This window comes from Balaenoptera acutorostrata, chromosome 18 (assembly GCF_949987535.1).
Source record: "Balaenoptera acutorostrata chromosome 18, mBalAcu1.1, whole genome shotgun sequence".
In the NCBI taxonomy this organism is placed as follows: domain Eukaryota; kingdom Metazoa; phylum Chordata; class Mammalia; order Artiodactyla; family Balaenopteridae; genus Balaenoptera; species Balaenoptera acutorostrata.
In genome coordinates, this window is record NC_080081.1 from 73977443 (window position 1) to 74121621 (window position 144179).

Sequence of the window (144179 nt, forward strand, 5' to 3'; positions counted from 1 at the left end):
TTGATTTACAGTGTTATGTTAGTTTCAGGTAAAGTGTGCAGTAAACTGATTCAGTTATACATATATATATATATATATATATATATATATATATATATATATACACATATACATACATTCTCTCTTGTTAAGATTGGATAATTTCTATTGCTCAGTCTTCAAGTAGATCAGCTTTTCCCTCTGTTATCTCCATTCTGTTTTTTAACCCATTCAGTGAATTTTACATTTTTGTTAATGTATTTTCAGTTCTAAAATATCTATTTGGTTCATCTCCTATTTTTTTTTGCTGAGGCTTTCTAGAGTATTTGTTTTTACTTCTTGGAGCATTTTTATAATTGTTGCTTTAAAGTCTTTATCAGATAACTTTCGCATCTGTATCATCTTGGCACTGATATCCATTGGTTGCATTTTCCCATGTGAGTTGAGATTTTCCTGGTTCATATGCCAAATATTTTTGGATCATATCACAGACATTTTGAGTATTATGAGATACTGGGTCTTGTTTAAATCGGGTAGAGAATGTTGTTGGTTTTTTTTTAAGCAGACGATTGACACAGTTGGGCTCAGTCTGCAAGTTCTGACCATATTTCTGTGGGTTGTGGTTCTAATGTCAGTTCCACTTTCAAAGTCTTTGCAGCGCTATTCACATTTCTCCTGAATGCCCACCATCTCATGGTCAGGCTGGGACCTAGATGGTGACGTATCTGTTAGTTTAGTTCTGAGTCTTTGTTATGCTGTTTGTGATCAAATCCAAGCACACATGGCGTGGCAGTGAGCCCAGGATTTAGCAGATAACGTCACGGTTTGTTTTCCCAAACTCCTTTCTCTCTATAATCTCCCTGGTATTTTCCAGTATCCTGGGGTTTCCCTTTTTGGTTGTCCATCCAGAAAGCTGGGCTTTTATTTTCCCTGCTCTTCTGTGCAATTCCTGTGACTCTGCCCATGTCCAGGGCCAAATGGTGGGGGCACTGAGAGAGGGAAACCCATACTCTTGGGACCACCCCTCCTTTAATTGGAGAGGAAGTGTCCCCTTCCCCAGCACTCTCCATGCTGCATGCCTTCCGTGCTTGTTAGAGGAGGTGATGGAGAGGATGTGACCTCCAGTTGACCCACGAGCTGGACCGGGGCAGGCAGAGGCTCCTCACCCCCTCCCCTCCCCTGAGTGTACATTCTGCCCACCATTCCCACAGCGGGAGCTGTTCCAAGGACACAGCCTTGGGAGTCAGGTGTTGCTGAGACCCTCTGGACGGTATACGTGACTGGACCCAGGTAAGGCTTCTTATAACCTTCTAAGATTCTGGCGGGCAGGTGCAGTGATCTGTTTGTCCTGCGGCCGCTCAAGATGAGCATCTTACGTAAGTCCCCTTGCTTATTAAGCCTGCCACCGACCCATCTGGAGGAGGCTGCTTCTTTCCTCTGTCTCTCCCTGCCCTCCCTGTACAGGGGCCGGCTTCAGATTTCACGCAGGAGGCTCCCGAGGCTGTGAACTTACACTGCTGTCTACACGGCCAGGAGACTCCTTTCTCACACCTGGAGGCTGAACTAGAAGATTTCCGCTGGAGTGTTCTCGGTCCACGCTGATGCCCGCTTCTGGGCTTCAGGCTGCCTTGCGTCCCTTCCAGGGAATTCCAGGGGGAAAATGGTGGATCCGCAGCCAGCTGATGGTACTGTGAATTCATGTTTTCTCTCCATCAGCCTGCTTGGTCCTCAGAGAGCTGCCCCCTGCATTCTGTCCCGGAATTCAGTGGGTGAGCCAGGGTGGAGAGAGGGAGCTTACTCCATCTTACCCAGATCTAGAAGCTGTTCATTGACTTTTGCTGAGCCATTTCTCCAGATCTCCTTGGTCCGAGAACTGGGGACTCTTTCCAAAGGGAGAATGGACATGTCATCATAGGAGTGTATGAGGGCAGTTGTCAGTCAGATACGTGAGTTTGTGCTACTGAAGTGCTGAGAAAAGACATGGCAGCCTCTCGTGGGCAACATGGACCCTCTAGAGAGCGGCCCAATCCTTGTCCCAGGCTGGAGGAGCAACCACTCTCCTCTTATGCCCACACACAGCTGGCGGGCGCAGAGCCTGCCCTGCCTGCTTAGCGTGACGGTACCGCAGGCAGCTCTCTTCCTAATGGCCCATGGGGTGCATATCGTATTCCAGATGCACAGCCGTCAGCCCTGCATCTCTTCCCAGGTCCCTTATGAAACTTTCTTTTCTTCTCTTCGCTTTTTTCCATTTCTTCTGCCAGCCCCTTTTATGGAATAATGTGACTGTAGGAAGGAATGAGTAGATCCAACCAACACAAGGGGACGAGTGGAGCGTTTACGCGGAGAAATGAGGTTCTTAGGTGTAGTAAACATTGTGATCTCGGCTGGGGCAGTCTTTTGTGGGGAAGGAAGCTGCAGTGCAGAAAACTCTTGATTGATAAAGATATAGTTGTTCTTGCCAATGTCACCCAAGGGATAAACAGTTTGCCCGCCATAAAATCTCATTAGTCCTGCCAGGCGAATGAAGAAATGTAAAGATTTGTGGCCCCAGTCTAACTAAAGCCATTATCTCAAGAATGGCTCAGCGATGCGTTATGGGTCTATTTGAAGATTGCAATTTACCTGTAGTAGGGTTTGCTTTCTTTTCTTCTACTGGAGGGAAACATTCAGCCTGTTTTATTGTTTTGGATTCATTTTTCAGAGAACTGAAACTATCATAGCCCTCCCTCCAAAAAAAGTTAAAAGCACCAACCACTTGCCTGTTGCCCCCCAGCAGACGCAATCATAGAGGAGATTTCTGTTTGTGCAGTGACAGGTGGGGTGTGTTTGGTGGGTGCACAAGTTGGAGAATATGATTGATGCAGTCGTGAATCCATTTGTGCTTGAAAAACAGGCTGAGAATCTAAGAAAAACTCAGAGTCTCCCTGAAAAAGAGACATCATGAGCATTGCACTATTTTCCTTTTATATATATAAAAGGAAAATAGTGAGTATAGGAAACGTTAATTCTCTCAATGAATGTTTAGTAAGTGTCTCTGTATGAGGTTGTGTGTTAAGAGCTGCGGGAGATGCAAAGAATACGCTAAGATCCTTGTTCTCCTCGTGAAGACGAGACGCACTCGTAGGTGGTGGGGGCCGAGCATGGGATCCTCCCGGACCAGGGCTCGAACCCATGTTCCCTGCATTGGCAGGCGGATTCTTAACCACTGCGCCACCAGGGAAGCCCCTTATCAACTTTATTGAGGAATAATTTAGGTACAATAAACTACATCCATTTAAAGTACATACTCTTCTAACCTTTTAAACCACTAACTTACTAATGACTTGTTAATTAAAAATTATTCACCAATACAAATAAAAAATAATTTTAAAACCCTACACAATTGGGAAATACTATCTGACCTTCAGAGGGAGCAAGACGAATATGAGTTTATCTTACTGTCTGGAATCATGTGACACACACGTACGACAGAAGGGCAAGAGGGAGCAGATGAGAATCAGGACGAGAGGGTCCACCAGGGCGTTGGACTTGTTTCCTGGGGGCGCCTGGTGTGCTCAGGTAACACAGTCTAGGGAACACTTTGGCTGCGAGAATGAAGTGAGGGGGACAGTCATGCCTTTCATGACTGTCCCTTTCTGTTCCCAAGGTCCCCACCTTGGTCCAGGACCTCATCACCTCATGTTTAAATTATTATTAAAAGCCTTCAAATGTTTCTCCTTGTTTCTGGTCTCTCCCCACATTAACCTGTCTTGCATGTAACTGTGTTTATGCCACTTCCCAACGAACGCAATTTCAGGAACTCTTGGGGCGAAATCAAATGCTTCAGTCTGGCATTTGACGCCCTCAACCGTGCAGCCTGTACCTGGAGTGGCTCTGTCAACCCATCTCACCTAATTCTAAGCACAGGCCATCAGTTTCAGGCGGGCGTTTCCATTCACTTGCCCTCATCTTCATGGCGTCCCTCCTGTTGGAACATCCCTTCATCTTCCTTTCCTGTGTTTCGTGCTCCACATGCTATTCTCTGTCAACTTTATGTACACAGTGAAGACTTTGTACCCTCCGAATTCTTTCTCTTCCATATTTTTGTAGCTGTTATGGTCTGAACTACTCACTTTATACACAATCACGAGCTGCTTTTGATTTTTTTTTTTTTTAAGCCAGGCTTTGGTTTAGGTTTTTAATTTATTTATTTATTTTTTGGCTCTGTTGGGTCTTCGTTTCTGTGCGAGGGCTTTCTCTAGTTGCGGCAAGCCGGGAGCCACTCTTCATCGCGGTGCGCGGACCTTTCACTGTTGCGGCCTCTCTTGTTGCGGAGCACAGGCTCCAGACGCGCAGGCTCAGTAGTTGTGGCTCACGGGCCCAGTTGCTCTGCGGCATGTGGGATCCTCCCAGACCAGGGCTCGAACCCGTGTCCCCTGCGTTGGCAGGCAGACTCTCAACCACTGAGCCACCAGGGAAGCCCTGCTTTTGATTTTTAATGAGCGTTTCATGAGCCTATATTCTCTTTCTTAAATAACCAGTATAAACAGGTTGAGATCAGGGACCACATTATAGAATACTTCCTGGGCTTTAGGATTATATGTAAAAAAAAAAAAAAATCCTCTAAATGTGTAATTCAGTGGTGTGTTGAGACTTTCAATGCAAGCAAATCCAAGAATCTGAAAACAATCCTTTGTTAGACCATGCATCTTTTTTTTTTTTTAATTTTATTTATTTATTTATTTATTTATTTATTTTTGGCTGTCTTGGGTCTTCATTTCTGTGCGAGGGCTTTCTCTAGTTGCAGCGAGCGGGGGCCACTCTTCATCGCGGTGCGCGGGCCTCTCACTATCGCAGCCTCTCTTGTTGCGGAGCACAGGCTCCAGATGCGCAGGCTCAGTAGTTGTGGCTCACGGGCCTAGTTGCTCCGCGGCATGTGGGATCTTCCCAGACCAGGTCTCAAACCCGTGTCCCCTGCATTAGCAGGCAGATTCTCAACCACTGCGCCACCAGGGAAGCCCAGACCATGCATCTTTTAAAATATATATGTATATATCTTAAATATTTTTTGTAAGCACTAAGGAAATGCAAAGTGTGGTGATAACAATAGTAAATATTTATTGAGTTCTGACTGTGTGTCGGACACTTTCCCAAGTGTTTTTCCATGGCATAACTGCTTTAATTCTCCTGACAACCCACTGAGGCTGTTATTCCCATTTTACAGCCAAGGAAAAAGTGGGGAAGTCATTGCCAAGGTCAGAGAGTTTGGACCAAGCAGCTGGGCCCGGTGCCCAAGAGTTTAACCACAGCACACAATGCATCTCATTCATATGAGGAGCATATGAAATGTAGACAATGTTGAGGAATAAGAAGCAGAATTGTAATTAGAGGCCAGAGGAAAAGATCTTGACCATGTCAAGATTTATGCCTGAGAGATGGTGAGATGGAACCTACCGCCTGTATGAAAAAGGTGTTGGATTCTAACAAACTCTGGAGAAAGAACAGCTCGTTATCTGTAGAGTCTATTTTTAGATCGTTTTCCTTAGGTTATTGTAGAGAAAATATAAAGTCTCTGATTACTCTGTATATGATAGGTATGATCTTAATTATTATTATTATTTTTAAAGATGTCATAAAAGTCTGCACTTTGCTGAGTTTTTCATTAAAAATCTCCTTTTCGGACTTAGCAAATGCTAATCTTTTCTACTTCAATAGTTGGAAATTCTCCCAGGGGCGTCCTAGCTCTTTAAATATTTTTAGGTTGCCTGATTTCTTCTGTTGCCTCTCCAGGAAGCCAGTTTCATTCCTAAACCCCAGAGAGTAGCCCTGCTCCATCTTTTGCACCCTCACTGCATCAGGATAAAGTGCTGCCTAATTACTGCTTTTGTGGGGTCACAGAGGCCAGAGTATTTGTCTCCAGGCCATTGATCTGGACCATAAACTCTTCTCAGATGAGAGATAAATCTCTTCATTATTTAAATCTCCAGGTTTTGTAAGAGGATTTTACTCCAACCAAATTGTTTCAAGTCTCCTAAGAGAAGTGATCAAATGAGACAATGTAACTCAGCCTGAGATAGTTTCTAATGGGACCAGTTTAAGGGGAGGGATGTCCCCCCGACCATTAAAAGTATAAAAATCTGGTGCCCACATCTAAAGGGGGATCCTGAAATATCAAATCATTTTATTTACTTTGTTTCTCCATTTCTGGTATGAGAAGGGAATTCAGAAGTGAATAGTTGAGGAAGTGTTACTTTGTCTCCTATGAAGACACAAAGGTAAAGTTATAATTATAGTAATACCCTGGCTTTTTGCTGGATATTTTCTTCCAATAATGGAAATTTCTTTAAGAAATTTGAACCAAACAGCTAAACCTGTATTTTTACTAGAAACTAAATACTTTTAATAGATATGAAATATATGACACTTGTAATTTTATGCTTATTTGGTTAACTCTAAAATGAAACATACAGAACATTGTTAATTTGCAAGTGCATTGGAATTAAGTGGAAGAAGTTAACATTAAATAACACATGATTATTTCCTTATTATCGGTGGGAAAAATTATAGGATTGGCCACTTGTAGAATATTTGCTTATTTTCTGAGATTTCTTTTTTAAAATAAATGTATTCACTTTTCCAGTCCTTATGATGTAGGGAAGTTACTGTGGAAGCAGTAAGTTACTGAGAAGCAGACCTTAATAGAGGAACAGTGATGAGGAAGGGTACTCTGCATTGTTCAGGCTTCTCCCGTGTGTTTAGCATCTTTCCCACCACACACATTGCCCATGCTTTCCTCCAAAGGTACCAGTCCAGAAAGGATGTCTGCTGCATATGTGATGGTGGGACTTAAGGATCTCTGAGGTCCGAGGTCCAACTTCTGGATCGCTGTCCCAAGTGACCTCAGACATCCTCAGGTTATGTGCTTCCATCTCTGGAACACGTAGACAGACTTGTAGTCTCTACAGCAGTGGGTCCCAAGCTCAGCAGCAAATTAGAATCTCTTGGGGAACTCTATTTATTTATTTATTTATTTTAACTTTTTATTTTATATTGGAGTATAGTTGATTAACAATATTGTGATAGTTTCAGGTGTACAGCAAAGTGATTCAGTTATACGTATACTGGTATCTATTCTTTTTTCAATTCTTTTCCCATTTAGGTTGTTGCATAATATTGAGCAGAACTCCCTGTGCTATACAGTAGGTCCTTGTTGGTTATCCATTTTAAATATAGCGGTGTGCACATGTCAGTCCTCTTGAGGAACTTTAAAAACTCCTGATGCCCAGTTCCTGCCCACCCCCAGATTAAAAGTTAATTGGCCGCAGTGTGAGGCCTAGACGCCTGTATATTTAAATTTCTCCAGGTGACACTGATCACTGCTCTAAATTCATTCTAGAAGAAAGAAGCTTCCTCCTCCCTCGTTGGCCAGTTGCTGGCATACCTGTAGAGATGGTAGCAACAGGGGTGTTGTATTGGTAATAATATGCCGCAAAATTATCAAAAGGCTGCAATGAAAGGCCCTGTCAAAGTAAAGAGATGATGACAACGATTACTCTCCTTATTTTGTTAGAAAAGATTGCTGAGCCCCGACATCTGTGGAACACCCTCCCAGTTATAAAGCACGTTCACCATACCGCCAGCTTTGTCCTCATAAGGACCCTGTGAGGCAGCCGAGGAAGGTATTGTTATGTACATTTTTTACAGGTGAGGAAATTAAGTTCAGAAAGGCCGAATGACGTGTCCAGGACCACACAGCTAAGTAGCTAGCAGCGCTGGGGTTAGAATCCAGGTTTCTGATTGCTATTCCCTTGTAACAAGTGGTCGTATTATAACTTAGAATCCCATATAGTTCTAGTTATTCACTCACTGTGTGACTGTGCGTGGTTGTGTGACCTCTCTTTTTATTCTTCTATAAAATGGGGTTACTACGTGGACCTACCTCACGGGGCCGCTCTGGGATTGAACGGGATAAAGCTTCTCATAGACTATAAAAGTCAGTACAAATGTAAACTGCTGCTGTTATTATTACCTACAGGGAAAAAGCAGTGGTTTGAGAGAGGTCAGGTTATTTATAATGCTGTTTTCCTGCACTTGGGACTTAAAATTAACTAGCAAATTATAAGTTGTTACCTGACAATACTTCATTCTTTCCAATATAGTCTGCATATGTTTTTGGTCTGCTTTGTTCACTGATTTACCAGCCGGGATTGCAGAATTGATCAGAGCAGACATGGCTTCCCAGGGTCAAAGGAACATCTGAGTGAGACACTGAATCCACATTGCAGTCACACTTCCCTTCCTGCTGCGTTTCTGAATTTTCTGGTTCATGATGGCATCTGAAGCAGCTGCTGTATGTGTCCTTAACCAAGTTAAGATCTGTAACATGTCACATTACTTCACTGGGGCTCCCTGGGCCTGTTTTGTGTTGTTTTTTAGATTCCGCACATGAGTGCAATCACATGGTAGTTGAATTTCTCTGTCTGACCTATCTCACTTGGCACAATATCCTTGAGGTTCATCCATGCTGTCATGTGAATGGCAAGATCTCATTCCTATTTATGGCTGAGTAACATTCAATCATATACATATATTCCATCATATGTGTGTACATATATATCACATCTCCTTTATCCGTTCATCCATTGATGGACACTTAGGTTGTTTCCGTATCTTGGCTATTGTGAATAATGCTGCAATGAACATGGGGGTGCATATATCTCATCTAATCAGTGTTTTCATATTCTTTGGATAAATACCCAGAAGTGGAAGAGCTGGATCATATGATGGTTCCGTTCTGAGTTTTTTGAGGAGCGTCCATACTGTTCTCCATGGTGGCTTTACCAGTTTACATCCCCACCAGCAGCGCACGAGGGCTCCCTTTTCTCAGCGTCCTCGCCAACACGTTTTGATAACAGCCATTCTGACAGGCGTGAGGTGATATCTCACTGTGGTCCCTGGGCCTATATGGAGGGCCCTGAATTAGTCATGTGGGTACTTGATCAGCATCACTTGAACAGCTCTGTTCTTGGCTCAACACTGGGCTTTGCTGTTGGAGAGTAGACCTGGGTTAGGAGAGCGATATCTGAGGAACGTCTGAGGTTTCTCTCACAAGAGATAAAAATAGGGAATCAGTTAGGAGAAGGGATAAAAAAAATGCGTTCCTTCAATCCCACTTTCATCATTCAATGCGCTGTCAGTGAGAAATCTGATGGCACTTTGTTGTATATAAAGACACTTCTTATTTATAAATACAGGTCGTTTAATACCTATTTTTAAAAATTTATCACTGTCAACTCCCACTATTTTTTTCCATAATTCTCTCCAGCACAATACTCTACATTCAATAGATTTTCAAAAAATGTTGGCAGGAACTTTTTTCTCTGTGACATTCATTCATTTATTTATTCATGTAAGAAACATTTATTAAGTTTTGACTTGATGTCAGGCACTATACAGGAGCTGGGGGTAAACAGCCATAAAGACACGGTTCCCATTTTTAAGGAACTGATTGTTTGGTGGGGAAGCAGAGCGTGAACAGATGACTAGAATCAGCATAAGTGTGTGATGGTGGGAGGCACACGGAAGGGGACTGGGGGCCAGGAAATGGGTTCCAGAGGGAATGCCTAAGCCGGTTCTGGAAGAGCAAGAGGGGCTGGGAGGTGAGATGGACAGTGGGGAGGAGAGGTGATTATAGGCACCTGTAGAGGAGTTATATAGGCACAGAAGTCAGGGGAGCCGGAGGAGGCTGGAGTGCAGAGAGCAAGCAAAAGCAAGCGCAACCGGGTCACCGTATACCCTGGATATCCTGTAGGCCACTGTTTCCCCACATTCCTTAGTAGTTTATGAACTAAATATAAATGAAATAGAACAGGGACCATCAGAGACTATGATATGTAGCAAGGGTGAGTTTTGTTGCATGAAACTTATGTTTCAGTTATAGGTGTGTGTGTATGTGTACATAAAAATGTATGCCTGTACTGGGTACAGGTAAAAAATGTTTGAGATGCTCTGTTGTAGGCTGGAAGTGCCACTGAAAGGTTTTTACCCAGAGGAGCAACATGATTAGGTTTGCATCTTAGCACAACTGTGCTACAGTTATTCTGGCTACAGTATGTAGAATGGATTTGAGTGGTTGGAATGCAGCACAATGGCAAGTGCTGGAGCAGCTATCTTGTATAATGAGGTAGGAGCCACCTGTTCTGAATGGCAGATCAATGAGACAGAAGGAGCATGGTTCCCTGATGATTATGGAGCTGCCATACCAGCCCTATACTGCCTATCCAGACTTCTAAATTAGAGAGAAATAAAGCTCTAGTCTTGTTTAGCTCACTGTTGTTTGGGTCTGTAATGGTAGGCTAACCAATATCCTTAACCATTATACCTGCCTGTGGCAGATGGAGCCTAAGATGACCTGTAATGATCCCCACCTCTTGGTATCACATTTCTGGGTAATCCCCTCCCCTACAGTATGGGTGGGATCTGTGATTTGCCTCTAACCAATAGAATATGCCAAGAATGATATTTCCACGAATAGATCACTTAAGATACTGACTTCAATTTTGTTAGCAAGTCTTACTTTTGCTGGCTTTGATGAAGCAAGTTGGCATGTTATGAGTTGCCCTATGAAGAGGCTAGAGGGCAGAGAACTGAAGGCAGCTTCTGGCCAAGAGCCAGCAAGTAACTAAAGCCCCCAGTCCAACTGCCTGCAAAGAGCTGAATCCTACCAACAACCAGGTGAGCTTGGAACTGGGTCCTTCCCCAGTTAAGCTTTCAGATGAGACCTGAGCTCTGGCCAACACCTCGATTATAGTCTTGGGAAACACCCTGAAGCTGAGAACCCAGCTAAATTGTCCCTGGACTTCTGACCACAGAAACTGTGATAATAAATGTGTGCTATCCTGAGCCCATAAGAATGTGGTAATTCATTATGCAGCAATAGATAATACACTGTCTAATTTATGTTTGACTTCCTCTGCTTCCTTGGTTTCAGCCTCATATTCCTGACCAGCAACACTTATACAGAGACACCCATTTCAAACCCAAATACACCTTCATACTTCCATGCTCATTAGACCAGCAAAATAAAAATGCTGGATAATTCCAAGATATGGTGAAGCAGGAATGCTTTTGCACTTGTGACTGTAAATGGAATAACTACTTTAGGAAATAATGGGTAAAATCTCAGAAAATTGAAGATGAACATGCTTTACCATCCATTATTCTACTTCTTGACATAAACCCTAAAAAACTTTTATACATAATGCACAAGGTAAGATCCAAGAATATTCATTGTACAATCTTTAGTATCAGTGAAGTCCCAGGAGTGGGGTGCTGCAGTAATAAACACTCAAAAATGTGGAAGTGGCTTTGGAACTGGGTGATGGGTAGAGGCTTGAAGAGTTTTGAGATGCCTGCTAGAAAAAGTTTTGAGATGCCTGCTAGAATGGCCATGAACAGACCATTAGGGGTGATTCTGATGAGAGCCATGGAGAAAGCCTCAATCCTCTTAAGTAATCCTGAACAGAATGTTGTAGAAATAGAGATGGAAAAAGCCATTCTGATGAAGTCTTAGCTGGAAATGAGGAACATTTTATTGCACAATAGAGGAAAGGCTGTACTTTTTATAAAGTGGCAAAGAACTGAATTGTGTTCATGTTCTAATGTTTTGTGGAAGTTAGAACTTGCAAGCAATGAAGTTGGATATTTAGCTGAAGCAGTTTCTAAGCAAAGAGTTGCAGAAGTAGCCTGATTCTTCCTGACTATTTAGGGTAAAATGTGAAAAGAGAGAAATGACTTAAAGACAAAATTGTTGCTAAAAAAAGGAAACAGAACTTAAAGATTTGTAAAATTCTCAGAGTGTCCATATTGAAAAGAATGAGAAGGGCTCTTTGGGAGAGGACACTAAGGATGCGGCCTAGCGAGCATTCGAGAAGGAGCGGGGTATGGATCCGCCACCTCCATAGAAGCCAGGAGGTCTTCTCCATGACAACGGAAGAATAACCCTCCTTTTCCCCCCGCAAGGTGATTCAGAGATTGTCGGGGCTGCCACTTCCATCACAGGCCTGTGTTCAGGGCCGGCGAGAGCAGGAGGGGCCGCTGGCGCTCTCAGGAGCTCAGGGGTAGCCGTCAGCACTGCTTTACATCACATGTCTGCAACCTGCGCTCGGGCAGGATGGTCCTCGGCTGCCGCAGGTGCGGCTCGGGCAGCAAACTTGGGCAGCATCCATACTGCCCCCAGAGTGTAGGAGCCCTGGGGGCACGGCTGCCTCCAGCTAGGTCTCAAAGGATGGGACCAACAAGCCATGGAGCAACAGGGGTGGGATCTGTCTCTGCTTTCTTCTTTCCCATTTCTCCTCTTTGGACTGGGAATATCTGTCCTGTGCCCATCCTACCACTTTGTATTTTGGAAGCACAAGGCACGTTTGCTTTCACAGGCTCACAGCTGGGGAATTTGCCTCAGGATAAATCTTACCTTGAGTCTCACCCATATCCGATTTAGATGGTATTTGGAGGAGATTTTGGACTTCACACTTTTGAGTTGACATGTGAGTACAACATAAATTTTGGAGGGCCAAGGGTGGACTGCTATAGACTGAATATTTCTGTCCCACCTCCCCAGTTCATATGTTGAAGTCCTAACCCCCAATGCAATGGTATGTATTTAGAGGTGGGGCGTTTGGGAGGTGATTAGGTCATGAGGATGGAGCCCTCGTGAATGGGATTATTGCCCTTTTAAAAGAGACTCCAGAGAGCTCCCTCTCCCCTTCTGCCATGTGAGGACACAGCAAGAAGACAGCTGTCCATGACTAGAAATCTCACACTGAATCTGCTGGTTCCTAGCTTCCAGAACTGTGAAAAATAAATTTCTGTTGTTTATATGCCGTCCAGTCTACAGTTTTTTGTTATAGCAGCCTGAATGCCTGAAGACATCAAGGTTGAAAACGACCTAAATACCCATCAATAGAAAATGGACGAACTGTATTATATTGTTACAGCAATTAAAATGAATGAACTGGGCTTCCCTGGTGGCGCAGTGGTTAAGAATCCGCCTGCCAGTGCAGGGGACATGGGTTCGAGCCCTGGTCCGGGAAGATCCCACATGCCACGGAGCAGCTAAGCCCGTGCGCCACAACTACTGAGCCTGCGCTCTAGAGCCCGCAAGCCACAACTACTGAAGCCTGTGTACCTAGAGCCCATGCTCCGCAACGAGAAGCCACTGCAATGAGACACCCGTGCACCGCAATGAAGAGTAGCCCCCGCTCGCCGCAACTAGAGAAAACCCACATGCAGCAACAAAGACCCAATGCAGCCAAAAATAACACACAAATAAAATAAATAAAATGAATGAACTAACTTTACGTTTATAAACATGGATCAACCTCAGAAACACAACTTTGAACAGAAAAAGGCAATCTCAAGAAAGCAGAGTATAACATTTATATAAAGCTTGAAAACACATAAAATAATATTATAGAATGCTTACAACACAGAGATAGAGTAATAGTAAAAAACATGCATCTGAAAAATAATCAAAATCCAAATCAGGATGTGGTGGGTACCAGGTGTTGTTGTTACGCAACTCTATACTTTTCATGTATGTTTTACATGTTAAACAAAACAAAACAAAACTGAAATACTTATTGGCCATGAGGCTGTAAATCCTGGCACAGATCAAGAAGACACTTTACAAAACTTGCGTAATTGCTGTCCTACTTCATGTCATTGTAACTTCACTTTCAGAGAGCAAGAACAGGTAACCCGTGAGTTGGGGGGAAAAGGGGCAGAGATGAGGTTGAGTAAGGGCTGTTAGAATTCTTTATCACAGCTCTTAGGGTTTTCTGGAAACATGAAATTTGAGGTGAGATTTGAGAAAGGAAGGCGGCAGCCTGGTGAATACAAGCAGAGAATACCAAGGAGAGATGGGATGATGAATGGTTTGCTTGAGTAGTTAACCATTTAGGAATGATTCATGCAGCCAATATTTATGATGTCGTAGCATTTATGCACATAAATCACAAAGAAGACCTAAAATGTAGCAGAAAAACAAGAGCCAGAAAAGGAAATGGAATTTGTGCCTCCCAACCCCATCATTCTCCATTCTACAGTCACAGTAGAACAGGACACAGGAAACCAGAGGGGAAAAAGAGGTATTCCAGGAATGGGAGGGTCCCTCTAGAGTGGCTTGTATTTTCTTGCAATGGGAAGGAGGAAGGGGATCCCAGCTGAACTGTTCCGTTTTTCATTCAGACCTGCAATGTTTCATGGCTGGGGTTGCTTGCCACAAGACTGCCTTCTAAGAATAGAAAACCTGATCACAAGCTGCTTTTCCTCTGTGACACGCCACCTACATCGTAACATGCTTCAGTGGCTGAATCAGAAGGTGACGTGCTTTTCAATTCGCTAGAAGATATTCTGCTTGTCACAAACGAAGTAACTCTTGCCAACATTTTCGAGTAATGCATATTTGGTTATGTATCCTTCTACTAAATATAAGGTCCTACAATAGTTAGGGGAAAGAAGCATTGCGAATATATTAGCACCTTGCAGAGTATTCACGATGACTTACTGCGGTGCTCAAAGAAATACCATGACTCCAGCTGTCACAGGGGACTATGGGTTCATTCATTGAGTTATGTACCCACAACACTCCAGAGTGCTACAAATCCACTTGACAACCTTGAATCCTGAGTTTTCTGTTCATATTTCTAAATTAGCATAAAGAAATACAGAATCACAAGCAAGGAGAATCCCCATAGGCTACTGCCAAGAGGTTTTGTGTTTATTTTGGCGCACATAGGAAATATTCTGAAGCCCTAAAATGGGGAGCAGTTCTTTTCATTAGGAATATGTGATTAAGTGAGGCTGGTCTAAAATAGTTCTGGTCTTTAAAGAAAGTCTTACTTCTAATGGGAGCACTGAAGCAGAAGTGCAGTTCGTGAATAAAACAGAGCAAAGCCTCATTTTGGCTGGATGAGACAGAAACACAGGTACAAGTTTCTTCATTTCCTTCTCTTATTATCTCCTCCATTACCTTTAAGAAAAGACAGCATCAGAGAGACAAAATTGCTGCCCTGAAAATCTTTTTTCATCCTTCCCTTCCATTCACCAAATTCCAGTTCACTTTATGAGGCCTCTGGTACCACTTCCTGGCTTTTTGCATCATTAGCTATTTGCTTCCTCCCACTTGCCAATGAGGAATACAAGGGAAGCAAGTGAAAAAGCTGAGTTTCCACATTCTGAGAGAGGTCAGATTCCAGACGAAGCTTGGGGTTCAGGCCAAGCTCTGGGAGAACACTGCAGGCTCATTGGCAGTGAGGCTCAGGGGCCAGAATAGGCCTGGGGTCCAACAGAGACAGCTGCTGTGGAGGAGCTGGGTCTTTGCTCTTCGCAGACCTGAAATGCAGAGCACCTCCACCTGTCAGGACTGGTCCCTCGACATGCAGGACGTCTGCTTGTTTATTTAAGAACCCCGACTCCTCTAAGGTAGTGTTCTTGGCTCTTTTCCACCGACATTCACAGTAGGAAATATAATTTACTTCCTGATCCATATTGGTCAGGGTCCACCAGTCAGGAAAAAAGAAACCAGAGTGTGTTTCAACAGAGAGAATTTAACGTAGGGAGTTGGTTAAACAGATGTTGGAGGACTGAACAAATTAGCTGCAAGCAGCAGCTACTGCCTTGGGAGCTGGAGATCAGAGCAGAGAGGAGGCTGTGGATATCAGAACCCAGCAGCTTTTTTTTTTTTTTGGCCGTGCTGCGCAGCTCGTGGAATTTTAGTTCCCTGACCAGGGACTGAACCCAGGCCCTTGGCAGTGAGAGCTCGGAGTCCTAACCACTGGGCCACCAGGGACCGCTGGACCACCACCCAGAACCCAGCAGCTTCGAGGAGAGGCCCCATGGAGCTGGGGCCCCGACTTCTGAAGGGGGCGCTGCCTGGCTGATGGGGGTAAGTTGGGGGTAGAGGGAGAAGAGGGGGGGTAAGGCTGGTTCTGGAAGAGCAGTAAGAAGCTGGAGACAGGAAACACCGCTACCAGGCTAGAGGGCCGTCGGGGGGGGGGGGTTGATGCTGGCACGGAGCAAGTCCCTTCCCTTTCCTCCAGCACATGCTCTGCCTCCAGGGCCCCCGGTAGCCAGATGGCAAAGGAGAAGTGTGGTTTGTGCAGTTCCAGCACCAGCAACTCAAAGCAGTAGAGGGTAGGTTTGAAGCTGAAAGACTGTAGCTCAGTAACTGCCTCACAACGCTTTGCTGGAATATGAGATACAGTCTGCATTTAATTTTCAATCACTTTCTATTCTATTTCGTCTTACCCGACTCTACCTTAGCCTAGCACATTTTACATATTAAAAAGCTGATGGGACCTGCTCAATTCTGCTCTAGGACACCTTCAAGGGTAATGGTGACTGCACATTGGACTCAGTGCCACTTATCTCCTGAACTCCTTCCATACCAAAAGTCTTAAGGGAACTGTCTCCCAAGGTACCTCTCCCCTGAATCCATATGGGTGGCCCCACCTTTCCACAGGATTCAGGCTGTATTAAGAGGCTGCAAGTGTTCTGTATAGTACCAGAAGGGGGAGGACCGCCAGAGAGAGGTTGCACTAAGGAGAAAAGCTAAGGAACCACCAATCAAAAATATTTATTGTGTCCTTTTTCCAGAAAAGGTATTATAAAGATGCTTTGGGGAATACCCGGAAATGCACATCAGAGGACCTTGAAGTCTAGTGAGGAGAAAAGACAAAAGCCGATGAGAAATCAATACATGATCTGTCACGAGGCAGTATGGTTAGTTGTCAGGTGGGTGATATAGGTGGGAAATATTGTGAGTACAGGGCAGGAGAGTAGGATTGTGAGCAGGAATGATCTGGAAAGGTTTCATGTAAAGGCCTGAGTTAGTTTTGATGGAATAGGTAGAATTTAGTGGAGGGGGGAGCATGCCAGGTGAAGAGAACATTAGGAGCAATAGAACAAGCCCCTGCGTGCTTGGCGTGGCGCTGGAACCTGGGGGCCAGAACCAGTGAGGGAGATCTGAGCATCGCCCGGGGCTGAGATGAAGCCTTGCACGTGGACAGGGTCTGTGGACTGAACGCTGGGAACCATTCCCACGTTTAAGGAGCAGGTAGGAGAGCTGGTGAGGAATGCAGTGACGATGCTTTGAAGAGAACCAAGGTCACGGAGCACAAAGGAGGGGGGTCGGTAAAGTCAAAGGCTACCAAGGCCAGGGGACTGAGAACTGAGGGAAAACTTCTGGCTTTGAACCAGAAGCGCCAAGTCTCTTTTTTTTTTGGCTGTCTTGTGGCTTGTGGGATCTTAGTTCCCTGACCAGGGATAGAACCCCGGGCCACAGCAGTGAAAGCGATGAGTCCTCCCCACTGGACCGCCAGGGAATTCCCACAGAGTCTCTTTAATGAGGGCGGGGGCTCTTGACCATATTGTCTATCTCGGGAGATTAATCTGTTATTACTTTCAGCCCCATCTTTTGAATTTGCACAGTGTGTTTAACTATCACTTGAACTGGTAGAAAGTATCCAGTGGAAACACCCAACTAAAGTTCACGGGCAGTTCCCGTAGTTTCCCAGCCGTCCAGAGCCACGCCAGGTTTTTTAAGGCTGTGCTTCAGTGGCTCGTGGTCTTCCTGTGCGTGACTGCCCTCCTTCAGCTTCCTGCAAAGCAGCTGTTTCCTTTCTCTGCTGTCATCCGCTCTCCTCAAGGGGCTTGTCCCGCTGCATGGAGGCTCTGGGATCCCAATTTCAGAAAACAAGGAGGGTTATGCGTTGGGACCTTGCGTTTGGAGACCTCTTCATGGTTGTAGGCTGCACTGCGACCCCGGCCAGCTGCTTTGCAAATGCAAGTGACTGTGAACACAGGACACCAGGTGAAGGATCAATGGATCAGGTGAACCTGTCACCCTGACTAAACATGTGTTCAGCTGGGAGCTGATCAGTATCATCTTCCCCAGGGGTAAAGGAGAGTCTATTTATAGCCTTAAAATATATGCACAGTTGTGACCAAATTGCTAGAGGTGACAGGTCCGGGTGTTGCTTCTGTGATTGCTTCATACTCAGGTTTTGTTCTGGATTTTGTTTGAATGCTGTCTTTTCTTCTGCACAATATAGCTGTGATCACGAAGACTTTTGGTTTCTTTTCTTTCTCTTGGACATCAGATTCTAGCTACTATCAACTGCTTCCTCACTTATACTAAATAGTTTTCATAATTGAATCCACTCTGTAGGTAGCCTAAACACGTCATGTGCAAAAGCTGCTTACTTATTGAGTAACTATACTGTGGGCTGAATCAAATAGAATATGCAGAAATATTCTGGGGTGAAGACAATTATTTTAATAGCTGGCATTACAGTTTCTCTTGGCAAGGCACTTTTTTGTGTGTAGGAAAATACTTTGATAAACAATTTAGGAATGGAAGGTGACCCTAAGTATAGATTCGGAGACAGAGATAAGTAAAAGTGCTATATAAGGAGAGAAAAGAGGAGGGGAGGGATGGGACCACAGAGATGATGGAGAGTGGGAAGCTGCGGTTCATACTTAAAGAGGATGGGGGTCGGTGGATACCAAGGCCGCTGGGATACTGAAGGACTTTTAAGAGCAGGGAATTATAATTTTAGGTTATTTGCATCTTTCATTCAGAACCCTTTGGTTGCTCCAAACCTTCAGAAAAGTCTGCTATATGAACAACCAAAGAGTCTGCTTTCCACATTGTGTCAGCAGGAGAAAAAAGCGTTGCAGGAGGTGAGATGTGAGTCAGTCTAACTGTTTAGAGAAAACAAGAGCTCAGAGCCAGAAGTGACCCTGAAATTGTAAGCCCCCAAGGAATATGCAGTCTTGGAGAGAACACTGGCCTTCCACAAAATCTCTATGGACAAGGTGACCCCGACTGAAAACTGATGACACACAGCAGCTTGCTATTTTCAATCATAAATTCTCGAGAGGCTTTTATTACTAGAAAATGACAGGGTCAGTAATGCCTCCTTTCTCCTCCATTTACTTAAATCTGTAGGCCTCATTTTCCTCACCTGCATATTCTGGAAATTGGACCTAGAATATGTCTGTGGTCTCAATTAGAGTCTACAGCTCTAATAATAATAGCTGCTATTTTTTTTTTTTTTTTTTTTTTTTTTTTTTTTTTTTTAAATTTGCCATTCTCATTTCTTATGTAATTTGTAAACACTGTTTCATGTTTTTTTTTTTTTTTTTTTTTTTTTTTTTTAAAGGATTTTCTTATTTATTTATTTATTTATTTATTTATTTTTGGCTGTGTTGGGTCTTCGGTTCGTGCGAGGGCTTTCTCCAGTTGCGGCAAGCGGGGGCCACTCTTCATCGCGGTGCGGGGACCGCTCTTCATCGCGGTGCGCGGGCCTTTCTCTATCGCGGCCCCTCCCGTCGCGGGGCACAGGCTCCAGACGCGCAGGCTCAGCAATTGTGGCTCACGGGCCCAGCCGCTCCGCGGCATGTGGGATCCTCCCAGACCAGGGCTCGAACCCGTGTCCCCTGCACTAGCAGGCAGACCCTCAACCACTGCGCCACCAGGGAAGCCCAATAATAGCTGCTATTTTAATATTCTTTTTTTGAGGTAAATTTACCTACAGTGAAATGTACAAATCTCAAGTGTAGCATTTCATGAGTTTTGACAAACGCATATATCCTTGGAACCCAAATCTAAGCAAGATATAGATCTTTTCTATCACTACAGAAAAATTCCCTCTTCAGTCAAACCACACCCTCACCTCCAGGAGCCTACCCTTCTGGCTCTTATCACGATGGATCAAAGGACTAATATTTTAAAGTTACTGTTGAATGCCACGCTTTGTTTTAGAATGCTTCATCAGCATCAGTGCTGTGAAATGGCTCTTATCTCCATTTTGCAGATTAAAACGTTGAGCATCAGACCAATTAAGTTGCCCCTGGTTATCAGCCAGCCACCCAGTGTAGCGGCAGGACGTGAGCGAAGAAGTGGGTTATAGACTCACAGCATCTCTGAGACGGGTCATGGCCAGCCCACATACGATTATTTAAGAAATACTATAGATCAATGTTCAAGTGAAATCAATGCCATTTACAAATTCTCAAGCCTCCCGAATAATCCTAAAGGCCGCATGCATTACACTTTACTAGATGATGCGTTTCTATCCTACACAGAAAACGGCAGAAAGGAGGTGTGAGAGGTTGCAAATTCGGTTTTACTGGTGAAAAAACCCAAAAGAGGTGGCTTAGTTTCCAAACATGCCTCGAGGCAGGCCCCGCGGGGATGCCGGGATAGGCGGAGAGGGAAGGGCTGGACCAGCGACCTTTAAGGAGCCTGGCGCCGCTCCTTCCTCTGACGCCACAGGCATCCTCTCAGAATAGAGCAGGCTCGCCGCGCTCGCCGAGAGAACGGACACGCGTCCTGCCACGGGGATTGGACGCTGCCGCGCAGGGCTCATCGGCATCACTGGAGTTCAATTCGTCACCCGTCACCCTCAATGCCACCGTCTCCCTCCGCTCCTAGGCGCACCCTAGTGCCTCCCTGCCCCGGCATCTGGGTGGGTTCCCAGGCTCCTCCCCAGAGCTGACTTCGAGCTCCACGCCCTACAGGCCCACGGCTGCCATGGCAACCGTACGCCGCCGCCGCCGCCGCCTCTACACGCACGTCGTGAACTAACGGACTCCGCGGCGGCGGCGGCCTATGCCCCACCCCAACCCCACCTGGACCGCAGCAAAACGGTCGGTCGACCTGCGGCACCTAGGTAATGAATCCGAAGGAGACGGGCGCCAGCTACAGAGCCGGTGGTAGTGTATCCGGCTTGACAGCCCCACCCCTACTCCCGCCGCGGGGGAGGCAGTGCGTGCCGTGCGGGACGGTAGAGCCGCGGGCGCGCATGGCATGATGGGGATTGTAGTTCAGCGGCTCCTTGGGCTCGCGGCCTTGGCGGGGCGGCCTGGACGGGAGAACTACAAAGCCCGGCGTCCCCGACAGCTGGGAAAGACCGATAAACTGAGCCGAGCGGGGAGAGACAATCTTTCTCTTTGTGTTGAGGGGGGCTCTGGGGTGGTCGCGGAATTGGGTTCTGAGCGCTGGGAAGGGGAAGTGGAGGTGAGACTTGGGCTTTCCGCCCCGCCATTTGGCCCGCCCCGGTTGCAGCACTGGCCCCACCCCGGCCCGGCCACCGCCCCGCGTAGTCTCTGGGAGGAGCGGCCGCCCAGGCTGCAGGGCCTCGGGCCTTCGGCGCCTCTCCCCCCCAGGTTGCTGCCTCTCGGTGCAGAACCGTATGTATCGCACACGTTTGATGGGAGACCCGAAAAACTATATTTTAACAGGCGTTTCTCCTTTTCCCTGATTCCTTCCTTTATTTCTAGGTATTTGATCAGATTTGTTCTGAAGTAGTTAGGAGGTGTTTGCATTAATTAAACCCATTGATTAATAATTACTCAAAGGGCATTAATGTTTAAAGGTTAAGTGTAGAAGTTGAGAAAAGATACCATGCTGTTATATGGTAGTATCTGATATTTTTACCGTTTTGCATTTTGTATTTTATTTATTGAGGGTCAAGATCCACCCCCGCCTACTAGCCTGAACACTGCCGACACACATTTTGATTCTATTTGAAAGCTTAGTTCAACTTTAAATCACTAATGTTTTTGAAATACAGACTTGTCTTTTTATTTCATTTTTTTTAGCAGTGGGTAGTAATAATTATTTTCTTTCTTATAACATTTTTCAGAATTTTTCAGGACCATTTTTCAGAATGAAAAGCGCCATGTTCTTTCTTTCTTTCTTTTTTTTAATGCTCTGGAATACATCTTAGCACCTGAAGTTTGCTCAGGCCCTGGCGGTAAGGAAGCTGACACAGATTTAGAAAACCTGCCTTGTCTACCCTTTAACATTTTTCGACAGGTAGAATACCATCTTAGAAATTTGGCATTTTACAGTGGTATGTTGGAAAATTATTGATGTATCGTGGACTTATTTTGTGTGTGTATGTTTTAAAACAAGAAAACAACATAAGGCCACTATAAAATTCCTTTTATTGCCATTAAATGAAGTTGGGCTCTGTAAACTATACTTAAAGTAGCAGTTTCATAGGAGGAGATAAAAAGTAGGTTTAGTAAGACCGCTAGAAAAAAATCAAGACCTTATGGTATACAGTATAAGGATTTGAAATATCTTATTTATTCATTCAAGATTTGTTTATTCATTCATTCAAGATTTGTTAACGACCTGTTATGTGCCAGGCAATATATGCCAGGTGGTGGGAATTAAGAGATGATAGAATATAGTCTGTGTCCTGCGTGGGCACACATCCGTGTCATCACTGTAGTGTGGGAGAGAGGTGCAAGTTGCTGTGAGCCTCGAGTGGGAATACGTGGTAATATCACAGTGACATGTATTGAATACTTACTCTGTGGGAGGTACTCTTTGGCGTATTTTGCATGCAGCCCCTTATTTAATCCTCACAGCAATCCTGTGAAGTCGCTGCTGTTATCTAGAGATGAGGAAGCAGCCTTAGAGACCTTGCCCAAAGTCATAGATGATAAGGTGTGAACCTGGGATTTCATCCCAAGTGGGTCTAACTCATCTCAGTCAGGATCTCAGCCACTGATGCCGTTTTCCACACCCTTTGGAAGAAAGAGCCTGACTCTGTCTAGGGAGATTAGGAGAAGCCTCCAGAATGATGTGACATTTGACTTGTGTTAGGAAAGTTGCTTAAGCTTTTACTGGAGAGAGGCTGAGGAAAGTCCTTCTAGGCAAATGGCATAACAAAAGCAAAGGAAAAATTGGAGTGCTTTGTGTTTGCGGAACCCTAGGTCATTCTGATGACTAAATCCCAGAATACTTGCAATGTAGTGGGAGAGACCAGATCTCGAAGTACTTGGTACCATGACAAAGCGTTTAGAATTTTTCCTCAACATGGGGTGACTGTTGAAGAATTTCTGATGGAGTAGTGCCATTTTATTGGGTTTGTATTTTAGAAAGACCTCCGGCTCCAGTGTGGAGAATGGATCCAGGAGAGTGGTGATAGGAAAACCAGTTTTAGGGGGGAAAAAAAAAAAATGTCCAGTAAGGAAATGAAAAGAGCCTAAAGTAAGCAGTCGGAGTTATGGAAAGAGATGGATTGCAGGAGTATTTAAGAGGTAAAATTGATATGACTTAATAAGAGTTTGGATGTTGGGGGCTAGAAAGATTTGGAATCCTAAGACAAATGATTCTTAGTTTTCTGGCTAGGGTGACTGATGGGATAGTGAAACCACTGATTGAGATGAGGAGGAACAGGTTTTTATCGGGGCAAAAGATAAAGATAAATCAGTTTACTTTTGCGTATTTGTTCCAGGTTCCTGTAGGATATTCAGGTAAGGAGGCATTTGTATCCGGAGTTCAGGACAGAGCTCAGAGGTAGAGGTTTACGTGTAGTTAAGTAGTTATAGGAGAGAATGGACCAGCTCACATAGGAGGAATGTGTAGCTATGAAAAAAGAAGAGGTTTGGCTATGGAACTCTTGGGAAACAGCAGCATTTACAGGGGGGTTGAGTTTCTGGGGAGAGGGGGGTGTATTTGAAAGGAAGCGGGAGCCCACAGTTGAGGCTGAGAGGTCAGGAGGCAGAGAGCAAGGAGAAGAACCACAGAGAGCTTCACAACAAATGACGAAGGAGAGGAAAGTAGGAAGCAGGGAGGGAGTGGTCCAGGTGCCTCGGAGAGGGCGAGTAAGGCAAAGATTGAAATGTGTCCGGTGGATTTAGTGACTGCATATCATTTCCAAACTTTGCAAAAATGAAGAAGAGGAATCTGGGCATAGGCTACTTGAAAAAAGTTTCCGTATTAATACATATACAAAAGAAAACAGAATAATGAGCCCCATGTAGCCATCACCTAGCTTGGAGAATGAACACATGACCAATTTTGTTTCATCTATAATCTCTGCCCGCAGTTGGATTATTTTATTTATTTCTCTTTTAATTAATTAATTTTTATTTTTGACTGCGTTGGGTGTTCGTTGCTGCGTGTGGGCTTTCTCTAGTTGCGGCGAGCGGGGGCTACTCTTCGTTGTGGTGCGCGGGCTTCTCATTGTGGTGGCTTCTCTTGTTGCGGAGCACGGTCTCTAGGCGCGCGGGCTTCAGTAGTTGTGGCTCGCGGGCTCTAGAGCGCAGGCTCAGTAGTTGTGGCGCACGGGCTTAGTTGCTCCGCGGCATGTGGGATCTTCCCGGACCAGGGATGGAAGGGTGTCCCCTGCATTGGTAGGCAGATTCTTAACCACTGTACCACCAGGGAAGTCCCATGTATTATTTTTAAGCTAGACTCAGATATCGTATCTTTTTATCTGTAATTATTTCAATATGTATCTTTGAAAGTTAAGGATTCTTTAAAAAAAAAATAGAACTGTAATATTACCTACTTAAAAAATTCAACAGTACTTCCTTAACATAAAATTTCCAGTCACACTTCTTTTTAAAGAAGCTTGACTGTGAAGAAAAAGAGTTGAGGCAAACTAAAAGAGGTTTGTAGGTTGTTTTTTTTTAAAAAAGATTGATGACAAGCTATTAAGGAAAGAGCCAATAAAGAGGAAATGTGTGACGATGTAGGCGACGAGGAGCGAGGAGAGAGCTGATCGAGGTCCCTGAGAAAGTAGGGAAGGATGGGGCGAACAGGGTGGAAGAATTAGGCTAGAATGAATTTGGTACGTTTCCTAAGCAGCAGCTAAGTGCTAGCTGTGTTACTAGGCAGCATGCTAGCGTTGATAGGAGGGGAGACGCTCTGAAAAAGGAAGAGATGCGAATAGATACAGGTATTTATAGGTTGGGTGGTAAAAGGTGAGAGTTCAAAGCTTATGGCCCCTAAGAGGTGGATAGAAGTAAAGGTCAATTGATGAGAGATGAGATTGGGGTTAGGAAAGGAGAATAGTGGAGATTTGAAATAGCCACTATGGAAGGGGACCTGAGCTAGGACAAGTAAGAATTGTTTCATTGATTAGATGACAGCAAAACAGCAGGCGGTGTAATTTTTTTTTTCCTTAAAATTCGTTTGGTTTACTAAGGGAAAGCTTAAAATATTGAGGAAACCAATATGCTAATGTGTTCCTGAAGAGAAGAGAATTCAGGCCAAGAACTTACGATTGGACCATTCCTCAGTAACTTTAGATTTATTCATTTAAACTGATAATTGCTGTCTATTTGTATAAATATCACACTAAAACTAGAAAGGCCCTGACAGAGCTTTTGGATCAATACTTTATTTTCTCAACATGTACAGTGATATTCTTTTACAGAGAACATTTCTCCAAGGATCATTTCCTGAGTGTGGTGCAGTGGGAGGGGTCAGATAGATCTGTTGTCCACTTCTGGAACTACAGCTTATTTTCCATGTGATCGTGCGCATGTTTCCCAACCTGCGCCCCACTCAAAAAAGATGTTAATACTAGCTATAAGATTTTTGGGAAAATCAGACAGTTTAACGGAGGTGAACCTGAAGTGCTCCATAACCGAAGGCCTTTCTCTTCCCCTTCTCCCCCTTCCTTACCAACAACATGGCAAGATCGTCAGTTCTCTTTGACAAAAGGCCGTGTTCTGTGACTTTACTTGACCATATTAAGCAGGTAGATCAAGTAGTAGTTACATTACAAAATGATAATTTGATCTATATAAAAAGATTCATCAATTATTCTTTTAAATGAAGCTTCCTTAAGTGCTATAAAATGTTATTTTATATAGACTGTTAATAGTAACAATGTCTTTGCCTTAGTTTCGTCTTCAAAGAAACAGGGGGTTCCAGTACAAGTTTTGAGATCCCAACAGCTCCAAAATTCTTTGATTCTCTGACTCATCTCGTTTTTGGACTGATCCATATTATGATTTCAATAATATTTGAGCATCTATTTGTAAATGAAAATATGTATCTATTTTAATGTACTCAGCATTATTTTAAACATTTTCTCTCCTCGATAATCGTAATACAAATGGTAGACCTAGTGAAACTATGCCTTAGAATACCTAGTAAAAATCTGGCATATACAGGCATTTGCTAGATAAATTTAAGGTGTAGATTGAGAATAGTTAAAAAAAAAATGCAGTAATTTTCCAAGGTGCATTGTTTAATCTCCAGTAGATGTCTAGAAAGCCATTTTTATCACACTGCTTGATGTGGAGTAAGCATTCAGTAAATGTTCTTACTATTATTTTCATGCTTAAAGGGTATTTATGCACTTAAGATAAAATTTATAATTTAAGCTGCCATTTTGAGACAGTGGCGGATGATAAACATTTTCTATCTTTTTTAATGTTTTTTTTTTTTTTCTTTTTTAATGTTTTAACAATGCCAGTGGAATTTAGTACATGGGCAGAAATTATTGTAATGGTTACTTCTGAGAAACATTTAAGCTGTTCGAATTCTCTATCTAGATTCTCTCGTGTTGCACAGACAGTTATTTTCTGTTTCTCAAGTATTTGTGAAGTGAGCTCAGGTGAGGAAACAAATGAAAAAGCTTCATTGCTACAGATATTTTCGTCTTATCTCTGGGTATATGATTAAGTCATATGCTCCATTATTCATGGCAAGCTACAGTCCTTGAGAATATAACCCCACATAAAGAGATGGGAGGTATCATGACTTTCAAAGTTAACTATTTTGGTGACTAGTATTCACATAGTAGGTTAATTTATTGCTATTAAAACACACTTCAAGAGGCAGTAATTTGAGAAGTTGTGGTTATATGTTTGTTTGATTGCTTGTATTTATAGCAGTCATTGCATGAAATAGACTGGAATTTGGTGATTTGGATAAACATTAAAAAAATACGTGGAGCCTGGACATTGGTTGAATTCAGTGTGGTACAAAATGCTGAAAATTAAACTCAATTTGTTGTTTTGCTACCACTATTCTAACTAGTGTTATTTTGTTCACATTGCTATAGTTGAGGCTGCTTCAGTGTTTCTAGAATAAATATCTACTTTCAGGAATTTACAGCTTGTGGTAGGAAAAGGAGCAATGTGAGAGAAATACAGAAGTGTAAGAATAAAAATAGTTTAACGCAGACTTTTTTCTTAAGCCTCACATGTATTATAACTGAATTGGATAGATATCACTCACATTAAAAATTAGTTTGAAAACAATGTTTTCTTTCCTGTTTAAAAACCATTACTGTGGAGACAAAAGAATTATAAATATCATGTTTTAATTTAAAAAGGAATTATTAGTGACATCCTAAGCAATTTTGGGTTTTGAAAATAAACTAGTTATTAGTTTTCCCAAATGTATGTCTTAGTCTTGGTATAAGATAAAAATCCAGGTATGTTGGGGGAGAAAGCTGTGTGTGTGCGTGTGTGCGTGCGCGTGTGTGTGTGTGTTTTGTGCAGGATGGTGGGGGGAAGGGTGTGGTTGGAGGTGCAGCTGGAGGGAGAGCTTGGAACCAGGGGTTTATTTGTTATGTTTAGATCTGAGTCATGAAGGAGACAAGTCATAATTATCTAGAACCAAGTGAAGCAATGTTTTTTTCTTCTTGGTCTGAGCATGAACTTGAACTGAGCTCTTCTTTTCATTCTGAGAATAGAACTCTCCTTGAAGATATACTTGGATCGTTCTGTGTAGGGCAGCATGACTGGATCAGTTCAGTAGTAAATGTTGCAAGAAGATGCTGATTCATTTTTGAATACATGATAAAATTATACCTCAGTAAGAGAAGTATTGTCAAGTGTGCGACATTGCCAAAATATTTCATGCCTCCTTTACATGTAACCTGACCATTTAAAAGTCCTAGAAACTCTTCTAATTTAAACTAAAGGAGATTTTAAAAAACCCTCTTATACTTCAAGATTATGGTTAAAAGTAATTAAAGTTGTGGTATAGCTTCTAGGAATTTATAATGAAAACTGGATCTGTTGATTTACTGTTATTTTTGGGGAAAAATTAGCTGCTCCAAACCTCTGTTTTAATGTTGAGTGTGGAGTAAAATAGTTTACGTTGATTCAGTGTCATCATACGCTAGGAATGATGCTAATGTATTATCACACTGAATTTTTACAATAACCTTATGGTGAGAAATATTATTCTCCCTCTTTTATAGATGTAGAAGTGAGAAATTACATGATTTGCCTGAGGTCACAACAGAAAATTTGTGGTGCCTGGATCCCTACCCAGGTTTTTCTGTCTGAAATTTTTCTATTGCCTTCACGCTTGAAGAGTTTAGCTTGGTATGCGATTCTAGGTTGGCAGCTCCCACCCCCAGCACATGCAAGGTACTGTTCTGCTGCCTCCAGGCTTCCAGCGTTCTTTTTGAAAAGTTAGCTGTCAATATATTATTTTTCCTTTGTTGATAATATATCATTTCTCTCTATTGCTTTTAGTTTCTTCAGTTTTACTACACTGTCTCTAGATGTGGATTTATTTTTATTTATTTTGAAACAGAGAGTTACTGTCTTCTATAGATTTTGGAAATTTTTTAGCCATTATATATTGGATATTGCTCTCTCCTTTTTTCCTTCTAAAATTCATAATAGACATATGATGGATCGTGTCTTTCTGCTCTCTGCATTTCCTATCTTTGCTTACTTATTCTATCTCTATATGCTGCATTCTGGGCAGTTTCTATAGCTCTGTGTTCTGGTTTCTTGATTCCCCTTTCATCTGTGCCTAATCTGCTATTTTCTCAGTCCATTGAGTTTTTCATTTCAGTGACTATATTTTTTAATGCTAGAAGTTCTTTTTGATTCTTTTTCACATGTGCCTATTCATTTTTAAATGACCCTATGTTTTTAGATGTACTTATTTTATAGTAACTATTAGATTATCAAGTGCTTTTGATAGTAGCACGGATTCAGCTATATGTTGTAGCCTTTGACTCACCCTCATGATGGATTGTATTTCTTGTACCTTGAAATTTTGGATGTAACCTCAGTGGGAATACTGTGAAGCCTTGGTCAAGGATGTGTCCTGTACTTTCGTGTTTATTTCTGTGAAGTGCCGTATGGAGAACTGGTGAATGAATAAACAGATTCGATACATCCATATAATGAGATACTGCTCAGCAATAAAAGCGTTAAGTTACTGATACATGAACAGCGTGGTTGAATCCCAAAAGTATTATTCTAAATGAAAGAAGTCAGACACCAGAATATATACTGTATCATTCTATTTATGTCGCATTCCAGAAAAGACAAATCTTTAGTGATTAGTGAACAGAAGAATGTATGCAGTTGTATACATTTTTCAAAAGAAATCAGATTGTACTCTTAAAATTAGTGAATTTCATTGCATAAAAATTATACCTCTATAAAGCTTATTTTTAAAAAAACAGGCACAACTCAATGGTAACAGAAGTCAGAATAGTAATTGCCCTAGAGGAGAAGTACTAACTGTGAGGAGACCTGGATCCTATGGGGTATGGAAATGTTCCGTATCTTGATGTGGGTGTTACCTGGGTGTAACCAATGTTAAAATTCACTGCAGACTTGTGGACCTCTATGTTATATACTTCAATAATAAAATGCAAAAGGAGGAAAATACTCTAGAGAGGGGTTAGAATATAAAGTTGAGAAAATCTCGAAAAAGTAGAGCAAAAGGACAAAGAGATGGAAAATAGGAGAGAAAAGATAAAATTAGAATATTAGAGGACCAACCTAGAAAGTCTAATAGCTAAATAAATGGTGTTTTAGAAAGAGATAAAAAATGGAAAGAAATCATCAATGAACTAATTCAGCAATTTTCCTAAAATTGAAGGATATTAATTTCTAGATTGAAAGAATCCCAGATAGACCCATATCAAAGTATATCATCAACAGTTTTAGAAAACTTTGTCCAAAAAAATCCTACAAATTTTCAGAAGGGGGAAAAGACAGATGATATATAAGGAATCAGGAATTTGAATGACTTCCGTTTCCTCAACTTAATCGTGAAACTTAGAAGGTAATAGAGCAATGCTCTATTTTTGAAGGAAAATTATTTGCAAGTGAGGATTCAATAGCCAGCCAAACTATTACTGAAGTATGAGGGTAGAATAAAGGAGTTTTCAGACATGCACGATCTCAGAAACTTTACCCCCCATCTATGGAAAATGTGTTCCGTAAAGGTAAGGGAGTAAAACCAGAAAGAAAGGCACGTGATAGACAAAAAAATGATTCAAAATAGAAGAGACAAAGGGACTCCCCAAGATGAATTGAGATACCAAGTTGAACAGCCTTGGAGGGTAGATGGAGTGTCTTCCTCCTGAGCAAAGTTTAGGCTTCCTTACAGCCTTGAAAGAAAGATATTATCTTCATTTGGAACAAGGGGTAGGCATGCATGGTGTTCAATGTAATAGATTTGGGTTCCCTAAACTTAGGATTCTTCTCCTGTAATGCAGTCTCCTGCATATGCTGATATCACTTGGCCCATTATGTGCTGCCCTGTGGGAACTGGGGTTTGGGGGACCAGTGCTAAAAACCTCAACAATCTTAGGTTGTTGGGTTGTCTTCTGGAAGTTTTGTAGTTTTAACTCTTACGTTTAGGTCAGTCATTCATTTTGAGTTCATTTTTATGATGTGAGATAAGAGTTGAGATTCAGTTTTTTCCCCCCCATATGGATATCTAGTTGTTTCAGCACCCTTTTTTGGAAAAAACTTTTTTTTCATTGACTTGCCTTGTCAACTTTGTCAAAAATTAATTTGCCATATATGTATGGATCTTTCTGGACTCTGTAATTTGTTCCATTGGTCTGTGTGTCTATCTTTATGCCAGTCCCACAGTCTTGATTCCTGTAATTTTATAATAAATCTTGGAATCAATATAAGTTGTCCTGCTTTACTATTTTTTGAAATTGTTTTGACTATTTTATGTCCTTTGTATTTCCATCTAAGTTTTAGAATCAGCTTGTAGATTTTTACAAGAAAGGCTGCTGGGATTTTGATTGGGATTTCATTGAGTCTGTGGCTCACTTTCCACGGAATGGACATCTTACCATTATTGAGAGTTTCAATTCATAAATGCATGTGCACATACACACACGTATGTATTTCCATTAACTTAGGTCATCTTTACTTTCTCAGTGTCCAGATCTTGCATATGTGTTGTTAAATTTATCCCTTACATATTTAATATTTTTGAATGATTTCATTGTTTTGATTTTAGTTTTCAATTGTTTATTGTTAATATGTAGAAATACAATTGATTTTTGAATATTGACCTTGTATCCTGAAGCTTTACAAAACTAACTTAGTAGTTCTAGTAGTTATTATAGATTCCCTAGGATTTTCTCCATTAACAATTATGCTGTATGTGAATAAAAGCAGTTTTACTTCTTCTTTTCTAATCTTTATCCCTTTTATTTTTTTCTTGGCTAGTTGCACTGGTTAGAACCTCTAGTTCTAACATTGAATAGAAGGGGTGAGAGGAAATACACTGGCCTTGTTCTTTCTTGATCTTGGGAGAGAGCATTCAGTTTTTTCACAGTAAATGTGACGTTAGCTGCAGGTATTTCATAGATCCTCTTTACTAGGTTGAGGAAATTCTATTGTCAGTTTGCTGAGAGCTCTTACCATTAATGGTGTTGAATTTTGTCCAGTACTTTTTCTGCATCTACTCAGATGATCATATGTTTCATTTCTAGTCTCTTAAAATTATATTGATTGGTTTTTTAATAGAAACCACCTTGAATTTTTGGTATAAACCCCACTTGGTCATAATGTGTTATCCTTTTTATATACTGAATTTGATTAGCTAAAATTTAAATATTTTTGTATCCGTGTTCCTGAGGGATACTGGTAGGTAAATTTCTTTTCTTATAATGTCTGGTTTTGGTATCAGGGTAAAGCTGGCCTTAAAATATGAGTTGGAGGTTTTTCCACCTCTTCCTTTTTCTGAGAGAGTTTGTTTGGAATTGGTCTATTTTTTCCCTGAGTACTTGAGAGAATTCACTTGTGAAACGTTTTGGATTTGGAGTGTTTTGGGTTTTTTTTTGTTTGTTTTGTTTTTTGGTGGAAAGATTTTAAATTACAAATTGAATTTCATTGATTGACAGAGGACTATTCAGATTAATTACTCTGTTTCTTCTTGAGAAATAGCTTTGGTATGTTGTGACTTTCATAGAATTTGTCCATTTCATTAAGCCCTCTTTTGCCTTTTAATAGCTCTAAAGTTTGTAGTGATAACCTCTTCATCATTTCTGATTTTGGTAATTTGTGTTTTCTCTGTCCCTTTCTTGGTCAGTAATACTAGAGGTTTAATCATTTTTAATGATCTTTCCAAAGAACCAGCTTTTGGCTACATAGAAATTTCTTTTTTTTTTTTTTCTGTTCTATTTTATTGATTTTTGCTCTTAACCTTATTATGTTCTTCCTTATACTTCTTTTGGGTTAGTATGTGTTTATTTTCCTAGATTCTTAAGACAAGCTGAAAGCAGGAGTTGGCAAACTATAGTCTGGGGGCCAAATTCAGTCTGCTCCTTATTTTTGTATGGCCCATGAACTAAGAATGTTATTTTCATTTTTTTTTAATGGTTAAAGAAGTCAAAAGAAGAATAGTGTTCTGTGACGTGAAAATAAATGAAATTCAGATACCAGTGTCTGTAAATAAAGTTTTATTGGAACACAACCACACTCATTTGTTTACATATTGTTTATGGCTACTTTTGTGCAGAGTTCAGTAGTTGGAGTAGAGACTTTGTGATGTTCTCATTGCTTTGCATTGCTGCTTGGTGTGCACTATAATCACAGTGTTTCATGTGCCCTGCATATCACTGTACTGTGACATTTTACTTCATTTATTGTCAGCAGATTCCCATCATGTCAAAACAAGAAAAGATGAGAAAAATGGACTTGACATATTTATGCTTTTAAAGCACAGTGGAGTGTAGAATATTGAACTAAATGACAAAGCATTGTGATTATTATGCAATGACACTATAGCTGTGCTACAGACATACAATTTACACTGACATTACCAGACTAATCACTCGTCATGGTATTCCCAATTCATAGGAAAGCAGTGGTTAGAAAACTTAGAGAACTTAAAAAGGAATATCTTTTTAAGCAGAATTTCTTCACAAAATTAAAAAACGAAAATCAGGCTGCACCCAGAGTAAGTTTCTGAGTGTCTCATTTGTTGGCCAAACAAGGAAGTCATTTACCGATGGTAATTTAAGTAAATCTTGTTTGATTGTAGCAGCCAAAGAAATGTGTCTGGAGAAAATAAACTTGCTTGTGACTATTAGCCTTCTGGTGAGAACAGTTGCTAGAAGAGTTGAGGACATCAATAATCAATTAAAAAAAAAAAGGCAAATGATTCTGAGTGGTTTTCCTTGGCTCTTGATGAATTGACAGATGTTACCAAAACAGCTTAAGTGTTTGTTTGAGAAGTCAATGCTGAGTTTGAAGTTACTGAAAAATTACATTTAATGAATAGTGTTTGTGGAATAGCTACAGACAGGAATACTTAAAAGAAGTTGAGAAAACACGAATTCTGTACAACCTGAAGTAGAATCTGTTAAGATGTGTTGAAACTCGGGGTGGCCGAAAATATGTGTAGAACAGAAAAAGGCTTAGGTGAACAAATTTACAAAGCTGTGAAAATGTAGCATGGTTAAAGTTGTTGGCTCTTCACTGTTTTTTAAAAATTTATTTATTTTTTATTTTATTTATTTTTGGCTGTGTTGGGTCTTCGTTGCTGCGCACGGGCTTTCTCTAGTTGCGGCGAGCAGGGGCTACTCTTCGTTGCGGCGCACGGGCTTCTCATTGTGGTGGCTTCTCTTGTTGCGGAGCACGGGCTGTAGGTGCAAGGGCTTCAGTAGTTGCCGCACGCTGGCTCAGTAGTTGTGGCTCGCGGGCTCTAGAGCGCAGGCTCAGTAGTTGTGGCGCACAGGCTTAGTTGGTCTGTGCCATGTGGGATCTTCCCGGACCAGGGCTCGAACCCGTGTCCCCTGCATTGGCAGGTGGATTCTTAACCACTGTGCCACCAGGGAAGCCCTTCACTGTTTTTTTTTTATCAGCAGGTGTTTTGCAGAGAATATTTGAATCTCTCATGTAGTAAGGAACCATTAGTGTCTTAAGACTCGAGTGTTGCTCTTGAGGACTTAGCCATTGTCAGTTCCATGAATTTTTGTCAGAAATAGACTTGCCCCTACCACACAGCAGTTTGGTGGCTTGTAGTGGTAAAGTTCTATTGTAATCGTTTGAGCTAAGGGCTGATTTGAAATTTTTCTGAATGAGAGGAACTGCTCTCACCCACTATTACTGAACACTGAATGGCTTTGGAAATCAGTTTGGCTGCAGACTTGATAATGTTTCTTTATGAATCAACTGAAAATAACAGGACCAAACAGTGCTTATATGCAAAACTAAAAGTTATTTCAATGCCAACTAATGTTTGAATCACAAGTAATACCAAGCTATTTTATATAGCTTTCCTTGCTGTCAAAAGTTAAAGCAAAGAAGTGAGATCTCCATTCCCACCCAGATTTTCAGTATATTTTTTTGAGCTCAAACTACTTTGATGCAAGTGCAAAGGAAATTTCCATATTATGAAATCCATTTAACTGTGTAATTGAGATACTTCCACTTACCCTTCAATTGGAAGTGATTAACATGCAATGTCATGACATGCTAAAAGACATATCAAGAGAAGAATAAAATCTTTAAATGCTTTCCAAACAGTGACTATGCTGGATGAAATCATATGCTTGTGATTTGATATCATTATGTGACAGTACCTATCTGGGTAAAAAGATACTTTTAAACATGAAATGCATAAGTCTTATTAAAGAGCAGCATTAACATATGAACATTTGCAATTGATTTTGATGATAGGGAACAGTAACTTTGAATCCGAACTACAGGAAATATCCCCCTACAGAAGAGTTCCATTCTTATTAGTAGACCTGTTTTGCAAAAAGTTGTACTCAACTATTACTACTATAATATTTTGAATTTTGTCAATAAAAATTGTGGACATTTTTGTCTCATTATATAAGTACTTACATAATATCCTCGATTTTGCCCATTGCCCCTCAAAGCTAAAAATACTTACTCTCTGGCCCTTTCCAGAAAAAGTTTGCTGACCCCTGCTTTACATCGAGATATTTTCAGTCTGCATATTTGTGTGCCTGTACATATTAGCAGAATTAATGCTTTTGTCTCACAATGACTAATTTGAAGAATTGTTCTAATTTGAAGAGGAGGCTTTCCGTGGTTGTCCTATTTTCTGTGGGTAGATCTACTGAATGTTGAAATTTCTTAGTGTGTAAAAGTAGTGTACTATTTGCTGCAGTGTGATTCTCAAGTAACATAGATGCTGCCTTCAAGGAACCTATGCCTGGAGAAGGGGCAAATAATATGCCAAAATACATAAAGGAAACAGTTTTATTCTCAAAAAGGTACTGGAGTCAGCTGAAATGACTAGAACTAGAGGCGGTTAATTTTGAGGAAGAGTTTTTGAGCCCCTTAAGAATAGATAAGAAGTAGAGAGGAAGAGCCAAGCTACCCACGTCAAAATTTAATTCCCTCAGGAAGGCATGGAGAAATATTTTGATTTTTCTCTACCAAGTGTATTCATTGGTTTACTGTTCCAGGAAATAAGAGTAGGTCAATTTGGACTCTTTCCCAAGATGTCATTCTCCTGTATCTCTGGACTTCCTAATCTTTGTAGTTTTCGGTGGAAAGCAACTTTGCTTAGAAGCCTTGGATGATCTTGGGAGACTTTAGAGAAGCCTGGAAGAAAAGCCAGAATTACTGGGCTGGAGGGCTTTGGTGGAAACCAGAGGTTCAGATGATATTTTTTCCTAGCATCTTATAGAAGGGGAAAGATTAACGATAGTTATTTGCACAGACAAAAAGCTACAAATGACAAGGTCATAGAAGATTACAAGATGAGGAGCAAAACGAGCTCAGGTAGTTTAATTCACAGGTTTTTGCTTAGATTTAAATTGTATGGAACAATTAAATGTATATAAATGATGCATGGACAACTATAGGCTGTTCTTTTAAAATGTGTTCCTTAAGTCAAAAAGTTCCTTAACTTTTTGTTCTTGGGGCCAAATAGTTTTAGTGAGAAATAGTTTCTGCAGTTTTAATTGATGTCATTGGAAAATGTGAGATATTCATATATTTATTTTTACATTGTCAAGAATAAGTTGACTAAAATAAAGCAAGTTCATCTTTACTATTATTGCAGCTTATAGTAATTATAAATGAGCAAGGAGAGCTAGTGTCTAATTTATGTACCTGTAACATAAATCGATAGTTCAGAGCTGTGTAATTTGTCTCCTTATTATCTTTTTGTGTGTTCTTTTGTGATCTCCTTTGTATTTCCAAAATTGGGAATTTTGTTCAGTATTATAAGATGCATTCAGATAACCTCAAAGAATGAGAGAACCAAAAAAAAAAAAAAAAAAATGAGAGAACTATTTTGACTTTCAAAGTAGTTTTAAGCAGATCTTTTAAATCATAATAAGAAATGCTTTAAAGTCAGTACTGAAAACTTAATAAAAAGTCATATTTTATGTTTAGGTCTCCGAAAGATGAATTTGGCTGAGATTTGTGACAATGCAAAGAAAGGAAGAGAATATGCACTTCTTGGAAATTATGACTCATCAATGGTATATTACCAGGGGGTGATACAGCAGATTCAGAGACATTGCCAGTCAATCAGAGACCCAGCTGTCAAAGGCAAATGGCAGCAGGTAAGATCATGTTCAAGTATTCAGTGAATGAGGGCAGTGGTCTGTTATACTTGAAAGATAAGAGTTAGAAAATTAGTTTGAGATTTTGTAAATAGCTCTTATTTGTCTGAATACTGAAATATATTTAAAATGTACTCTGAATAATTTTCTGTCTTTCCCAGTTATTATTTTATATACTTTCGATAGTATATTTTATGAGACATAGTTTGAAGATATTTAATTCAAATTGAATCTACTTTTAATTCTTTTTCCTGATCAGTTGACTAATTTTGTGTGATTACAAATTCTTGAAATAAGGTATTTCTACTTGCCTTTTCCCCTTTCATTTTACATGTAATTTTGACGCATTTCATAAAACTTTTCCTTTAAGAAGATTTCCTCTTCTTATGAAAGACTCCTTACAAATACAAAGGAGTCAGTAATCTAATAAAAAACACTAATATATTTGCTGTGCCTCTTGACTATACAACTTGGTTATATAATACTACAGTTAATAAAAACTTGAATTAGAATTTCCCCACTTACTCTTAAAATTTAAAATCCTTTTAAAATTAAAAGTACAATGTCAGGCATTTCTTTGAAGTTTCATTTATGTGCTAATGCCTTTCAAGTGTTTCTTTTAAGTTTTCCACTGGTCAGAAATTGATGTTTTACTAAGTTTTCAGGGTAAATTTGGCTTATTTTCCAACTTAAGTGTTAACCAAATTATGTTGAGTGAGAACAATACACTCGCTTTAACTCAAGTTGAAATTTTTAGTTGTGTTCTATCCTGCATCCTAACCCCAGGCAAGAGTTGTTTATTAATCTAGCATGGAAATATTTTTGACCTGTTCTTAATTGTGTTAAATAGTGACCATTTCTGTTCTGGTGCTTCTACTATGTTTCTTTCCATTAGGTTCTGAAATTTCATTTCTCTAAGTGTAGCATATAATTGCATATATTAGTTGAATTTAGATTTTTCTTTGGTTCTGTGCCTCCTTTATATGTTCCTTTCTATATATTATTTGAGATAAAGTTTAAGGGAAAGTTTCTTATGCTCTGCTTTATAGTAAAGTGTGCTTTCTGGTTAAGAAAATTAAAATTGTTAAAATTAATTTATAAATGTAATTTTCAATCTATTATCTGCTTGCCTTTGAAAATTAGTTTGGGCTCAAAGTTTGAAAACATGAGAATTTCCACATAGTTGGTGCTCAGTGAAGTTTTTTAAATATGGGAAAAATCTTGCCTTTGAGCTCAAAATAAACTTTAGCCACGACTTGAAAGATTTTAAACAAGGCGAAAAGAATTCAGACTTTGGTGAGGCAGAATTTAAATTGGAAATGGGTAAGTCTTAGTATCAATATTACACCACTTCAGGCTTTCAGATGCTCACGACAGGCATTTCGTATTTTGTGATATTGGGGATAGGAGATGCTGATTTCCTATCAGCATTTTGGCTGACAATTTTTGAGGAAGCTATTTACAAATATATTAAAAGTATTTAGCATAACATTATAGATTTCTGGGAATGGTTAACTTCTTATTAACTTAGTTGCTTGTTTTAAATTGTCTTAATGGTCATCACATTCTTTGGTAGAAAGAATTTCTTCATGAAAGATATATAACGACTTGCACTAAGAAAAGATATATATTACACGTATGTCTTCAAACCAATTCCTGGCCTCCTATGTAACTTTAAATAGTTGTTTTTATTAACTATGTTTTAATTACTCATTTTGCGTACTTTGAAAGACATTAAGAAAACTAGCATTCTATAGCAATTTGTTATTTGCAATTTATATAAATATTTTGTAGCATAAAGGCTATTTTTTTAAGGTTCGGCAGGAATTATTGGAAGAATATGAACAAGTTAAAAGTATTGTCAGCACTTTGGAAAGTTTTAAAATCGACAAGCCCCCAGATTTCCCTGTGTCCTGTCAAGATGAACCATTTAGAGATCCTGCTGTTTGGCCGCCCCCTGTACCTGCAGAACACAGGTAAATGGGACTTTATATTCTCTTTAGGTACTTCTATAGTTAATTGATATTCAGAGTGAAGAGAGTAAAGCTTAATTTGAACAAAGTATGAAAAACTGTTTTGGGGGGCATGTAAATTGAATACCTATTTATAATTTTCACACATGGGTGTTTACAGGGTTTGTATTTGATAAAGAACAGAAGTATATCATTTGTCATATATCTTGCTTTTGGAATATTTTACTACTGTAATCAAAACAATAGAAATCTACTGCTAGTCCTAAATTTTTAGTTTAACTGATAAATTTATCAGTTAAGCGAGTTCTTTTAGATTTCATAATGTCAGCATCAGAGCTTTTTTGCTTTAAAAGACTAACAACTTTAGATGAAATGGTGGACAAATTGGATTCATCTGGTTGGGCATACAGCCAGTTTCCTGAATCTTAGTGTTGAAGGAACCTAACCTTTCCTTAAAGGTGGAAGGGCAAATTCCCTAGTGTGGCAATAAGGCTTGAAGTTTATCTCCTTGATGCTCTGTCTGTGCATCATCTGCATTAAACCTCTCTCTTCTTCTTCTTTGCTGTCTTCCTGTCTTTGCATAGTCTGTTCTTCCTCGAGGAATAACCATAGTCCCCATCTAAGCAACTCATGTTCATTCTTCGAGTCTCAGCTGAACTGTTTGTCTTCTCTGCAGCCTTTTCTGGTTTGCCCCCGCATAACAGTGTTCATCCTAGTTATGTTGTGTTTCTTTGTCTCTTGACAAGATTAGGAGTTTTGCAAGGGCAAGGACCATGTTTTTATTTACTCAAAACAAATAACAAATAGCAAACTTCCACTGCTCACACAGTGTTTGCCACCTCGTAGGCATTCAGCCAGCATTGAATGAGGAACTTCATTAATCCCACAAGAAACTGAGGTCTGGGAGACCTTGACCTGTAAGTTAGGCTAGACCAGGAGCTGAGCTTAGGTCTTTCTGGCTTTCAGTCCCCTTTTTTGTGAGGTTGTATATTGTGGCCAGAGTGTTGCATCATAGAAAATAAATATATCCCTTTGGTTAGTAGCTGTGATCATGTATTTAGCTTGTTGATCTCTTAAAATTTCCTCAAAGCATTTAAAGAACTGTGAGAAGTAGTTAATTTATTCCTTCAGGATTTTTTCCACTGAGTTAGAGATAATTTTATGATTCCCATTATAAAAACCCTAGATGATGATTCTTTTCTAAGGTCGACAGCAATACAGTGCTTTCCTCAGATATAGCCACCCTCAGGTGTTTTGGATTAAGGTGACTGTTACCCCTCAGAAAGCACTGTTTCGAGAGTCATAGGAAGTTCCAAAGTAAATATAATGGCATTTTGATGGATCAGACTTGAAAATATTATGTATGTGTAGTAAATACCTTGTTTTTTCCTGAAAGTCATTAATTTAGAAATACATTTCTAGTTTAAAGCTAAAAGCTGACACTATTTTTATTTAGATATAATTGACATAGCATTGTGTAAGTTTAAGGTGTACACTCTGTTGATTTGATATATTTATATATTGTGATAGGATTGTCACAGTAGCCTTAGCTAACACTTCTATCACGTCACATAGTTATCATTTCTTTTTCTGGTGGGAATTAAGATACAGTGTCTTAGCAACTCTGAAGTATGTGATGCAGTATTGTAGTGTTTAATCGCTGTGCTGTGCATTACATTTCTAGGACTTATTTAACTACTGGTTGCAAGTTTGTACCGTTAAACACCGTCTTCCCAACTCCCTGCCCCCACCCCCATCTCCCAGCCCCTGGTAACTACCCTTCAACTCGCTGTTTTTACAAGTTTGACTTTTTCAGATTTCACATATAAGTAACATGCATTAGTCCTTCTTTGTCTGACTTAACTCACTTAGCATAATGCCTTCAAGGTGTATCCATGTTGTTGCAAATGGCAGGATTTCCTTCTTTGTCACGGCTGAATAATATTCCATTGTAGTATATGTGTACCACATCATCTTTATCCATTCATCTGCTAGTGGTCACTTACATTGTTTTCATATCTTGGTTATTGTAAATAAAGCTGCAGTGAATGTGGGAATGCATTTATCTCTTCAGTATCCTGTTTTTATTTCTTTCCGTTATATACCCGGGAGTGGAATTGCTGGATGGTCTGGTAGTTCTATTTTTAATTTTTTGAGGAACCTTAATACTGTTTTCCATAGTGGCTGAACCAATTTTCATTCCCACCAACAGTGCACAAGGATTCCCTTCTTTCCACATCCTTGCCAACCCTTATCCCTTGTCTTCTTGATAATAGTCATTCCAGCAGATGCGAGGTAATATCTCATTGTGGTTTTGATTTGCATTTCCCTGATGATTAGTAATGTTTAGCATCGTTTCATGTACATGTTGGTCATTTGGATGTCTTCTTTGGAAAACTGTCTGTTTAGTTCCTCTCCCCATTTTCTAATTGGGTTGTTGTTGTTGTCATTGAATTGTATGAGTTCTTTATATATATTTACTTAACATTTTGGATATTAACCCCCTATCTGACTTATGGTTTGCAAATATTTTCTCACATTTGGTAGGTTGCCTTTTTATTTATTTATTTTTAGTGCTTCTTTTGCTATGCAGGAGCTTTTTAGTTTGATGTCGTCCCACTTGTTGATTTTTGCTTTTGTTGCTTGTGCTTTTGGTGTCATCTAAAAAGATCATTGCCAAGACCAATATCAAGGAGCTTCCTTCCTGTGTTTTCTTCTAGGGTTTTGCAGTATCGGGCCTTATGTTTAAGCCTTTTAAATCCATTTTGAGTTCATTTTTGTGAGTGGTGTAAGATAAGGGTTCAATTTCATTTTTTCACTGTGGTTATCCAGTTTTCTCAACAGGATTTGTTGAAGAGATTATCCTCTCCCCCACTGAGTATTCTTGGCTCCCTTGTCACATAATAGTTGACTGTAAATGCAGGGGTTTATTTCTGAGCTCTCTATTCTGTTCCACTGGTCTATGTGTCTGTTTTTATACTGTTTTAATTACTATAGTTTTGTATCAATAGTATAGTTTGAAATCAGGAAGTGTGACGCCTCTGGCTTTGTTCTTCTTTCTCATGATTGCTTTGGCTATTTTTGGTCTTTTGTGTTTCCATACAAATTTTAGGATTCTTCATTCTAGTTCTGTGAAAAACGCCATTGGAATTTTGACATGGATTGTGTTGAATCTGTAGATGGCTTTGGGTAGTATGGATATTTTAACAGTATTAATCTTCTGATCCATAAATGTAGGATATCTTTCCATTTGTTTGCATTTTCTTCAATTTCTTTCATTAAAGTCTGGTAGTTTTCATTGTACAGATCTTTCACTTGGTTAAATTTATTCCTAAGTACTTTATTGTTTTTGATGCCAATGTGAATGGGATAATTTTGTTTCTTTTTCAGATGTTTTGTTGTTAATGTATAGAGACACAACTGATTTTTGTATGTTGATCTTATATCCTGCAACTTTAGTGAATTCATTGATTAGTTTCCAATAGTTTTTTGGTTGAGTCTTTAGGGTTTTCTATATTTAAGATCATACCATTTGCGAATAAAGACAATTTTACGTATTCCTTTCCAATTTGGATGCCTTTTATTTCTTTGTTTTGCCTAATTACTCTAGCTAGGACTTCCAGTATTATGCTGAATAAGGGTGATGAGAGTGTGGGCATTCTTGTCTTGTTGCTGTTCAAGAAGAGAAGCTTTCAATTTTTCAGTGTTGAGTATAATGTTAGCTGTTGTTGTATATGGCCTTTATCATGCCGAGGTATGTTCCTTCAATTTGTTGAGGGTTTTTATCATGAAAGGATGTTGTATTTTGTCAGATGCTTATCTTCATCTGTCGAGATGATCGTATGATTTTTATCTTTTATTCTATTGATGTGGTGTATCATATTTATTGATTTGTATATGTTGAACCACCCTGGCATCCCAAGGATAAATCCCACTTGGTCATGTCGTATTTGAATTTGGTTTGCTAATATTGAATTTGGTTTGCTAATATTCTGTTGAGAATTTTTGCCTCCGTATTCATTGAGGATATTGATTTATAGTTTTCTATAGACCAATAGAATTTGGTTGAATTTGGTTTGCTGATACTCTGTTGAGAATTTTTGCCTCTGTATTCATTGAGGATATTGGTCTATAGTTTTCTTTTCTCATCGTATCCTTATCTGGCTTTGGTATCAGAGTAATGCTGGCTTCATAAAATGAGTTTGGAAGTGTTCCCTCTTCCTCAGTTTTTTGGAAGAGTTCAAGGAGGATTGGCATTAATTCTTTTTTAAATGTTTGGTAGAATTCGCCAGTGAAGCCATCTGGTCCTGGGAATAACTTTCAGTATAGGAAGTACCTGTTTGTAATTGCTAGAGCAGCATGATGTATTTCAGAAAGCAGTGGCCACAGATAATAACTCTAATATCTGTGGCTCAGACTGAATAGAAAGTGTGGCTGGCATTTTCCCATTGATGAACACTTTCCTAAAAACTTCTCCTCATTAGAGGAGTGCAATTATTTCTTTTTCTTTGGCCTCCTTTAACTGCCCATAGAACAGATCTGACTTATTTTTATACTTGTGTTTTAATCGTTATTCTCAATGAAAGTGAAAGATGAATGGACCAGAATATGTTTCTCCAAACCTCCTTCCTCCATACTAAATTTTAAAAAAAGTTTCCCTTGTGTGTAACCATTGTGTGTATTTTTTGTTTCTCTCTGTGGATCAGAAATCCTTAATAAAAGCAAATCTAAGACTGTATATTGCCTGGGGAAAAAAAGATTCCCATTTCCACATATATCATCAACAACAGTGGAAAAACACCCAACAACTCCACAAGGTTCTACTAGTGAAGGAATTCTGTTTAATACCTTGAGTAGTATCATGGGATTAGCAGTTTTAAACTTTAAGAATAAAATCTTTACATAAGCAAATCCACAGATCCTTCACCAAGTAATAACATCATAGTGATACCTATGTAAGGCAGATGTTAATGAAGTAAACTTTACACAGGTTTGTAGCACAGAATGTGTGCATGAGCTGATAGAATAAGCAAATATTAAGATTGTAAGTTTAGGGTTAAAAGTTATGGGAGGTTAAAATTGTATAATTTTTTCCTCTTATAATTTTGTTTCTTCTACAGGTTGTATAAAACAAAAGTACTAAAATTTCCACCTAGAGATAGTGAAAAGTGGCTATAGTCCTTAGATATTCTTGGTGTAATAGGAAGACAATTGACTGGAGCCCATGAGATCTGAGTTTGAATTCTACTTCTGACACCTCTTTGCTTTATGACCTTGTGCAAGTTATTTAACCTCTAAACATTAGCTTCACTGTCTGTAAAATGGGGGTGTCTACCTCATGGAATTAATTAAGAAAATTTAATGTTTAGGACAGTAACTGGCATGTAATAAGTAAAGTGAATCATCAACTCTGAAATGAAAGACTACAGCGTTCTTTCGGATAAATAGGAAGAGACTAACAGAATTTTAAAAATAGCCTCATTTGTAAAATTCCTTAAGGAATTTTTTTTCCTTCCTGTACATTCTATATAAATCCTTAGTTTTCTGAAACATTTTGAATAACTCTGGCAGAGAGAATATGGTTTTTTAAATGTCCAAGTCTCATGAAGTGGGCAGTCATTTTTAGGAAAAGCATGATAAATAGTTATCGGTCAATTTATGTTTTACAAGCAATATCTTATTTAAACCTACAGTGATCCTCTGAAGTAGCTACTTGTATTGTGTACCCATATTACTATTGCTGATCTATTGTTATGAATAAATCATATGAAGCTGTCATTTACAGCTGAGGAAACTGAAGCTTACAAAGTTTGTTATTTTCCAAAAGTCATCTGAACAAGAAAGTGGCAGAGCCAGGATTTGAACCCAGATCTCCTCACTTCAGGAGTCTTATTTATATACACTCTGCCATGTTACTTTGCTGCACATACTTGGTAGTATCTGTGGGTCTATTTTGATATTTATCTATATATCCTAATATATATAGTTCTATTAACCACTTGATTAAATTCTTACTAGAGGTGGTAGGAGAATAAAGAAGCTGAAAATGCTCGATGAAATAAATAATGTAATTTAAAAAATTTCTCTTTGAGAATACCACACTGAAATTGCAGTGCAGGCCAGTCGGAAAGTATAATTTACCTTGTTTTGTACAAAATGTTTCCGGGATGCATCTGTTGGGTTTATTGTTAGCCACTCATTTGGTAGCCCTGCTTGTGGGTCTGTCCTTTTCACCTCATGGACTTTAACACAGAACTTCTCCTCTCGCCCTGTGTGGCACAGTGAGGTAATGTCCATTACCACTGGTGGTTTGCGGTGGTGGTTTGCCACATGTTCGAAGCTATACCTTATATGTCATGTGTCCTCTGGGTTTAATCATGATCCTGTTTACCGGCAGCTGCTTGGATAAATCAGAACAGCCTTTTAAAGTGAATTAGATTTATTGCCTTAAGTATGAGGAAATTGAGCTACAAAAGTAGGATTATAATGGGAGGTTCTGGCAATATGAGAATTAAACTCCAAAGAGATGAAGCCTCCAGATCATTCTTAGTGTCCTAAGTTAAAAGGAGATACCTTAATTTAAGATATGTATTAATTAAATTATTTTATAATATTTTCCATGTAAGTTTATTAAGCACATTCTCTTTAATGAGGCCATTTAAAAATGATCTCTCCTGGTGAGACCTGAGCCCATGAAGCTAAGATTTTCTGCATTGGAACAGTATTTGACATAGATTATATTCAATAAAGTATTCTTTATTCAACTTAAAAAGTAAATGTGTTAGGTCTTTTAAAGTTACATCTTTTGGGAGATACGGCAGTAGCAACAGGATACACAAGCCTGAAAATAATCATTTGGCTTATTCCATACAGGTTGAAAAAGAGAACTCTGATAGGCTCTCTAACGTTATTTCATCTGGAACCAAGGGAAATGGCATAGAGTGTTTCTGTATACAGATAGATAAGATGATTGATTTTTATCAAATTTGTGCTATTCTGTAGCATTTCAGCAGAGACGAAATTCTTGTTGACTTGGTATTAAAATTGTTGCTTTATGTTTTCTTTGGGTACCCTAATAGATTAAGTAACTGCTCGCATATTAAATCCTAGTTTGTACTGGAAAAAGATCAGTTAAAGCCAAGGTCAAGTACCGATAGATAGTAAACTGCCGTCTCATCCTTACTGGTATCTCGCCCAGGCTCTGGGAAATTTTCCTGGGATTGGGAGGTAGGAGAGCAAGCTTTTGTATCAGTTCCACCACTAATTGAGTGGTCCTCCAAGTTAATTTCACTGCTCTGTGCCTCATTTTTCACCTCTGTAAAATGTACATCATGATGAGATTGTTTTGTAAAATTGTTTTCAAGTCTTAGGAAGAAAAACACTACTTTTGCTCTATCCAACGTGTATTTTATGAGCATTCATCATATACTCAACTTTATTTTTGGCCCTGTGGAAAGTATAAAGGTAATTAAAAAAAACAGCACAGACCTTGGCCTCAAGAAACCATCAGAAGAATAGCCCAGACATTCTGGAAAGCTTCACCTAGGGTGCTGGCACCTATTGTATACCAAGTACTACGCTGGGTGCCAGTACTATGGTGGGGATACGGTGGGATGCAGAAACAGACACAGTCCCTGCCTTCCTGAGCTTACAGTCTTGTAAAATGGGTGTGAGAGCCATTACTGAGGTAGAATGGACTGGATTTGGTGATAAATGAGATAAGACAATGAGAGAATTGGAGCAGGTAATTAAATATCTAGATGAAGCTGTTGAATAGGAATTGGAAATGAGAACCAGAGTTTAAGAGAGATCGGGATTAGTAGCAGTTACTTAGGAATCATCAGCAAGTATGGAATTTTAAGAAAGAAGTTTTAAGGTCATTCTTCATATGGTAGAGTAGGTTATTGCTGAGTATGATTGGCAGGTTGAGATTATACTCATTTCTAAACATTCTGGAGTCATATTCTCTTCCACAATTCTGTTTCTGGAGTGTGGGATCGACTCTATATTTAGACTATGGGAAGAATTAGGTAGCAGTGCTGATTAACCAATAATCATTGACATTTATTGAGTTTTTAACTGTGAACCAGGTACTATGCTAATAAACTCTCTATATGGCTTTTTTCTTAATCTTCACAACCACCGTCTAAAATAGGTACTATTAATATCATCCCTATTGTTTTTTAGAAGAAATTGAAGCTTAAAGATTCTAAGCAACTTGATCAAATGCTGCATGTAGGTTAAGTAAGATAAGGATTGAGAATTGGATTGGATTTAGCAACATGGAGCTCACTAGTGACCATGATGCGTGGTTTGGGTGGAATGGTGGAGAATAATGGAGTGGGTTCAGAGAATGGAGAGAGAGGAATTGAAAACAATGAACGCGTGCAGTTCTTTCAGCGAGTCTTGTTGAAAAGGGGAGCATAGAAGTTGAGTGGTAGTTGGGGAAGTGGAATCAAAATTTGTTGTTGTTTCAGAGACTTTTGTATGCTGATGAGAATGCTGCAGCAGAAAGGGGAAGATTGACAATGCCTGGGAGAAAGAGGCACTACTGGAGCGATGTCCCTGAGCAGGCAAGAGGAGGCAGAATCCAGTGTACAGGTGGAGCGGGGCAGGATAGCTGATTCAGAGTAGCCAGAGGGAAGGCAGTTAGTTAGAAAGGCTGTGGACGCAGAGAAGTGGGCAGATGCGGAGGTGAGCGCTTGTGGAAGTTCTCTCCTGATTATTTCGTTGAGGGAAGAAGAGCAAGCAAGATCATCTGAGAGTGACGGCAGAGGTGCAGGTGTTTTCCAGGGTTTAAATTCTCACCTAAAGTGTCCCAAGCGGGGACATCCATTCCATTTGGCTATTTTATTTCTTTTATGTAAGTTTTCTAGGAAGCATTTGTCTTATTTTGTAGAACTCAGTAGTCATTCATTTGAAATCTTTATTTTGGAATTCTAGGTATTTATTACAATGAGTGCCTAAAAACTTGGTATTTCTATCGTTTTTTTTTTTATGTTACAGAAAAGACAACTGAAAGATAGAAATTTTAATTCATTAGAGATAAACTAAGGAATGGGAACAAGATAGTGGTAAGTCAGAATGAAATCATAACACATCAGTTTTGTTTTTCTTGAAAGAAATCTTTGCCTTGCTGCGCTTTACCACTGTTTTCTCCCTTCTTCTTTCCTCTGGCAAACTGCTGTGACGTGTACTCTCCCTGTGTTGCCTTTCACTGCTTCTCTTTCCTTAATGAGTAGAAATCCTGGATCTCTATTCATTGCAGTATGGGACTGACTTCTTGAAGACCGCTTCCTAATTTAAAATGGAATGCCAAGTTCTCAAGAGTTAAGGTATTTAACTTTTGTAACAGTTGATAGTATTTACCATCTTTCTTCTTTGGAATGCTCCTCTTCTTTTGGCTTCTGTTACACTGTATTTTCCTTCCTCTTTTTTTTTTTCTAACTGTGGCCCCTTCTTCTCTCATCTCCTCCTCTTGTTCCCTAGTGCTGTCCCCCTGCTCGTTCCATATTCACTTCAGCTCCTCATATCCAGCCCCACTCTCTCTATGCTTTGCAGATGACATTAGTGACAGGAGGACTGTGCCTTCTGGTTTGCATGCACAGTCTAATTGTCGGTTGTAGATAACTTCTCTTTTCTCTCTCATTGTTTTTATGATTTTATTTTTTGTCTTGGTGTTAAATAGTTTCACTACAGATTATCTGAATATGGATTTATTTTTATTTAACACTACTTAAGACTTGTGTTTCTTTTGTTTCAAATTCTTTTTTATGCTTTTAACCATTTTAAACATTCATTTTTATAGTTCATAACTGATAGTTCTATTATCAGAAGTTATTTGGAGCCTTATCTTTTTGGTTATTTCTGATGGCTCTTGTTTGTGGTAAAGTTGAGAATGTCCCTTCAAGGTTTGAGTCATTCTAATGTGTGGCTTGTTTAGGGGGATGTCACTCCTCAGAGGGTCTGTGTTGGGTTCAGCCAGGTGCCTTCAGGATGTCACCTGCCTGGACCACTTTTAGGTAAATTTCTTCACTTAAGGGAGTATAAAACTAAATCCCAGATCACACGAGTGCAGGCCCTGGTTACTGTTTCTAGGGGAGACTTGTACCTTACTCCACACATATAGAGCATAGGCTCAGATGGACAGACGGACTTGTTTCTTGCATGTGCGTGCTTAAAGTGTGCCGTTTGAGAGTCCTGGCTTCACTTGCCTGTCTCAGTTCAGCTTTGACATTTGTAGGCCTCAGGCCTTGGCTCAGGCCTCACTTTGTGCTCATTAAATCTCAAGCCCTTAGGTGGCTGAGACCTGGAAACCCTCAAGGACTGCCATGCTGTCAGCTGTATTTTATTTATTTTTTGGCTGTTAGGTATTTCTCTTATCTTCTGGTAAGATCACCTATGTATAAACAGGATATTTGTTACATTTTATCCAGAATTTTTTTTTTAATGTTACAGAAAAGAAAACTGAAAGATAGAAAATTCAATTCATTAGAGATAAACTGTATCTATATATTTATCATAAGTTCTTGAGGGTCTTATCCTCCAGTTTGTTATTTTTGAGGTCTTTTATTTATAGTTTAGTTGGGAACTCTTCTTCAGCGAGGCTTTAGTTGCAGGATTTATATGTGGATAGAAAGGGATGTCCAATATAATACATAAAATATGTATATATTTTTAGCTAAACTATAAGCTTCTTGAATGCATGGACTATATCATATTTTTTTGTATTCCAGTGTTTTGAAAATCAGTAGAATATTTTCAGAACTTGACTATAAACTAGACAGAGAACTATGAGATATTTAAAGTTCAACTGGTAGTATTTTAATATAATCTGTAAAAGTTGTATAGTCCCTATACTCTGAAAGAATGCCATTGTCCATCTAGTTTTAAGGTCTTTAGAGTTAGACATAAGATAAATTAAATATTTTAAGCTTTTCAAGTTCAGAGGTCTTTAGAGTTAAATGGAAAAGGCAAGGGCCTATCTTTAGAACCAAAGAAGAGCAAGGTAAAATTAAATAATCAACCTGCCTGGGAGTAGTGGCATTCTACCATTAGACGAAATAATTAGTAATGTTATCGTCCCCTTCCCCTACCTCAGAAGTGATAGAATGACTAGCTTAGCAACTTTAAATAAGGATTAGTATGTCCCATCAGAGTCTCTGACAAGAATCTCGCCCCTGTTCTTGCAGAAATACCTAGTTGTGGGTAACATCAAAATGCTAAGAGGGCAGCCCCCGTGATATTAAATGGAACTGTATAATGTTTGGTGTGAGAAGTATGTCTGCAGCTCCAGATCTCATACCAGCTGAAATTTTTGGCTAAATATTACCTTGGTTAACTTGGATAATTGTCTTCTGTAGTGGGTAAGCATCTTTCAACTCCAGTGACATTTAGAATTAAGAATGGAAATGTCTGACTCAAAACTGTAATAGTAGTATTTTTTGTTAAGGGATATGTACATATTTACTTATTATTTTTATGTACTTGTAATTTAAGACAGTATGGCTAATGAGGGTGACAAGCATGCAATTCCAATTTTAAGTGTAGTATGGAATAATTTAGATCTGTGATTTTACATGAAAACTTATGTTAAGTACTTTTGGGGAACATTTAGGAGAAATTAGGCTTACCTCATTTATAAGTTTAACTTACTAAGTTTATGAAAGTATTTATATGTAAGTTATGCTTTGTTAAGTAAGACAGTTGAAGAACTATGAAGGAAATAAAATATATTACATTTATAAATGTATGTTAAAAATTTTAGTGACATTTAATTAGCCAGGTTTGTAAATGGCATCAAGCATTATTCAAAAGCCTCTTGAGTGACTCCTAAAATCTGCTACTCTTGTACACAGAAAAAGATTTGTAAGTGAACCTAAAAGCTTTAAGGACTAACTGAATTTTTGCCGTTTTAACTTTAATAAATTGAACATTTAAAAAATCAAAGTAAACCTTTGAAGAGATTTTTTGCACAAAAAGTACCCTTGAGGATATAAAACAACTCGTATCAGCATGGCTTGTAGTACTCCATGTGTTTCTGAGTGTGATTGATTTGCTTGTTAGATAGTGAGGGACGACTTAACCCAGTATACAAAAAGCCTTTTATATTATGTAGCATAGTATCTTGCATTCATCAAAAGTTCAGATATTTGTTGAAAAATTAATATTTTGAACAGACTCTGGAATATATCATACTAAAATATTTGTTTATAATTTTCTGATAGCAAATAACTAAAATTTCTAAAGTTCTTTTTAGAACTAGAACTTATTAAAGGTTAAATTCTGTGGAGTCACTTGATTTATGAAGAGGCACCACTGCAATTCAGTAGGGAAAGGTGGGTCTTGTCAGTAAGTGCTTCTGGGTTAATTGAATGTCCATGTGGTGAGGAAAATCTTGGCCCCTTACCTCACATCGTATAGAAAAACTAATTTGAAATAGATCACCACCTAAAATGTAAAAAGGTAATAAAATAAAACTTCCAGAAGAAAACATGCAAGGGATATTATCATCTTCTTGGGGTAGCAAAGATTTATTAAACAGGACAATAAAGCATTAAAGATAAAAGATCAATAAGTCAGAATTCTAAAATTATGAACTTCTTTTCATCCAGAGATACACCATTAAGACAAGCCATATACTGGTAGAAAGGCAGTAAAAAAAAAGGCAAGCCATATACTGGTAGAAGATGTTTGCAATGCATATGTATGACAAAGGACTTGTATCCAGAATATATAAAGAACAACGATCAATAAATCAATAAGAAAAAGTCAGGCAACCCAGTTGAAAAAAAATGGACTAAAGACTGGAACAGATACTATACAAAAGAAGATATTCACATGGCTAATAAGCATCTTGTTGAAAAGGTGTTTAACATCTGTAGCCATTCAAGAAAGGCAAAGTAGAACCACAATGAGACACCATTACACCCCCCCCCCCCCGGCCCCAGAATGACTAGGGTGGGACATCTGGCACTCTTGTACATGGCTGATGGGAGTGTAGAATGGCATCACTACTCTGGAAAACCGTTGGCTATATTTACTAAAACTAATCTTATGTACACTTTATGATGCAGCTGTTCTACTCCTGGGTACAGATCCCAAAGAAATGAATGCTTCTGTTTACCATGAGGATAATTCCCATATTCATAGAGGCTTTAATAATAAACCTCAAACAGAAAACAGCTCAGGTGTCCATTCACAGAATTGATAAGTTGTATATTTATGCAATAGGATACTCCACAGCAGTGAAGAAAGATAAATGGCTATATACAGGAACATGGATGAATTTCACAGGTAATGTTGAAAGGGTATGTACTATAGGATTCCATTTTATGAAACTAGAACAGGCAAACCTAATCTATGATAGTAAGGTCAAAATAGTGGTTACCTTTACCAGCTGATACTTACTAACAGGGACCATGAAAAAAACTTTCTGGGGTATTGGGAAATGCTCTTTGTTCTACTGGTGGTTATACAGTACCCAAATTTATTGAGTTGTATACCTAATATATGTACATTTTACTGAATATATGGTATACCTCAATGAAAAATAGATTTAAAAAATTCTGTTAAGTATTTTTTTTTAAATAAATTTATTTATTTATTTATTTATGGCTGTGTTGGGTCTTCGTTTCTGTGCGAGGGCTTTCTGTAGTTGAGGTGAGCGGGGGCCACTCTTCATCGCAGTGCGCGGGCCTCTCACTGTCGCGGCCTCTCTTGTTGCGGAGCACAGGCTCCAGACGCGCAGGCTCAGTAGTTGTGGCTCACGGGCCTAGTTGCTCCGCGGCATGTGGGATCTTCCCAGACCAGGGCTCGAACCCGTGTCCCCTGCATTGGCAGGCAGATTCTCAACCACTGCGCCACCAGGGAAGCCCATGTTAAGTATTAATCATCCCCATTTACAGAGGAAGAATATGAGGCTTGTAGATGTTAGGTGATAACGCTCATATAATCAGTAATTGGTGGACCTGGGAGTAGGAAGGCACCCAGGGTTTAGGATTCTAAAACTAATGCTAACTCCGGATCAGCATGCTGTTCTTCTGTGAAGGGAGGAATAGTGTTTGCAACGTTTTTATGTCAACAGCCAGTATAGTTCCTGTGCTTATTAGATAAACATATATTTTCTGATTTGAAAAAATAGCAGCCATATATTTGATGAGAGTGGACATTAAAATTCTTAATCATTAATTTAAAATAAGTCCTCTAATTTCTGTTTAAGCTTTGTTTTCTTGCCTCCTGATTTCTTACCAAATAATTTCTCTTGGACTCAAAGTCTCATATATTGACTCCAAGTCCTTATAGTAAAAATATCAGTATGAACTACTTGGAACTCGTGTTCTTTTTCATTAGCTATGGAGAGGTATGTTTTCCTGTTTAATTCATATAGATTAATGTCATAGCAAAGTAAGATTATTTTTCTTCCTTTTCCAGAAGTTTCAGTAATTTGGTTTATGTTCTTGGGCATATATAAGACCTGTTCCAAATTTCTTATTCTTATACTAGAATTCTAACAATGTATGAACAAACAGATATAACCAAAGAATTTAGAATAATCATGAAACAGAAAGCTAGAAGAAACAGAAAGAGCTGAATAGATGGGGATCTTAAGAAGGTGCCTGTATAGCAATTGGAGAAAATTGTGATAGTATCTTTGACCCTGTTTCTAAATATGGTGTGGAATGAAGGCATCTTCAGAAGACGTCTCTTTCCCTTTGACTTCTGGAATCCTGGATGAGTGGTGCTGTCTGACAGACAGTTCTATTTCTGTTGCACAATCTTTTATGGAGATTTGCCAGGCAGTAATACAGTAGGTTCAACTGAGGATGTGTACTCTGAGCCCACATCACTACCACATGTGTGTTTCTAGAACATGCCAAAAGCTTTGTGGCAACCCTATAATTTCATTTTTTTAGGTGCTCAAATAATTTAATTAGTGGTGGTGTTATATTCATCATATTTAAAGTTTATTAACTACCAAGTAGGTAATATGAATAATAAAATTTATGTAAGGAATAAGGAGTTATAATACAGTAGGATCTATGTACCCACCGTGGAGTTTAAGAAAAAGAACATTAGCGTTACCTTGAAGGCCCCCTGTGAGCTCCTCTGCATCCTGTTCCCTTCCCTCCCCTTTCAGAGTTAGCCACTGTCCTGGATTTGGGGTTTTTCATTCCTTTGCCTTTCTTTATACTCTTACCACATACATTTTAATCTCCACACAGTATCTCGTTTTGCTTAGAATCATACTGTATGTGTTCTTTGAACTTACTTTTTCACTCAACATTGTGGTCCTGAGTTTGATCTATTATTATTGCATGTGGCTGTAATTCATGTTCACATGAATATAGTATCCCAGTATGTGAACGTATAATAATTTATGCATCTATTCTGATACTGGACCTTTGGGTTGTTTCCAGGTGTTTACTATTACAAGCAGTGCTGTAAGAACATTTACATATCATATTGATATTTAATATGGTTTAGAAAGGGAGTATTGGCTTTTGGAGGAAGTCAGGCTTATTTGCATATGATAGGGTAAGGCATCTTTCTTCCCATTCCTGCGGGGAAATATCCTCCCATAGGAGAACTGAGCTCAGTGTAGACATGCTACTCTTTTATCTGCAGATTTCCAGTCATTCTCTGTATTTGGAGTGCTGTAAGCTAGCAGGGTGTCAGCCTGTGTTTGCCCACTGGGGCAGAGGCTGACGGTGCTGTGCAACCCTACTAATACAGTCTCTTTTTCAAAAGAGGCCAGTAAAGAAGCCCTGAGACTTACTTTTTACAGCCTGGAAGCTGTCACTGAGTCCTTAAATTGAAGCATGCCATTGGGCAGTGATGCCCTAATGGAGGAAGAAGTACAGAACAGAGTCAAGGATGTCCTTTGGGAAGCTGACAGAGTCTGTTTCGAATGTAATACCAAACTGCAGTGAGACGGAACTGAAGACCTGCAAAGCACAGGCACACTTTCTGTGAGACGTGGGACTTGCCACAAATGCCACATCTGGCCTCTTGAGCAGTTTCATTCAGACCGTTTATGAGCCCGTCAGAATATTGAGTGGCAGGACAAGGTCAGCAGCAGCAAACACTTGGAGTGCAGCCTGTGTATGAGCGTTGACATAATTCTCGCAGCACCGCTTTACTGAACTGGATGTGTGTGCAGGACTCCTCGGTGAGCGCTAAATAGCAAGCTGAGGTGGGAGAGCACAAGCTGAGGAGGCAGAAGAAGTGTTTCAAGGGTCCCTACAATTCACCCCTCCTCAGCGAGGCCACCGGGCAGCCTGGCGCGCAGCTGTAAAGGACGGGCTTGCTGTTTGTGAGCCAAAGCTTCGGGCTGGCTGTGCCTCCAGAAAGCAGGACCACAAACAATGACGGACTAGTTAGATAGCAGGCGCGGCTGCCAGCGGGAGGGCAGACTGGACGTGTGTTCTGTGTGGAAGAGATTGTCGGTCGCTTTTTATCGTCTTTGGCCAGGAATCCGATTCAGGAAAGACATTACACATGCATACATACATACGTATATTTTATATATATATAAAACAGTAAAGTTCTACTCTACTACTTTACACCTCGTCATCAAAAGAAAACAGAAATTCATTCAAAAAACAATGGTTGCAATGAAATACTAGGAGTAGAGCAACATAACATTTTTAGCTTTTTATTCTTTACCAGTCTCATTACATTTTTACCTTATTGACAGAATACTTAAGACTAATAATGCGCTAGAACCCAAAACATAATAATACCTTTAAATTTGAGAATGCCTTATAACTATTTCACTATACACGATTTTCAAGTTCCTTTGCTGTGGATTTTTTTCCCCTCAAGATTGCTTGTTCATCTTTGTCTCCTCCTAGGGCCTAGCACAGTAGAGGATATATACCTCCTAACAGGTGTGGGTGTTCAGTAAATAACTGTGTAACTGGATTGGACTCCAAGGATTCAGATGTCAGTGTATGGTAACCTAGTAGAAAGACATACACTTTTCACCAGCCTCTCTCATCCTCAGCACTTTCATGTAGCGGTCTAATTCCAGTAGTCTGAAGATGCTGCAATATGTTAACTATTTTTTACCTTGAGTTTTCAACCTTCCTGGCTTTTCATCCATTTTCCTGTTTTGCTGAGTTCATTGAGTTATACACATGTGAAACCTTTTCTGATAGCAGGAAGAGAAACTCCGTGATGAGTTAGATGAATTAAAAGCATGAAGCTGGAAAAGGGATAAGAATAGATTTTGGCACATGGGTGGAAAAGGAACACACATATGGGATGTGAAGGGCTGCAAATACAGGCAGAGCTGTAAAGAGAGTGAAGGTAGGAAAACAGAGGCAGAGACAGTTCAGGGAAGAACTAAGAGCTTAGACACAAACGGATTTAGTCTCCCCCAACACCCAGAGAGAGGCAAATAAATACTGTTCTGAGAAGCCCCATAATTTCACTATTTGAAGAAGACATGTTTCACATTACATGAGACAAAATATGCCACTTTGTAAGCATAGTTATATTTATGTATTTATCAAAATTCTTTTTTAAAATTGCTGTATAATTGACATATTACATTAGTTTCAGGTGTACAACATAATGATTCAATATTTGTATATATTGCTAAATGATCACCACCATAAATAGAATTAACATCCTTTGCCACATATAGTTATCAAAATTCTTGATTCACATTTGGGGACCTGTATAATTTGAATGATCCTGTGATTTCTGACACCCTCAAAGCATGACTAATATTTTTACACATAAACTTTGCACGTAAATTAAGAAGATTTCATTAAGCCCTGCTGTTTGTAATTTGATGAATGAAATGGTTTTTCCAACATGGAAGCAGAGAAAATCATTTTGGTTGTAAGGGATAAACTAGTAAGCTATGCAAATAAATATATTTTGAATTCTTGTCCTTTCAGCTTTTAATAATTTTTTTTTAAGTTACTTATTTGGCTTAGGACAGTGATGAATAAAGGAATTGATTTTCTGTTACACTATTAAGATTATTAGATGGGAATAGTCTGTATTGCCCTCTATTGGTGAATGTTATTTTTGACAAAATAATTGCTGTATGTGTCATTTATATGTATTTAATGTTTGTATCAACCAGTGTACTTTACAGAAAAGCACTTTAAAAACTGACCTAATAGTTGTGGCCATGAATTGGCAAAAGGGGGAAAAATTGACCTTATGGGCTTATTGATTTAATAGTTTTATTGACTAAGGTAGTATTGAAATACTTTTGCCTTTGATTAATTTTAATTTTATGTATTTATTTTTTTGTCAGAGCTCCACCTCAGATAAGGCGTCCCAATCGAGAAGTAAGACCTCTGAGGAAAGAAATGCCAGGAGGAGGAGCCCGGGGACCTGTAGGCCGAGCACATCCTATATCAAAGAGTGAAAAACCCTCTACAAGTAGGGACAAGGATTGTAGAGCAAGAGGGAGAGATGACAAGGCAAGACTACCTCTTTGTAACCCACTCACTTTAAGCCTGTGACATTTGTTGCTTATTATACTTCTAGTGGGCTTTTCAGAGGACCCTGGTTTTGACATGGAAGAGATTTTTTTAAAAACTTTGAATCAAAAACCTATGCAGTCTTTGCATTTTGAAGGCCATTCTGCAATGTCAGTAACCTCAGAGGTGTATATATTTCTTAATACACACACACAGAAATTTTAAGTAAAATGGAGCTATTTTTCTTTTTTTGAATTTCAAAATTGTATTAAATATCATCACAATTCTAATAATTAAAGATAAAAAAATGACAAAATTAAATAGGAAATAATTTTGAATCTTAAATAGTAGTCCACATTTACTTAGAAGAGGATGAGGAGGAGGTAGTTTGAATTTTTTTTTTCCCACCCCCCCCCTGCAGTTTTCCCCCCTTGGTGTCCATACGTTTGTTCTCTACATCTGTGTCTCAACTTCTGCCCTGCAAACCGGTTCATCTGTACCATTTTTCTAGGTTCCACATACATGCGTTAATATACGATATTTGTTTTTCTCTTTCTGACTTACTTCACTCTGTATGACAGTCTCTAGATCCATCCACGTCTCAACAAATGACCTAATTTCATTCCTTTTTATGGCTGAGTAATATTCCATTGTATATATGTACCACATCTTCTTTATCCATTCATCTGTCATTGGACATTTAGGTTGTTCCATGTACTGGCTATTGTAAATAGTGCTGCAATGAACATTGGGGTACATGTGTCCTTTTGAATTATGGTTATCTCTGGGTATATGCCCAGTAGTGGGATTGCTGGATCATATGGTAATTCTATTTTTAGTTTTTTAAGGAACCTCCATATTGTTCTCCATAGTGGCTGTATCGATTTACATTCCCACCAACAGTGCAAGAGGGTTCCCTTTTCTCCACACCCTCTCCAGCATTTGTTGTTTGTAGATTTTCTGATGATGCCCATTCTAACTGGTGTGAGGTGATACCTCGTGGTAGTTTTGATTTGCATTTCTCTAATAATTAGTGATGTTGAGCAGCTTTTCATGTGCTTCTTGGCCATCTGTATGTCTTCTTTGGAGAAATGTCTATTTAGGTCTTCTGCCCATTTTTGGATTGGGTTGTTTGTTTCTTTAATATTGAGCTGCATGAGCTGTTTATATAATTTGGAGATTAATCCTTTGTCTGTTGATTTGTTTGCGAATATTTTCTCCCATTCTGAGGGTTGTCTTTTCATCTTGTTTATGGTTTACTTTGCTGAGCAAAAGCTTTTAAGTTTCATTAGGTCCCATTTGTTTATTTTTGTTTTTATTTCCATTACTCTAGGAGGTAGATCAAAAAAGATCTTGCTGTGATTTATGTCAAAGAGTGTTCTTCCTATGTTTTCCTCTAAGAGTTTTATAGTGTCCGGTCTTACATTTAGGTCTCAAATCCATTTTGAGTTTATTTTTGTGTATGGTGTTAGGGAGTGTTCTAATTTCATTCTTTTACATGTAGCTATCCAGTTTTCCCAGCACCACTTATTGAAGAGACTGTCTTTTCTTCATTGTATATCTTTGCCTCCTTTGTCATAGATTAGTTGACCATAGGTGTGTGGGTTTATCTCTGGGCTTTTTATCTTATTGCATTGATCTCTGTTTCTGTTTTTGTGCCAGTACCATATTGTCTTGATTACTATAGCTTTGTAGTATAGTAGTCTGAAGTCAGGGAGTCTGATTCCTCCAGCTCCGTTTTCTTCCCTCAAGACTGCTTTGGCTATTCGGGGTCTTTTGTGTCTCCATACAAATTTTGAGATGATTTGTTCTAGTTCCGTTAAAAATGCCATTGGTACTTTGATAGGGATTGCATTGAATCTGTAGATTGCTTTGGGTAGTATAGTCATTTTCACAATATTGATTCTTCCAATCCAAGAACATGGTATACCTCTCCATCTGTTGGTATCATCTTTAATTTCTTTCATCAGTGTCTTATAGTTTTCTGCATACAGGTCTTTTGTGTCCCTAGGTAGGTTTATTCCTAGGTATTTTATTCTTTTTATTGCAATGGTAAATGGGAGTGTTTCCATAATGTCTCTTTCAGATTTTTCATCATTAGTGTAGAGGAATGCAAGAGATTTTTGTGCATTAATTTTGTATCCTGCAACTTTACCAAATTCATTGATTAGCTCTAGTAGTTTTCTGGTGGCATTTTTAGGATTCTCTATGTATAGTATCATGTAATCTGCAAACATTGACAGTTTTACTTCTTCTTTTCCAATTTGTATTCCTTTTATTTCTTTTTCTTCTCTGATTGCTGTGGCTAGGACTTCCAAAACTATGTTGAGTAATAGTGGTGAGAGTGGACATCCTTGTCTCATTCCTGATCTTAGAGGAAATGCTTTCAGTTTTTCACCATTGAGAATGATGTTTGCTGTGGGTTTGTCATATATGGTCTTTATTATGTTGAGGTAGGTTCCCTCTATGCCCATTTTCTGGAGAGTTTTTATTATAAATGGGTGTTGAATTTTGTCAAAAGCTTTTTCTGCATCTATTGAGGTGATCATTTGGTTTTTATTCTTCAATTTGTTAATATGGTGTATCACATTGATTGATTTGCATATATTGAAGAACCCTTGCATCCCTGGGATAAATCCCACTTGATTGTGGTATATGATCCTTTTAATGTGTTGTTGGATTCTGTTTGCTAGTATTTTGTTGAGGATTTTTGCATCTATATTCATCAGTGATATTGGTCTGTAATTTTCTTTTTTTGTAGTATCTTTGTCTGGTTTTGGTACCAGGGTGATGGTGGCCTCGTAGAATGAGTTTGGGAGTGTTCCTTCCTCTGCAATTTTTTGGAAGAGTTTGAAAAGGATGGGTGTTAGCTCTTCTCTAAATGTTTGATAGAATTCACCTGTGAAGCCATCTGGTCCTGGACTTTTGTTTGTTGGAAGATTCTTAATCACAGTTTCAATTTCATTACTTGTGATTGGTCTGTTGATATTTTCTGTTTCTTCCTGGTTCAGTCTTGGAAGGTTATACCTTTCTAAGAATTTGTCCATTTCTTCCAGGTTGTCCATTTTATTGGCATAGGGTTGCTTGTAGTCGTCTCTTAGGATGCTTTGTATTTCTGCAGTGTCTGTTGTAACTTCTCCTTTTTCATTTCTAATTTTATTGATTTGAGTCATCTCCCTCTTTTTCTTGATGAGTCTGGCTAATGGTTTATCAATTTTGTTTATCTTCTCAAAGAACCAGCTTTTAGTTTTATTGATCTTTGCTATTGTTTTCTTTGTTTCTATTTCATTTAGTTCTGCTCTGATCTTTATGATTTCTTTCCTTCTGCTAACTTTGGGTTTTGTTTGTTCTTCTTTCTCTAGTTCCTTTAGGTGTAAGGTTAGATTGTTTATTTGAGATTTTTCTTGTTTCTTGAGGTAGGCTTGTATGACTATAAACTTCCCTCTTAGAACTGCTTTTGCTGCATCCCATAGGTTTTGGATCATCGTGTTTTCATTGTCATTTGTCTCTAGGTATTTTTTGATTTCCTCTTTGATTTCTTAAGTGGTCTCTTGGTTATTTAGGAACGTATTGTTTAGCCTCCATGTGTATGTGTTTTTTACATTTTTTTCCCTGTAATTCATTTCTAATCTCATAGCGTTGTGGTCAGAAAAGATGCTTGATATGATTTCAGTTTTCTTAAATTTACTGAGGCTTGATTTGTGGCCCAAGATGTGATCTATCCTGGAGAATGTTCCATGCGCACTTGAGAAGAAAGTGTAATCTGCTGTTTTTGGATGGAATGTCCTATAAATATCAATTAAATCTATCTGGTCTATTGTGTCATTTAAAGCTTCTGTTTCCTTATTTATTTTCATTTTGGATGATCTGTCCATTGGTGTAAGTGAGGTGTTAAAGTCCCCCACTATTATTGTGTTACTGTCGATTTCCTCTTTTATAGCTGCTAGCAGTTGCCTTATGTATTGAGGTGCTCCTATGTTGGGTGCATACATATTTATAATGGTTATATCTTCTTCTTGGAATGATCCCTTGATCATTATGTAGTGTCCTTCCTTGTCTTTTGTAACATTCTTTATTTTAAAGTCTATTTTATCTGATATGAGTATTGCTACTCCAGCTTTCTTTAGATTTCTATTTGCATGGAACATCTTTTTCCATCCCCTCACTTTCAGTCTGTATGTGTCCCTAGGTCTGAAGTGGTCTCTTGTAGACAGCATATATATGGATCTTGTTTTTGTATCCATTCAGCAAGCCTGTGTCGTTTGGTTGGAGCATTTAATCCATTCACGTTTAAGGTAATTATCGATATGTATGTTCCTATGACCATTTTCTTAAATGTTTTGGGTTTGTTTTTGTAGGTCCTTTTCTTCTCTTGTGTTTCCCACTTTGAGAAGTTCCTTTAGCATTTGTTGTAGAGCTGGTTTGGTGGTGCTGAATTCTCTTAGCCTTTGCTTGTCTGTAAAGCTTTTGATTTCTCCATCGAATGTGAATGAGATCCTTGCCGGGTAGAGTAATCTTGGTTGTAGGTTCTTCCCTTTCATCCCTTTAAGTATATCATGCCACTCCCTTCTGGCTTGTAGAGTTTCTGCTGAGAAATCAGCTCTTAACCTTATGGGAGTTCCCTTGTATGTTATTTGTCGTTTTTCCCTTGCTGCTTTCAATAATTTTTCTTTGTCTTTAATTTTTACCAATTTGATTACTGTGTGTCTTGGCGTGTTTCTCCTTGGTTTTATCCTGTATGGGACTCGCTGTGCTTCCTGGACTTGGGTGGCTATTTCCTTACCCATGTTGGGGAAGTTTTCGACTATAATCTCTTCAAATATTTTCTCTGGTCCTTTCTCTCTCTCGTCTCCTTCTGGAACCCCTATAATGCGAACGTTGTTGCATTTAATGTTGTCCCAGAGGTCTCTTAGGCTGTCTTCATTTCTTTTCATTCTTTTTTCTTTATTCTGTTCTGCAACAGTGAATTCCACCATTCTGTCTTCCAGGTCACTTATCCGTTCTTCTGCCTCAGTTATTCTGCTATTGATTCCTTCTAGTGTAGTTTTCATTTCAGTTATTGTATTGTTCATCTCTATTTGTTTGTTCTTTAATTCTTCTAGGTCTTTGTTAAACATTTCTTGCATCTTCTCGATCTTTGCCTCCATTCTTTTTCCGAGGTCCTGGATCATCTTCACTATCATTTTTCTGAATTCTTTTCCTGGAAGGTTGCCTATCTCCACTTCATTTAGTTGTTTTTCTGGGGTTTTATCTTGTTCCTTCATCTGGTACATAGCCCTCTGCCTTTTCATCTTGTCTATCTTTCTGTGAATGTGCTTTTTGTTCCACAGGCTGCAGGATTGTAGTTCTTGCTCCTGCTCTCTGCCCTCTAAAATGGAGCTTTTTTTTGGCCGGACCAGGGATCGAGCCCATGCCCCCTGCAGTGGAAGTGCAGAGTCCTAACCACTGGACCTCCAGGGAAGTCCTGAGCTTTTATAGAGATATTCAAAATAAAGTTTTAAAACTTAAAAAATATTTTAACTAGTATTCTGAATTAAAGTGAAAACATAATTGTAGGGGAAAGATTTATAAGGAAGTTGATGTGTCTGCAGTGTTCACAGAATAAGATGATAGATATGCTTTACTATTGCTAAAATTTTTTTAAACTTTGATTTATCTTTCAATTTTAGAGCAAAACAAGATTTTTTTTCTTAATGAGAAAATTTCCTTTGGTTAGGGTTCAGTATGTACATTTACTTTACCTGAGAAATTGATTGGTGAATAAACATAATACTGGGTAGAAATTCTGTGCTGTCCTTAAAATGGACTTTAGGAAAATGTGCTGAAAATAATTTTTCATAGTAAGGAGCCAGGATGACCTGACACTTCTCTTAGCCTTAATTTTAATGAAAAGACAAAAATAAATTTTTAGTGATAGCATTTCCTGTTTCCTTTCTGATGTCATAAGTGAATGAGGATGTTATTGAATTGCCACAAAGAAGTTTTATTTTCCTAGCTAAGGGTTCTATATGTCATCACATTTATGCCGTGATATTTATCGTGAAAATACAGCTTATAACTAATAGCAAGTGGTTATCCTTAAAAATTACATACTATATTTGAATATTTTTACTATATATGATTTCAGTCAGTGGTAAGGACTCTACACAGACCAACTTCCTACACCTTGTGGTTTTTTAGTCCATAATGGAATAAAACTGATGTTTTCTGAATATCTCTATTCATGAGATAGAGCCAAAGACATATTCTCTCTACCTCACTAGGACACTGAAAATGAATTAGATTTTTTTATGTTTGTAATTTGTTCGAGCTATTATGTCGTAAAACAGTAAGTGATTCCATTTCATATCCTTTTGGGATCAGTGAGGGGTACTAATATATAAACAAATTTTCCTGCTGATGAAATTGAACTGGTTCTCCCCATTATCAAAAGCCACATAATGGATACTTAAAAATCTGTATCTTATATGTCATCTTTGTTTCTTCCTCTGTTCTTCGTTTTTGTGTTGCTAACCTTGGTTTGCATTTTAGAGAATAAAGTAGTGACTGAAGTCCACCCATCACTCTGCTAGTAGCTTTTAGGTAAACTTTTAGAACCAGGTAAGGAACTTTCAGTCTTTATCTTAACTTCACATAACACAAGAGAAGAATCTTGGTCATGGTTTATTGGATTCTTCCCTGCTAGGTACCGTTTGGAGTGATTACACAATAATTTATGAAATAATCCCAAGTAGTAGGCAGTCATTTTATCCCCATTTTTACAAATGAAGAAACTGAGATAGAGCTAAAGTATCTTATCCAAAGTCATAGAGTAAGGAATGGAGCTTTGTGAATCACAGATCTTTTTCTTCTTTATTTTAGTATTTTTCATATTGGTAGTATCCCTACCAAACTAGATTAAAAGTCTGGTTGGATTTGAAAAGAATTCCAGAAAAATTAAATAAATGTTGATTTTAAAATGTGATTCTTAAGCAAAGAACGAAACAACCAGGCAGCATTTGTTGAATGTCAGATAAATTTCTCTGGATATTGTAAATAGTCTTTTACTTAAAAAGTTCCAAATAATTTTCTAAATCTTAGTTGTTCTTCATTCACATGTAAGTACTCGGAATGTCACTGGAAGATAAGCCCTTTAATAAAAGAAAAAGAACAGTTGTTTGAAGATAAAAGAGACTTTCTGAGTCACTCTGGAAACAAAAGGGATTACAGTTAAAAAAAAAAACAACAAACTCATAGAAACTTCATTAGAATATGAAAGGTGTGCTTGGTTCAGTTATGATCATCGTAAGCACTCAGATATTCATTAGAACACTGGAGTCCTTAAACTCACTGGAAGCGGTGATAGGGTTTGAGGCAGTTTAGATGAAACTGACAGATATCCATTGCCATTGAAAGCTAATTTGAAATCGAGTACTGAAGGGTCCTCAGTGTTGTTGGTTTTTTAAAATCAGTTTTGTGTGTTGCAACCAGCTTAAAAAAAAAAATGAAATAGACTAGAAAATTCAGACTGCATTGCCCATTATAAGGACAGTATTATTTTGAGAAAAAAATTTGTTATATAAGTATGTAAAAATTTAGTTATATATTTGTATACACTAGCTCATGATCTAAGATGAATTTATTACTTTGTGTCATGGTCAGAAGTTTGAAAGCTGCTTTTCTTCTCTAGCCACTTAACTTTATAGATGTTAAAAAAAGAGAGGACAGGAGAAATTACATGTTTTGCTTAAGACTCTCAGTATCTTTGGATTCTTAGTTTAGTCTTGTGAGCTGTATGAGGAAGCAGCTAGTAATAAAAGCAGTAGCAACAGGTCTCACTCTGCCTTGAGCATTCTTAACCTGTACCAGTCCTCCCTACAAATTCCTGTGGACTCAGTGTTATTTTCCCTGTACTGTGTATGAAGAAATTGAGACACTGAAGTTACAACTGCAAGTAGGTGGTGGAACTAGGATTTGAACTCTGATAACCTGAGCTTTTAACCATTATGCTATGCAGCCTCTTATTTGAAAATGCTTGCTGTCTTATTTTAATGTATCACAAATATCTATTTCTTTTAAGAGTACCAGTTCACTTTCTGAGAGTGATTAAATCTTTTTCTTCTTTTTTTTTTTTTAAACTGCTAACAGGCTTCAAGTTAGGTCCAATCTTAAAAATGCTATTTTTCAATAAATAACAGTCACTGTGTATAGTGATCTGTTATTCAAGCCTTACAGTTTTTTCCCCTGAGGTACAGAGTCATCATGAGGCCAGTTTGTTATGCCATTTACTTAATGTACCTTTATTAAGTGCATACTTTGTGTTAGTCATACTTCTAGGTACTAGGAAGGCAAACTTTAATATGTGACTCCTGGCCTCAAGTTGATTGTTATTGATGAGAGGGAATCAGAGGAATAAATTAACCTTTACAGCCATATTTTTTAGTCTTATTTGAATGTACCTGAGAAAAATGGTTATTTTTATTTTACTATCTAAGTCTAGAGTCAGTGTAGAAATATACATAGAAATAACAAATGCATTTTTTAATTTAAAAAGGATAGTCTAGGGCTTCCCTGGTGGCGCAGTGGTTGGGAGTCTGCCTGCTAATGCAGGGGACACGGGTTCGAGCCCTGGTCTGGGAGGATCCCACATGCCACGGAGCAGCTGGGCCCGTGAGCCACAACTGCTGAGCCTGCGCGTCTGGAGCCTGTGCCCCGCAACGGGAGGGGCCGCGATAGTGAAAGGCCCGCGCACCGCGATGAAGAGCGGTCCCCGCACCGCGATGAAGAGTGGCCCCCACTTGCCGTAACCAGAGAAAGCCCTCGCACGAACCGAAGACCCAACACAGCCAAAAATAAAATAAATAAATAAATAAAGTAGCTATAAAATTAAAAAAAAAAAAAAAAGGATAGTCTAAAAGTAAACTATTAGGTAGCAGAATAGATGTTTTTGTATTATAAACCAAAAATAAATTTAATTAATAAAATTCTGATTCTCAAGTATTTATAAGACTATGGCTTTATGGTTAATTAACTCTTAGTGAAATGAGCAGTGCTTCCATTATGATCTCATGATTAAAGCTGTGTGTGCTTTTAGATAGAATTCAGATTAAAGTATGGTAAATCATCTTCAGAGACTTCATTTAAAGCCATTAAACTTAAAGGACTTCATTTCATTGAATTATAACAAATGGCCATTTTTTGAATATTTTCCTTCTCTGATTAAATGTAGGGATGTCTGATATGGAGAGACATTGTAAACTGGGTTGGAGTATTCTTTTGAGAACTGTTGATCGGTGGTTATACAAGTGAACAGTGACTTAAAAAAAAAGTCTTTTTATTGAAGAAAAGTATATACATTATAAGGGTATATTTGATGAATGATGATCATCTCACCAGCAGTGTACTGGTAAATGTTTAATAACTAGTTTTCTGAAGAAAAAAAAAGTGTATGTGTATATAAACACGTACATATTTACACACAAATTTATTATAAATCTGACTGATATAAAGGATGTGCAGCATATAAGTTACAAATAATAAAATATACAGTACTCTTTAGTGTAAACTTTATAGAGCCAATGGACCCTCACAGAATGCCTTTGCTGCTTTTTGCTTAACTCTTGCAAACCTATGGTTGCAGTTGACAGATGATTAGGAATGTAGTTCTGTTAGGATATTGGTTGATATTTTGTTTTTATTAATGAGTCACATGAAAGTGAAACAACAGAAACATATGTGGGAACTTCACTCATTGATCAATCACTTGAGCAACTTTGATGAATCAGATCATGGTTTTCAAATACTGGAAAATTATTTCCTTCATTTTTTGTGCTATTTACATTGTAACAACTATAGAAATGACACACTTTTAAATGTAATATTTTCCCCATTACTTTAAGTCTAGACAGTTAACAAAACAAGAAATCAAGCCCTGTTTTGTAGCATTTGCTGGTTTCTCTGGTATAAATACTTTCACTATGATGGATTTCAAGCTACCAACATGAGGTCACTGAACTCAGAGTCAAGATAAGATGGGTAGTAGCCTTCCATTCTATAGTGTAGACACAGTAGACTTAAGTAACCCTAAGTGCATAGGTAATAGTTAAATAGTTAGAAGTGCGGAGTTTTGAGTAATTACCACTTTTGTTTTTAATATAACTTATTCTGTTTGTGTAATTTAATTTTTATCAATGGCTGTTTTTTATAGAAAAATTCCTGAAAATTTAAGAATTGGCTCTTACAAACCAGTAAGAGTCCGCTTCGGCTGACTGCATTTAACCTCTGTAACTACCATGTAATCCATGTAACTATCACTCAGGGGTCAAGAATAGAACATTTAGCACCTCAGAAGTCCATATTCAGGATCCCTTCTGATCCCTGACACTTCTTTCTCAAAAGTAAGCACTATTCTGCCACTTTGTTTCCAAAGATAACCACTATTCCGATTTCTAATACCATAATTTAGTTATACCTTTTTTGAAACTTTACATACAGTAAGTATTCTTTTTTTGTCTGGCTCTTTTTGCTCAACATATGTTGGTGAGATTTTGCCATCCTGTTGCATATATCTGAAGTTTGTTTATTTTCATTAATATACAGTATTATACCACAGTTGAATCTGTTTTACTATTAGTGAACTTTTGGATTGCTTTCAGTTTGAAACTATTATTAATAATGCTACCTTGGATAGTTTTATACTTATCCTTTGGTATCTATGTGAGCATATATACCTTTCTAGTGAGCATATACCTAGGAGTGGACTTGATGGGCCATAGGATATGCATCTGTTAAACTTTCGTAGGTAACACCAAATAGTTTTCCAAAGTGATTATACCAATTTCCACGTCTGCCTGCAGAGCACGAAAGTTCTAGTTGCTCCACATCCTCGCCAACACTTGATATTGTCTGTCTCTTGTGGGTGAATCTCGTTGTGATTTTACCAGCATATCTACCATGTATGGTGTACTTATCTGATAACTTCTGAGGTTAAAAGTTCTTTCATATGTTTATTGGCCATTCGTATTATCAGTGACTTGTTTTTAAGAAATATCCTGTTCTGTCCTTTGGATATTAAATCACTCCACAGATTTTTTCTCTCTTGGCAGCTGATTAATAGTGTTGGTTTTTGCTTTTATTTTTATTTTTTTAAATTTTATTACATTAGATTATAGTAAAGTAGTTACTTGCTGTTCTGTCCCTGAATGTTTTACTGTGTTTTACTTGTTTGTATATTGTGTCCCCTAATGTGAGTGTATGCCTCTGAGGGCAGGATTTTTGTCTGCTTAGATCACTGCTATTTCCCAGTACCTAGAATAGTGCCTGGTACAGAGTAAGTATTCATAAATATTGCTGCAAGAATGCATTTATTGATAAGTAAGCAGAATGCTATTGATTCATTATTTCAACTTAAATGTATTTTGTATTAACACTCCAATGCAAGGCATGACACTGAAATTAGTAAGCATTTTGCATTTATCAACGTACTTTCCCTTGTAAATAATAAAGTCTTATCCCTAAAATATCAGTTTAGAGATCTTGTCTAACTTTTCCTGTGTTTGCTTCTCACACTGGGGTAGGAGTAGCCCAAAGTGTACAGCCTTATGCCATAGTGTACAAAGGGGTTGAAAGCACTGGTTCTGGAGACAGACTGCCTAGGATCTAGCTGTGTGTCCTTGGACAATTTACTCAAGCTCTTGGTGCCTCAGTTTTCTCATCTATGAGGTAAAAATAATACGAGTACCTAACTCATAGGACCTTTAAGATTGTTATGTCAAGTGCTTAGAACAGTGCCTGGCATATAGCAAGCTGTAAACGCGTGTTAGCTGTAAAGGTAACATGACAGTGGGGAACTAACACAGGTATGATACAGAATAAAGATCACGTAAAAAAAAAAAAAAGAGAAACAGTGAGATTTCCAAGCAATTTTGCACTTGCCTTGGGCTGTTGAACTCAGGAAACAGATGAATAAGTGGGCAAGTGAGAGGCAGTGGCTTTACCCAAAGAACCAAAGGTCAGCTATAATTCAGCTCAGACATCCCTGTGATTGGGGGCCGGTGGTTCTTATTACTAATTAGCCAGTGATTCTAACGTCGGGTAGCTCACTGCCTACAAGAGAGATGACTCTCCTGATGGATGGACTCATTGTTAGAAAATTCTTTCTTTTGTCGATCTGAAATTTACCTCTTCTGTCACTTTGTACTGGTCCTGGTTCTTTCCTTTGGAGTAATACAGAGTACATACAGGTAAGGAGGTCAGTTTGTTGTGCTGCTCCGTTAACATTTTCTTCATCAGCTTAAACGTCTCTAGGGTCCCTGATCCTCCTCCCTATGACATGGGTTTTGAACCCTTTATCACTCTTCTCTTGGTATAATTTATTTGTCAACATTTTTCTTAAAATGTAAGACCCAGAGCTAGTAACTGAGCATGTTTCTCTTAGATGGCACACAGTGAAATATAAAAACGATTATGTGCATTTTAGGCCAATCTGTGTCATTAATTGACTCTATAATGTTGAGTTGGTCACTAATTTTAGCCTCATCTTCCTCAAATAGAATACTAATGAAAGATCGTAAACAAACTTTTCTTTTTTTTAAAAAATTTTTATTTACTTATTTATTTTATTTTTGTCTGTGTTGGGTCTTCGTTTCTGTGCGAGGGCTTTCCCCAGTTGCGGCAAGTGGGGGCCACTCTTCATCGCGGTGCGCGGGCCTCTCTTGTTGCGGAGCACAGGCTCCAGACGTGCAGGCTCAGTAGTTGTGGCTCACGGGCCTAGTTGCTCCGCGGCATGTGGGATCTTCCCAGACCAGGGCTCGAACCCGTGTCCCCTGCATTGGCAGGCAGACTCTCAACCACTGCGCCACCAGGGAGGCCCCAAACTTTTTGATATGGGTAATTTAGACACTCGTAAAAAGAAGCTAAAATACTTTGCTTTAATGAGAAAAAGTATATCAGCCTTCATGCTAATAATCAAATTTTTGCTAATTAATTAATGTGAAAATTTAAGCAAAGATTTCTAAGATGATTTCAGTGATGTTGCAGTTATTATTATTATTATAAACTGTACAGGTAATAATATCTTGGGTGAGGTTAGCTTTATTGCCTGAAAACTAAACTTCTTTTAGGTGTTGTAGTTAATCTTGTTGGTTAACTGAAACCAGAGCTGCTAACTTATATTTGATATCCCTATTTTAATTTATTTGAGTATTTGTTATGAAGGATAATTGTCACCCATTTTGTTGATTTCCCAATATAACCAAATAAATTATTTATTTTTAGTTTCCTTAATTTGTTGTTTAGTAACCTCACCATTTTGGTTTGAAAAAGTTCTAGAATCTTCTTTGTAGTACTTATTTTGTATTCAGGTCTCATTTCTACCATTGAGAAACTTTGGGTGCTAGGGCAAGTCCTTTGACTAGCTTCTTTTTTTTAACATCTTTATTAGCGTATAATTGCTTTACAATGGTGTGTTAGTTTCTGCTGTATAACAAACTGAATCAGCTATACATATACATATATCCCCATATCTCCTCCCTCTTGGGTCTCCCTCCCACCCTCCCTATCCCACCCCTCTAGGTGGTCACAAAGCACCGAGCTGATCTCCCTGTGCTATGCGGCTGCTTCCCACTAGCTATCTATTTTACATTTGGTGGTGTATATAAGTCCATGCCATTCTCTCACTTCGTCCCAGCTTACCTTTCCCCCTCCCCATGTCCTCAAGTCTACCCGAAGTCTGTGTCTTTCTTCCTGTCCTGCCCCTAGGTTCTTCAGAACCTTTTTTTTTTGGCTAGATTTATACACGTATCCTCTTCTGTGAATTGAGAGCCTTGACCTCGACTACTGCAATAGGCCTTTGTTTTTCTGCTTCTCCTTCTCCCTCCAGCCCATCCTTTTTCCATATCGCAGCTAGCAGGGTCATTTAAAAATGTAAATCAGATCCTGTCATTCCCCTGCTTAGCACATTTCAAAAATTTCCCCATGTACTTAGAATAAAATCTAAATTCCTCCCCATGGCCTATAGGGGCCCAGTGAGCTGGCCTCTGATCATCTCTCCAACCTATTCTTTTTGCTCAATACCTTTTAGCTATAGTGACCATTCAGTTTTTTCATAGCATTTAACAGTTTATAATTATGTATGTTTTGGGTTTGTTTACTTGTTAATTTTTTCCACCACAAGACTGGATGCTCAGTGAGGGCAGATAATGTATTTTCATTCACTGATCTGAAACTGAATGTGTTGGACATAGATGGTCACATATTTATTGTTTTTAAAATCCTATGATTCCTATTACTTCCAGATAAGTGTGCAGCTTTTCCTTTCCCTTGGTAGTGTTTATCAAATCCTCCCCCACCACTTGGACATTCATATTAAAATGACTCTGCCTATATTTTTTAATACTAATTTTTTGGTAAGTCTAAAATTACCATGTCAGGACTTCCCTGGTGACGCAGTGGTTAAGAATCCGTCTGCCAATGCAGGGGACACGGGTTTGATCCCTGGTCCAGGAAGATCCCACATGTCAAGGAGCGACTAAGCCCGTGTGCCACAACTACTGAGCCCGTGAGCCACAACTACTGAGCCCGCGTGCCACAACTGCTGAAGCCCATGTACCTAGAGCTCGTGCTCCTCAACAAGAGAAGCCGCTGCAATGAGAAGCCCGTGCATTGCAATGAAGAGTAGCCCCCGCTCGCCGCAACTAGAGAAAGCCCATGCACAGCAGTGAAGACCCAACACAGCCAAAAATAAATAAATAAATAAAATAAAGTTACAGTCATGTCAAAGCTTGTTAAGTCCCAGATATATCAGTGTCCATTGCATTCTTTGGTTGATTTATTTCTAGAAGAGTTTTAAAATGATTACATAGTGTTCCCAGTGATTTGTTTGAATGTGACTAGCCTTGGCCTATCATTATTATAAAATGTGATTCTAGGCCGTGCTTATTTTAAATTTGTTGATGTTATTTTTGTTGTGTAGGCATGCCAGAAATTTATTCCTTTTAAGTGTCAGTATTGGGATCTGTCATCTGAAATACAAGAATCTTTCTGAAAACTTAGCTTAATACTGTTGCCATGCTACCCAGAGACAGTAAATTATTCATTTTGGGGTCAAGTCACCAGAGTACTGTTTGGTCATTTACCTAGTGGCTTAAAGAGCTAGAGTGTTCGCCCAAAGGGAGCCATTTCGGCTTCTCTCAGCACTTAGGATCTAGTTTATGGTTTATCTCAGATGGAGTGTGGTAGGAGAGGTTCATCCTGTTCTTTCTCTTCAGATTGAAGCTTAGGAAACTGACTCATTTTTGGACCATATTTCCTTTCATTTTTACATTAACAGTAACTGTGGAGCTGAAGCTCTGGGGAGGTGCTTGGCTCTGTCTGCTGAAGTAGTTCCAGTGGTTGAACTGTCTCTGGCAGCTGAGCATGTTTCATTTAAAGCTCTTCGGAGCCGAGTAAATCTTGGCGGAACTCCATAGCATATAATTCTTTTTTAAAGCCTCTATATTATTAAATAAAGAATTTGGGGTAAAGTGTATTGCTTTAATGGTCCTAATGATACTATTTTAAAAGGTCCTTTTATCGTTGTCATTACAGTGACTTTATGATGTGGTCCAAGGACCTTACTAGGAAGAAACCCTCAACCCTGAGTGGGTACTTACAGTGACAGGGAAAAGGCTTTGTAAGATGCAGTTCAGAGTCCCACCTCTTTCCTCATCTGCAGCCTCTTTCTTGGATGCTTAGGAGGATAGTTCTGCCATACATAACCTAGTCTTTTGTTTTTTTTAATGAAGTATAGTTGATTTATAATGTTGTGTTAGTTTCAGGTGTACAGCACAGTGATTCAGTTATACACATTTTATATATATATATATATTTCTTTTTCAGATTCTTTTTCCTTATAGGTTATTACAAAATATTGAGTATAGTACTATATAGTGCTATACAGTAGGTCCTTGCTGGTTACCTATTTTATATATAGTAGTGTGTGTATGCTAATCCCATCCTCTTAATTTATCCCTCTCCGCCATAACCTGCTTTTAAGCTTTAAGCCGACTCAGCCAGGCATGAGGTGGTCTGATGCTGTGAAAAAGCATGGATCTGGGGAGTCAGGAAGATCTGAGTTAAAATCTGTACTCTGACATTTAATAATTGTGAACTTAAGTTACTTAACTTTCTGAGTCCCAGTTCCTTATCTGTAAAAATAGGGTTATAATACCTACCTTGTAGGGTAGTTGTATTAAATGAGATAATATATGTGAGATTTCTTGCCATGCAGTAGGTTTTCAATTGATTTCTTTTCTTCCTCTGTGTTAATACTCAAGTATTTTTCAGTGGTGGTAGAAATCCCTTGCATCCACAAATTTAGAGGTATCTAGCTCATTTCAGTCTTACGTGCAACTGTCCCCTCAAGAATGTAAATTTGAAGTGTCTAATAAAGTTGGCCAGTTCATCTATTTCTGATGAATTAAATAGGGGAGGATGGCATTTGGGTAATTAGCAAACAGTATTTAAAAAAATAGTAAGCCATTTAAAATGGTTACATTGCAATATTTTGCAAGCTTAATGATGTTAATTAAAATTATCTTGTTATTGATCAGCATTTTTTTGTACCTGTCCCCAGGGAAGGAAAAATATGCAAGACGGTGCAAGTGATGGTGAAATTCCCAAATTTGATGGTGCTGCATATGATAAGGATCTGGTGGAAGCCCTTGAGAGAGACATCGTCTCTAGGAATCCTAGCATTCACTGGTTAGTCTGTTAAGTTCTTGAATTACAGTAGTGGAGAAAACAAATTGTAGGTTGGCTTGGTGTGAGTCTTGTCTTGTTATCCATTCATCTCCTGATTATGACTTCATCCGTAATATGAGTGTGCAGAATTGGTAGGACAGTTCTTCTTCCAGAATATAACCAAGACATTTTCATACTAATTTGATGTTGACATAACTGACAAAGGTTGTTAATTGAATAACATGTCCTAATTTATAATTGCAATATGTTTTCACTGATCATTTTATACAGTAAAAATTAGAATAATGTTCTTAATGTAAGAAAAATTTCATAATTAAAAAAAATTAAAACAATTAGTATTGATCATAAATCAAAGGTGTCCCTGAATAAGCATGAAACTTTGCTCTTCTTACAAAGGGATGACATAGCAGATCTGGAAGAAGCTAAGAGGTTGCTAAGGGAAGCTGTTGTTCTTCCCATGTGGATGCCTGACTTTTTCAAAGGGATTAGAAGGCCATGGAAGGTGAGAATTTATTGAAATAATATAGGTATAAAACTGCTGCTTGCATGGTAAAGAAAGCCAGCACTGTAGTTTCTTTGTGTATTTATTAACACAGTTTGTAAAGGTTGGGGGAGGTTGGGCATACTTCAGATACCTGGATTTGGATTTGTAGTTGAGATATGCTGCCTCTGCCTGGCGGGAGAGGGGCCTGGAGTGTTGGAACTATAGTCTCTAAAGTCACTTCCCTCAGGGGCGCTGAGCTAGAGATGAGTTTTTTTTTTTTTTTAATTTTATTTATTTATTTATTTTTGGCTGTGTTGGGTCTTCGTTTCTGTGCGAGGGCTTTCTCTAGTTGCGGCAAGTGGAGGCCACTCTTCATCGCGGTGCGCGGGCCTCTCACTATCACGGCCTCTCTTGTTGCGGAGCACAGGCTCCAGACGCGCAGGCTCAGTAGTTGTGGCTCACGGGCCTAGTTGCTCCGTGGCATGTGGGATCTTCCCAGACCAGGGCTCGAACCCATGTCCCCTGAATTGGCAGGCAGATTCTCAACCACTGCGCCACCAGGGAAGCCCTAGAGATGAGTTTTAAGAATTTTCTAGATGTCTGTTTTTGTAAATAAAAAGTTAGCAAGCAAATTAAATAGTAATAGTGCATAGTCATAGAATAAGTGTTTGATCAAATAAATTATCTTTTTAAAAACCGGCATATTTCTCAGTAATTAATTAGTTTGATCACTTCATCTAGGCTTGGTGTAATTCTCAGATGTAATCAGAATGTTTATATCTTTCTAGCTTGCCCAGGACTAGTTCCTCCTAAGTTCAGTGTTTTCATTTTAACATATTAAAAACCCTTCCAACAGCTGCTGCCTGGAACTTTTTTTGGTCTTAGCCATAGGCAGAGTCTTTCTTTACTCTGACTGGTAGAGTGAAATAAAAGCATGATCTTACTTTGCCCTTCTGAATTAGCTGGGAAGGTCGTTTACCTTCGCAGTACCTCTTCCTTGTTCAATGTGCCTGAAAGGAGAGAGGAGGAGAAATTGTGCGTTTACATAAATGGCTTGGAACACCCATGGCATTTTGATTGCCTCTCACAACTTAAAAACTTTTATAGACTGTTTGTTATAGATTTACCTAATTTGGGGACCATATTACCATAAATTTCCCCTTTATTATAACTTTAAAAACAATGTTTAAAATAAATAATAAGGCCTTGATAAAATAGGTATTTAAAGGAGTTTTAAAACAGCTGGAATGGTAGGTATAACCGATGTATCATGACGAGCCCTGTGAACTTTTAGCAAGAGGGTAATTTGCAAATGTATGACGATCACCTTGGCAGCAGTATGCAGGCTGGATTGGAGATGGGCGTAGATGGATACAGAGAGGAGTCTGGTCAGGAGGCTGTTGCAATAGTCTAGCCAAACGATGAGGACCTGGACAAAGGCATTCGTTATTTGGCCAATGAAGAATGAGTGGATTTGTGAGAGATATTTAAAAGGTATAAGTGATAACATTATGACGTGATGGTTTATAGGGGTAGGGAGAGGAACAAGTTGTATGACTCTTAGATTCCAGGCTTGAATTGAAGGAGTATGCAGTTGCTCAGATACCAACTACCCAAAATTGGACCAAACTTCACAGGTTGATGTTAGTTTTCCACAAGACTGCCCTCACTTCAGATGCCAACCACAAATTTGGGGGTCCCCAGGTCACCCTCACTGTGACAGCTGGCTGTAAATTTGGGGGTTCTCACTGCACCCTCAGGTTTGATAATTCTCTAGAATGACTCACAGAACTTAGGAAAGCATTGTACTTCCGATTATGGTTTTTGTTATAGCAAAAGGAGGCAAATCAGGACTAGCCAAAGGAAGAAATGCGTAGGGTGAGATCTGGGAGGATGCTGAAAGTGTAGCTTCTGTTGTCCTTTCCCTTGCAAGCAGGATGCTTTACCCGCCTAGCTAGCGCGTGGATGTGTGACAGTGCGTACAGTACTGCCAACAGGGAAGCTCACTCAGGCTTCAGTGTCCAGAGTTTTTACTGGGGTTTCGCTGCATAGTCATAATTGATTGAATTGTTGACCATATGTCTCAATCTCCAGTCTCCCTTCTCTCCCCAGAGGTCTGGTTGATATCACATGGCTCAAAGCCCCAGCCTGCTAATCACATGGTTGGTTTTTCGGGCAAGGCCAGCCCCCATCCTGAGTCATCTCATTAGCATAATCTATATAGGGACCCACCATGAGCCACCTCATTAGCCTAAAATTTCAGGGCCCAACATGAACAACAAAGGCACTCCTGTCACTTGGGAAATTCCAAAGGTTTAGAGTCTGCCTCCCAGGAGCTAGGGAAAAGGGCAGCCAAATTCTTCATTAAACAGGATACAGTGAACTGATACTGGAAATTGAGGAGAGGAGCAGGTTTAAATAGAAACAAAATATATTTCGGTGAAAACTCAGTGGGTAATTGGAAATAGAGGTCTGGAGCTTGGGCTAGAGTTTAAGTTTAAATTAAAATTTTGAGATATAAGTGGTGGTTGATAATTTGGGTATGGATGAAATTGTTCAAGGGGTTTTATAAAGGGTTTTCAAAAGAGCAGAAGATTTAGAATTGCTTTGGGAATGTAAAGGGCAGGGGGAAGAGGAGACCTGAAAGCCACTGAAGATGGTCATGAGTAGGAGAAGCGTCAGGAAAGAACCGTGTCATAGAACCAACCTAGGGAGAAAGGGTTTCAGGGAGGAGGGAATGAACACCAGGTATCGGCACCATCAAAGGTCCGAGAGACGGAAAGAAGCTGTGAGTTGAAAAGTGACCATTGGTTGGGACTTCCCTGGAGATCCAGTGGTTAAGACTCCGTGCTTCCAGTCGGTGGGTGCGGGTTCGATCCCTGGTCAGGGAACTAGGATCCCGCGTACTGCGCAGTGGCGCAGCCAAAAAAAAATACGTAAAACTCAACACAGAAAAGGAAAGAAAAGTGACCATTGGATTAGTAAATTAGGTATTTTTAGTGAAGGAGTAGGGGCAGAAGTCAGACTGTAGCTTGTGAAGAACAAATAGTAAACGTAAACCATTTCTTTAAGAAGGTTGACTGGGAAGGGGAAGGAAGAGGTAGATAGTAGCCAGAGGATTTGTAGGGTCAAGTGAAGGATTTTATTTTTAAAATAAATAGAGCCAACAGAGGAGGAGATACAGGAAATAGAGGAGATAATTGACAGGGTAATGTCATGAGGAGGGGAAATTTATAAACGCTGTACTGTATCTATGAGCTGTGTCTGCACACAGATGCTAACCCTGGAAATTATCTCCTGCTGGACGTGACCACGTTAATGACATTACGGGAACTGAGAGGGCACTGAGAGGGGATGGTGGAAAGAGAAATAGGAACTTTTCTGTAGCTGTGCCAATACCATTAGTTGTCTTTACAGTTTTCAAAATATCAATCTCATGTATAAAGGCTTCTTGCAAAGCACAAATTTTTCTTGTAAAACTAGTGTTTCAAATCCTAGTGATCCCTGGTTGTCCTGGGTATCAAAATTCTATAGCTAGAAGAGCATTTGGACAGTTTCTGAATTTAGAGTTTATGAAGCTCTGATATGCACATAGTTTTCAAAGTTTAAATCCCCAAAAGCTTATTGAATTAAATTAACAAATGGCTCCAAATTCCTCTTAAGATCATGAACTATTATGCAAAAGAAATGTAGTGTTAACTATATATCTGAACTCTCATTAAAAGTGTTAGAAGAAAATAATATGTATTTAAAAATCCGTTAGTCTTCAAGACTAGAGGATTGGTGTTCTTGGATAATTTTTACTCCTCATTGATTTATTTTTATGGAACATTTTTCTGTTCGTTTCAAAGGTGAGAAGTAACTAAAATTTATATTTTAGTCTATGTTATATTTAGTGGCTTTTTCATTACTAACACTATTTTATGTAAACTCTTAACTGCCTAGCACAGTTAAACTGATAAAAGGCTAGCTAATTTGATTATGTTTGAATCACCACTAGATTTTAGCTACCTTATTTATTAACTGATGAATGGATCTTTATTTCTGATTAAAAGTGTACATTGTAAGTGTGTTGTTGAAGATAGCTTTTGTACCTTAGGAGGGCGAGGGATATATAATTCTGCTCCATGTGGTAGAAAATGTCCTCTTAGTTTCATTGCTGAAACAGAGCAGTCACTTAAGCGGTGCTCGAGACCACACATGTGTCTCCTGCCAGGTTCAGTAAAATCGGTGCGTCCTTTCTGATGTACCAGGAGATTCCTCGTTGTCTAGGCCCTTTGTTAGCCCATCTCTGAGTACCTCTGATTTGAGACATTTTGAGAAATCATTCTTCATTTTTGTTTTTTCTATGAAATGATATTCGTGCCAAATGCACCATGATTTTACTGTGACAGTTGAGCTTATCTTTTGATGGGAAGAGTTTCGTGTACATTAATAGTTGCTGATATTTTATAAGAAAGCACTTTAATCTGGTAAATCATTTCGTGTGTCCTTTGGAATTTCAGGGTGTGCTGATGGCCGGGCCCCCAGGCACTGGAAAGACCATGCTGGCTAAAGCTGTCGCCACCGAGTGCGGCACAACATTCTTCAACGTCTCCTCTTCCACGCTGACGTCGAAGTACAGAGGGGAATCTGAGAAGTTAGTTCGTCTGTTGTTTGAAATGGTGAGTGATGTTATATTCGGATTTCAAAGCACTGTTTGTGTAAGCACATGGTATCCCTTTAATCTAGATCCGTTCACCCAGGGATCTTTTGAAGAAAGGGCAAGTGTACTTGTAGTTTCACAGTTCTTGATACACTAATAAGACACGGGGCGGTGTGTTTTGTGGAGTGCTTGATGTGTCTTCAGCGTACCTTCCTCTCTGAGGTAAAAGCCCTTTGGCATCCCATCCAGTGAGGGTAGAAGAGACTTTGGAAATGTGTGTGGTTTGACTGACATTTCTGGATCTCTCATGAGCTGGTGAGCAGAAGTATATTTTAGCATACATTTTGCAAATCAATTAGAAATTGATCTATCATTAAAGTTTGTTCCTTTTTCAAAGTAGTTTGCAGTAGTTAAGATTGCATATTTGAGGATAGATTGGTGATTTATCTTTAGAAACTTTTTGTATTATGGAAATTTTCAAACGCAAAAGTAGAAAGGATAGTACCGTGGATCCTCGTGTATCTGTCACCTGACTTCACCAACCATATAACTTATCTTTTATGTTTAGAAATTTTTCTGTGTCTGATATGATTGATTAACTTAACCTCTGTCCATAAGCAAGTGATGGCATTAAAGCAGTGAGAAATTTCTGTGCTTTTTCACCATTGTTTTAGTCGGAGGAAATGTCTTTTAAAAACTTCAGATTATTTCAGGAGGTCACTAAATGATGTCTTTAAACTGTTTTCACAAAGGCTAGGTTTTATGCCCCCACCACCATCTTCATTGATGAGATAGATTCTATCTGCAGTCGAAGAGGGACCTCTGATGAGCATGAGGCAAGTCGCAGGGTCAAGTCTGAGCTGCTCATTCAGATGGATGGTAATTGATATTTAATTACTGTCTCTAAACTGTTCTGGTTCCTTTTTGAATTGTGTGTAGATTCATACTTCGGAAATTCTCAACGACTGGACTGGAAGGCAGCCTGAATGTATTTGTAATCATTTGTTCGTCCACGCACTTGTGCATTTGCTCATGCACTCAGAAAGCATCTGTTGCTTACTTGCACCATCTCAGGTTCTGAGGTTACTAAGAAAAGGACTGATATGGCCTTCAAGGAGCTTACTATTTAGAGCAAAGCCTTTAGAGTTGTGGCTCAGGGCCCCAGGGGTCTTTAAGACTCCTTTAAAAGGTGTGCAAAGGCCAAACTATTTTCATAGTAATATCAAGATGTTATTTACCTTTTTCACTTTCATTCTCTCACAAGTCTCATTTTTAATTTTTAATAATAAATGTTGATATACTACATGCACACAAAAGCTCTTTGGAGCTCAGTAGTCTTTAAGGGTATAAAAAGGATTCTGGGACCAAAATGTTTGAGAACCACTGATCTAGTTGAGAAGCAGGCACTTCACAGACAGCTACAATACATTATGAGCTCTGTGGTAGCACTAAACTCTGGGTGTAGTGAAAACACAGTACGAGAGGTACCACCCGGACTAAGGGAGTCATAGAAGGGAATAGCCGACTTGGGCTTTGAAATATTGGTAGAAGTTATTCAGACAAAGAAGAAAAGGCTTTGGGGAGCCATTGGAGGAAGAGAGTGATGGGCCCAGAGCTACTTTTTAGAGATATATCACTCTGGTAGTTGTATGGTGAATAGGAGGCTATTTAGGCAAATTATGAGAAAACATAAAGTGTGTTAAAAAAAAAAGTATATGTTTATATATATTTTTATATATATATATATGTATATATGTATATATATATGTATATCCACAGTGCATTGTTTTAAAATAGCTGTGGTTATCCACCAACCATAGATACTAATTGAATACTTAAAACATGTGTTGCATACATTGCCAGGCACTATAAGATACATAAAATAATGTAGTACCAGGAGTTCCTTCCCTCAATGAGTTAACCATCTTAATTTCTGTTAAAGTATAATATGAGAGAAAGGAGTGACTGTGTTGTATTTGTTCTATAGTTATCTGTTCATTTGTCTGGTTCTGACACCATCCAGAGGTCAGAACTGCATCATGTTCGTCATTGAGCCCACCACCAAGCCTGTGGCTGATGCTTAGAAATGTTAGTTGAATGAAAGAATAAAGGACTGTAAGAAAAACACTCTTCTTTCCCCCTTACTGTATATAGGAGTTGGAGGAGCTTTAGAGAATGACGATCCTTCCAAAATGGTTATGGTATTGGCTGCTACTAATTTCCCATGGGACATTGATGAAGCATTGCGAAGGAGATTAGAAAAAAGGATATATATACCTCTCCCAACAGGTATGATGCCTTCCTTTTACTATACTTTGATCTTTCTTTTACTCTCTGTTACATTTTTCTATTTCTGTAAGTCTTTATTCCCTTGGCATTCTGCTTAAAGAAGTTTATAGCATCACAAAACCCATTTGTTGTTTATGAAAACAGAGGCCGCAGTACTCTGCTGAAGTTTCTTACATTCAGAGGAGTGGTTGTGTTAATAAGTTGATAGGACATCTAAGTTTTACTTTTATTTATTTATTTATTTTAAATTAATTTATTTTTTTGGCTGCGTTGGGTCTTCATTGCTGCGCTCAGGCTTTCTCTAGTTGTGGCAAGCGGGAGCTACTCTTCGTTGTGGTGTGCGGGCTTCTCATTGTGGTGGCTTCTCTCGTTGTGGAGCACAGGCTCTAGGTGCTTGGGCTTCAGTAGTTGCAGCACACGGGCTCAGTAGTTGTGGCACGTGGGCCCTAGAGTGCACAGGCTTTAGTAGTTGTGGCGTGTGGGCTCAGTAGTTGTGGCATGCGGGCTCAGTAGTTGTGGCTCATGGGCTCTAGAGCGCAGGCTCAGTAGTGTGGTGCACGGGCTTAGCTGCTCCATGGCATGTGGGATCTTCCCCGACCAGGGATCGAACCCCATGTCCCTTGCATTGGCAGGGGGATTCTTAACCACTGCACCACCAAGGGAAGTCCCTAAGTTTTACTTTTAAACTTGAGTCTTCGTTAAAACTTACGTGATACTTACGTGTCCCTGTACTACAAAAAAACAATGTACGTTGATAAGAATGTGAAAATTTAAAAACATTTTATAATGAAAAAAACTTCAGTGATTAAATATAAAGTTCTCTTGGGATCTTCTTTGAAGTATGCTGCTTTGAAAAAAATATTTCATTCTGTTGATGAATGTTGACGTTTTCATAAGTGAGTTTTTTCTTTTTATATTGAGATAAAATTTACATACAGTGTGAAATGTACAAATCTTAAGTGTATAGTTTGATGAGTTTTGACAAATGAATACTTTTGTTTAATCAGTACCCTACTCAAGATGTGGACATTTCTTTCGCCTCAGAAGGTTTCTCTGTGCCCCTACCAGTTGACTCAAACCCCGAACAGTCATTCACCTTCCTGATTTTTAACACCATAGATTAGTTTTACCTATTATTAAACTTCGTATAAATGGAACCATGACATATGTACTCTTGTGCGTCTGGCTACTTCCACACAACATAATGTTTCTGAAATTCATCCATGTGGTTACATGTATCAGTAGTTTATTTGTGGTGTGATTACACGACAATTTGTTTATTCTCTTTCTGATGGACATTTGAGTTATTTCTAGTTTTTGGCTATTATGAATGAAGCTATAAATATTTTTGTATAGATCTTTTTATAGATGAATGTTTTCAATTCTTTTGGGTCATAGAGATAAGAAGAGAATAGGTGGATCATAGGGTAGGTATGTGTTTAACTTCATAATGCTCAAACCATTTTCCTAAGTGGATGTACCATTTTATACTCTCACCATCAATGAATGAGAATTCCAATACTTCCACATTTTTGCCAACATTTGGTATCGCCAGTATTTTAATTTTAGTCATTCTAGTAAGTGTGAAATGGGCCTCAGCTGCAAATGCTCTTCATGCCCTGAACTAACTTTCTGAGTTGATTTCAGTTCTGCCTTTCACATCTCGTCCATAATGACTGATGTGGTCCCCACTAACCCAGAACTATGTAATGAAGAGAATTCTGAGAAGTGAAATTCTAGCTTCACTGAAGTTGACACAGTACAAATCCACACACCTTATTTTCTGTTTCGTCTGTATGATCTATAATAATGGCTCAATTTTCATTCCTAGAAGAGGTAATTTGTGTTTTATCCCTGTTGTTCTTGATCATTCTTGCTAGACATTTATCAGTGTTATTAATCTTTTCAAAGAACCAACTTCTTGCTTTGTTAATGTTCTGTTCTGTATTTCATTGATTTTATCTCTTCTTATTTCTCCCTTATACTCCTGAGTTTAATTTTCTCTTTTTTTATGAAGTTAGAAACTTAGACTGTTGATTTTAAACCTTTTTTCTTTTTTTTTAATATAAACATTTAAGGTTGTATTTCTCTTAAAGCACTGCTTTGGCTTCATCCCACAAATTTTGTTATATTTTCTTTACTATTCAATTAGAAATATTAAAAAATTTTTCTTTTTCTTTTTATCTTTGACTCTTGAGTTATTTAGAAGTATGTGGTTTAGGGAATTCCCTGGTGGTTCAGTGGTTAGGACTCCATCCTCTCACTGCTGAGGGCCCGGGTTCAATCCCTGGTCGGAGAGCTAAGATCCCACAAGCCATGAGGCAAGGCTGAAAAAAAAAAAAAAGAAGTATGTGGTTTAGTATCCAAATATTTGAGGATTTTCTGGATGTCTTGTTGTTGTTGATTTCTAATTTAATTCCACTATAATTAGGAACTACTCTGTAAGATGTCAATTTTTGAATTTTGTTGAGATTTTATGATTCAGCATATAGTGTATCTTGCTGAATGTTTCAGCTGCAGTTGAATAGAATGTTTATTCTGTACTTGTTGAGACAATATTCCATAAATGTCAGTTAGATCAAGTTGTTGTGATAGTATTGTTTAAATCTTCTAGATCCTTAATGATTTTTTGCTCTGGTTTTTTCTATCAATTATTGAGAGTGGGTGGTTAAACTCTTTAAGTATGATTGTGAATTTGTTTATTTTTCACTTTAATTCTGTAAATTTTTGCTTCATGCAGTTTGAAGTTCTGTCATTAGGTACATAAACAGTTATCATTATTATATCTTCTTGATCCTTCTACCTTTATGAAACATCTCTTCATCTCTGATTAAATCCTTTGACTTGATGTTTACTTTGATATTAATATAGCCTCACCATCTTTCTTTTGCTACTGTTTGCATGATATATCTGCTTCCTTCCTTTAATTTTCACCTTGTATGTGTTTGTATTTGCAGTGCAGTTCTTGTAGACAGCATATAATTGGGTCTTACTATTTGTATAGTTTATCTTTGCTTTTTAATTGGAATATTTTGTCCATTGAAATATAATGTAATTATTGATATGGTTATGTTTAAGTCTGCCATTTTGCTATTTGTCCCTTTTGTTTGTTTGTTACTCTGTACCTCCTTTCTTAATTTCTTTTAATAGTCGACTTTTTTAGTATCCATTTTAATTTCCTTGTTGGCTTTTAGCTATACTTAACTGTATATTTTTTAGCAGTTACTCTAGGGATTTACAATATGCATCTGTAACTTATTACAGTCACTGTAGAGCTAATATTGTACCACTTCATGTAAAATGTAAGAACCATTTGCCTCCCCCAGCCTTTGTGCTATTTTGTCATGTATTTTACATCTGCATACATTGTAAATCCAAACATATAATGGGGCTTAAATTGTCAGTTCAAACTTAAATTAAGAGGAGCACAAATAGTAGTCTTTTCTATTTACCTACATATTTACCATCCACTGCTCTGCTTTCCTTCTTTAAGGTTCAAGTTTCCAGCTGGGTCCATCTCTCATTTGTCTAAAGAACTTCATTTAGTAGTTAAGGTCTGCTAGCATCAAATTCAGTTTTTGTTTTCTGAAATGTCTTTATTTCACTCTTATTTCTGAAGGCTGTTTTTGACTGATAAATAATTCTGGGTTGGAAGAGGGCTTTTTGTTTGTTTTTTGTTTTGGTTTTTTCCTCTCAGTGCTTATAATGATATCATTCTGTAATCTTCTGGCCTCCATTGTGTTTTTCTTTTTTTTTTTTTTTTTTTTTTGGGATTTTTTTTTTTTAATTCAGACAGAAAGTCACAAAAATTATACTCATCCTCATCAGTTCACTCAGTCCCATGTAATTAATTTCTTTTTTTTCATCTTGATCTTTTGTTAGCACTTTTATGAGTTCATCAGTTTTTCATTAGAGTTCTGAAAATGCTTATTCATTCAGTTCAGCAGTACAGTCAGTTACCAGAAACCTGTACTTGTCAGAGTCTTTTCCATGAATTTCTTGAAGATGAAACTCTTTTATAGGAACATATTTGCAAAATCATCAGAGTACACCCAGAACTGTCTGTAAATGACAAGAGACTTAAAAATGACCATGGTTAAAGATTTGATGAAAGTTCATAATAACGCAGTTGACAAGAAAATTAGTTATTTCTGAGATATACATTTTAAAGTAATAACTAGGATTATTACTTATAACATTATACCAGAACATATAAGATTTTTAGACGTTTCCTGTAATGTCTGAAACATTTATATTAACATATTTCCATACATATTTCCATACAAATACAAATATAAGATTTTTAGAAATTTCATGTAATGTCTGAAACATTTATATTAACATATTTCCATACATATTTCCATACAAATACAAATATAAGATTTTTAGAAATTTCATGTAATGTCTGAAACATTTATATTAACATATTTCCATACAAATAACCCAATGAAAGTTTAGTATTAGTTGTTTTGTTTGTTTTTTTATACTGCAGGTTCTTATTAGGCATCAGTTTTATACACATCAGTGTATACATGTCAATCCCAATCGCCCAATTCAGCACATCACCATCCCCACCTCATCGCAGTTTTCCCCCCTTGGTGTCCATATGTCCATTCTCTACATCTGTGTCTCAACTTCTGCCCTGCAAACTGGCTCATCTGTACCATTTTTCTACGTTCCACATACATGCATTAACATACGATATTTGTTTTTCTCTTTCTGACTTACTTCACTCTGTAAGACAGTCTCTAGATCCATCCACTTCTCAACAAATGACTCAATTTCGTTCCTTTTTATGGCTGAATAATATTCCATCGTATATATGTACCACAACTTCTTTATCCATTCGTCTGTTGATGGGCATTTAGGTTGCTTCCATGACCTGGCTATTGTAAATAGTGCTGCAATGAACATTCGGGTGCACGTGTCTTTTTGAATTACGGTTTTCTCTGGGTATATGCCCAGTAGTGGGATTGCTGGGTCATTTGGTAATTCTATTTTTAGTTTTTTAAGGAACCTCCATATTGTTCTCCATAGTGGCTGTATCAATTTACATTCCCACCAACAGTGCAAGAGGGTTCCCTTTTCTCCACACCCTCTCCAGCATTTGTTGTTTGTAGATTTTCTGATGATGCCCATTCTAACAGGAGTGAGGTGATACCTCATTGTAGTTTTGATTTGCATTTCTCTAATAATTAGTGATGTTGAGCATCTTTTCATGTGCTTCGTGGCCGTCTGTATGTCTTCTTTGGAGAAATGTCTATTTAGGTCTTCTGCCCATTTTTGGATTGGGGTGTTTGTTTCTTTGATATTGAGCTGAATGAGCTGTTTATATATTTTGGAGATTAATCCTTTGTCCGTTGATTCATTTGCAAATATTTTCTCCCATTCTGAGGGTTGTCTTTTCGTCTTGTTTATGGTTTCCTTTGCTGTGCAAAAGCTTTGAAGTTTCATTAGGTCCCACTTGTTTATTTTTGTTTTTATTTCCATTACTCTAGGAGGTGGATCGAAAAAGATCTTGCTGTGATTTATGTCAAAGAGTGTTCTTCCTATGTTTTCCTCTAAGAGTTTTATAGTGTCCAGTCTTATATTTAGGTCTCTAATCCATTTTGAGTTTATTTTTGTGTATGGTGTTAGGGAGTATTCTAATTTCATTCTTTTACATGTAGCTGTCCAGTTTTCCCAGCACCACTTATTGAAGAGACTGTCTTTTCTCCATTGTATATCTTTGCCTCCTTTGTCATAGATTAGTTGACCATAGGTGCGTGGGTTAATCTCTGGGCTTTCTATCTTGTTCCATTGATCTATGTTTCTGTTTTTGTGCCAGTACCATATTGTCTTGATTACTGTAGCTTTGTAGTATAGTCTGAAGTCAGGGAGTCTGATTCCTCCAGCTCCATTTTTTTGCCTCAAGACTGCTTTGGCTATTCGGGGTCTTTTGTGTCTCCATACAAATTTTAAGATGATTTGTTCTAGCTCCGTAAAAAATGCCATTGGTAATTTGATAGGGATTGCATTGAATCTGTAGATTGCTTTGGGTAGTATACTCATTTTCAAAATGTTGATTCTTCCAATCCAAGAACATGGTATATCTCTCCATCTGTTGGTATCATCTTTAATTTCTTTCATCAGTGTCTTATAGTTTTCTGCATACAGGTCTTTTGTCTCCTTAGGTAGGTTTATTCCTAGGTATTTTATTCTTTTTGTTGCAATGGTAAATGGGAGTGTTTCCATAATTTCTCTTTCAGATTTTTCATCATTAGTGTATAGGAATGCAAGAGATTTCTGTGCATTAATTTTGTAACCTGCAACTTTACCATATTCATTAATTAGCTCTAGCAGTTTTCTGGTGGCAGTTTTAGGATTCTCTATGTATAGTATCATGTCATCCGCAAACAGTGACAGTTTTACTTCTTCTTTTCCAATTTGTATTCCTTTTATTTCTTTTTCTTCTCTGATTGCCGTGGCTAGGACTTCCAGAACTATGTTGAATAATAGTGGTGAGAGTGGACATCCTTGTCTCGTTCCTGATCTTAGAGGAAATGCTTTCAGTTTTTCACCATTGAGAATGATGTTTGCTGTGGGTTTGTCATATATGGCCTTTATTATGTTGAGGTAGGTTCCCTCTATGCCCACTTTCTGGAGAGTTTTTATCAGAAATGGGTGTTGAATTTTGTCAAAAGCTTTTTCTGCATCTATTGAGATGATCATATGGTTTTTCTTCTTCAATTTGTTAATATGGTGTATCACATTGATTGATTTGCGTATATTGAAGAATCCTTGCATCCCTGGGATAAATCCCACTTGATCGTGGTGTATGATCCTTTTAATGTGTTGTTGGATTCTGTTTGCTAGTATTTTGTTGAGGATTTTTGCATCTATATTCATCAGTGATATTGGTCTGTAATTTTCTTTTTTTGTAGTGTCTTTGTCTGGTTTTGGTATCAGGGTGATGGTGGCCTCATAGAATGAGTTTGGGAGAGTTCCTTCCTCTGCAATTTTTTGGAAGAGTTTGAGAAGGATGGGTGTTAGCTCTTCTCTAAATGTTTGATAGAATTCACCTGTGAAGCCATCTGGTCCTGGACTTTTGTTTGTTGGAAGATTTTTAATCACAGTTTCAATTTCATTACTTGTGATTGGTCTGTTGATATTTTCTGTTTCTTCCTGATTCAGTCTTGGAAGGTTATACCTTTCTAAGAATTTGTCCATTTCTTCCAGGTTGTCCATTTTATTGGCATAGAGTTGCTTGTAGTAGTCTCTTAGGATGTTTTGTATTTCTGCGGTGTCTGTTGTAACTTCTCCTTTTTCATTTCTGATTTTATTGATTTGAGTCCTCTCCCTCTTTTTCTTGATGAGTCTGGCTAATGGCTTATCAATTTTGTTTATCTTCTCAAAGAACCAACTTTTAGTTTTATTGATCTTTGCTATTGTTTTCTTTGTTTCTATTTCATTTATTTCTGCTCTGATCTTTATGATTTCTTTCCTTCTGCTAACTTTGGGTTTTGTTTGTTCTTCTTTCTCTAGTTTCTTTAGGTGTAAAGTTAGATTGTTTACTTGAGATTTTTCTTGTTTCTTAGGTAGGCTTGTATAGCTATAAACTTCCCTCTTAGAACCGCTTTTGCTGCATCCCATAGGTTTTGGGTCGTCGTGTTTTCATTGTCATTTGTCTCTAGGTATTTTTTTATTTCCTGTTTGATTTCTTCAGTGATCTCTTGGTTATTTAGTAACGTATTGTTTAGCCTCCATGTGTTTGTCTTTTTTACGTTTTTTTCCCTGTAATTCATTTCTAATCTCATAGCGTTGTGGTCAGAAAAGATGCTTGATATGATTTCAATTTTCTTAAATTTACTGAGGCTTGATTTGTGACCCAAGATGTGATCTATCCTGGAGAATGTTCCGTGTGCACTTGAGAAGAACGTGTAATCTGCCGTTTTTGGATGGAATGTCCTATATATATCAATTAAATCTATCTGGTCTATTGTGTCATTTAAAGCTTCTGTTTCCTTATTTATTTTCATTTTGGATGATCTGTCCATTGGTGTAAGTGAGGTGTTAAAGTCCCCCACTATTATTGTGTTACTGTCGATTTCCTCTTTTATAGCTGTTAGCAGTTGCCTTATGTATTGAGGTGCTCCTATGTTGGGTGCATATATATTTATAATTGTTATATCTTCTTCTTGGATTGATCCCTGGATCATTATGTAGTGTCCTTCCTTGTCTCTTGTAACATTCTTTATTTTAAAGTCTATTTTATCTGATATGAGTATAGCTACTCCAGCTTTCTTTTGATTTCCATTTGCATGGAATATCTTTTTCCATCCCCTCACTTTCAGTCTGTATGTGTCCCTAGGTCTGAAGTGGGTCTCTTGTAGACAGCATATATATGGGTCTTGTTTTTGTATCCATTCAGCCAGTCTATGTCTTTTGGTTGGGGCATTTAATCCATTCACGTTTAAGGTAATTATCGATATGTATGTTCCTATGACCATTTTCTTAATTGTTTTGGGTTTGTTTTTGTAGGTCCTTTTCTTCTCTTGTGTTTCCCACTTAGAGAAGTTCCTTTAGCATTTGTTGTAGAGCTGGTTTGGTGGTGCTGAATTCTCTTAGCTTTTGCTTGTCTGTAAAGCTTTTGATTTCTCCATCAAATCTAAATGAGATCCTTGCTGGGTAGAGTAATCTTGGTTGTAGGTTCTTCCCTTTCATCACTTTAAGTATTTCATGCCACTCCCTTCTGGCTTGCAGAGTTTCTGCTGAGAAATCAGCTGTTAACCTTATGGGGGTTCCCTTGTATGTTATTTGTCGTTTTTCCCTTGCTGCTTTCAATAATTTTTCTTTGTCTTTAATTTTTGCCACTTTGATTACTATGTGTCTCGGCGTGTTTCTCCTTGGGTTTATTCTGTATGGGACTCTCTGCGCTTCCTGGACTTGGGTGGCTATTTCCTTTCCCATGTTAGGGAAGTTTTCGATTATAATCTCTTCAAATATTTTCTCTGGTCCTTTCTCTCTCTCTTCTCCTTCTGGGACCCCTATAATGCGAATGTTGTTGCGTTTAATGTTGTCCCAGAGGTCTCTTAGGCTGTCTTCATTTCTTTTTATTCTTTTTTCTTTAGTCTGTTCCGCAGCAGTGAATTCCACCATTCTGTCTTCCAGGTCACTTATCCGTTCTTCTGCCTCAGTTATTCTGCTATTGATTCCTTCTAGTGTAGTTTTCATTTCAGTTATTGTATTGGTCATCTCTGTTTGTTTGTTCTTTAATTCTTCTAGGTCTTTGTTAATCATTTCTTGCATCTTCTCAATCTTTGCCTCCATTCTTATTCCGAGGTCCTGGATCATCTTCACTATCATTATTCTGAATTCTTTTTCTGGAAGGTTGCCTATCTCCACTTCATTTAGTTGTTTTTCTGGGGTTTTTTCTTGTTCCTTCATCTGGTACATAGCCCTCTGTCTTTTCATCTTCTCTGTCTTTCTGTAACTGTGGTTTTTGGTCCACAGGCTGCAGGATTGTAGTTTTTCTTGCTTCTGTTCTCCATTGTGTTTTTCATGTGAGGTCAGCTGCCATTCCGATCATTGTATGTAATATATCTTTTTCCCTCTGGTTATTTTTTAAAATTCAGCTTAATTGAGGAATAATTTATATATAATAAGCTTTATCCACATAAAATTTGATGAGTTTGACAATTGCATACAGCCATGAAACATACCACAATCAAGATGCAGAGCATATCTTTCATCCTGAAAGGATTTCTTGTGCCCCTTTGCAGTCCATTCCTCTCTCCCCAAAACACTTCCCACCTCAGGCAACCACTGATCTGATTTTTGTCACTATAGCTTATTTTGAATTTCACATAAATAGGATCATACAGTATGTATTATTTTGTGAGTGGCTTTTTTCACTTAGCATGATTATTTTGAGATTCATCGATGTTATTGTTTTTTATTGGTGAGTAGTATTCTGTTATATGACCGTACACAGATTATTTATCTATTCTCTTATTGATGGATATTTAGATAATTTCTAGTTTGGGACTGTTATAAGTAAAGTTGCTATAAACATTCATGTTCAGTTCTTTGTGTAGACATATGTTTTCATTTCTCTTGGATAAATACCTGTGAGTATATGTTTAACTATAGAAAACAAGCTGGTATTTTATTGAGTGTCCTCTACAGTTGATTTTTTAGATATTCTATTTATCATTGTTTTTCAGCAGTTTGACTGTAATGTACCTCTGTGGGGTTTTCCTTTTATTTATCCTGCATGTGTGTTGGACTTTCTGATATTGCTGCACAGATCACTGGGACTCTGTTAAATTTTTTTTCAATCTTTTTTCTTTCTATTCCTCAGGTTGGTAGTTTCTGTTCACTTGTCTTCATGTTCACTGACACTATTTTCTTCTGCCATCGCCAATCTGCTTTTAATCCTGTCCAGTGAATTTTTCATTTCAGATGTATTAACATTTTGCAAATCTAGCATTTCTGTTTTTTTTTCATAGTTTCCATTGCTTTGCTGGGATTCCTCATCTGATCACTGATTTTGTGTGTATTTTCCTTTAATTCTTTGAGATGTTTCTCTCCAAAAGGTGGAGCTTAATTCCCCTCCTCTTGAAAATGGATTGGACTTAGTGATTTGCTTCTAAGGAAAAGAATATGGCAGAAGTGATGCCATATGACTTCCAGGGCTAGATCATAAAAAGGATTAAACCTTTTTATCTGAAGGCCATCTGCTGACAGAATTCCCTCTTGCTCTGGGGACCTCTTTTGTTCTGTTCAGGCCTTCAGCTGGTAGATTGAGGCCCACCCACAGTATGGAGCACAGTCTGCTGTACTCAGAGTCCAGCAACTTAAATATTAATCTCATCCAAAAACACCCTCACAGAAACATCTAGAATAATGTTTGAACAGATATCTGGGCACTGTGGCCCAGCCATTTTGACACATAAAATTAACCATCACAGACCCTAAACTAGAATTTTCTAGCTAAACTGCTCCCAAACTCCTGATGCACAGAAACTGTGAGGGTAATAACTTGTTGTTTTAAGCCACTAAGTTTTAGTATAATATGCTGTTCTGAAATCGGTAATTGATATACTACTTTATAGTTTTTGTCAGCTAATTCTAACATGTGGAACATCTGTTTCTATTTGCTATTTAAAAAATTTTTTGTTTATGGGTCACATTTTTCTGTTTCTTCACACATTCAGTAATTTTTATTGTATGCTCTACATTTTAGAGAGTCTGGATTATGTTGTCTTCTTTTAAACGGTGTTGAGATTTGTTCTGGCAGGCACTCAAATTATGGGCAGAACTTAAAAAGTCACTTTGCAGTTCTTTACTGTCTGTTGGCTAATGCATGAAAACAGTTGCCTGTTATATTTTAATAGTTGTTTACCATAGAAGGATAAGTCTGATACCATTTTTTTTTAATGATGGCCAAAGTCATAGCCTCACCTATGACTTTTGAAACTTAATTATTGTAATATATTCCTTATTCACTTTTGCAACTAGATCTCAAGGGTGTATATAAATAATTGGTAGATTTCTAGTTCACAGATTACATCTCGTATTGTCTTTCCTGACTGCTACTACATATTCTATTAATTCTAATAATATCATTACTTAAACAGAAAAAATTTTCTTAAAATAATGCTTAACTTACTAATTGAGCTTACAAAATAATAAACTTATTTAAAGCAATAATGGAAGTGATTCAAACTGTCCTGAAATATTACTCGTCCCAGAAGCAGCTCCTTAGTGTCTGTCTTGCTCTTATATTAGTCACATGAAGATTTGAAATTTGAGTGGTTTATTATCACTTCTGATTTAATAAATTTCTTCCCTTTCTCTTTCCCCCTTTTTTCTCTTCTTCCTTGCTTTCTAAACAAAATATGTGTATGACACCTAGTATATTTATATGAAATCTTTTAATTTTGCTATTGTGCACAATGATTATAAATAAAAAATTAATACTGATGGGGAAGATAAAAGCTTTACTACTTGAATTGACATCATTTGAGCTTTTGTACTTTGAACTTTAATCCACTATAACAGACAGAAAAAATATAGTTAGAAAAATAATTGATGATAGGAATTTTATAAACTGCTGAGGAAAGCTTGGGTTGGGGAGAAAGATATACTTTATGGTACAAAGGTAGGAATTCAGCTTTCTTTGAAATATTGGAGAAGAACATAGACCTGGCTGACTATTGGGATTTTTTCTAAACTTGTTTTCCTTTATGAAAAGGTTATGTTATAGGTAATGGTAAAGGTAATAGTCATTATAGGTAATGACTTTTAGGTGCTTCTCTTTGCTTGTTACTAGTCTGAATGTGTGTACCTCATGACCATAGAACTTGAGAAATTGCTTTCTGCTAAAGGGCTCCCAAACAAATAATCAGAATTAGAACCCCACCCTTTCTAACTTCTTTTATCTGTGTTAATTAATTTCACAGGTGTTTATTTAGCTCTTTGCTATCTGAAAGACATTTATTAGGTACTGTGGGAATATAAAGTGTACAATCCTTGTCCTTAGAGAACTCACCGTGTGGTTGGAAGGGGGCATACACCTACCCTAACTGCAGGGAAACAAGGGAGCATGTGATACTGGACTTGCCCATAGTACTTTTGGGGTGGAAACATGGAATAGTAAATTCTGACTGAGGTGCTTTTGGGGAGACTTCATGGAGGAAGTTGCGTTTTCGCTGAATTTCCATAGAGAAGCACAGAAACAAAGGCATGGTTGCTTGAAAGTGAATGGACAGCTGTTGTGGCCGGAGCATCTGGTGGGATAAAAGGGTCTGGAAGAGACAGAACTATAAAGAAAATTTGGAAAGATGAGAGAACTGAAAGAATGATTTGGAAATCTAGGGTAAAATTAATGGAAAGAAAAGTAGATTATATTAAAGAAAAAAAATTGAAGGACACTTTATGAACAAAAGCAACCATGAAAAGCAATTTTTAGTTGGAAAAGGCAAGAAGTATAAGGATGAAAATAGATAAAACAAGGAAAGCCACCCAAAAAGGCATATTGTAAGTTATGTAATTTACATAAAGAAATATGCAGATTTCTTTAAGACTGCGAGGCAATTAGAACTTGATGGCAAGAAAAGTCAGTGTATCAGTTACTCTTGCTGTTTAACATACCATTCCAAACAGTCTTATTTTGCTCACAGATTCTGGGATCAGGAATTCGGATAGGGCACCACAGGGATGGTTTGTGTCTGTTCCACGACGTCTGGGTCACAACTGGAAGATCAGCGGCTGAGGGTGACTCCACATCTGGAGCCTGGCATCATCTGGAGTGTCTTCACTCACATGCCTGGCGGCTGAGGCCTGGGGCCTCAGGGGGGGCTGTCTTTCTGGAGCACCGCTGTGTTACTTGGGGTTATTCCATGTGGCCTGGGCTTCCTCAGGCATGGTGGCCTCAGCTTGTCACATTTCATACGTGGTAGCTCAGCGCTCCAGGTGTGATTGTTCCACTGGAAAAGGTGGAAGGTGCACTGCTTCTTATGACCTAGCCTTGGGGGTCACGCTGTGTCACCTCTGCTGTACTCTGGGTTGAAGCATTTGCAAGCCCACCCATTTTCAAGAGGAGGGGAATCAGACTACCTCTGGGTGGAGGAGTGGAAGGCCACATTGTAGAAGCGTGTGTGGGAGGAGGGGCTCTTGCACCATCTTGGTAAATACAATCTGCCGTAGTCAACAGATGGGAGAAGTCAGATAACAGGCACAGGTGGAGCTTGGCCTTACACCAAGTCTCTTCTTACTTTATGCATCTGAATTATGGCAGCAACCACTGCTCAGCCTAATGAACTCCTTTCTCCAGCCCCCTTCATTTAGTTATGTTTTGCTTTTAGGCTAACCTCCCTAAACCACCAAGGCATCACAGAGTCTCTTAGACTCTGAGTGATTCTTATTTCCTATCACATCAGGGTCAGAGTACATTTTTTTTAAACTGTAAGTTCATACCTTATGTATCCTATTTGTGTCTATTTGCATTTCTTAATACTGTGTTGTACTTTTCTACTTACCTTTTTTTTCACTCGTGCGTCTTCCTACTTCCATGTCATAATTTATGGTGCTCTCATTTCCCAGATTGTTCTCTCTCTTCCTTTGTATTTAAATTTTATTGATTTTTCGAAGTCGACATGAAAGCATACCAATTCTATGAAGTCTTCTTTGCCCTGGTCTCTCTCCCTGTGTGGACTTCACTCCCCTGGGTGTTTCCTCTGTTATCTATCCCCCAGGTGGGCCTTAATAGAAGGGATCTGGCTATTCTCTGTCTCCCTCTAATCCTGTTTGTTGATTGACTGAAGGTGGTGTGTGTGATGGGGCAACCGCCATTTACTGAGCGCTGCCTGTGGACCAGGCTTTACGTGTATTAGCTCATTTAACCCTCACATCAGGCTTGTGAGGTAGATTCTGTTCTTATCTTTACTTATGAGAAACTGAGGCCCCGAGCAGTTAGGTATCCTGCCCAGTGCGGCAGAGCAGGGATGTGTGCCCCTGCCATCTGGCCCCAGAGCACACTCTCCTTACCTGCCGTGCTGGACTGCCTCCGGTACTCAAGAAGAAGTTGTGTGATCCATCTAACAGTGTTTATTTAAATTTCAAATGTGTATTAACTTGGTTATGTAGCATTGGCAGTTCTTTATACTGTTGTTAACACATTAACCCCTCGTTAAATCCTTTCACAGGCTTATTACATATCATTAATTCAGTTTTATAGAGATGATAAATCCTGCTTAGAATCTTCTAACAAATCATAGATACAACCAGTGTTAAAAGTTATCTTTCCCAAATCATAGTTACTAGGGAAGAGGAGAATGCTTCCTACTAAGCTTCAGTCCCACCAGGCCCTCACTTATGAGCAGGTTGAGGCTCCAAAGTTCATTTAAGTTGACTGTCAGGAACTTTGTTTCTGGGGGCGAATGCGTTATATTAAACTCGATGCTTTAAGTTCTTAGGGCAGGCCACAGTAAAGCATTCTGATTTGCAGATACAGTGGTGTTCTAACATGGGAACTGAAAGAGCAAAGTGATGTTCGTTCACTACCGTCCACCTGCTGTGTGTGGAGCTCTTGGGCTGAACGTGGAGCTTTCCCTGCGGCATCGGGGGCACGAGCACCTCGTGTGGCAGCGGCCCTGCGAGCTCCCTCCCTTCCCCGTCTTTCTCCCCACAGCCCTCTGGCCGACCACCTGGGCGGAGGGCTTCCTGGGCCCGCACCGCCTGTGGGTACCCCTGCTCACTGCAGGGGGCGCCTGTGGCTGAAGATGGTCAAGGATAGGAGCTCCCGAGGTGAAGGGATTCTGGAGGTCACAGTTTCCTAGTCACACGCAGGTCCTGCCTGCTTGCTGCTTCTCTCTTCACTCTGGCTGCTCTTTGCGTTGCTTTGCTCCGTCTTACTTCAAGAGTGTGTGTGTGTGTGTGTGTGAGTGAAATATAACTCAGATACAGAAAAATCTGTTAAAATGTCCAATTTGTCCAATAATTGGCAAAGCCAACAACCGTCGAGCCACCTGCTAGGACAGGAAGCGGGGCAGCACCAGACCCCCGACGCCCCGGGTATGTTCCTTCCCAGCACCAGACCCCCGACGCCCCGGGTATGTTCCTTCCCAGCACCAGACCCCCGACGCCCCGGGTGTGCTCCTTCCCAGCACAGCTCCCTTCCTGCTCTGCTGGCGATCGCTGTCACTCTCTTTATGGAAACAATTTATTGTTTTTCCTTATAACTTTATCACCTAGTCATGTATCCCCCCACACGCAGTTTTACCTCCTTTTAAACTTTACATAAATGAATCACGTTAATTGTGCTCATTTGTATCTTGCATATTTTGCTCAGTGTGTTTTTAAGATTCACCCATGTTGTGACATGTAGAGGCAGCTCGTGTTTGTGGCTGTGTGCTGTTCCGTTGTATTAGTTTGCTGGGGCTGCCATAACACAGTACACCCACAGACTGGGTGACTTCAACAAGGGAAACTTGTTTTCTCACAGTTCTGTAGGCTACAGGTCCAAGATGAAGGTGTTGGCAGGATTGGTTTCCTTCTAGGGCCTCTTTCCTTAGCTTGTAGGTGGCCATTTTCTTTTAATGTCCTCATGTGGTCTTTCCTCATGTTGTGTGTCTCTGTGTCCTAGTCTTCTTGTAAAGATACCAGTCATATTGGATTAGGGCCCACCCATCTGACTCATTTTACTTTAATTACCTCTTTAAAGGTCCTGTCTCCAAATACAGTCACATTCTGAGGTATCAGAGGTTAGAGCTTCAACATAAGAATTTAGCAGGGGATACAGTTCAGCCCATAACATCCATTATGTGATTCTGCCACAATTATCCATCATATTTTTTGATGGACGTTATGATTATTTCCAGTTTTAGGCTATTATACTGCTATGAGCATTCTTCTACATGTATAATGGTGCAAGTGCCTAAGTTTCTTTAGGCCAGGATGGAGCTTTCCATCCTAGGAGTGAATTGCTAGGTCATGTTGCATAGCTGAAACATCAGTGGATACATTGTTTCATACAATGTTTCATCAGTGAAACATTTGTCAGTGGATAAATCCAGTCTGTCTTCCAGAGTGGTTGCTTCAGTTTACACTCCTCCCAGCAATGTATGAGAGTTCCCATTGTTTCACATTTTTCCATCACTTGGTATTGTCAGACTTTTAAATGCGTACCAGTCTTTTCGTGTGCAGTGCTTATTGCGGTTTAATTTGTATTTCCTATATTATTAAAGAATTTGAACATCTTTTCCTTTATTGTTTGGCCATCATGATTTTGTGATATAGTTGTTCAAGTTTTTTGTCCATTTTTCTATTAGGTGGTCTGACTTTTTCTTAATGATTTGTAGGAAGTCCTTAAATATTCTAGATATAAGTTTTTTGTTAAATCTGGTGTAAATATTTTCTCAAACTCTGTAGATTGTGTGTTTTCACTGTTTTACAGTGTCTTTTGATGAATAGGCATTCCTAATTTTAATGTGGTCAGTTTATCCGTCTTTTTCCTTGTAGTCGATTTTTTAATGTATCTTAAGAATATTTACCGTGAGGTCATTAAGATAGATTCCTGTTTTATCTTCTAAAATGCTTATAATTTTGCACCTTATGTTTAGATCAGTAATATATCTGGCACTGATTTTTATGTATGGTGAGGATGACCCAGTCCCATTTTTTCTCTGTGAGTAGTCAGTTCTGTCATCGTTTATTGAAAAGACCCTCCTTTCTCCCACTGCCCCGAACCACCTGCGTCACAAATTAGGTGTCCATAGTGTATGCTCTGCTCTGCTCCTAGGCTCTCCATTCTGTGTCACGGATCTGCTTGTCTCTCTCTGCAAGAGTGTTAGACAGATTCGAATCCTATTGCTTTGTAGTAGAGCAGTTCCTCCTGCCTTGCTGTTGTCCAGAGTGTCTTGGTTATTCTTGGTTCTTTCCATTAACATTTTCATATCTGCCTGTCAGGTTCCACAAACAGACCCATTGGGGTCTTCGATGGAATGCCTTAACTCTGTAAGATCATTTGGGGGGGAATTGTCAATGTCATGAAAGACAAAACAGAGTAACACTGGGGAACTGTTTGAAGAAGACTAAAGAGAGACAATAACTTTAATGTAATGTGTAATGGTTTTTAAGAAAGTAATAAAGGCCTGGGACAAATGCGTACATTTTAATCTGGATTGTGTATTAGATGATACTAATGTACCAGTGTTAAATTTCCTGTTAAGTGTGATGATTGTATGGATACCTTTGTTCTTAGGAGATACATGCTGAAGAATTCAAGGTAAAGTGTTGTGTGGCCTATAGCTAGCTCTCAGTTCATAAATGAGAGTGGGGAGGAGAGGAGAGGGCAAGGGAGTGATAATGGCAAAATGTTGACAATTGGTGAATCTAGAGAAAAGGTAAATGAGTGTTCACTTTTTTTTTTTTTACCTGAAGATTTAAAATTTTTCAGAATAAAAATTGGGAAAATTAAATTTCATTTTGTATATCAGGAAATCGTAGAGAGCCGGATCCGAGCTAATTTTGCATTATCTTAGTGTGCTATATTAAGCAGATTTGTCACAAAAACTGATGGTGAAACAGCAAGCAAGATTGGTTATTAAAAAATTCTGTTTGTTTCAGCTTACTCGATACACATTTCAATCATATTGGAACAGCAAATGTCTGTGGGCCGGCTCTCCAAGTAAAAAATATGTTAATAAGCGTTTTGTGCCAATTGCTGATTGCTAGGAAAAGAAAACTGGATTTTTAAAAAATACTGATTAGAGTTCTGGAAATCTTTTCCTATTTCACACTAAAAGGTGAGCAAAGTAACTCACAGGAGTTACACACCATGCAATCTAGTTTCATAAAGCTAGGCTAAATATTTTCTTTACAAAAGCATTTCTGGTGCTTGAATACTAATGTTTTTATTTTTCATAAAGGATCTCAGACCCTTTGTTCTCATAGCAAGTATCTTTACAATCTATTAGGAAAACTCTGAGTTTTGTTTCAATTATTAGTTATTACAGCCAAGGCACACAGGAAGTTAAATGATTCCACTAGTCATGCAGTGAATTAGTAATATTAGTGGACTCACAGTTGTTGACTTTTCTTTGCATTAGACTCTTTCTTTTCCTGAATGTTAAATAGGTGATTTCTTATCAAAATGATTTGTAAAGTAAAACGTCTAATAATAACAACAAAAAAAATCTTCTAACAGCAAAAGGAAGAACTGAGCTTCTGAAAATCAATCTTCGTGAGGTTGAATTGGATCCTGATATTCAACTGGAAGATATAGCAGAGAAGATTGAGGGCTATTCTGGTGCTGATATAACTAATGTTTGCAGGTATTTTTTTTTTTTTAATGATCCGTGATGTTAGACATTAGTTATGGATTTATCAGGAGGACTTGTCTTAAAGTCAGTGTGCAGTTGACCCTTGAACGATGAAGGTTTGAACTGTGTGGATTTTTTTCACTAAATATATACTGTAGTACTACAGGATCTGCGGTTGGTTGAATCTGGAATTGTGGGTAAGGAGGAATTGCTCGTTCAGAGGGCTGCCTATAAGTTATTCCCGGATTTTCAACTGTGCCAAGGGTCTGCACCCCTAACCCCCGTGTTGTTCAAGGGTCAACTGTAGTTCACCTTTTATAGCCTTTGATTTTTAAGAAATTGTTTTGCCCAACTTGGTAATAAATGACTTTGACAACCTAAGGTTAATTTAGCCCTAAATTGGAGACTAGCTGCATCAACATAAAATAATATCATTTTGTTTTGGTTGGCATTATTTTACTACACGCAGATGAACAAAGGTGATCAATTATATATATAGATAGATAGATATAGATATATGTATGTAAATTTCCCTTTCAATTTAGTGACATCATAACTTTTAGACAATTCACATCACTCAGTGAAGAGGATTTGTTTTTAGTACTTAACTTCCCTAACAATACTTAAATTGACATCAGTAGCCTTTCTTTAAAACCATAACATCTGTGTTACTTATTTTTTCTACGAGTATTTGTCCTATACGCGTGTAAGTTTAGTGGCACTCAATAAGCTCAAAATAGCTTCTACTATTACCATAGTAAAATGTATAAAAATTTGAAGTTTTGGTTGGCTTGGCTGCCTAATAGCTTTTTCGTGAGCACTAGTTGTACACTTCTTCCTAACCTGCGTAATTATTTACAAGTGATCAGAATGAGCTGAAAATAGGATCCAGAGAAGCCAGATTTTCTCTCTTCACTTGCCCACAAATATTCCATGTAGGGAATTCCACATCCACTATATTTAGATATATTCATGCTCCAGAGAGAGAGAGGTTCCTGGCTATACCTCCTCTAATTAGGTTGTAGACAAACTGGTATAATATTTGAGTTATCTTAATGTTAGCCGTATGTTTATTTCCAAGTATGCAATTCAGTATTTCATAATTCTCCTTCAGTTTCCTAGACTTCTAGGCTGTCTTTGAGGAGCAAGTGGGGAAAAGAAAATTCAGTACCATCTGAGCCCAACCTAGACTTTTAGGATTCATTACAGTATTTTTTATGTTTAAGTCCTTTGCATCCTGTTTTAACCTTTCCTGAGCCCTCAGGATGTCTCTGAAGTGGAAAATTCTGAGCAGCATGGTAAAAACATATAAAATGATCTTTTGAATGTCTTCCCTTAACATTATCACAATTGAGTATGTTTAAAACATTTGCAACAATAAGTATTCACTGATTTTGGTATATTTTTAGGGATGCCTCTTTAATGGCAATGAGACGACGAATCAATGGCCTAAGTCCAGAAGAGATCCGTGCACTTTCTAAAGAGGAGCTTCAGATGCCTGTTACCAAAGGAGACTTTGAATTGGCTCTTAAGAAAATTGCTAAGTCTGTCTCTGCTGCAGACTTGGAGAAATATGAAAAGTGGATGGTTGAATTTGGATCTGCTTGAATTTCTGTCAGCTCTTTCATTTCTGGTATTTTTGTTTATAAAATGTGAAGAAATTCCAGCAATTTAAAAAAAAAAACAGGTTTGGAACTTTACATTGGAGAGATTTTCTCTTAAAGAAAAAATTTAAAACACAAAGAACATACATATACTTGAGAAGTAAGAAAAGCTTACATAGAGAGCCTGATATCCACGTATCCATGCATTACAGTTGCACACCCTAACCAGAGTATCAGGGGCTGAAGAAAGCGACCAGTGTGCTATTGTAGAAACTTGTTTACAGAAAATGTAGAAGGAGCTCTGTTTCTCACTAGTGTTCATTGTTTTTTAGTTTTTTCTATTCTTTGCTCTGAACATGAGGGACCTATATCTGTTGGCTTTTAACATCAAAACTGGGTTTGTGTCAGATCTATTATTTGTTGTTAAGAATTATGGTTTTGGATTAAATAATGAATCTGCTAGTTAAACCTTTAGAATTCACCTACTACTGTTAGAGTCTGTTATATAGTTTGAGTTTTCCCTTCCTTTCCCTCACCATTCCCTCTACTAGCTATTTAATCACTTATTGAGCTTTATGGGGGAATAGCCTCATGCTTTGTGGTTTTTGAATCCTTTTGCCAAGTGGCTTCTCCGGTCTTCAGTATTTTTTTTGCTGGCAATATTTCATATTGGAAGGATGGAAAGAACATCATGTTTGCGTAAGATGCTCTTTTTCATTCTAGACTTCTGAGTTTGTTTTCACTTTTCTTTCAATATGTTCAACAGATAAACCCTTGATTTTTCTCAGCTCAAACATTGTTTTTTGCTGAATTTGCCTTTCATATTCTAAATAAATGCTTTGGTATTCTAAACAAGTCCACTCTCTTGTGGCTAATGCAAAACAAACAAAGCAAAATCTTTATGGTTTTCGAGACAGCTTGTTTATTAACAAAATAACATCGTGCATAATGAACAACGAACATTTAGGAATCATTCCTTGTCTAGGTTGAGTGCTTGTACGCACGCTAAGATTAGGTTAGAAATATGACATGCCCACTCTTTTCAGCAGGAATTAGACCGTAGAAGGAGGCCAGAAAAGGAGAGGCCGTGTATCTAGTCACAGGTAGAGTAGCCTAGTGTTAGTTTTTAAAAATTGCATTTATCCTATTTTGATGGGGCAACCTCTGCTTTAATAGTCAAGCTTTAAAAAATTTGTATTTGATGATATCCTGAATTTTCAATTTTGGACAGCAACTACTAGTTTAAAACCAAAAATAACATATAGCTTTTTTGACAGTTAAAGATAAACTCTTAACAGCTTCCTTAAGAGATTTCTTCCCCCTACTTAGAACTATATACCACAGTATTCATCTACTGCTTTAAACTACCCCCCTTTCCTCTGAGGCATAGATTTATAAGAGTTAAAATCATGAGATATCATGATTTTATTTTAGTTGATTTAGTTCATCTTAAAAGTTGAAATGAGAGAACTTTCCTTTTATTCATGAACTTTTAAAATAAAGAAATAAATAATCCCACTAAGATAATCTTGCAGACTATTGCCATCCAGTAAGTTATTTTTTTCCTGAAGTCCTAGGGGCAGTCCTTAAAACCTTAGTGTTTTGATTGCCAAAACTTGTTTGCATAGTTTAGTTGATTAGTCAGACCATTTTTCTAGATTTCGTGTTATTTGTCTTGGCTTACATTTCAATTTTTTTCTGAATTCTTCATGCATAATGACATGGTAATTTTGATTTTTTAAAAACTATCAGTTGAGCAGTACTTGGAGACTCAAGCCTCCTAGGAGCTTATCTTTACTGTGTTAAGTCAGTCCGGTGTGCTTTTTTATTTCCCTTGTTTCTCATTTTGCTCTGTCAGTGGATGGTGAATGCTTTGTATGTATTAACCCCTTAAAGGATCCTGAGGAGATCCCTAGGGCGTTCTGTCCAGCCTTTCCTGCACATGGTATATACATTGTCTTTATTGCAAGACTGTGTTGCCTTACCCAGAATGAGAGAATTTTTGTGTTTTATTTTATTTTTTCTGTTGTATTATCAAATTAGAAAGATTTGGTTCCTTTAATTCATCTGAAAACCTGAGTGCTTGGGGTTCTTCAACACAGTGATGTCGGGACTAAGTTTTCTACACTTCTGTCTCGCAGATATCTGATCAGATAGTTCTCCATTTTAGTAGGCTCATGTTGGTTGCTTACTGTGTACCTGTCCTTTGGGTGGGCGCTCTGTGGCCACAGAGTTGGACCAGGCAGTGCAGTACCGACTGGGCACTTCCTGTAATTACACCGTGCAGCTTCTGGCTCCAACTAATGAAACGATTTCAGTTTATAAATGGAAGGCACAGTAACCTGCGTGTTGCTTTGGAAAGATAACATTTAAAAGTTTTTCTCTCTTTAAATTTGCTTTAAAATTAGAAGTGGTATCCATTTGCTTGAACAACAGAACTATTATAGATCTTGGCTATTTTCATGAACAATTTTTGTCATTTCCCAAGCTACATGTTTATTGTAAACACATACACATGCAATTATGGCAAACATGTTAAACATGTTACATGTTTGTTGCAAACATTTTGCTTGCACAATTCCTTTATTTTTAAAAAGAAATTAATATTAATGGAATGTGCCAGACAAATGGCTCTCTAATGTAGGCTGAAACCTTCTAGTAATCCACGTAGAAAATAGACGATGGCATCACAGACTTTATCTTCAGTCAGCAGCAGTGTGGGCATTCCAGAATGGCCAAACACACTTTGGGCTTGGACCTCTACCTCCCAAAATGCCAAGACAGCTTGGAAGAGGTAACATGTTGTGGTCTAGCTGCCTAACTGGGGGTTTCGTTTGGGCTCCAGAGACTGCAGTTTTTATGATGTGATATTTGACTGTCCAAAAATAGGCTGAAATCACTAATTACTCAAAAAGTGAGCAAGCAAGTGTCTGGTGAATCTACCGTAAAACAACATACATCTACATCAGGAAAAATGTGTGTATACAGCCCAGATTTTCAATATAAGTGTCACTCTTTCACTTTGCTACATGTAGCCTGACTCTTTTGAACAGAAAGTATTGATACTGTAGGTTTTGAACAGCTTGAGTTTGTTTGAATTCCCTCCTTGGAAGTTTCTGTATACACTGCTGTATCCATGATGAGAATCATAGACCAGTTGATGCAGTTCTGTTTCACTTTCCTGGCCCTAACAACCTTGAGGTAAAGTGAAGGATGAGGCAGGTATTGCTTGTCATGTGGGCTTTGGCTCCTTCTGTGTTGTCTTGATTATTGAATCTTTTGGCATAATAGTAGATTCCCACTCCTCCTTTTCTCTTGTGAATGATAAGTCACCTCAGGGTATTTCCTGTGTGATAGGCATAAAATGTTAAGGATAATTGCTGCCCTTTTCCAAGAAAGGGCCACTTTAACCATATGAAGAAACAATAGTAATCCTTCTTTTAACATTTGTTTTGTATCTTCTGTTCCATAATGGTTTTGATTGTGTAGTAGTTTTTACATACCACTTAATTTGTGATGTACATAATATTTATGCGAATCTAAGAATCTGTCACAATAGAAAAGGGTAGAAATTACAGTTGGAAGGCCTGTTAGGGGAATACAAATATTTAAACCCCAAATGTTTTATTCTTATCTCCGCTAATTATTTTTTTTTTCAGAAAAAGCTAAAAACTGTAATAATTACTATGTTTACTTATTTATACTTTTAAATTAGGCTTTTTGTACTTATTTATTTGATTTTTTTAGGACATTTGCTTTTAATATTGTTTTCTCTTGTGAAAACTATATGAATATTTAAAAAATAAAGTCCCTAAGATAACACATATGTTTTTAAACATTCACAAATTAACAATAATTCTTTGAATTTTTATTAGGTTTTTTGGCTCCGGACAACTCTTTAACTTTAGGAATATTTCTCAATTTCCACATGATTTGTTAATAAAAACAGGAAAAATATTAAGGTAACGTCATCAAATTTATTCTTTTTATTTTACCTTTCTCCTTTGTTGATTGATTTTATTTTATATGTATAGAAATAACCTAGATTCTGCTTTGTCACCAGCAGTGTGTAGGTTTCTGTACATATGGAAATTTGGTAGGGAATTAACGTGGAGGTTTTCCTCCTAGGACTCCCATTTGATTTTATGTTCAAAATTATAAAATGCACTTTTGTTTTACAACCTCTGAAATGACTAAATATTGCCCTTTGGAAAACCTGAGTCTTTGCACGTGTTATTTACAGAGTCTACCTCAGTCAAACAGGCTTAGTTTTAGGTGCGAATGAATTGAAACCATATTGAAATTCAGTTCGTCATCTATCATACCTATGTGTTCGTCTAAGCGATTCCTTCTCTCTCCTCTCTCACTCACTTTTTTTAACACTGAAATTTCCCTTGGAAATATTTGTTGTTCCTCCTCTGGGAAAGCCATATATTCCAAGTGAAGCCTCTACAGCATGTCTGGGAGAGGCTTGCCCTCGTTGTTGGGACAGCTTCATCCCTCCATGTGCCTCGTGTCAAGGAGTGGTTTCAAACACAACACACGTCCTCCCGTTTTCTCATAGCTTCGTAAATACAGACTCATGTGACAGCATTAAAAGACTCGGGACCTCACTGTTCCTGTACAAGGACCTAAGTACTTCATGGAAACACACAGAGGTGGACACGTGACATGTCTGTTCACATGGCAGCAGGGCAGCAGGCGTCGCCTTCGGTTAACACTGTGCGGACACAGTGTCCAGCGAGATCACTATGTGTTGTAAGTGTTTCGTTAAGATTTTTGTTTCAGTGTCTGTCTCCCAGTATTTTGAACCTAATTTAAAGAAAAAGACGTTTCCAAATTGTATTTATTAAATGTGCTTTTCCTTACCTTTTGTGCGGCTACATCACGAGCTTCATGAGCTTAGCTGTGTCTGTGCATAGGTTGTAGTTTGGTAATAAATTTCTAGAGTGTGGCTTGTCGGTGTTTTCTTTGTGGTTCATATTTGATCTACAGTCTCTGGTCCACTTACTGCCGCCAGTGGGAGTAACAAATCCCTCACTAGTAAGGGATGGCTTTTTCCGGAGTTTTCGTTCTTATAAAATCCCATATTGTGAACCTGACATTCTGTGTTTGCCGTGCATTATGCTAATAATTTCAAGGTTGATGCGGGTAAGATAAGAATGGCTTTTCACTTAATTCTAACTGGTTTAACAAATACACGTATTTGTGTAGCACCATTGCAAAGTGGATGTTCCATAAGGTGAATTTTCCACGTGACTGTGTCTTTTTTTTTTTCTTTCCTGTTTCCATTTTTTTTTAACATCTTTATTGGAGTATAATTGCTTTACAATGTTGTGTTAGTTTCTGCTATATAACAAAGTGAATCAGCTATACATATACATATATCCCCATATCTCCTCCCTCTTGCATCTCCCTCCCACCCTCCCTATCCCACCCCTCTAGGTGGTCACAAAGCACCGAGCTGATCTCCCTGTGCTATGTGGCTGCTTCCCACTAGCTAGCTGTTTTACATTTGGTAGTGTATATATGTCCATGCCACTCTCTCACTTCGTCCGGGCTTACCCTTCCCCCTCCCCGTGTCCTCAAGTCCGTTCTCTACATCTGCGCCACATGACTGTGTCTTTATGTTATGAATTCTCCAAAACTATTTTTTTTTATTTCACAGGCTTTATTTTTTGAGCAATTTTATGTTTACAGAAAAATTAACCTGTATATGAGGGGAGTTCTCATATAATTTTCGCCCTCCCCACCCCCCACCCCCGCCATTTCCCCTTTTATCAGTATCTCGCTTTAGTGTGATCTGCTTGTTTTAGTTGGGTCAGTATTGATTATTACTAAAGTTCATAGTTTATATTACAGTTCATTGGGTTTGGACAAAAGCATAGTGTCTCATATCCACCATCGCAGTGTCGTACAGAATCGTTTCACTGACCTGAAATCCTCCCTGCCCTGCCTGTTCATCTTTGCCCCTCCTCTTAACCCCTGGCACCCACTGATCTCTCTACTGTCTCCACAGTTTGCCTTTTCCAGAACGTCATATAGCTGCGATCATGCAGTGTGTACCCTCTTTAGACAGGCTTCTTGCACTTAGCCATATGCATTTACGGTTCCTCCTTGTCTTTTTGTGGCTCGATAGTTCATTTCTCTTCATCATGGAATAATACTCCATGACTGGACGTGCCAGTTTGTTTATCCATCACCTCCTGAAGGGCATCCTGGTTGCTTCCAGGTTTTAGCATTTATGAATAAAACTGCTGTAAACATTCCTGCGCAGGGTTTTGTTTGGACATAAGTTTTCAACTCATTTGAGTAAACACCTAAGAGTACTGTTGGTGGAATGTATGGTAAGAGTATGTTTAGCTTTGTGAGAAACTGCCAGACTGCCTTTCAGAGTGGCCGCACCGTTTGCATTCCCACCAGTGATGAGTGAGAGCCCCTGTTGTTCCACATCCTCACCGGCACTTGGTGTTGTCAGGGTTCTGACAGTGCCGTGCTGATAGGTGTGTCGTGGCTTCTCATTGCTGTTTTAATTTTCAGTTCTCTAATGACATGATGTTAAACATCTTTTCATATGCTTATCTATTTTTAATTGGTTTTTATTGAAACCTTTCTAAAAGATACCACCCTTGTTCTCTGACTTTGTAGAGAATTTGAACGTAACCTTTTCTTTGTGATTCAGAGTTCTCCTTGTGATGTGCTACCCTCAGCAGCTAGTGGAGGGACAGCAGGGCTCTTCTGCCTGTCACTCAGTGGTCTTTGAGTTTTGGTGTTTGCTTCTGTAGCATTTTTGCTCTTCTGTTATCAGGCTGTCAACCGTTATTTCTCTTCCAATTTCCGACCTGCGGTCTTCAGTGAACCTAATGAAAAGAAACAGTTGTTAGGCGTGTTAGAATTGCGGGTAAATTAGGAGTACAGCCATTTGGGGATGAGGAGTGATAGGGAGGTCTGTTCTTTGAGCGTTCATGTTTGTGTCATTTATCTAGGCCATCTGTGCCCTTTCTAGCTCTATCTTTAGTTCCCAGAGTGTCCCAGGTAGACCAAGTGTGAAGTAGATATTTATGCATCATTATTTTGTCATGTGGTTGTATAATATTTATAGCTGGAAGGCACCTAGCAACAACTTAATTCCGTGGTCCACTTTTTTTCTTGCTGTCACCATTGAGGTTTTGATCTCTTAAAGGATATGAAGAAAAAGAATGAGGTACAAAATTAATTAAGGACAAAAGTAGGACACATGTGTGGCTCGGGCCTTCCCTTCCATCCTTCCTACTTTCTCCAGGTGTATGGCCGGTGCCGCCTTGAGATGGCTCACGGCAGAGCACACTGGAGTGCTAGGGGGCCTGCTCGGGGCCAGGAGTTCAGGTGGAAACGGCGAGGGAAGATGGAAGCGTTGCCTGGCCAGCGGCAGCTGCTGCCTTGCAAATGGATGGGTGGAAAGGCAGGGTGGGCTCAAGTCTCACCTGGCTGATTGCATCAACCCAGGCTCAGATTCAGGAGACTGGTGCACCGTGCTTTCCTCCCTGCCTGCCTGGGTATCACCGCGGTCAGCTGCTCCTGGCCCAGCAGACCCGAACCTGGGAGCAAATGACTTGGTCCAGTCCCCTCGTGTCACAGGTAAAGGAACTGTGCCCAGGGAGATTTTAAGATCTGTGTTCAAGATCACATTCTGAACTGGGAAATGGGACTTACATCTGTTTCTGATCTTAACAAATGCTGCAGGTAAGGTGTAAAGAAAGCAAGCGAGACAGGGGAACATTTAATTTATTAAGGACCTTAAAGCCTCTGCAGCATGGTGCCAATACAGACCGCTCACCGAAGCTGATGGTAGTTAAGTATCAGATAAATTAACTTCATAGGACTGGCGCTAACATTTATAATGCTCACTGTATGCAAGACACTGTACTTGTATTGCTTTAGTAAATCCACACACTAGTTCTAAGATGTATTTACTATTATGCTCTTGTTGCAGAAGAAGAAACTGAGGCTTATAGAGTGATTTGCTCTAGTCATTTGGCTCCTAAGAAGTAGAAGAAGGAATGGAACCTAAGTCAGTCTAGTTCCAGAGCCTAGTGCTTTGCCATATTCCAAGGTTACTTTCAACAACGTTAAATGCGAAAGTACTCAATTCTTGAAATAAATATGTTAACATTCACCCATTTTTCTGAGGTTATTAATCACCGTTTTACCGTCCCTTTCCTGTAACGCTTTTTTTTACCAGGAGACTTTTGGGCAGACTACAGTGATATATTCTGTTACAGTATTTATGTGTATAATAATAGGAAAAAATAATGGCTTGTGTTGTGGGATTGACATGACTTTGGGAATATTGTTGCCCTACGTTATATCAGAGTGTCAATATACAGCTGTTTCTTCTTCAGGGCTGGTTTTATGAAATGAACTGATCATTCTAAGAGTTTCCATGAATCATATTTAAGTCACCAACTTAAGTGATATAGAGCTCAGTCGTTCATTTTTACTAATAAGATTCCTGACCGTGTTCTGCGCAGAGGGCGGCAGCTCCAAAGTCCTCAGCTGTACGTATGGTCGCCATCAGTTACCAGGAGAGCAGCCCCGTGTACTTGCCCTGGCTTCAGTGTCCGTATTTGAAGAACTACCCCAGAGCTGAGTTTAGCTCTGAACGTTCAAAATGCTTTCAATCAGCACACCTTAAATAACTTCTTTCAACAAATAACTAATCATGGTTTGACTACTGTATTCCATAACATAAATCCTAAACTATAGTGTTAGTAATTAGTGTTGTAATTAGAGATGGGTGAATCAAGCTTCATTTGGGATTTGTAAAATACCTCCAGCTATTTTTCAAACTTTCTGAAATATATTTTATAACATTTCTCAAACATACTTTACCAAGCATATTTCCTTTAAGTTTTAAACCCTTGTGTATTTCAAGGTGAATTCAATCCATAAGTTTATGATTCATTTGTGCTTAACTCATAGAAATTATTTTTTAAGAACAACTTGGTTTCTAAGGCCTTAGGAAAAACCCTTCTCATGAAATCTGTAAGCTTTTAAAAGCCTTTTCCCGAATCAAACTTTTTTTCCTCAAAGATAAATGTGTGTGAAATGTTTTAGTTTGGTTTACAATGCAGAGCCCATGTTTCAAAATCTAAGCTAGTTCTGAATTTAGTACAAGTTATTCTGCCTTTACTGTAAGAACTGGCTTCATTTGTGTCTCTTCAAAGCACGTCCCTGTGAAGAGCTGGTAATAACAGTGCTCTCTTGAAAACCCAGCGCACCGACATTCCGTGCCGTCTCCTGGAGTTGTAGCACAGGGGACAGACATGCGTTGATCAAACACAGCAAACCGAATTAGCTGTTCGTCAGGGATCTGTCGTGTGCTGAATGTGTAAACATGTTTGTACGTATTCAGATATACATGTACACACTCATAAAAATGCTTAAGTCCTTGTAGGTTGTCTTTTTTGTTTTGACCTCTATTTAGAAATTTAACAAGATGATATTGTATTCTGGATTAAATTAATAATTTACTGTGAAATGACCGTAATTGTTCTCATCTCTCTTCGAAGAGAACTGTTTTTCACCTGAGATTTAGTTCACAGGTTTCTGTTGCCTAGCAGTGGGTCTTTGAGAACAGCTTTTTGTATAGTTTTAAATGAACGGGTTGATGGTGTGAAATCCTCTTAGAAAAAGTAAGGTTATTGCAGTGAAGGTAAAAGGAAATATGCTGACAACTAATTGGACAAAATGTCATCCAGCACAGCGGCTCTGGAAGAGATTTGCAGAAACATAGCAACATAAGAATGGACTTTGCTCAAGGCAGCTAGAAACTGCATCCAGAAATATTCGTGGTAAAAGAAAAGCACCATTTTCCTAGGTTCTCATTAGGGAATGGTATGAAATACATATTTGCTTATCATAAGAAACAACCTCTTTAGTTCCTATTCTTAATGACAACTCTCATTTTCCCCCTGATTTTTTTTAGTGTGGGATTATTAAACAATGAAAACATCTTTTCTGTGCTTTTCAGAGTATACCAGTTTCTTATATATTTTATTAGTTTGTACTATAAATGAACTTTTAATATTTTAGAAAAATCTTTTATGATAGATGAATTCCTTTTGAAATTAAGCACCTGAATTTTTCTTTATTCAAACTAAAATGAAAAACCTCTTGCAGGAAGGGAGACTTTTACCTTTTGCTTTTATATGATAATTATTTTACTTTACAAAGGAAATATGCTTACGAATTTATTAAGGTGGTTTTTTTTTTTTTTTTAATAATTTTTTTTTTTGAAATTCACGGTCTTTTATTTATTTATTTATTTATTTATGACTGTGTTGGGTCTTCGTTTCTGTGCGAGGGCTTTCTCTAGTTGTGGCAAGTGGGGACCACTCTTCATCGCGGTGCGCGGGCCTCTCACCATCGCGGCCTCTCTTGTTGCGGAGCACAGGCTCCAGACGCGCAGGCTCAGTAACTGTGGCTCACGGGCCCAGCTGCTCCGTGGCATGTGGGATCTTCCCAGACCAGGGCTCGAACCCGTGTCCCCTGCATTGGCAGGCAGATTCTCAACCACTGCGCCACCAGGGAAGCCCTATTAAGGTGGTTTTTAAGGAGCAGTATTTATAGAAATCCAGTCAGTGGTTGCCCTTACTTCTGCCTCCTAAAAGCCCTCGGCCTGAAAGTGAGTCGCGGCGCTTGACCTCATTGCATGTGCCTTGTAGGGCAGGGTTGTGCTGGTCATTTCGTGTGGCCTGGGACAGTGCTCTACAAACTCCTGTGACGGTGCCTGTCCATCAGGAAGATGCTTGTGAGTTTTACACGGTAGTTTACACCATATTACAATATATTTACTATATGGATAATCTACAGAATATTTGTAATTTATAAAAATATGCACAAAATTAGAAAATTTAAGGACTGTAAATATGAAAACATGAAAAATAATTTTATTGGCACAAAATGCCCTCCAAAAATCATGAATAATATTTGTATCGAGAACCATGAGATTAAATATGGTTCACTTTTTTAAAAAAAACCTTGGGCTAGACTAACTAGGTACAGCCATTTAGTTAATTTTAGTGCTTAGTTTTAATGACTTTTGTAGATGAAAAAGTTACCTGACTAAAGTGTGTAGATCCAAGTGGAAGAAATAAATCATTGGCTGCAGTTATAAATCATGAGCTTCATTTTTTAATCACAGCCACTAATTATGCAGAACTTTTCATTTAACTTTGGCTGTTAAATTTGCATCTTCCCTGGTGTCAGTCAGTTCTTGCAAATTAATTGGAAGGTTACATTTTGTATGAATAGTTTCAAAACCCACTGAACCTCTTCATTTGGAAGATTTTTATTATTATTTTCTTATCACCATGAGTTTACATTTTATTTTATTCTAAAGAACACTTGTGTGCACATTATAATGTGAATGACTACAGTTCCACTGCTGAGGAGAATCTAACCTAAACGTGGTAATAGCTGGAACACAAAATGGGTTCCTCTTAAGATGAATTTGCTCAAGATCTCTAAAATCTGTCTTTGTGAATTAGCTTCATAATGTATTACACAGGCATATATGTGTTTCATAATTTGCGTTGTGAATGATCAATATTTTTTGAATAATTGCAATGTGGAAGATATTTAAATAGGGAAAATTGTTTCAAGTTTAAATTGCACATATTAGAGTTTCTAATAAGAAACTCACTGTTTTCGGCAACAAAGTGACAGAACAATGGAAACAAATCCTCGAGATCAGGGCCTGGGAGTCTTCCCTCCGCCGGCCACCCTGACCCTCATATGCCCATAAATTCCAGTTCTCAGTCAGTCCCACTGATTGTTTTCCTGATTCTTCTCAGTCTGGAGGTGATGGTCCTTAAATGACTTAGGACAAGTTTAATTCCCGTCCTGAGTTTTCATTTCTCGTCAGACTTGGAATAATTCCTGACTTCTGGATATGATATGAATCTATCACTGTCCATTTCTTCCTCTTCATTTATCAGTGATCCCTGGGCCGCGTCCACCACGGTTCCTCCGCCGCGTGTGGAAAGCATGCCCCGGGCGGTGCGCTCGCTGCTTCCTGCACTGGGAACGTTGGCTCCTGTCCTGGTTGGGGGGACGTGCAGGTAGCTGTCGCTCCCGAGGAGGACGGCGCTTGCCCACCTGTCCTTGTTCATGGAGGGACAGAGCTGCTCAGCTAAATGTGAGTGGGCTTGTCAGGGGACGGAGAGCAGGACAGAGGCTCTCGTTCCTGACAGGGAAGTGCAAAGGGGTGAGAGTCAGACCGGAAGGAAGAATCGAGAAAGGAGGAGGCTGAGTTTTCAGAGGGAAGCAATCTCCGTGTGTTCTGTGACTGGGTGAGGGAGGTTGGCATGAACTGCAAATGTCTGTTCTTATTTGGGCCGTGCATACTCTGGTCATCGCACCATCCTGGCCCTTTGGCTAGAGATCTGTTGTTTTGGGAACAAGGATCTGTCCCAGGCGAGCACTGTGGTGTTGGGAGAACTTCAGCTCGGGAGCCAGAACCGGGATTCCAGCCCCAGCTCTGCCACTTCCCAGCTGGGTGACGCGGGGCAAGTTGCTCATCCTCTCTGTGCCTCTGTTTTCTCACCTTCAGATGGAGATGATGGACCTTCCTTACAGGACTGCTGGGAAGATGAAATGAGATACTTGAAATATAAAGTGCTTGTCAGATTCTGGCCCCATAATAAACCCTCAATAAATGTGAGCCGCACCCGTCTGCTCTAGCTGGCTCCCCACAGGCTTTCTTAGAGCCAATTTTTTTTTTTTAAGTTGTTTTGTTTTTTTTTCTTTGGCTGCGTTGGGTCTTCGTTGCTGCACACGTGTTTTCTCTAGTTGTGGAGAGCGGCGGCTACTCTGTGCTGCGGGGCGCGGGCTTCTCAGTGCCGTGGCTTCTCTTGCTGCAGAGCACAGGCTCTAGGCGTGCAGGCTCAGTAGTTGTGGCTGGTGGGCTCTAGAGCGCAGGCTCAGTAGTTGTGGCGCATGGGCTTAGTTGCTCCACAGCCTGTGGGATCTTCCCGAACCAGGGCTCGAACCCGTATTCCCTGCATTGGCAGGTGGATTCTTAATCACTGAGCCACCATGAATGTCCCTCGGAGCCAGTTGTTGAATATTTTAAAATGTTGCAAGTCTTTCAACCTGTTGATAGCCTGAAATTGGCTATGGTGAGAGTATTTACACCGTGGAAATCGGCAAACAGCGCAAGTGAGGATTCCTCCTCCACACGCCCCCTTGCGGAGCCAGTTGACAGCACATCACTGGTTAGCTCTTTTTATTTAATATGGGTTTTGTTTGTTCCTGCAAATAAAGCAGCTCTGGATGCCTAGGCTGGCTCTTTGTCAGTCCCTCTCAGATACGTAGATGCAGTGGTGAGGAAGACTCCTGACCCTGTGCTCAGAGCGCATGGGGTCTGTTTGCTTGGCAGTGCGCCATGTGGACTCAAGGGGGGAATGGCTGCTTTGGATCTGCCGTAATTAGGGACCCCTCTCTTCCCTGAGCTAGAGTTTGCTCCGACACTTTTATTGTGATGTAACAGAAATCTTAGGACACCAGAAATAGACCAAAGTGTCCCACTACCCTTTCATTCCCTGACACACACTGCCTGAGCTGTATCTAGGCGGTACCCACATTGGTTTCAGCCTCTCACCAAAGGTGAGATTCTGCAGTCACCCCCGCATTGGCGTGGCTTCCCTAGCGGTCATGGTAGACCCGTGTACACAGAAGTGTTTTGCCAAATGCTTGTGAGAGCTCTTAGGCTATTTTTCCAGCAAAGGTAAGAGAGGCAGGATGAAGAGAGGGTCCTGCTCTCACTGCTTTTAGTACCTTTCGTGAACCAAAACACGGGTTGTAGTAGCGCTCAGCTCGAACTCTCTTGCCTCATTTAGCAGACTAAGGCTCAAATTTCTCCCTCTTTACAATAGGAACAAAAAAAGCAAGCATAATTTCTCAAAAAGAGGCACTTTAAGTATGGAATTTACAAACTACACACTGTCTTACTGTCTTTCCTTACTGCAGATACATGCACATGTCCTAGAGAAGGTCACACAGGTAGAGCTTCGTGCACTTCGCTTAAGAATCACAGACCAGAGTTGCAGTTTGTTAGTCCCATTTGCTTTTCACAGAAAGAAAAAGCATTACATGATGTCAGAGGGTTTCAGGTTCCATAAAGGGGAGTTTTCCAAGGTTTTCTGGGTAAGGAAGTTTTCTGTGTAATCCATGGGGGATTGTGCACAAAGGGCGCCTGGAAAGGTCTAGCCAGGACTTATTTCTCCAGGTTTTCTAATTTGAATCTCATACAGATATTAATTGATTTATGTAGGTCTATTATTTAGTTTAACTTACTGAATGGCCAGTAGATTTGAGGCCCAGCCATTGTCTTAAGGAACTCGTCCCGGTAGAGAAAGCCCTGAAACAAACCATCACCGAATCCTAGATGCATGAGCCACAGTGAGCATGTGACTGAGCAGCGGTGTGGAGGAGGAGGACCGCAGAGGAGGTGATGTCCTGAATCATGAAGAGGAGTTTACCACGTGGCAAGAGCAGGAATCCTAGCCCAGTAGCGGCGACGGTCACCGCCTTCCTGCTGACTTGTGTTACAGTTATTAGTTGCCTTTTACCAGAGCAGGTTCTATTACACACTAGACGGTGAGCTCTGGGAGGGCAGGGAGCGGGGGTCATCGCCGTTTCCCCCGCAGGACTCCGCACACAGGAGGGGCTCCGTCCCCAGTGGGCAGTGAGAATCCTACAAGAAGCCTCTTTCTTCACTGTGACCCTGTAAGCAAAGCCCTTGTGAAGAACACTGACACGAGGAAACATTCACTGTGTGATGATGGCAAAGCTGGATGTTAGTCTGTGGACCTGGCCTTAGTAAACACAAAACTTCATTTCCGTTCATTTTTATGTAGCTTAAAGGTCCCTTATCTTGAGCACCGGTTGTGGAGTTGTCACGAGACTGCCTTGCCGGTCTTCTCAGGAGGGGCGGTGGCCCGGCCATAGTCCCTGCGTGTACAGGCCCCGCAGCAGCACGCCTCGGGTGCTTTGGTCGTGACTGCCGTGCATGACGGCACTGCTCCCCGGTCACAGGGTCTTCTCAGTGCTACGAAATTCCCCTCCATTCCTCCAGGTCCGCATGCGGCCTGGGAGCCCATCTTGGAGTTGTCTATGGGATAGAATTTTTTCCACATGTGGATCAAGCCTACTTTATAAGTCAAAAGGCACTTCTTAATTTGCAGTTGTATATTAACTTCGCACATTTCAAATTGAAATTCACACAATCTATTTTGCATTACTCACACTTAATAGTAATTTCTTTCGGCTATTGCCCTCAGGCTGTATAAAAATGAAAAAAAAAATAGATTTGAGTTCTTTATTTTGACTGTGTTCACATGTAAATCTAATTAGTTCTCTTTCTCTTTTTTTTCTCTTAAAGTAACATACACATTACTCTCTGAACAAAGACTGATAAGTAGGCTCAGGTTTGCCTTATAACCATGTTCATCTCACCTAGACTATGATGTCAATTCACTTGGAAAATTCATCTGTTTTTCTGCCCTAATTTGCTGCATAAAGTTGATGTGTGTCACTAATAGATACGATATCCGCCTGTCAAATGGTGAGGACGGTGATGTCCAGATTAGGTAATGGTTTAAGCCTGGTCTGTTTCAGAGCTGAAAGGGACCTTGCATATCGTTGAATCGGGCGTTCCTCATACTGAGTGAGAGAAGACATTTGTTCTATGCGAAATCTTTAAATACTGCGTTTTCATTCAGATGAACAACCGCAAAACAATAGAAGCACAGACTGGCCCCTGGAGATGACCTCTCTGAACTGAGAACCGCTGTGAGGTTTCAGAGGTGGCGTGACTTGGCTTCAGGGATAGGATCAAGGTTTTCTGCAGACATGCGGGAATTCAGTCATCAGGGAGTGGCCCGGCGCCTCTGGCTGATAAGTCCCGGGTCCCTCGTTACCCCATTGAGCCCCAGTTAGATGCATAGTGAATCGAGGGCCTCACCGTAACGGTGGCGTCTTGCCAGCCCCAAATTCCTGTCTGAGGCAGCCGGTGCCGCGAATTTGGAGAGTTGCGTATTTCCGGTGTCCATGGTGACGCGTTATAAGGCGGCCGCCGCCAGGAGCACTCATCCAAAGAGCACACGTTAGCCAGGTCATGCTTGTCCTCCTTTGGGTGTTTATCCTATGTGCCCCGTGGCGTGGTGGACCAGTCGGCTTTCTCTAGGTGAGACTGAGGGAGTGAAGTGACCCCCACTTTTCAGTGGCCGCACTAGCAAAGGCGTGCTTCCTGTTCTCACGTCATCTGCAGCTCTGCTTTGGCTCTGATTCCGCTCCCTGCGCGGTGTCTTCTTGAGACCCCTAAAACCTTCAGTGGCCCCTGTCCTCGTGGCACAGGGAGGAGAGCAGGAGGTCTCGGAAGCCCTCCAAGGCTCTTCAAACTCCTCTTGAGATGTCGCATACGTCGTGTCTGTTACGTTCCACTGGTCAAAACAAGTCATATGGCCAAACCTTTTGTCAGTGGAACCGGGAAATATTCTCTCCAAGAGGCGTCACATGGCGGACGCTAGAGATGTATAATCCTCCTCCGGGGAGCGGGTGAGTAATTGGGCACAGGAATGCACTCCGCACAGGTGGTGCCCACCCGTGTAACTGCCCTTCGCAGCCACTTGTCATCCTGGCTGAGCAGGCTGTTCAATTGGCTTTCTGTTTCTAATTTTCATTTTTGGAGGTTTTAGAATTAGAAGGCCAGAAAGCTGTAGGGCTGGATGGACATTTAGAGATCTCATGCTCTTATTTTTCTAGTGGAGGAACTGAGGCCTAGGGAGGTGATTTGCCCAAGGTCACACAGCAAGACCTCACAACAGTACTCTCTTCATAACATCAACTCGTGAAAATCTCAGGGAAGAAGTGCTTTGCTAATCGGATAAGAAAATGCTTTTACCATTGCTGAAATCATACCCCTTCTGGAGGCAGGAATAACACAGAACCTGAGTGGTCGGTCTTGGGATGAAAACTGGTGCAATTTTCTATCAATTTTTTCCCCAGCCCCATTCATAGTAGAGGCAACTTATTTAAATTTACCACGTAGCATCAACAGAGCACCCGGAGTTGTTTAGTACAATAATAAGTCACAGTTCCTGCCAAGGCAGATTGCATCTCTATTTTATAAATAGTCTGCACCCTGTGCTGATTTGATTTAAAATAAAACCTGTATGGAGTACGTTTAGCCTTTGGGGGGAACAGTAGGTGGAGGGCTGTCAATACTGGAGACGTTAAACTGTGTGAGAGCTGTTCGCCGGGGATTCCATGGGCTTCTAATGTTCTCGAGGGGTTCAGCTGATAAAAAATAGCAAGACCCAGCACTGCCTGTGGGAAATGTGGATAAGCTTTATTTAGCCACTGGCTTTCCTAGCACCCCACTTCTGCTCTTCAGAGATTTCAAGTTCTGAGGTCAGGGACCAACGGAAAAGTGATACAGTAGATGGAAGTTACTGGAAGAGCCTCGTGTAGAGGACTGTGTTTGGGACACAACAGAAAGAGGCAGAATAGGAGCTGCCTCTGCTTTGGGGAGGGGCTGGTTATCGGGGAGACCAGTGCCTATTGCATGAGAGGCTCACAGATAAGATTCAGAAGGAACGCGAATGGGGTGACGGCCTGTGTGCCCCAGTAAGCCTTCAGTGTACAGTGCGGTCCCTCTCTCTGAGGGGCAGCTCCCAGGCAAGCACCGACCGATGCACAAAGCTTGGTTGACAGTCACACTTCACATTCTAAAATCTCTTAGATCTGTGACCAGCATAATTTAAATATTTGTTTGCATTTGTGAGTGTGTTAGATGAAATAGGTCACAGAAGTACGGAATTTCTTGTAGAGCTGCCAGCGTCGTTGAGGTTAAGTGGCTCATATGGGCTGTGCTCTAGGCTAGAGAGAGCGCCCCTCCCTGGACACACAGTTTCCACCCTTAGCCTGTGGCAGTGAAAGGGAAAAGAGGAGGAAGGAGTTAACTGAAAATTGCTTTGGCTTCTGCAGACTAGAGGCAAGATCAGTCTGACTAAATTTTGAAAAGGCCTCTTTCTGTTTCATCACTTCCTCTCGCCTCCTAAAACAGCTTCTCTCCGCAAATCAAGTGCTCAGTTCCCTCACTTAGGTTTTCTCAAGCCTCATGTTTTAATATCCCACATGGCCTGCTCGATGCTGCATCAAAACGAGCTCCCCCTCGACCGTCTCCGTCAGAGTACCTTTCCCCTGAGTGGTGGCAGGCGTTAGGAAAGCAACCTGGTTAAATTTTCTTACACACATTGGCATTGTAGCCCTTGGGGTTTTCTACTTCTTCAGCTTGCTTTCCCCAATCTTTCTTCTCTCTTTGGCTGTGATTTCTAATTACCCTTAGGTGCAGAATTTATCTGCATAAAGGTTCTAGATAATCAACTTGGGTAATTGTCAGGACCGCTTAGGGAACTTTTAAAAATACACATGTCTAAACCCCCTTCCTTGAGGTCTTGATCAGTAGGCTTCGGAGTGATCTAGGTGCCTGAATTTTTAATGGGTTCCTAGATAATTTGAACTGACTCACCAAGTTCTTGAACAGGAAGGCCCACTTTCCTCTTGTTGCTGTAATAGAGGGAAGCACTGCCTTTCACCTTTTAGCATGTTAACAATACTCCTAGAATCAGCTCTATTTGATTTTTGATTTTTAGAACTCTTCAGTTTCTTTTCTCTTAGAAGAGCTGAGCAAATATTCTTAGACTCTATTCTCCCTGCCCAAATTCCCAGCTTGTAAATTTAGTCAGGGGCAGGGATTGGAAACTCCACAGTCTTTGGAATTGCTTGGCTTAAATAAGGGCAAAACCCACCACTAACCCTGATCTTGTTAGATGGCCCTAATTTCCTCCCCCTACCCGTATCTTTTCCTTTTTTTTAAGGATCTTTCTTTACCCAGTTCTCACCCACAGGATTTTCTACTGTGTAAGAAAGTTATTTCAATTGCTGTTAATGTCTTATAATTCTATTTAATTACCATACAGCACAATCATGGCTGTGCATTTCATTAAAATATATTAGATTTACTTTGTTGTTTTATTTAATGCTAACAGTGAACTCCATTTATGTGTGGCTCCGATACTGCTTGTCTACTCAAAAATTAATAAAACAAAGTGGGACAATTGTTTGGTAACTTTTCATACGTATTTGACAGTCTGGCACCATTTCAGCAAAACCCAAGTGTAAACAACAGGCCTGAGTTTACTGTCATGGCTAGAGCCAGATAATTCAGTATTCTCATCTTACATTTTGAATTTTAAAGCAACTGCAATCTCCTCAACCGTCTACCAAGATAGAAGTGTGTGTGTGTGTGTGTGTGTGTGTGTGTGTGTGTGTGTGCGCGCGTGTGTGTGTGTCTGTGGGGATGGAAGGAGGAACTTTGCCAAGGCATTTGGTAACATCTCCAATGATGTCCTTATGGACACTGTAGAGAGATGTAACCTCAGTGATAGTTACGTGGGTACTTGGCTGGTCAAATGACTACACCAAAGGGTATTATTTAGTGGATTTCTGCTGGCCTGGAAAGAAGGCTTTAATACCTTGCTCTAGGCCTGTCCTTGACCCTGTTCTCCAAGTGTTTTAATAGAAGGTGAAGATATCAAATTTCTAGATGACCCAAAGCTGGGAAGAACAGATTATATTTAAGGTTATTGAAACAATGTTTAAAAAGGGCTCAGGTGGAAGGAAGAGCTAGAATGAGCAAACTGAAATGTAAAGAAATGCAGTGAGTTAGGAACAGATGTAAAATCCTATACTTATCAATTGCCTGATACACAAGTGAGGGAGACCTGGTAGGATAGTCACTACAGGACAAAGGCCTGCCTGAGAATGTGCCACCTGAGGGGTTCCCGTTTCTCAGGAGTTGGCCATGAAGGTCCCAGAGGACCTCCAGGCAGGTCAGTGGATCTGAGATCTCTTGAGGGCTCTAGCCATCTAAAGCCAGCAAGAAGAACCTTGGAAGACCCCATGCCCACCCAGTACCACCACTCCCAGAACTTCCTACCCCTCTGGAGTCTAGCACTTATCTCAGTGCATTACAGTTAGGTTATCTGTGCGTCTGTCTTGGCTGCTTAATCATAAACTCCAGGGTAAGGACCATGTTTTACCACTTCTGAGTTCCCATGGCCAAGTGTCTGATGCAGACACAAACTGGGGAGTCTAAGAAGCCCCCACAGGCAGGGATTTTTGTCTGATTCGTTAGTTTTCTTCACCATTGCATCCACGGGACTTAGAACAATGCTTGGCATAAAGTAGGTCTCAATATGTATTTGCTGAAAGAATGAGTGACACATACAGATGCTCAGTAAATCTTAGCCATTTGTTCTCAATGTGGTTGTGGTTTGTTCCGTTAATAGGTCATTACTTGGCTATTCTAAAGCTTTCAGGAACTTCACATCCTTTTTCTTTTACTTCTCAGTTCTCAGTTCATAGGACTAAAAAGCTTGAGATCCTTTGAAAAGACATACTCCAGATGTAAAGAATTCAACACCCTTTGGCAGGGAGTTAAGTGCACAGGCTGAAATCAGATGGATCTGGGTTCAAGTTCCAACTTGGACAGCTATTTATGAGATTTATGACTTGGAAAAATATCCTATTTTCTTGAAGCCTTGGTTTTCTCCTCTGTAAAAATACAGATAAAACACTCACTCCAGAGGGTAGATAGAGTATGTATAACACAAAGCACCGTCTTAATAAATGCCGCTATTATTATTGCTAGTTCAACAAAGCCTTTGCTCAAATAAGCCGTGAGTAGAGAGGGAGAAAGCTCTTTAGAAAGAATCAAGGAAAAGCAAATTAGAAATTGCCAAAGGCTTGCCTTCAAGGTTTACTTCTTTTGTATGTCAGAGCCCCTGTTTCTGTTAGACAAGTAAGCGCCTCCGATGGGGGAAGTAGAGGCCCTGCATAGCTGAGGGAGCTCTGGTCTCCATGGTAACGGCACATTGGATTCCGATGCAGACGCACCTGGTATTCTCAGGTGGTTCCACCATATAGCACCTCATATCTTTCACCGAGAAAAAAAAAAACTGCCTTGACCTCCCCCTACTGTGCAGGCACGCACACGCGCACACACACACACCCCCTCTCTGTGTAATCCGCGACCACTGAAGCCACAGAAGCTTCTGTCATAGAGATTGGAAACACAGTTCTGAAAGCCATTCAGTCAAACAAAGGGCCAGAACAGTTACTCTGGCTTCAAAGAGGTGCCCAGAAGCGAGGTACCTGACAAGTACACTTGCAATTTGCCTTCCTTTTCTATGGGACTGACTCAGAATATCAGGTGGCACCCCCCTCGCCCCCAGCTTGCTAATAAAGCAGCCCCATTCATAAACTTGCCAAAAGCAGAATCACATCCTTTACCATGACTCATCTCATGACACCATTTGTAAAAGTGGCCTCTCAAACTCTCCCTACGTATAAATGCCCGTTAAATGCTCTGCTTTGAACTAGTTTAAAAGGAAAAAGAAAGACTTCCTGGTTGGATTAAAAAAAAATACAGCCTGTAGTTGCCATGTGACACAACCAAAGAGTTATGGATGCTTAGAGATTTCCTGCTCTGCTTCAGAAACAGATGTTCAAAAACGTCATGTTAAAAGAGATGTCAGGGCTTCCCTGGTGGCGCAGTGGTTGAGAATCTGCCTGCTAATGCAGGGGACACGGGTTCGAGCCCTGGTCTGGGAGGATCCCATATGCCGTGGAGCAGCTGGGCCCGTGAGCCACAACTACTGAGCCTGCGCGTCTGGAGCCTGTGCTCCGCAACAAGAGAGGCCGCGATAGTGAGAGGCCCACGCACCGCGATGAAGAGTGGCCCCCGCTTGCCACAACTAGAGAAAGCCCTCGCACAGAAACGAAGACCCAATACAGCCAAAAATAAATAAATAAATAAATATTAAAAAAAAAAAAAAAAAAAAGAGATGTCAGAAATCGAGGACAAAAGTCACTATTTCTTGCAGCATATCAAAGTCCTCCTTTTCAGTGGGCATCTTATTGACTCAGTTTCTTCACATCAAGTTCCCAGTAAAGCCCGTATCAATTAACCGCACGCGCTGCTCCATCGTGCTTGGATGCAACCATGGTGCCTTGTGTATGTTATGCTTCATAAAATGCCTTTGAAGATCAAGGCTGAAAAAGCCACAGTTAAGAAATGTTAGAATTTAGGTTCTAGAAACGTTGACTCACTTATGGTGTTCATGGTGGTGTTTTAAGTGCCTTGGGTCGCCTACTGAGTAATTAATAACAACCAAATGTATCCGACCAACATGGGAAAGTGAGCTGTGCTCTATAAAGTTTGTAGTTTATGTTTTGAAACTGGCTCAGTGTGCAGGGTTCCTGGATCATGACTTAGTGTTAATTTGTGGGAAAGGCATTATGTTCAAAGCAATAAAAACTTCCTGTCGTGTCATGGTAACATTTTGGCAAGCTCACTGGCTCTTTTTCTCAGCTACTTCTCCACCCCACTTGGCCAGGAGGGAACTCTGAGATTGCCTGTAACCCCAAGGGGAACTGTAGGTCTCTCGGAACATATCTGATCTCTCCTAAATATGCCAGATACGATCAGACTTTGGTTCCAGCCAAGATGAAGTAGCTGTATTCCTCCCAGCCCCTCCCTCTCACAACTAAAAGACTGTGGACATAACACAACAGAAAAGCATAAGAAGGCTCTGAAAGGCAGAAAGAAGAAAGCAGACTTCCCAGGGTCCTCAGGACTTGAGGAACATCACAGTGGTGGGACCCCGGGGTTTCTTTATTGCCTCCAATATATTCCAGACAGGGTTCTACATAAACCTCCAACCTGGACTTGCCCACAGGCCCACCCAGACCGAAAATATCTTCAAGAAAAGCCTGTTCCCCATAGCCCAAAGACTGAGAAAGGGGTGACCTAACAACAGAAACCCTTTTTGGCAATACTCGCCTTGCTGTAGCCAAACACCAGTGGAAAAACTACATCTCCACCCCCGAGTTTCAGCAGGGCCAAGCAGGGAGCTGGTCTTCTGCCACAACCCCGCTGCCCTGTGGAAGCAGGCAGCAGCACCCTGATTACCCTGCTCAGTACAGCTAAGCAGAGGGCTAATCTTCCATCTCTGACTTGGTAGAAGCAGTGATGCTCTAATCCTCTGGCTGGGTGATGTCTAGGGACCAAGCTGGTACTTGATCTTCTGCGCCCTGCTCAGTGGAAGTAGGCAGAGCTCCAATTTCCCTGCCAGGGTTGTGGCGGTGGAGTCCAGTAGCTAGTTGAACCTCACACTCCTGTCTCTGGTATCGGAGACAGAATGAGGTGGGAAGCAGAATGGGGCTAGACGGCAGGCTGATTCACCTCCTCCACTTCCCTGTGTCAGCAGGGCCCAGCAAGGAGCTGAGCTTCTGCCCCACCCCTGCAGTAGCAAAACAGCATGAGTCAGCCCTTCACCTCCCCACTGCCAGGTGTCGGTGGGACCCTGGAGGGAAGCTGAGCTCACATTGATCCTGGGAGACAAGGGGCAGTGGGAGTAGGTGCCCTACTTTTGCAGGGAGGGTTACCAGTGGGGTTGAGCCAAGAATCTATTGATTCAAGATGCTGAGCGAAATCCAAATGGGATGAACCCAAATGGTGCGAAACCCATGGCAAGACGTGTAATAAATTTTAAAAGCTAAAGACCAAAAAAAGAAAATTCTTGACAGCAGCCAGAGAGAAACAAGGCTTTACTTATATGGAGACAATAATCAAATGACAGCAGATTTCTCATCTGAAAACATGGTGGCCAGAAGGAAGTGGCACAACATTTTTCAAGTATTGAAAGCAAAGAACTGTCAACCACAAATTCTGTATCTATTGAAAATGTCTTTTAAGAATGAAGGGGAAATAAAGACATTCTCAGACAAAGAAAAACGAGGAGATTTTGTTGCTAGTAAACCTATCTTTTTAGAAAGTTCTATAGACATAAAGGACATAACAGAAGAATCCTTGGAGCTTTAACAAGAACCTCAGAATGGGTAAGAACAGGGGTAGGTAGACTATCCTACTTCTCATGAGTTTCTTAAAACATATTTGATGGTTGAAGCAATTATAACATCATTTGACTAGTATTCAATATATGTGGAGGAGGAAATACTTAAGAAAACGAACTTTTAAAAATGGGGAAGGTAAGAGGACTAATGAGGTTTCTATACTTCCCTCAAAGTGGCACCAGTACCACTGATACCAGTAGACTGTGATAAATTGTATATGTATATTGTAATGTCTACAGCAACTACTGAGAAAACTATGCCAAACAAAATACTCAAAGACGTTATAAATATATCAAGACGGAACCCTAAAAAATGCTCAAGTAACCAGAGGAAGGTAAGAAAAGAGAAATGGTGGAATTAGAAGAAACAAACAGAAAACAAATAATAAAGCGGCAGATTTAAGCCCTGAAACATCAACAATTACCTTAAATGTGGATGGTCTAAGTACACCAATGAAAAGACAGACATTGAATGGATAAAAAAATCCAACATATGTTGTTTACAAGAAACTCACTTCAAATACAACAACATGGGTAGGTTGAATTTAAAAGAATAGAAAAAGATATACCATGCAAATAATAATAATAATAAAAAGCAGGAGTCGCTATATTGACATTTGGTAAAGTAGACTTCACAGCAAAGAAAATTACTAGAGGCAAAGAGGGCCATTACATATGACAGAAGGCTCAGGCCACCAGGAAGACATAAAGCAGTAAGATAAACCACTGCTCTGGCTTCCATGGCACAAGTCTCTCTTCCTCACAGGACCGTTAAGAGACTTGGAGGGCAGGAATCACACCTACTGGTCTTGTTCTCTCGCCCCACCTGCCCCAGGAGGTGCTTAAGAAACGGTTTTCATAAAATTTAGTGAAAGTCCATTGCAGTGCAGTGTGGCCCATAAGGACACCCCCTTTTCCAGGAAGGGCCTGGGAGGAACTGGGGAGACTGCAGCCGCTCGTGGTGGCATGATGCACGGTACCCACTGAGATGCCCTCTGTAGCAGAGCACGTGTTCACTGCTCACTTTAGACTTGAGGTGGGGTGGGGACCCCGCTTTCCCAAAGTGCTCTCCTTTGGGGCTTGACTAGAGTCTTCCCTTGGGTAGCTGGTCCCTAAACGTGCGGAATCTGCCCTTCAGCAGCGCCGCGGTCCTCTTTGTGGGCCCTCCCAAGAGATCTAGGGCTTCTTATGCAAATAGCGCCCCAGCTCTCCTGACAGACATATGCGGATCAGGCCTCACAGTGACCTCACGGGCAAAACCATATCCATAAATAACCGCAACCATAAAACACACTGGGGTCAACCAGCATACCATTCGATTAAGTAATGCACCGAAATGCAGTGAGAGGTCCCATCTCGGGATTGGAACATAAATCGTGAGAGACTGGCCAGGAATAAATAGAAACCCGTCTTAGTTGTATCATTATGGTACTTGGTGTTTGGAAAGGAAATTATTTCCTTGGGAAATCTCCACAGTGACATTATGAGATCACTGGTACATTGCTAATGATTTCCATGCTCCTGTTTTATAGCTTAATATATGCTTAGTGCCCAGAATTTATAGGACGTGACATGGTGGCAGGTTTGCCCTGTCATCAGCACCCTCAGTGAGTGAGGCCACGGCAGGTGAGTCGGTGGCCGCAGAAGGGAGATTTTCCCCGGGGCCTTTTAGGGAGAAGCCCGAAATCGTGGCCTCCCCGCCCAGTGGGATTCAGAGGCCGGTCCAAGTGTTTCCTGACCACATGTTCCCAAGGAGTCCATCCTGGTTCATCTCTCTAGGGTGCGGTTTTCACCGCTGGTGGTCAGACTTCAAACACCTGTGGTCATCTTACCATATGACACCCCTGACCCAGACCTCCTCCTTGTGCCCAGCCCGACCCCGTGGCCTTCAGGTGGCTGATCTTTGGACACACCAGGAGGCTCCAGCTGGGCCATCACTGCCTCTGCACATGGGTTCCCACCTCCTGGTTCCTTGTCCGTGTTGCTTTCGGCCCCCGGTGGCTTCCGCTCTTACCCTCCACTTGAGGATGCATCTTGGCTTTTGCTTGTCTTCTGGGTCTCTCGAGTTCTGACCCTTGACTGTCCCTCCGACGCGTCCACACTGGCCCTCTGGCTGCTCTTATTCATCCCAGGCGATCGCATCTTTGACCAGAGCCCCACGGATGCCCCAGCTTCTCATTCCTTTCCCTCATCCATCCTCGCCCTGAAAGAGTCACCCCCAAATCCAATTTAGCCTTTCCATCACCCCACCGTGATGGGGTGACCATCCTCTGTGTCCTGCACACCTCCCCCTGGCTTTCATGCTGAAGGTGGGATGGTGTGGTGGTTAAAAGTGGGCGCTCTGGAGGCTGGCCACTGCCTGGCTCTTCACCCCAGCTGTCTCTCCCTCTACCTGGGAGACCTGGGGCAAGTCGCTGGCACTTTTCAGCCCCAGGTTCCTTATCTGTTAAACAGAGGTCGTAATGGTAGCTACCCGAGAAGGTTGTTGGGAAGATTAAATAAATAATTCACATGAAGACTTTAGAACAGGGCCCAGCACATAATAAGTGCTATGCATTTACTATTTTTCTAAGTTAATCTTTAAAAGCTAAGCCAGCTGTAAAACACTGTTTCTGTAACTCTGGGAGCCCCGCTCTTGCATCGTGCCTAGGGTGCCTGGCCGCCCAGCCTGGATGGGCAGGCTAAAATCAAAACCAGGTTTAGGGGAGGGGGAGGGAATTCCAGATGCTTTTCTGTCTGTAACTTTCGGAAAGAGTTCTCTCCCCTAAAAAAGTTGAGCTTAGTATTAACTCCTGAAGCAGATAGTTCTTGAAAAACAACCATGGAAGAAATGCCTACTAAAAGTTGGTACCATTTTCTCTAATTCTTATCCTCCTTTGTCAACTAACTCAGGATCTTAGCTCCGATGCTCTTCTGATGGCGGGCGGGGGGGGGGGGGGCGTGTTCTCTGCTGCCTCTGGCTCTTTGTCGCCCCACGGGGCTCCCATCCCTCAGTGAGGCAGGTTGAGCTCCCGTCAACCCCAGGTGGCCTCTACAGCCCGCCAAGGAGGTTTGCATTCCTTGCAATGAAGGAATGTAATATATTTGGCATTCCTAATTGATTTGGCAATATATTTTTTTTTAATTTGGCCACACCGCACAGCTTGCGGGATCTTAGTTCCCCATTGAACCCGCGCCCTCAGCAGTGAAAGCGCAGAGGCCTAATCACTGGACGGCCAGGGAATCCCTACTTGGCAATATATTCTTGTGCTCCAAGTTAGTTTCCTTTCTCTAGCGGAGGCAGGAAGGAAGAAGTGCTTCGAGGATGCATGTCGACATTGAGGGCAGACAAATTCCCAGGGGAGGCCTGAGCCGCAGTGGTACCAGCCCTCTCTGCTTGCACCAAAGCCCGGCCCTGCCCGCCTCTGATGCTCTACGCCCAGCAGGACCGCACAGCCCGCTATGGCTGTGCCAGTTGCTCCCGCCTGCCTGCCCTGCTGCTGGGGTAGCCGTCTCAGGCTTTGGCCTGGGACTGTTTCCTGCGATGGTGGGAGAACCTGTCCCTTTGTCCCTAACTGTCCTGGCCTCCCAGCAGGGATCTCTGCAGACTCAGTCCCACAGATAACACTATCGAGTGGGAGGGGCTTGGCTAGAAGGGCCTGAAAGAAGGAGGGTCCGTGCTTCCTGGGGCCTGGGGCTGGGGGATCAGAGAGCCTTCCTCAGCAAGGTGATGCCTGACCTGAGTTTTATTTTTTTTAAGTTATTTTTAAAAATTAACTTTTATTGGCGTATAGTTGATTTACGATGTTGTGTTAGTTTCTGCTGTACAGCAAAACGAATCAGTTATACATATACATGTATCCACTCTTTTTTAGATCCTTTTCCCATATAGGTCATTACAGAGTATGGAGTAGAGGTCCCTGTGCTCTACAGTAGGTCCTTATCTATCTATCTTATCTATCTATTTTATACATACTAGTGTATATATGTCAATCCCAACCTCCCAATTTATCCCTCCCTCCCTTCCCCCCCGGTACCCATAAGTTTGTCTTCTACATCTGTGAGTCTATTTCTGCTTTGTAAGTAGGTTCATTTGACCTACTGCGTGAAGTAAGTGAGACAGAGAAAGACAAATACCATATGGCATCGCTTATATATGGAATCTAAAAAAATGGTACAAATGAACCTACTGACCTGAGTTTTAAAAGACCAGTGAGTAGGTGTTTACCAGTAGACGGTGGGCTGGGCGGGAGTGGGATGAGAATTCCAGGTTGAGGAAACACCTCCCCCAGAGACGAAGCAGCCCAGGGGATGTGCATGGGGGAGGGTGCAGTGAGAGACGAGACAGTAAAGGGTGCCCAGGACCCCTGTTCTCACTCTGGACGGAGCCCCGACCCTCAAGGAAGCTCAGCTTGATACCGAAAATCATTCATTCTGGCTGGTCAGACAGCCCCGGGTCTCCTGCCTGTTAAAGAGCGTGAAGTCTCCCTCCGCAGAACAGGGTAATCTTTGGGGGTCTGGGAAATTTGAAAACCAAACCTTTAATCTCGGACACACTCCCTGCTTGACACTGGCCGCGACACTGCTAGGCCGGCACTGCTAGGCCAGCGGCCTCTGTGGTGGAAACCAGGGGACCCTTTGGGCGGGGGGATGGCCTCAGTCTAGAGGACGGCAGGTGCTCAGAGGAGGCCTAACAAGACCTGTAATTAAATGATGCTGAGCTGCCTCTAGGATCAGCCCGACTACACTAGTTTTACTTTCCCTCAAGGCAGGAATTCCAAGGAATCATCCTGGACAGATCCTCTAGTAATGTATAATTATCCATTATGATTAATTAGCTAGCTAGACATTCATATTTAATTAATAAGTCAAGCATTTATTAAATGGTCTCTATGTGACAGGCACTGCGCATCCCACAGGGGATGAAGAGGGGAGTGAAACCTGGTCCCTGCCCTCCAGGCATTCACAGTTGGAGAGATGAATCCATAGACAACCCCCCAGCGCTGTGTGATGTGTGCCTGTAATCCTAGCTGCGGCCTCGTGGAAAGGAAGGTGCTAAGGCTCCTGGTGAGGGGCTGGGGTCTAGAAGGATGAGTAGGAGTTTAATTGGTGGATAGAGTGGGAAAGAACCTTCTAGGCGAGTGCAACAGCATTTTCTAAGGCATGAAGCTATGAAAAACCATGGTATGCGTGAGGACTTCTGGCAGAGGCTCATTAATTCACAGCATGGCAAGCTTTCCCCACCTCGTGAGCCCCTGGCAGACACGCCGATGGACCACAGCCGTCTCTCCCACTCCTCCTCCCCAGAGGTTCCAGGCAGCGATCACAGATCTGCAGAATCAGTGCTTGGAAGGAACCTCTTTGCTTTGCCATCTGGGATGCAGACTTCCGTGTTGTTAGATCGTAAGGTGCTTAGAGGAGAATGGCAGGAGGTAGTTTGGGGCCAGGATGTAAAGAGCTTCATGTGTCATTCTGAGTTCCTTCTGCTGATGACAGAAAGCCACTAAACGTGTTTAAGCTGGAGAATAACCCAGTCAGACCCGTGGTTTAGAAATAAACTCTCTGTGCAGTGCAGTGCACCGTTCTCCACGTCTGCGCTGCAACTCGCTGGTGTGTGGTGAGGGACTGATTAAGGTCTGCAGAGGACACCCTTAACATCTGAGGAAGGCCGCGGCTAACGGTATCCCCGTAACCTCTCTCACTCTCACTGGGGGGGTAGACAAGGGAGCTGGAGTTCCATCTGCTGTGCTGAGGATTCCACTGGATCTCAGAATGACCTCCTGCCCCACTGAGTATATCAGGCACTTGCTTCCTATTCGGTAACTGCTTTTCCTGGTTCGCATTACTTTTATGCTCCCTTACGTCTTTGAGCTTATTTATTGTGTTAACTTACCCCTTGGTCCATTTATCCCAACACTTCTGCTTCAGGGATGCAGGCTGTTGGCTTGATGCCTTTCTTCTAGTGGTTGTTCTCCGCAGAGGTGTGGTTTGGCCTAGGAGCTCTGTTTCCCTGACCGTGTCCGCTTCCCTCTCTGCTAACGTGTTACCAAGAAGCCACAATGGAGGCCCTCGTGTGTCTCCCGCGGTGAGTTTAAGAGGAGGGGAGGGAAGCTCCCGAGTAAAGCCCCGGGAACCACAGAAACACTGCAGTCACCCCACCACCGATGGCACTGCCCAGAGCTGTACCTGTAAACCCTCAGGGCCCCCAGGTTGCCAGGCTCCAGTCCTGGGGTCATCGGCACCTCAGCTCAGCTGGGTTGAGGGGAGCCGATATTACCGAGAACCTGGCTGTTGCTGCCTATTTCTGTGGGAACAGGTGGGCTTCAGTAATCCCCAGACAGTGTGGTGGGGAATGGTGAGAGCTGGGCTTAAACTCTTCCAGAACATTCTCGTGCTCCTTTTTCAGTCTGTTGATGTGATGGGTTATATTAATTGATTTTTGAATGTTGAACCAGCTTTGCATAGTTGGAATAAATCCCACTTGGTCATGGTGTATAATTCTTTTTACACTTTTTTGGATTCAATTTGCTAATATTTTGTTGAGGATTTTTGCTTCTATATTCATGAAAGATACTGATCTTTAATTTTTTCTTTGTAATGTCTTTGTATGATTTTGGTATCAGGATAATAGTAGCCCCATAGAATGAGCTAGAGGTATTCCCTTTGTTTCTATCCTCTGAAATTGATAGTAGGAAATTGGTATAATTTCTTTCTTAAATGTTTGGTTGAATTCACCAGTGAACCCATCTGGGCATGGTGATTTCTGGGTTGGAAGGTTTTAATTCTTGATTCAATTTCTTTAATAGATACAGGCCTATTCATATCTTCCATTTTTTTTGACAGATTGTGTCTTTGAAGGTATTGGTCTATTTCACCTAGGTTACCAAATACATAAGTATACATAATCAAATATGTTGTTGCTAATATTATTGAGAATAAGAAAAATAGAAGTTTTTGTTTTTTTACCTTCACTTATTCTTTTATTTATTTATTTATTTTTGGCTGCATTGGGTCTTCGTTGCTGCGTGCGGGCTTTCTCTAGTTGCGGCGAGCGGGGGCTACTCTTCGTTGTGGTGCGCGGGCTTCTCATTGCAGTGACTTCTCTTGTTGTGGAGCACGGGCTCTAGGCACATGGGCTCAGTAGTTGTGGCTTGCGGGCTCTAGAGCGCAGGCTCAGTAGTTGTGCTGCGCGGGCTTAGTTGCTCCGCAGCATGTGGGATCTTCTCGGACCAGGGCTCGAACCTGTGTCCCCTGCATTGGCAGGCGGATTCTTAACCACTGTGCCACAAGGGGAGTCCCCACTTATTCTTTCTTTGATATTCTTTCTTTCTTTACATAGATCTGAGTTTCTGACCTATTTTTTTTCATTCTCTTGAAAGAACTTCTTTTGACATATATTGCAGGTCTTCTGGCAACAAATTTCCTGAATGTTTGTCTGAAAAGGTCTTTATTTCTCCTTCACTTTTGAAGGATAATTTTGTAGGGTACAGAATTCCAGGTGGGTGGGTTTTTTTCTCAGCAGTCACCAGTGAGCAGTAATATTTTGAAAGGAATCTTTTCTTTTCTTCTTCTGTGCAGTAGGTCTCAACTGTGGGTTTAAAATATTCAGTAAACCATGTTGTAAACAGATGTGCTGTCATCCGGGTTTTCAACGTGGACTAAACAGCCTTCTAGGACTTTCATAGCTGGAGAGGAAAAGTCAATGCCTGGCTTCAAGGCTTCAAAGAACAGGCTGACACTCTGGTTAAGGACTAATGTAGCTGGTGACTTTAAATTGAAGCCAATGCTCATTTTCCTTTAAGAACTTTTCCTTTTTATTCACAGCTTGGCTAACTGGCTCAAGAAGCCTAGCTTGCAGCCTATCTAGTCTTTCAATATGCCTTCCTCACTAAGCTTAATCATTTCTAGCTCTTGATTTAAAGAGAGAGATGTTCAATGCTTTCTTTCACTTGAACACTTAAAGGCCATTGTAGGGTTATTAATTGGCCTAATTTCAATATTGTTGTGTCTCAAGGAATAGGGAGGGAGAGAGACAGGGTAATGGCCCTGGTGAGCAGTCAGAACACACACTTATTGGGAATTCCCTGGCAGTCCAGTGGTTAAGACTCCGTGATTTCACTGCCAACGGTGCGGGTTCAATCCCTGGTTGGGGAACTAAGATCCCGCAAGCCATGTGGCACAGCCAAAAAAAGGGGGGGGGGGGGAAAAAAAAGAACACATATTTATTAAGTTTTCCATCTTCTGTGGGTGTGGTATGAGGCATCCCAAAACAATTACAATAGGAACATCAAAGATCACTGATCACATAGCACTCTGACCAATATAATAATAATGAAAAAGTTTGAAATATTGTGAGGATTACCAAAACGTGACACAGACACATAAAAGTGAGCAAATGCTGTTGGAAAAATAGTGCAGATAGACTTGTGCTAGGCAGGGTTGCTTCAACTGGTAAAAAAAATGCAGTATCTGTGACTCAAAATAAAGCAAAGTGCAATAAAACAAGGTCTGCCTATAAGCCCATCAAAGGCATTCTTCATTTCTGTTACAGCGCTTTTGATCTCTAGCCTTTCTTTTTGGTTCCTTCTTAGGATTTCAGTCTCGCTGCTTTCGTTGCCCATCTGTCCTTGTGTGCTGTCTTCTTTCTCCATTAGAGTCCTTAGCATATTAATCAGAGTTGTTTTAAATTCCTGGTCTGATAATTCCAACGTGCTTTCCAGGTCTGGTTCTGATGCTCTCTCTGTCTCTGTGATTTTTGCCTTTTGGTAGACCTTGTAATTTTTCTTAATAGCCAGACATGATGTGCTGGAGCTGGATAAAAGGAACTGCCGTAAATAGGCCTTCAGTGATGTCGCAGTGAGGTGTGAAGGGCGGGGAAGTGTTCTAATTCTATGATTAGGTGACAGTGCTTTCGTGAGTCTGTGCCTCTGGCCTGTGAGCTTCACAAGTGTGTCTCAGGTTTTTTTTTTTTTAATTATTAGCACCTTTAATTATTATTTATTTACTTATTTATTTAGTTGGCTGTGTTGGGTCTTTGTTCCTGTGCGAGGGCTTTCTCTAGCTGCGGCAAGCGGGGGCCACTCTTCATCGCGGTGCGCGGGCCTCTCACCGTCGCAGCCTCTCTTGTTGCGGAGCACAGGCTCCAGACGCGCAGGCTCAGTAGTTGTGGCTCACGGGCCTAGTTGCTCCGCGGCATGTGGGATCTTCCCAGACCAGGGCTCGAACCCCTGTCCCCTGCATTGGCAGGCAGATTCTCAACCACTGTGCCACCAGGGAAGCCCCTCTCAGGTTTTCTTTCTCCTCTTTTAGGTGGGACAGGATGGCTGGGGTGGGCTGGAGGTGACTATGTCCCGTCCCCGGTCAGTCTGGCTCTGCTCACACCCCAGCAGGTCTTGTTACCTAGTTTCCCCTGATGGCAGGCCTTGTTAAGAAGAATAGAGGGCTCCGGTGTATTTCCTTTTATTTTATTTTATTTTTACTGGAGTAGAGTTAACTTATAATGTTGTGTTAGTTTCAGGTGTACAGCACAGTGAATCAGTTATACATATACATATATTCACCCTTTCTTAGATTCTTTTCCCATATAGGCCATTACAGAATATTGAGTAGACTTCCCTGTGCTATACAGTAGGTCTTTATTAGTTATCTATTTTATGTATAGTAGTGTGTATGTGTCAGTCCCAAGAGAAATATGTCTGGTGTATTTCAACACAGTTCCTTTTCCCCTCCCACCACTGGGAGCAGGAGGGGCCTTTGCTCTGACATTTACTGTGGGAACCTGACCGAGCTCCTGGAGGTAAATCTCATAGGATTGTGGGCCCCCTATGACTGGGTCCCCCTGGAGATTTTAGCTCTCAGACTTGTCTGCTCGGAGCCTCTAGGGGTTTGTCCGTCACAGCCGAGGTTTTCCTCCCGGCACTGGTTCCCACTGAGTCTGCTCTGGGCAGCTGCCCCTCCCTGTACTTGCCTGGCTGTCTCTCCAAATCTTGGGGGCCAAGGTTTGTCCCGTGTCCCCTCCCTCTCTTACTGGATCCTAGGGTTGGTTTTCAGTCTGTTCAACTTTTGCTTGTTAGGACAGAGGGGCAACTTGCAAGCTTCTTACCTGCAGAACCAGAAACAGAAGTCCCATCCTTTCCTGTAAACATGTAATTTCAACACATTTTAAAAGATTTTAAAATAGCTGTTGGACTTCCCTGGAGGCGCAGTGGTTAAGAATCCACCTGCCAATTCAGGGGACACGGGTTCGATCCCTGGTCCGGGAAGATCCCACATGCTGCGGAGCAACTAAACCAGTGCGCCACAACTACTGAGCCTGTACTCTAGATCCCGCGAGCCACTACTACTGAGCCCGCGTGCCTAGAGCCCGTGCTCCGCAACAAGAGAAGCCACCGCAATGAGAAGCCCGCGCACCGCAACGAAGAGTAGCCCCTGCTCGCTGCAACTAGAGAAAGCCCGCATGCAGCAACGAAGACCCAATGCAGCCAAAAATAAATTAATTAAATAATTAATTTAAAAAATAGCTGTTAAAGCAGGTTTTATCTCACACACACACACACACACACACACACACACACAGGGTCACAATCTTAAAGATCTGGTAAGGATACTGTGGGCAACATTTTAAAGAAAAACTACTTTAGCCCTGCAACATTTCTTTTAAAAAGACAATTGACATTCATTTTCCTCAAATCCCTGATCTTCATCCCCTGATTAAAAATAAGAATAAAAGTCATAGCAATTAGTACTGTGTACTGGGCACTGGCTATGTTCCAATTACTGTGCTGGATGTTTCAGCTGTTATTCCTAATCCTCACCAACAACCCTGCCTAAAAGGAATTATTTAATCAATGTCATAGATTAAGAAACTGAGGCTCAGAAAGGTTGGGTACTTTGTCTAAGGTCACACAGTGAGTAATTGAATAACCCGGTAATAATAAGGTTTTAAATCACTATGGTCGAACCTCATCTGTCAGAGTCCTGCCAGACCACGTGGTTAGTGAGAGTCCTGTTGGCTTTGCAGGCAAGTGACTTTTGCAAACGCCGACAGGCTTGCAGGCTGTGCGCGTGTGGAGGGGAGGGGGCGTCTGTTCACACGCACACGTGTGTCTGTGCACAAGATAACTTTGGACCACGTGGTTGTTGTCTCACGGCTCACAGTTCTGTTCCAAAATATGCTCTCCTGACCTGTCTCATCAGAACCTCTAAGGCGGCTTCCTCTCCCCTCACCCCGTAAGCCCCTCAGTACTGCACATCTCCAATGGAAGGATGCCTGGTTTTAGGTGGCATTAATGAGTTACCAGCAGATCGATAACCACCCGAATCTCTTATTAGGCTAAAAGTTGTTTGGTTTCAATGTTTCAGTAACCCTGTGTTTAACCATCCTAAAATCAAATTGTCTTTTTTCAACCCAAATAAGCTATTTCCTTCTTAGATCCAAGAGCTTTCAAGCTTTGAAGATAAAAGGACAGGCTGTTTTGCAACTCGAAACTTTCCATGACAAGTTGATGAGACAGGAAGTGAATGTGCAGTCCTTCGTGTGTTGGATTGAGCTCATGCTAGAGAGAAGTGTGCGATTCAAAAGCAGCACCCCTTACTCCCCCGAATTGTGAGGGACATCCCGCTGCTCTGTAGTCCTCAGAGTTAGAAGTGAGCACACGATGGAGCTGCTCTGGACACCAGCTCTGCCTCCTGGGAAAGCCAGATGGAGAAGGCTGTGCAGAAGCCGGACAGCACCCGGCACCTTGAAGGGAAAGGGCAGCATCGGCTGGAAACTGGGCAACCCAACTCACATGTGTCAACGACAAGGCTAAACAGTTAAAGGCCTCGTGTAGAAGAACTTGCTTAAAATACAAATTTAAAATATTAATGTTTTATCTTCTCAATGAAAACCGAGAAGTAATCATCCACACATTTGTCATGCTCAACAGAGCCTTAAGACAGGTTAACACAGAACATTAAGCATCACCTATTAAAGAATTCCATTTCACAACAGTGAGTAAAAGGAAAAAACATTAGCCAACAAAGGATGCTATTCTTCCCGCAAGATGATTTCCATGCTCCATCTACATTAATGGTTACAAGAGGAGAAAAAAGGCAAAGTTAAAAGCTCTTAAAATTTAGGATATAATAGAATTGTTTCTTCTTGTGAAGTACTGTTTTAAGTCTGTGTAGTCCAAAGTCGGGTCAGAATGTCACCTTAAGGTTATGACACGCAGTGGAGTCTAATACTACACTCCTTCTTAGTTGTGAGTCAGGGATATTGAGAAAGTCTTTTAACCCTGAGCATATTCTAGTTTTAAAAAGTTATTGAACACGAGCAAAAACTAACCAGTTCAGAGCTGAGCCATTTTAAAAAATGGCCACTTGGACCCCACCTACCGGTTTGGTGTTAAACAGGTCCCATAAAAACTGCTTGTAGCCTGTGGGTGACAGAACTGAGGGTGACGCCAGCAATGTCATGCTGCCTCCAGATGGAAAGCTATTGAAATGACGCTTGAAGACGTGTGGACTCTGATAATTTCGCTCCAGTGACTTTCCAAGGGGCCCCAGGACTTTCAGTCAATAAGTACTTATGAATATCCGGTGAGGCTCGGGGACTGTGTCAAACTACCTGGTGCGTGTGAAAAGGATAGAGACCAAGTCTGCTCTGGTAGTGCTTGTAAGTGTAGCACCCGATACATGATGAACCTGATTATTGATATAATTATTCTCCCTTGCTGGAAAAGCATTTATTCAGCTAATGACTACTTCAAACAGCTCGCGGGTGTTTTCAAGGTACATCAGGTGTTCCCCCCGCAGATCTGCCTGAAGGTGAAGAGTAGGGATGCTCACATCAGATTCTCAGGGGCCACGCCCCGCCTCCCCTGCCACTTCCTGGCTGTATGACCACAGCAAGTCACCTGACTGCACTGGGACTGGTTTTGAACCATCTGTGAGATAAGAACAATGCCTTCGCAGGTGGGTGTGAAGGTCACCTGAGATGGCACGTGCAGAGCATTTGCACTTCCCCTCCCACCCGTGTCTCATTATCTCCTCCTTTCTTTTTTTTTTTAATATTTATTTATTTATTTTGGCTCCGCCAGGTCTTAGTGGCGGCATGTGGACTTCTTAGTTGCGGCATGTGGACTTCTTAGTTGCGGCATGCGGACTTCTTAGTTGCGGCATGCGGACTTCTTAGTTGCGACATTCATGCGGGATCGAGTTCCCTGACCAGGGATCGAACCCAGGCCCCCTGCACTGGGAGCATGGAGTCTTACCCACTGGACCGCCAGGGAAGTCCCCCTCCTCCTTTCTTGATAGGGCCACCCTGCTTGGTGACTGGACTGCTGGGCTTCCTTCCTCAACCTCTCTAACCACGCTGCAAACCCCTGCCCGGTTAATCTTCAAAAACACCACTCGGCATGACATCACTTTCTCCTTGGCTCAAAAGTGTTCAGTGACTCCCTATTGTCAACAGGAAAAAACACTGAACTCATTGACATGATATTTAAAACCCTCCTAAGTGGACCTTATGTGCCTCATTTTTCTCCAAGACACTGTGTTTGTTCTCACTTCCAAGCCTTTCCCAGTTTCTCCTGCCGGGGGCAGTTCTCACCCCCTTCTCATGATCTCCTTCAGCACTTCCTCTGTTACCTTGAGCACAGCCCTGCACCCCAGAGCCGTGACTGCTGGTCTCACTTTCCTGACTATATTTGTAGTAGCATAAATGACAAAGGAATTAAAATGATACACTAGAAAATATCTTTTTGATGGACTGACCCTTTTATCATTAAAAAATGGCCTTCTTTATATCTAGTAACAAATTTTGTTTTAAAGTCTCTTCTGTCTGATATTAATATAGCCACTCCAGCTTTCCTTTGGTTACTGTTTTTGTGTGGTATATCTTTTCTCTATCCTTTTACTTTCAACCTATTCGTGTCTTTGAATCTAAAGTGAACCTCTTGTAGACAGCATATAGTTGGATCATTTTTTTAATCTACCAATCTCTTTCTTTTAATGGGAGTGATTAATCCATTTACACTTAACATAATTACCGATAAGGCAGCATTTATGTCTGTCATCTTGCTATTTGTTTTCTCTATATATCTCATGGCTTTTTCATTCCTCTATTCCTCCATTACTGTCTCCTTTTATGTTAGATATTTTCTAGTGTATTATTTTAATGCCTTTGCCATTTATTTTACTATGTATATTTAAATTAATTTCTTAGTGGTTGCTCTGGGGGTTACAATTAACTCTTGACTTACAACAATCTAGTTTGGATTAATACCAATCAACTTAAATAGTAAACAAAAACTTTGCTTCTAAATAGTTTCATTCACTTCCCCCTTCTATGTGCTGTTATTGCCATACAAATTATACCTTTATACAATTGTGTGCTCAACAACATGGATTTTAACTATTGTTGTAGGCAAACGTCTTTTTATTTTTTTTTAACTTTTTGTTGTCATGAACTTTTACTTCCTTTTTGTCATTTTTTAAAATTTATTTATTTTTGGCTGCGTTGGGTCTTCGTTGCTGCCCACGGGCTTTCTCTAGTTGCGGTGAGCGGGGGCTACTCGTCGTTGCAGTGCGCAAGCTTCTCATTGCGGTGACTTCTCTCGTTGCGGAGCAAGGGCCCTAGGCATACGGGCTTCAGTAGTTGTGGCACAAGGGCTCAGTAGTTGTGACGCACGGGCTTAGTTGCTCCACGGCATGTGGGATCTTCCTGGACCAGGGCTCAAACCTGTGTCTCCTGCATTGGCAGGTGGATTCTTAACCACTGTGCCACCAGGGAAGTCCCGGCAAATGTCTTTTAAAGCAGAGAGGAGAAAAAAAAGAGTTACAAACAAAAAATACATTTATACTCTTTTTTATATTTACCTAAGCTGTTACCTTTACTGATGCTCTTTATTTCTTCATGTGGATTTGAGTTGATATCCAGTGTCCTTTTATTTGTCTGAAGGACTCATTTTAGTATTTCTTGTAAGGCCAACCTGCTAGCAACAAATTCTCTCAAGGTTTTTTTTTCTTTTTGTTTTTAATTTGAGAATGTCTTAACTTTGCTTTCATGTTTTGAGGGATAGTCTTTCTTGCTGGGTGTAGAGTTCTTGGGTGGTGCTCTTTTTCTTTCAGCATTTTGAACGTGTCATCCTACTGCCTTCTGCCCTCCATCGTTTTTTTTTAAAATTGAGGTATAGTTGATGTACAATATTATATGTTTCAGGTGTACAACATAGTGATTCGCAATTTTTAAAGGTTATATTCCATTTATAGTTATAATAAAACATTGGCTATATTCACCATGTTGTACAATATATCCTTATAGCTTATTTATTTTGCACATAGTAGTTTTTAATCTCTTAATTCCATACCCCTATCTTGCCCCTCCCTTCTTCCCTCTCCCCACTGGTAACCACTAGTTTGTTCTCTATATCTGTGAGTCTGTTTCCTTTTTGCTAGATTCACTAGTTTCTTTTATTTTTTAGATTCCAAATATAAGTGATATTGTATAGTATTTGTCTTTATCTGATTTATTTCACTTAGCATAATACTCTCCAAGTCCATCCATGTTGTTGCAAATGGCAAAATTTCATTCTTTTTTACGGCTGATTAGTATTCCATTGCATATATATAACACATCTTCCTTATCCATTCCTCTGTTGATGGACACTTAGGTTGTTTCCATATCTTGGCTCTTGTCAGTAATGTTGCTATGAACATTGGGGTGGCAAGTATCTTTTCAGATTAGTGTTTTCTTTTTTGGATATACACACAAGAGTGGAATTGCTGGGTCATATGATAGTTCTATTTTTAGTTTTTTTTCAGAAAACTCCATACTGTTTTCCACAGTGGCTGGACCAATTTACATTCCCACCAACAGTGTACACGGGTTGCCTTTTTACTACATCCTTGCCAACATTTGTTATTTGTGGCTTTTTAAAAAAAATAAATTTATTTATTTTTATTTTATTTTTGGCTGTGTTGGGTCTTTGTTGCTGTGCGCAGGCTTTCTCTAGTTGCGGTGAGAGGGAGCTACTCTTCGTTGTGGTGCGTGGGCTTCTCATTGCAGTGGCTTCTGTTGTTGCAGAGCACAGGCTGTAGGTGCACAGGCTTCAGTAGTTGTGGCTCACGGGCTCAGTAGTTGTGGCTCATGGGCTCTAGAGTGTAGGCTCAGTAGTTGTGGTGCATGGGCTTAGTAGCTCTGTGGCATGTGGGATCTTCCCAGACCAGGGATGGAACCTGTGTCCCCTGCATTGGCAGGTGGATTCTTAACCACTGCACCACCAGGGAAGCCCCTATGTTCTTTCTGATGATAGTCATTCTGACAGGTGTGAGGTGAAATCTTATTGTGGTTTTAATTTGCATTTCTCTGATGATTAACAATGTTGAACATGTTTTCATGTGTGTTGGCCATTGGTATGTCTTCTTTTGAAAAACGTCTATTCAGGTCTTCTGCCCATTTTTTATTTCAGTTGTTTTTTTTGTTTTGTTTTGTTTTGTTGACATTAAGTTGTATGAGCTATTCTTTTTTTGTTGTTTTTTTTTTTGGATATTAACCCCTTATCAGTCATATCATTTGCAAATATTTTCTCCCATTCAGTAGGTTGTCTTTTCATTTTGTCGATAGTTTCTTTTGCTGTGCAAAAACTTTTAAGTTTAATTAGGTCCCATTCCTCTATGGTTTTTTATGAGAAATCAGCTGTTAATCTTCTTGGGGATGCCTAGTATGTGATGAGTCACTTTTCTCTTGATGCTTTAAAGATTCTCTCTTTTTCTTTAATTTTAGACATTTTGATTGTGATGTACAGGTGTGGATCTCTTTGAGTTTATCCTAGCCAAACCTTCTTGAATTGATCTTCTTGAATGTGTGGGTTAATGCTTTTCATCAAATTTAGAAAGTTTTTTGCCATCATTTCTTCAAATGTTCTTTCTGCCCTTTTTCCTCCTCTCATTCTGAGATGCCCATTAAGCACATAATGGAACTTTTGATGGTGCCCCAAAGGTCTTTGAGCTTTGTTCATTTTTCTTCTTCCTTTTTTCCTTCGGTTCTTCACAGTGGGTAATCTTAATCGACCCATCTTCAAGCTTCTTCCACCTGCTCAAATCTGATGTTGAGTCCCTCTAGTGAATTTTTCATTTTAATTACTGCACTTCTCAACTGCAGAATTGGTATTTGGTTCTTTTTCCTTAATTTCCTCTCTTTACTGATATTCTCTATTTGGTAAGACATTGTTATCATACTTTCCTTTAGTTCTTTTTTTAAAAATATTTTAAATTGGTATTTATTTTTGGCTGCATTGGGTCTTTGTTGCAGTGTGTGGGCTTTCTCTAATTTGGTGAGTGGGGGCTACTCTTCGTTGTGGTGCACGGGCTTCTCATTGCGGCGGCTTCTCTTGTTGTGGAGCATGGGCTCTAGGTACATGGGCTCAGTAGTTGTGGTGCATGGGCTTACTTGCTCCACGGTAGGTGGGATCTTCCCAGAACAGGGCTTGAACCCATATCCCATGCATTGGCAGGTGGATTCTTAACCACTGCACCACCACGGAAGCCTGTTTAGTTCTTTAGATACAGTTTCCTTTATATCTTTGAACATATTTAAAATAATTGATTTCAAGTCTTTATCTAGAAAGTCCAGTGTCTGAGCTGCCTCAGTGAAAATCTCTATTATTTTTTCCCCCTGTGTATGGCCCATACTTTCCTTTTTCTTTGCATGCCTCATATTTTTTTGCTGAAAAATAGACATTTTAATATTGAGCTGCATGAGCTGCGTGTATATTTTGGAGATTAATCCTTTGTCAGTTGCTTGGTTTGCAAATAATTTCTCCCATTCTGAGGGTTGTCTTTTGGTCTTTTTTATGGTTTCCTTTGCTGTGCAAAAGCTTTTAAGTTTCATTAGGTCCCATTTGTTTATTTTTGTTTTTATTTCCATTTCTCTAGGAGGTGGGTCAAAAAGGATCTTGCTGTGATTTATGTCATAGAGTGTTCTGCCTATGTTTTCCTCTAGGAGTTTGATAGTGTCTGGCCTTACATTTAGGTCTTTAATCCATTTTGAGTTTCTTTTTGTGTATGGTGTTAGGGAGTGTTCTAATTTCATTCTTTTACATGTAGCTGTCCAGTTTTCCCAGCACCACTTATTGAAGAGGCTGTCTTTTCTCCATTGTATACTCTTGCCTCCTTTATCAAAGATAAGGTGACCATATGTGCGTGGGTTTATCTCTGGGCTTTCTATCCTGTTCCATTGATCTATATTTCTGTTTTTGTGCCAGTACCATACTGTCTTGATTACTGTAGCTTTGTAGTATAGTCTGAAGTCCAGGAGCCTGATTCCTCCAGCTCCATTTTTCTTTCTCAAGATTGCTTTGGCTATTCGGGCTTTTGTGTTTCCATAAAAATTGTGAAATTTTTTGTTCTAGTTCTGTGAAAAATGCCATTGGTAGTTTGATAGGGATTGCATTGAATCTGTAGATTGCTTTGGGTAGTATAGTCATTTTCACAATGTTGATTCTTCCAATCCAAGAACATGGTATATCTCTCCATCTGTTTGTATCGTCTTTAATTTCTTTCATCAGTGTCTTATACTTTTCTGCATACAGCTCTTTTGGCTCCTTAGGTAGGTTTATTCCTAGGTATTTTATTCTTTTTGTT

General features: G+C 39.9%; 1 protein-coding gene and 1 long non-coding RNA gene across 6 annotated transcripts; both read left to right on the forward strand.

Moving 5' to 3' along the window:
* Positions 1-20455: 20455 nt before the first annotated feature.
* Positions 20456-104974, forward strand: KATNAL1 (katanin catalytic subunit A1 like 1). 5 transcript variants are annotated; one of them, XM_007164170.3, is made up of 11 exons: positions 20456-20696; positions 36406-36578; positions 38394-38554; positions 56832-57000; positions 73592-73719; positions 74116-74221; positions 78709-78867; positions 79601-79727; positions 81003-81137; positions 99829-99955; positions 101353-104974. In XM_007164170.3, the coding sequence occupies exons 1-11, from the start codon at positions 20636-20638 to the stop codon at positions 101549-101551; spliced, it is 1545 nt and encodes a 514-aa protein (XP_007164232.1). In that variant the 5' UTR covers positions 20456-20635; the 3' UTR covers positions 101552-104974. The 5 variants fall into 5 exon arrangements, with proteins under 5 accessions (XP_007164232.1, XP_007164235.1, XP_007164236.1 ...); XM_007164173.2 differs by lacking the exon at positions 20456-20696 and adding an exon at positions 20944-21043; XM_007164174.2 differs by lacking the exon at positions 20456-20696 and adding an exon at positions 21072-21216.
* A 6-nt stretch (positions 104975-104980) lies between these two features.
* Positions 104981-106501, forward strand: LOC130705632 (uncharacterized). The gene is made up of 2 exons (XR_009005967.1): positions 104981-105509; positions 106112-106501. It is a non-coding gene; the product is annotated as an uncharacterized LOC130705632 (long non-coding RNA).
* The last annotated feature ends 37678 nt before the right edge of the window (positions 106502-144179 follow it).

Excerpts from the sequence above, each read along its gene's own strand:
- KATNAL1 (XM_007164170.3), top strand. The coding sequence starts at position 20,636 with ATGCCCCACCCCAACCCCACCTGGACCGCAGCAAAACGGTCGGTCGAC. Across the intron at positions 36,579-38,393 it reads TCAAAGGCAAATGGCAGCAG|GTTCGGCAGGAATTATTGGA; the intron begins GTAAGATCATGT and ends TATTTTTTTAAG. Across the intron at positions 99,956-101,352 it reads GATATAACTAATGTTTGCAG|GGATGCCTCTTTAATGGCAA; the intron begins GTATTTTTTTTT and ends GTATATTTTTAG.